Source organism: Natator depressus, chromosome 8, assembly GCF_965152275.1.
Source record: "Natator depressus isolate rNatDep1 chromosome 8, rNatDep2.hap1, whole genome shotgun sequence".
Lineage (NCBI taxonomy): Eukaryota > Metazoa > Chordata > Testudines > Cheloniidae > Natator > Natator depressus.
In genome coordinates, this window is record NC_134241.1 from 21,809,288 (window position 1) to 21,939,373 (window position 130,086).

Sequence of the window (130,086 nt, forward strand, 5' to 3'; positions counted from 1 at the left end):
GAGCGTGTGAGATTTGTGATCTTTAGACCAAAGCACGGAGAGGAAAGAGTGGGAAAGGGGCTGAGCTGAGCAGCCAGGGAGCACCAGGGATACAAATACCCCTCAGGTCAGCCAGCCACTCCCTTTTTTGTCTCTCTCTTCATCTTTTCTGTTTGCTCCTCTGTCCTGGGCCCTCTGTGCCTGGCCGAGTCTGGTGTGTTTCCTTTTAAACTGGAGGGGTGAACCTCTGTGTGTGTGTGTGTGTGTGTCAGTGCATACATTGGGCACATGTGTGCTGGTGTTTACAGTGTGTGTGTGTGTGTGTGGTCCCTTGTTCAGAGACTTCTCTGACCAGAATGGCTGGCTCCCATCTGTGCAACTGCTGCATTTCTAACCGTTCAGGGAGCAGTGCAGAAAGCATCCATTGGCCCGCAAATCAACCTTTCAGTGCTATACCTGGAGCAGCTTCCAGCACATCGCAATGGTGGGCCGTCAGTGTCTGTAAGGCCCCCCGGGACGTGGGGTGGGAGCTGGGACCAGCCAAGGCATCTCCAGTGCAATGCCCCGGGTGACTTCTTGGGGATGAGAACCTCATCACTGCTCTAGTGCCTTCCAGCTCTGCCTAGTCTCACTGCCGGGACCTGCCCACAGCACCAAGGGGAAGGGCAGCACTGCGAATGCCTGGCACATACGCTGAAGCTTTCTGCTCAGTCACTCAGTGCTCATATAGCCTTATGCACACCTAGGAGCCATGCGCTGATACTGGCTGCACTGGGCCCAGGAGACGGGGGCCTCCCTGGCCATGGACTCTCACACATATCCCATGTGCCAGCACATGTGGGCATTTGCACACACACAAATGTGCACCCAGAATTGTGCGAGCGGGACTGCACAGTGTGTGAGCGCAGGGGTCACTGAAGGGTTCACAGGAATGGTGGAGCCGGGCCTGGAGTGTGTCTGTTGCTCAGCTCACATTACAGACGCTGTCCCTGTTTGCACTGCAGGCTTCCCTCTGGTGTCTGCTTGCTGGGTCTTTAGAGGTGGACTGGGGCACTTGACTAGTTTACAGGACAGGGCAGTGGGAGAAAGGCTAGCGCCCCCCAGGGAACTGCAGGGGACCTGGCCTCAGTTTGGAGGCCTGACCTCCCACTGTCTGGGTGAGGAGCGGGGTGGCTGCAATGGGCTGGGAGTGTTTTGCAGCATTGGAGGAGTCAGGCCTGACAGGTGTCAGGGGTGCAGAGCAGAGGGAAGGATGCTGCGGGGTGGGGTAGATCGTGTGTATCGGGCACTGTAGCTAACTGTACTAAGGGGTAATTTAGAAGCGAGACTGCCATATTGTGGGTGGGATTGCTGAGGAGCCCCACAGGAGTGCTGTCAGCTTGTGCCTCGCACTCTTTCTCCTGCTGTGTTACACTGACCTTCTCCTGCTGCCCACAGATACTAACAATAACAATGATCATAGATTTACCAGAACCAGCCCCCTCCCAACTCCTCCAAGCCAGGCTTTTGGGGGCGGGGTGGGAGGGGATTTTGAGAGCCAGAGTCAGCTCTGAATTTTGCAGCTCAGGCCTGGCTCTAATAATCACACTGCATGTTGCCCTTCTTCCAGCCTCTCATCCTGGTGAGCTAGGCCAGTATTAGTTAGCCTTGTTTTACACAGCTCAGCTTTGCTTGGCAATTGTCCGTGAACATGGCTGGATCTGGTCTGGCTGTGCTCCGCTCCCGGTCAGGACAAGGCTGGCGCTGGGCCTGGCCATGAAAGCCCGTGATCCCAGCAGAGTTCCCGTCCCTTGAAACACTCCACTCTCACCATGCATCCACACCAGCTTGGCCTGTGGCCTCTCCAGGCCATAGGGCTGCTATGTCCCAAAAAGCCAAAGAGCTGAGAAGCAGCTAAACTCATGACACTTGTGACTTTCAGCTGGGTTTGCATTGATGTCCTGGCTGCCTGTTGATCTCCCATTCTCTTTGTCTCTTACAGGCATGGGACGCAGAGGAAACTTGCTGAGTAGCGGAAGCAGTGCACAGCTGACAGCTTTGGAGAAGTGATGACTGAAGGCTGCCTGAAGGGGCTGTTGAGTGATCCATTAAGGGGAACAGCCTCAGAAATCCAGGCAACTGGCAGCAGGTCAACATGGCCTGTTAGCATAAGCTGATGGTCACTAAGCACCAGCATCTGTCAACGCACGCGCCACCACTTCCAACCACTCTAACTTTCTTGTGACATGTATGTACTCTCACTCTCTCTCTTTCACACACACACACACACACACACACACACACACACACAAGCACTCACAGACAGGCACATGCACAGATACGCACATATTTACCAGTTAATGGACACAATCTTTAGCTTGTGAAATTGCCTCAGACTGGATTCTGTGGTCTTTTGTTCGCACTTTTATAACCTGTCCCTTTGTGTTGCAGAGGGTATTTACAGGCAGTTAAACAGGTACGTACGAGAACTGGCTCTGTATCAGAATCCCACCTCTGACCCCCTGGTTCTGAGCTTACAGTTGAACCAGAACAGCCCAAAGGCTGGGAAAGGCTTATCCAGTTCTGGGCCCTGGGCTTTTGTTCCAGTCCAGCTCTCGTCTATACGCGATGTGCAATACCCGTGTGGAGAGGCGTCAAGTTTTGCAGCGTAGTAGTGTTATACACAGGTAAGAACTGGGGATGTGGTGTAGGATGATTCTAGCTAATACACACAGTTAGCTGGAATGGCATAGTCCCCCTAAGCCAGTTTTTGGTGCAGGATTGGTAGGTACTAATAGTTCCATGGAGCTAGTGTAAATGTTGTATAGAAGGGGCGGTTAATGGGGCTGTAGTGCAGTATGTACTCTCACACTCAGGTAAGTCTGCACGGTTAGTTATTCACTATATAAGGGGAAGGCTGGCCTCTTTCTATACAGAATACAGGAGAGGGTAGCTTCAGCTTAAGGTCCTTATTTGTGTGTTTTCTTTGGTGCTGTGATAGCTCATCACCTAAAACTCCATCCTCCCCAAACCGGCCTCAGACCTGCCTACTCTGAGCTGGGATCTGCCCCCATCTGCTATTTGCCTTATGTTGTTTGGCTGCATTGTCACTGGCGGGTTTGCTCTGGTGAGTTGACACATTCCCTCACTGCTGTTGCTCATGTTCTGAGTAAAAAATGCCTTTCTCTGCAGATCGGGAGGGTGCATCCCCCACAACGGGCCAGGCCAGGTTCGTATCACAGCACAGAGCGAAGGTTTGCTGTGTGGCTCGGCCCAGAAGAGGATGGTCTCTCCATCTGGGGCTGGCTGATTGCCTGTGGGTAGGAGACTCCTGGGATCTCTTTGCGTCAGCATCCTCTTCATGCTAGCCAGGAGGAAAGAGATAGTGGGTGAGCATTTTGAAAGTTGGCTGCCTTGTTATCATCCTCTAGGTTCTCCTGGGAGTCCGTGTGCCATTTTCCTTTCATGTGCTGAGCCATCTCTCTCAGCTAGTCCTTTAGTGAGTGCCTCCTGTCTCTCTGACCGCCAGCAGATTGATTTCCAAACATGGCTGCCGCTTGCTGCTCGCTTGCCCAACCAGTTCTGGGCCTGGAGATAATGCCGCAGCTGGAAATATTTCTAACCCCCTGATCTTTCAGGGCTGTGCTTTCAGGTGGCTTGTTCAAACCACTTCAAGGCTGAAACCTGAAAGAGCTGATGTGGTAAGCCAGTCTGCTCTGCTCCTGTCTAGCCCTGGTGACTGCAGAGAAGCCAGGGGCAAAGCTTGCAGCTTGCAATAGGAGAAATGTACCCTGGCCAGGACAGGGTGTTGTGTTAAGAGGGTTTCTCCCATTTGTGTGATGATCTCTGTGATGTCTGGACGGTGTTGATTCCTGTGGCGCAGCTGGAAAAGCTGATCTGAGCCTGTGCGTCTGATACCTGGTCTATGGGCTGTTATAGGTGGGCTGCCTGCAAATAGCTGGGGAAGGCTGGGAGAGCTACTTTCCCAGCTGTTTTTCCGATTCTGCACAAGCCTGGCTTTAATTTTGCTCTTTTCTTTCCCTCAGTGAACCTGGAAACATGGGATTGGTTGGGAGCAGGGGGGTTGGCGCTGGAGAAGGACCAGGACTCTTGGTACCATTGGACGGTCCTGGTTCCTGCTCCGCCCGTTGGAGTTAGCTGTAGAACTGACACCTGGCTTGCACTTTGCTCAGCTCCGTGGAGGCAGCTCCGTTCCTATGGACTCCAAGCCAGGATCCACGGGTTGGATAGAGGACGTAGAGGAGAGAAGAGGCGCTGCCAGCGCACCGGATGGAAGGAACTCCAGCCTCGAGAGCTGCCATCTGCTTCTTGTCAGGTTGCTGTGCGCGTCCGTTCCTGGCTGCTTGCTGACGGAGGTTGCTGGATCCCAGCATGAGAACGTTGTTATGACAGATGGTCTGTTTACCGCTTTTCATCCCTGCTCAGGATTGCACAGGATGTTAGTGCTTGTCTGCAAAAGACATTTCTGGGTCTGGTCTCTCGCCCTCCCCCACTGTCCTTTTGCTCTCTCCACCCACCTCCTTCTCACCCCCTCTTTTCTCCCCTCCCCGCGTCCAGTGCTCTCTGTTGCTACCATCTATGGTTCTGATCTGTGCACGCAGGCCTCATGGGATTCCTTCCTGAAACACCTCTGCCCACAGTGTAGGCCTCCCCTCCATGCTAGTCAGGCCGCACAAGTGAGCGGATTTTGTTGAGAGTCTCAGCTCCAGGGGCGACAGATGGGATCAGCATTGGCTCCTAAGCCTTCAAGCAGGTGTTGGCCAGCTGTGTGGCCTCTGTCACAATCAAGACGATCTGTTGCTTCATTCAGGAGTGAGGATCAGAGACGCTGGTTTGACTTCCATTAACTCCTTTATGCCTGAGCCGTTCCCAGCTGGCACGTGTCCAGGGATGGGGAACTCGTGCAAGGGAGGGGGTTGAATTGCTAACATTGTATTGGAGACCCAATGCCCTGGCCCTACCACTAGCCAGAGGCATTCTCCCTGCTGCTGACTTTGCAGACATCTCACTGCGAGTTCTGGCTGGAAGGGCCCAATAGCCCAGGGCTCCCATACAGAAATCAGTATTGCCCTAGTAACGCCTTCCCTGAGCTCCTGGCATCTCTCCACTCTGCCCTCTGCCCAGGCAACAGCTCCAGCAACACCCCTCCATCCCTCCCCACATCTGCCGCAAATCCTGGGACCCAGAAATCCACCACCGTCTGCTCTTCTGTTCGGTCCAAGGGGCGCAGACTCCTCCCAGTGTCCCCCAGCAGCAGGGACAGTCCGGCTGGCATGCTGGGCGGGCCCTCGGCTCTAACCCATGCAGCCCCTGCTGCACGCAGCACTTTGGGAAATGCAGTGCAAACAGTTTATGCTGGGATCAGCTCTCCTCATAAACATACTGAGACGCTTCCAATTGCCTAAACAGCCCCCAGGAACGGCTCAGGGCCTGTCCTGCTCTTTGTCCACAGCAGAGGGGCTGATTAATGGGCTTCTTTCCGGAGGAAACCGCAGTCCTGCTTTCCATAGCCCTAGCGCCCTGCCCCTCCCCCCCAGTAGGACTCCCAGGGCCAGCCAGCCATCTGCAGCCATGTTTAGTGCAGGAGGCATAAACTACATGCCAGCTCAGCTTCAGAGAGACAGGAGCCTCCACTGCCATATACGGGACGGAAGAAGCCTGGGAACCTCAGTCAGGCCCTGTTTACTTCCTCTCCTCGCCTTCTGCTCCCATTTCATGGGGGACTGTCTGTCTATGTAGCTATCTCTGGGCTTACCCTGCACCCAGCACCCCAGTATCTGGACCTCATGGCTCTGTGGCCTTTGTCTGTTCTTTGCTTTTCAAACAGAAGCTTGTGTCCTTTCCCCAGGAGCTCCACTGGCCGGATTGACAGCCCTGGAGCCAAAGGTCCCTGCTTAGCCCCAGAACGTGCCCGGCTAGGCAGCAAGTGTCCGCTGCCCACCCCGACCTGGCAGAGGGCACTGCAGTCAGGCCCATTCAGCCTCTCTGCTGCAGCTGCCAACAAGGGGTCAGTCAGGTCATTCACGGTGGCCGTTCCATGGGGAAGTGAACTCAGATCTAGCCAAGGCCATTCCAAGTCAAGGCCTCCAGCCAGCCTGCGCTGGGAAGAGCAGCAGCTGGGGCAGTGAGCGGTAACCCCCGTGAAGTGCTTGGAGTGTGCTGGTACAAGGCCTCCGTGAACCCTGGGCTTCCCTGGAGCCCTCCCCCCGAGGAGTATGCCAGCCTCACCCTGTGCTGGGGCAATGGCAATGTATTCTCCCCCCACCCCCAGCATCTGTACATCGTTGTGGGTCACCCCAGGCTCTTGTGAGCTCCTTAAAACCCTGGCTGTCCAACTCCATACTGCTCACGTCTCTCATGCATGGGTACCTGCCACACTGACTCAACTCCCCAGCTCCTCTCCCAGCCTGCTCTGGGCTCCGCATAAAACCCAGGCTGGCTCTTTGCAGGCGGCCTCATCCCATGTTTCATTAGCTGCTCCTACCCCAAACAGCCCTTTCCCTGCCGTTGGCCGTACAGCTCCTTCCGCTGACCCATGGCTGCTGCTGCACCTTCGCCCTGCTCTGCCCGAAATCCCAGCAGGAACCGTGCCATGTCACAGCTGACGCACCCTGTGATCAGGGCGCGTGACAGCAGGAGGGGGCTGGAGACAGACACACGGTGCCTGAGACAGACATATATACACCCATCCTAAGTCAGCTATACCCAGTCACACACACTCACAGGGACACAGCTCTCTCTCTCTCTCCCCCCCGCCCGCCCCCCATGTCTGCGTGAGGCAACGCTGGATGGCTACAGATGGAGCTCTATCAATGTCTCCCAGCCCAAGGTGCAGTGCTGCATCTCTGGTCAGTTGTGAGTCTGAGATGAAGCACTGTAGCTCGGGAAGGGAGGAACTGTGCAGCAGAGGGACATGCATCCGTTCAACAGGCCGCACGGGAGCCCAGGCCAGCAGGACTTATGGCTCCAGGCAGCAGCTTCCCTTGATGGGCAGCAAGAAGGGATGACTCGCCACTTGGGTTCAGACCGAAGGAGTGGCATAGGGTGTGAACTGGGGAGACAAACCCCCTGGCCACCTGAGGCTCAGCGCAGAGGTAGAGGGAAAGGTCTCTCGCACCAACCAGGCCACAGGGTGGTCTTCTGGTTCTGGGCAGGGGGTGGGAAGGTTAGGAGGGATTTTCAGGAAGCCTGTTATCAAGGTGGCCTCTAGTTGCCCTGCAGTTGCCTTCATTGCTGGCTCTCCTCCCCAGTCTCCCCACTGAACCCTAGGTTTGGGTTTCAAAGAGCTCTGGGTGTGCACGTGTGCATGCACCTATGTGGATCTGTCAGCACAGTGAGTGTGCGTGTGCCAGCCATGCTAGTTCCCTCCCCTTCCTTGGGCAGAGTGTGGCTTGCCTATCCCAGCTGCACTTTGGGAACATTCCCTAATGCTCGGCAAGGAGCCTGGAGCAGAGAGGAGCTCTGGGGAATGACCCTCGCCCATTACAAGAGCTCAGCTCTGTTAGGCCTGGGCAGGAGATGTTGGGGGAGATGGACTCCATGGCAATAGAGCCCCCCAGGGCTGGCCATTTGAGGATCCTATGGCGCAGAGTGCTTATCTCGAGCTGTAAGGCAGAGAGACATGCATGGAGTTGCAGGAGGTATAAGGAAGTGGCACACCCCAAATAGTGGGCTGGCACTGCGTGGTTAGTGCCTGTGGGCTTGTGCTGCACCCCCCCCCCCAAAGTCCCCTGGGAATGCAAGGTATGTTAAGGGGGATTCATCTTCCACAGTGGGAGTAAATTGGCTAAAGGAATGGGGGGGGGGGGCTGACTGGGGTCAGTGCAGGGAGGTCACAAGCTGGGTTTAGACACCTGTGCAGCACTCCGTCAGGGTGGCACCTGGCGCTGTGGATGGCTAAAGGATGCTCAAGTACTGGGGACGGCGGAAACCACACTTTCTCTCCCCGCCGTGTCCTCAGGGTCCAGTTTTCCCAGGAATCCCTTAGGCACTATGACGGGGATTCCTGGAAATACTGTTCTTGAGGCCATGGCTCAGCAACTGGAGAAAACCTGCCCCCTGCCGATGCAGAGCCCTCCAGAAGTCAGCGGAGCTGGAGAGCAAGGTTTGGAAGCACGTCTGGGGATTCGCTTCTGGCAATTCCAGGCTGAGCGGGAGGGAGGATGGGAGGGCGGAGCCCTCCAGCGCTGTCATGCCATGGCCATGCTGGGTGTGAGGGGTGGGTGGGAGCCCTGGTTTAACTGACCCCAGCTCCTCCAGACCAAGGTACAAGGCCCAAGCTCAGCCAAGTGCATAGGAGCTATTGCATCCCCCAAGACCATAACTCAGTGCAGTGCAAAGCAATCTAGGGGACCACCAGCAGGCCCGGAAGCTGCCCTGTGTGCTGGGATCCTGCAGGAACGGAGCCTCTTCCTTTATTAGCTCAGAGCTGGGAGTCACCACTTCCCTTTGTATCTCCCAATCCCTGGTGTGCTGCCATCAGGGCTGTGGGGTGAGTCCCACGTGAGTAAACGCCTCCCTGGGGTCCTGGGTGTGTTACTTGGCCGCTGCTGTGTAAATAAAGATCTGGGTTCATCACGCAACTTGTCTGTGGCTGGTTTTTTTGTGGGGCGAAGGGAAGGCATGCCCCACCATCAGCAAGTACAAACAGGGCAGCATGGGGCAATCAACTCCACAGATCACCACCCACTGCAGCCTCTGCCCCTCCTAGGCAAGGAGCAGCTCAGCGAGCTAGCTCTTTGGTTCCGTACCTAGGGCTGGTCACCACCTAGTGCCACAAGGCCCTGGCCTAGTTACGTTCCTGGTACTACCCCAACAGACGTGTTAAATCACACTAACTGAAGCCCCCACAGGAGTGCCTTCCATAAGGCTGTGCAGCGAGCCTGGGATAGGCCCCAGAACCTGAATCCCCAGTGCAGGGGCCTTGCCTCATTCCCAGTGACTCCTCTCCATTTGCCTGTCACCACCACACCACGCCTTGGTCATCTTCACACCTGGGGGAGGCACTGATGCCCACGGGGCTGACTCCTCAGTAATTCCACATGCCAGGGAATCACCAGCTTTGACATGACTGGAGCTCTCTGATAGCCTGTTAATGACTTCTTCCTCCGCCCACCCATGGCGCATGCTCCAGATTAGAGCATGCCCCATAAGCCATCCTACCCCCGCAGTAGGATGGCTGGTCTCTTCTTCTCCCCGCCCGCCCCTAGGGCCTTCACTGGGAGTGTGAGTCTCTCACACCACCTCCAGCTCTTGTGACTGCCCCAAGCACATGCCCCTGCAGTACCGCCACCCCGGCATGCACCCACTTTCTGCTCCAGTGCAAAGGCTGTAAGTGCTCTGGGCATTTCTCTGCAAGCCCCCCCTTCCCTGCCAGTCTGGGCCCAGTGCTCTGGCCTACTTTAGCCATCATGCCCACACCCCCCTCGGACCTGCAGCCGGCTGGCAACAACAAGGTACAAACCTGCCGACTGCAGTGGCGTGGTGCAAAGACTGAGCCACAAGCGCCACCTTCTGGCTTGAGGTGGCATTGTCTAGGCCATAAGGCACCCCTCAGTAACAGGACTCTGCCTAGGCCAGTGATGGATGCTCAATGAACCTCACAGCAGTGCAGGGGTCAGGTGTGGTGCAGGGTGAGTGAGGCTGTGGGGTGCCCAGTCACACTTATGATGCACCTCTTCTGCAGTCTGCTCACTAAGCTGCCTGCCTTGGGGCTACTCCAACAGCCCAGGCCTCTTCAAACAGCTGCCACCTACCAGAGGAAACTGTTTCCTGCTTTCCCTACAAAACTCTCCCCAGGCCTGAGGCCCAGGATGGGCAATAGAGAGCCCTGCCACAGTGATGGGCTCAAGGCCTACTAACCCTCCAGGGCTAGACACAGGTGCTTTAGCTTGATTCCCAGCGGGACACTCTGCATGCATGTCTAGCCCTGAAGGGTTTGGGCTACTGCACTCAAAAGCCACATTCGGTCATTTTTAGAGTGGGATTGCGATCGCCACACAGGCTATGCAATTGGGCTCCTGCTGCTGAGGGTGAGGTCAATGAGAGGGACAGGTGACGTGAGTTCAAATCCCGCTCTTCTCAGAAAATGACATGGATTGGGAGGTGCCCACATCCACATTCATCTCTGCTCTGCAGAGCACCAGGAGCCTGGCACCTCTGGAGAGCTGTGTAAAGGCAGACACACAACCAGCAGATGGCGCTGCAAGTCAGGCTCACAGCCCAGGATTAGCCAAGCAAGGCTTCCTATGGTTCAGGATTGAGGGGCAGTAGCAGAGTGGGGTGACCCAGGACAGGAATAGCAGGGTGTGGGTTGTGGGATCAGGCCTAGGAGGTTAGCATAGCTTTGTGGGGAGCTCAGGATGGGACTAGCCTTGGGGTGGGGGTGGGCTGCAGGTCCGGCTTGAGGGGCCTCATTGCATGCAAATATGCTGGTGCATGTGAAACACGTACCAAAGGTGCTTTCTGACTGGGAGCTCCAGCTGAAAAAATCCAGTTGCCCTTGAACTGCCAGTTCCCCAGCACCCATGTTCTCCCTCTAATGAGGAAAAGCCATCAGGTGCTGCTCGAATGACCCCCTGAATGTCAGCACACAACCGGCTTTGCAGCTCTGGGAGGAGCAGCCAATCATCATCAGCATCTCCCTCCCCACCACTCCCGCACAGGCCCTCTCTCTCTGTCAGATCCCAGGGGGTCCCAGGCCCTCACGTCCTTTGGGCTACTCACCTGGCTTCACCGGGCATATCTGGGAGCCTGGGTGATGGCAGGACCCTGTGTGAAAAGCAGCCACTGGTCTGAGCTGAACTTGCTCTGGAGAAGGGAAGGGAGGGAGAGGCATGCTAGAGAGTGGGACAAGGAGGGGGACACAGCCCAGGCCCGTTCCTGCCAAGGGGAAAGGGCTCAGGCAGCAGCAGCTCTCAGGAACGGGTGCATGGAAAGGCCAATCTGAGCCATTTCAGTTCAGGTGAAGGAGTGACCCGGGCAGAGCCATGTTCCAGTCTGCCAAGCCCATTGGGATCTTGCTTTCCTGCCACCCCAACACTCCAGAGCCCCCCCAAATAGCTGCCCAAGGATCCTTCTCTTGTGCTGGCTGAATCCCCCGGTCCCTGGCTTCCCATCCACACCTTCGAAGCTCTGTGATGCCAGCCTCGGCTGGCACCCCACCCAGCTCGCTATGCTCTTCCTGAGCCCCCGGCCTCAAGCTCCCCTTGGCTCCTTGACCCCTGCAGCCTGGCGCGGCTGTTACCTGGCAGCCGGAGAGGCAGACTCTGCACTGTATTGGAGTAACACACAGCAAATCTCTTCCCCCTCAGCCCTGGGCTGTGTCGCACTGTAGGGTGGGGGGTGGAGTAGCTGCTGTGGAGCTGCCAGCCCAGAGCCGTTTGCGGGAGCAGGCTGGGGTGAGGCATCGCACTGACGCAGAGGAGCTGCAAGCAACACGTCTATGTCACTAGCCCCCACCCCTTCCTGCCCAGCTATGGGTGAAACAGGCAGGGAGCCCAGCCCAGCTCCGCCTGCATGGCTCAGCACTGAGGCGCCAGGGGCCACAGATGGAATTTCCTTGGGACAGTCCCAGATGTGAAGGGTGCAGGGCATAGAGAGCTTCCCCTTCCCCCAAGTTGTACCGGAAATGGTCACAGAGGGCTCCCTGCTGCCAGCTTTCTCAGAGCTGAGCCGAGCCAGACTCCCTGCCAGCATCAGGCAACAAGCACTGGCAGCTGAGCCCTGGCGTCTCCCACACAGGCATAGGCCTTGCCAGCTGGCTCTTTCCGCCTGGAAGAAGAACATTGGGCCGGACTAAACCTAGCAGTGCCGAAGGGTGGGTAGATAGCTAGACGGATGCTGCACTGATTGGATAGGAACTATCTGACTATTACTAAAACAAAACTCTTGATGTCCCTGTTTGCTGTCAAAAACCAGCCCCACAATGTCTCTTACCCACAGTACCCAGGCCCTTGCCTAGCCCATGGTCTTGGCTCCAGGCCATGACCCCTTGAAGCTCAGCCCGACATCACCCCAGGAAGATGTTACGGGGGCAGGACTTTTGGGGCACCCCAAGTGCCTGAGTTCTCCAGCCAGGCCCCCCCACCTTGCGTTTCTCTGGCTGGGCCCCACGCTGTGGGAGCAGAGAGGTTCTGGGTTAGTGTGTGGGAAGGGTCCCAGTGCTGTCTGGAGCAAGTAGCCCTGCCACCCACATCGACCACAGCTGGCCATGGGAGCTCCAGGAGGCCTCGTGACTCATGCTGCCTGCCTTTCCCCACCAGAGGGCAGCAGCAAGACTGTACTAGGCTCCCCTATCTCCTCAAGCCCCGGGGGGCTGATGCCTGACTCACTGGGGAGGGGCGGTTCCCAGGGATCATCTCCAGGTGATTCATGGCCAGGAAACACTTCCTTAGCGCAGCCCTCTGGGCCATGCATCGCATCGCCCCGTGCCAGCTGCCTGCTGCGCTGATTCCCAGGGCCCAGGCTGCTGGGCCTTGCCCATGGCGCATTCGCTCCTCCTAGTGGTGGTCAGTGCCTCCCCTCTCCCCCTTCCAGGCTGCTGCAGGGCAACCAGCGGGGGTCTGCACTGCTCCGGAGCCGGCCGGGGTTTGGCAGGGATGGGGTGCACCATGAGAATCGTATCAGCTGTCACTGCCAAGCGGATCCCAGCCAGCCGCCGGCCCCACTCAGGGGAGGGGAACCTGCCCACTCCGTGAGCGCTGCCAGCTGCTCTGGGCACTGCCTGGCAGGTTTCCTTCACCATCGGGCCCCGGTCCTAGGAGGCACACAAAGAGTTAGCTCTGCAGGGCTCACAGCACAGAGAAGGAGTGTGGGCTATCTGGGTGACCCCTGCCGGGCTGTCACTGAGGAAGCAGCCCTTGGTGCTTCCTGCCTCGTGGCAGTGGGCCCCTCCACGCTTCCACCCCCAGGAATACATGGTGCGTGCAGGCCCCTTGGTGCGCCTGCCCAGCGCAACCCAGTGCCCAGGCCTCTCAGTGCTCCCAGCACCTGCCTGCCCCACAGCGCGAAATTCCCCATTCAATGGCCCTTCCTGGCTCAGGGAGCCAGAGCAGATCTGATCATTGTTGTGACCTGGGAGGCAGCTGAAGGGAAGCAGAATGGGAGGAGCCCAGTTCCTGTTACTGTCTGTCAGGGGATACAAGTGACAGAGAGGCTAAGAATAGCCCTGAATCTCAGCCACCGTGCACCACTGGCTTGCCTGGGAAGCCGCAGAGCGAGGGGCTGGGGGTGGGTGGGCAAGGACTGGAGGCATGGGTGGCTGTTGGGGCTGTGTCTGTGTGTGTGTGGGGGAGTTTGAGAGCGATAGAGCACGGTCACTTGACACAGGCCGTGGCATAAAGTATAGGGACCTTTGGGGAATGGCCCCGACGGTGGCTCAGGAGCCTGCTGCTTAGGGCGCATGATGGCGAACAGCCTTGCATAAAGGGCTCTGAGCAGGACATCGCCCCTGCTTGTCATAGGGCATGTCTGCACGACAGGCTCTACAGCTGTTGTGTAGACACCACCAGCACTGACAGAAAGGGGCTTTTCTGTTGCTGTAATTAATCCACCTCCCAGAGCAGCAGTAGCTAGGTTGACGGAAGGACTGTTCCATCGACCCAGCTATGTCTATACCAGCGTTAGGTCAATGTAACCGCTCACACCCCTGAGCAATGTAGCTGGGTGAAGCTCAAGTTTAAGTGTAGACCGGGGCTTAGCTACTGCAGTGGCCCACAGAGACTGTGGGCAGCTAGACATGGGTTGGGGCATCCCCAAAGGCTGCTCTAACCAGCTCCAGGGCCTGAGATGGCTCCCTTCAGCCCCAGCTTAAGGGAGGCACAAAGATGGTGCAAAACACAGTCCCTGTGCTGGGCTCATTTCAGGCCCGGGGATGAATTGGAGCCTGAGTGTGGGCTCTGGGGTCAAGGGGAGTGTGAGAACTGCCTTCCATTCAGACTGAAAGAGGGAATGATTAAGTGCTCCACTGCATAGTGACAGCTGAAGCAAAGGAACACCACCAGCCAAGGACCAGAACACATACAAGCCTGGGCGGTGGTTGGACCATGCAGTCCAAGAGGCTTCCTAGGAGACTGATAAAAAACATAGTCCCCACATGGGTGGAGGACTGATTTGATTGCACCTGTGTGTGCGGGAGGGGAAAGGTGTGGGAGAAGCAGCAGAAACACCAGAGAACCTGATAGAGAAGCAGCCGAAAGCCAAGGAGACAGAACAAGCACTCAAGTGTGGCCCTGAGGAAATATGAGAGCGAGAGAGCTTTTGGGCAGAGTGCTCGCTGAAAGAGGCTTGAAACTGAGAGCAGAGAAACGTCCTCCTGCTGCTTGATTGCTCCTGTGTTAGCAGAAACAGGACATTGTGCATTCTTTGAAAATAAACAGGACTGCATCACAGATACCTGACTCCATGATCAGTTTCTTCTCCTAAAAGAAACAACCCTCGAAGCCCCAAATATTGGTTACGTGCTGGGGTCAACAGGGGCCTTTGACTAAGCAAGGCCTGAAGCAGGAGGAAGGACACTGGGATTTGTTCTGCAGGAGTTAGCTAGTGGTCTCTCGGGTTTCCCCAGGCTCTGTTCCCCACACACCCGCCTCAGCCCAGACACACCATGCCAAAGGACAGGCCTTCTCCACCCCCCAAGCGGTTTGTTTTCTGCCCTGCTCATTCAAGCCCTGACTGCCTGGCTCTCCCAGGCTCTTGCCTGTCACAAGGGGCAGTGAGGGAGTGTCTGGGCCCATCTCTTGCTGCTAGGACTTTCTCACTGGCTCATAGCCGCCTGCTACAGCTGGTGGGCAAAGCATTTCCTCCAGCTTCTGTGGCCAGTTCCCGGGAGTCCACCCAAACCCCAACCAACTGGCACCTATCCCCAGCTCCCATCAGTGTAAGGCTCCAGTCACGCCTCACACGGCTTCCAAAGGCTCCCACTGACAGCAGCTGCTCCTCACAGACACTCACAGCAACACAGCCATGAACCCACACACGGATACCCTCCCAATACCACACACAAGGGATCTGCGCACATCACATGCTCACACTAATGCCCCCTCTTTCTCTCTCTCTCTCTCTCTGTCTCACACACACACACAGACACAGAGTAGAACAACCCTGAGCCTCCAGTAGGTAGGCGCACACGTCAGCCATCCCAAGGTTAGCAGAGATCAAAGCCTCTTGGCTGCTGACTCAGCTTTGCCCAGCGCAGGCAGGACACACCCCAGGAGGGCACAGGACAGGGCAGGGGAACAAACTCCTGCAGCCTGCACCTTTTCTTGGCAGAAGTCACCAGCCCTGCCTCCCCCACCGCCTTGCTGGCTGTCTCCGTCTCGCTCCTCTCTGTGTTGCAGGTACCAGACACAGCCTGGTGCCATTCTCTGTCTCACCTCTCTGACGCCTGTGTCTCACCGGAGCCGCCCACGGGGAGAGCGGAGCGTTAGCTCCTCTCACACGCTGGCTGTGTCACTGTAAGCGCCATCAGTGTGCTCAGAGCTGCCCCAGACACACACAAAGACATGGTCACAGCCCCCTGCACAGCCAGACCCATCCCTGCTACCATAGCTCCCCTGACCCCAGCGGGCTCCCAGTCCCGGAGAAAAGTTTCCAATAGGGCTGGGAGTGGGAGTACAGACTAGAAAAGCTGCCTTGATGAGAATTGTGGGGCTGCCCCATTGCATCCAGAAGGAGCTGGAGTCAGCAGCAGGGCTGAAGCCCGGCCCGCCCCTAGCACACCCCTCCCTGAGAGGGGGGTGAGCAGCATGTGCCTCTGTGCCAGCTCTAGGGACCAGGGGAGCAGTACCTACACATCTGCCAGGTGAATTAGGAATCTGCTGCCATGCTGTGGTGTGGCGAAATGGCCCTGCCCCCCCACGTCCTGCCCGCCAGGGGACGGACTCGTGTCCTGATGGAGGTGGCAGAATGCTGGTGCCACGGGTGCGAATGGCTGTGATATGGAGTCTGGGAAACTGTCAGCTTGTAGGTTGGCAGAGACCCGGGTGCCTTGAGACAGGGCAAGGATGGGATCGGCAGGATCGTCCCACACAGAGACCGTATATTAACACAGGGCCCCCAAAGACTCCTGTGCGCCGAAAGGCCCCCACAAACTGCACGTGCCACCCTCCCCACCACCGGAGGACCCACTGACTGCCCGCTCTGCTCACCTGCTGCTGGCTGAGCGGGAACCAAACTCTGAGCTTTTGCATTTGATCCACTTCATCCTGAAGGTGAACCCTGCTGCTGAAAGGGGCTGGGCTGGGAAACCCAGTGACCAGTATGGGCTCCCACCCCCCAAGCAACATGGAACAGACTAGTCCCGGAGAGGCCACCTTTGGGCCTGCGTTGGGCTCCATCCCCCCTGGCCCCAGCCCCAAACACAACGCTGCACTTCCTGAGATGAAATGCCCTCTCCTTGGAGCGAGGCTGGCTGGGAGAGGGTTTCCATCCTGGGAGAATGCTCGCAATTTCAAAAAAATGTTCCCGTCCCAGAAATGGGCCAAAAGTAGCACTCCTGAAAATGTTCACAAGCCGAAAACCTGGGGGGGAATGTCAGTTCGGGCTAATCCAAAAGGTTGGCGTCAATTTCAACCATTTTAAACCTTTCTTTTGGTATACATTATTCCACTTCAAAGCGGGAGGGCATCCCGAGCCAGAGAAACAGACCGCATTTTTAAAACGTCTCGATGGATTGTTTTGACAATTGCAAAACTTGCTTTCCACGGGGTGTTTTTGAGTTGGGACATTCCAAACGCTCCTTTCCACGAAGTTTTGGTTTAGCCTCGTCAGCATTTTCAGCACCCCCCGCGCCCCCCCGCCCCCCCCCCACCCAAAACCCAAAAAACCTGTTTTGTCAAAACCTTCCGACCAGCTCCTCTGTAAGGGTGCAGACCCTAGGCCAGGTGTCTCCGCAGCACTAAGGCCCTGTGACGCCATCCTGGGCCTACAAATCGTGGAAATGGTCACCAGGGCCTACGCATGGCATAAGGAGAGTCCCAAGCTGGTGTAGCGCTACGCCGCTGCCTTCTCCCCCAAGGCAGCCTTGCCCACCCTCCTCTGCACCCGTGGGAACTGATGGAGGGTTAGGGCCAGGGACCTCACAATTCTGCAGCAGGTCCTAAGCTCTGCTAGTAAAACAGCTGCCCCAGCATTTGTAGGGAAGCCTCCATCTAGGCCCCTTGAAAAGGGGATAAAGGGATGTTTCCATTTGAAAAGCAGCTTTCACCCTGTGGGATGCCCCAGACATTTCAAACTGTTGACATTATTATAGCACCATTAAAATACAGCTGTCTCTGGGGTGGAGGGTGGAAACCAGACGTCCTGCACGCAATACTAGATCATGATATTTTGTGCTTCCACCGCACCTTCCATCTCAGGCTCACAACCTGCTTTATAAAACCTAGTTAATATAGCCTCCCAGCAGCCCTTGGAGGGAGGGAAGGAGCATAGATCCTTTTGCTGATGGGGAAACTGAGACAGAGAGGGCGCCTATGTGACCAACACAATGAAATTGTCTCTTGCCTTCCAGTCCTTGCTTTAGTCACAAAATCCTCCTTCCTCTCGTGGTGGGAGGCTAAGCTTTGGGCCAGGACGCTAGTCAAACTCCTGCCCTTACAAGAAGTGCCATGGGAGCTTTTCTGTCCATGTCAAGGAGACAGGAGCTTAGGGGCCAAGGTCAGATCTGACTGACGCAACACAGTGATCCACAAGGGACTCCTGTCCCTCAGAAGGGTGAAGGGCTCAGAGGCCACAACTGGGGTTTGAATCTGTGATTCCAGCCAGGCTGGATGCTGCAAGCCTGATGCTCGCATCCTTAAATGTTGGCCCTGCAGCTACCTCAGCCTTTGCTTTAATGGCTGCAGCTCCTTCCCGAGGTCCGTGCATTCCTCTTCCAGGATCCAGTTCCCCACTGGTTCCAGCCCAGCTGCTGCCACCTTAGAGACTTTGCAGAGTTAATGAAACCTTCCAGGGATGCTGCACTGCAAGCAGATAATGGTCGTAGCTAGGTGGAGCCAGCTGCCTCCTCCTAAGCCCCAGAGCAACAGCAGGTCCACAGGGGGCTGCACCAGCAGGGCTGATTCCCTGTATCACCCCGGAGCGCATTTCAAAGGGGAAGTGAAGACACTGACTTCATCCCACTGGCAGCCCAGGCCCTCCAGCCTTAGTCCCAATCATCCCAACCTGGGGTCTTTCCAGCTGATTGTTTTCCTGGAGGTGGGGGAGGAGTATTTGGTGTCTGAGCCCATGCAGGGCCTTTTAAGCTATTCTCCAGAGGTTATTATACTGTGCTTATCACCGTAGCATCTGAGCAACACGACCGCACATCTGTCCCGTGTTGTTTGTTCTCTCTGCCTCTCCCCGAAGGGAGATGTGTGTGGCGTGGAGTATCTTGCTCTGGAAGGTTTGTTGTTGTTGTTAAATATACCTGTTGTTATGTGTTTATATTAGAGAAGGCAAAGAAATGCCTTCAGTGCTGGTGTAAGTGTTCACCTGTACAGAGAGCCCCTGGGCTGCACAGAAGGGGCTTCGGACGCTGGGGATCGCTCTATTGCCAACCCCAAGCATTGGAAGAGCAGGAGCCAGGCCCCCAGAAATCATGAGACTGGTTTAGAAAAATTACATAGGGGGTATTTTTCTTTTCTTTGCCTTCTGGTTCTGAACTGTTAGACTGCACTTGGGTCACATTTTCCAGCTTTTCTCCCCAGCCACGAAGGATAGAAACTTCCTTTTTTTTTTTTTTTTTAAGCTGAGATTCCCACATAATCACATAATTCCAGGAACCGGTGGCTGCAATAAAAACACCAAATAACATGAGACTCTCAATAAAATCACAAGGGTCAGAGACAGTGGAACCACTCTAGTACAAACCCTGACGGGGAAAGGGAGTGCTTCTGCAGCTTGTTCCTCCCCAGAGCCCTCCCGTAGGCTATTCAGTTAGATCCTGCTTCAGTGGGATGGATGTGGCCGCAAGGTGCCTCTTTAGATGCTCATTGATCCTCAGCAGGTGATGACAGGTTAGCAGAGTGGATTAATGCAGGAGGCTTCCCATTTGGGTCTGGTCACAAGTAGAGATGGCCCCAAACCCCTGATTCAAACACCCCCAGACTGTGGGAAAGTCCAGATCAGCTCTGAGCTCTGGTTTTGCCTCCAGTCACCCATGTGTTGAATTTGGTGGAGTCTCAACACTGTCTCTGGTGGACGTTTGCCTCCATCCATTTTGAGCTGACACTGCCAGTCACACCAAGATGGAGGGCACTTTGGGGGGGAGCCAGGCGTGGGACAGTACAAGCTGCCCACATCTAGGCCTAACAGGAGCTGTTAGCTTTCACTTTTATGCATCCTACAAATTCTCAGAGAAGTGCTTTGGGACGTCCCAGCCTGGGCTGCCTATTTGTTTGCCACAGATGGGATTTTGTCAACAGCCAGAGGCCGTCTCCAGGGGAGATTGCAAACCCTGGCTGCAGGGTCCATCTGAGACATGGTTGAAGGCCTTAGGGCAAGGCTGCTTCTAATCCTAACTGCAAAGGAAGGACCCACAACTCCCCTGAAGGCAGCACTAGAGTGAAATGCCCTCTTCTAATTCCCCTGTTTGCCGGACTTCCCCCTACTCAGCAAATCATCCTAGTAATACACTTCGAGGGTCGCACCCCCTCCTGACCCTCAACAGGCAGGTCATGGACCCACTGAGACCTGGAAAAGGAAGCTGGGGCAGAAAAGCCAGGAGAACAAATCAAACAGCTGCCAGCAGTGTTTGCAGGTGTGGTGGGGCTATCAGACAGACCTGCTGCAGCAGGATCCCCTACAACAAATGGTCCAGGGGTTAGGGGGCTGGCCTTTGACTTAGAAACCCATGGTCCCTTCCCTTTGTTGTGACCTTGGGCAAGTTACTCAGCTTCTATGTGGATAATAGCATTGCCCTACCTCCCAGAGGTGTTGGGTCGATAAATACATAGAAACTGTGAGGGGCTCATGCCCTATGGTGATGTGGACTGTATAAGTGTCTAAGATAGGCAGCAAACTGAAACATGATAACAGTATTGTCAATCTCAAGCATTGAATAAATCAGGAGAGTTTTAAAAAACGAATACCACTTGGGGTTCTTTTTATTTGGCTTTGTGGGTTTGAGCCTTTAGGGCTCTCCAGTTTTCATGCTTTTCTTTGCAATAATGAGGGTGAGAAACTTGCCATATTTTTAAATGAAAGCTGAGGTCCTCATGTGATCCCCTGACTCCAGGAGCTGGGGCTTTAAGAAAAGTACCGAGTAGCGTGAGACATGTGATAAAATTACAAAAGTTAACAACATGGTGGTAAGCGCCTATGAAACTCCTGGTGGTTCTTCCATCAGGATCATCGTAATACTTTGCCTCTCCACAGCAGCTTCTGTAAAGCCCACTTCATACATTAACAAAGTTCCAGAAAATATCAACCATCACCAGCTGGGTGAAAGACATCAGCTCTTCAGCACCAAACAGAACCTAACTGGCTAGGAAAACAACACTGTATCCAGCTGAAACTTCTGGGGGCTTCAGAGAGGCAATTCCCTTCTGCCTAGGGCACCAGGCCTAATATTGCTGCTCTCACAGGCCATGCCGTGGGATCTTTTCTAGCCTCGGTCAGCAGGATCTGCCTTACATCCCCTTGCCCCAAAGCTGCCCCACCAGCCCAGCACTCACTGACACACGATGCACTGGGGTGTTACTTCAGTACTGATGCAGAAGAAAGGGAGCCACCTCCCCAGTCACCCTCACCACTTCCAGCCCCACCTACGTGCTCCTTTGAAGGTCTCCCTCCCAGATGCTGCCATAGCTTAGCCCAGCCCTGCTCAGCAGCACGAGCTGGGGTGGCCCATGAGAGCCAGAGGGAAACCTCATGAAATCTGTGCTAAGAACCAGCCAGAAAGAAGTCCCACCTCCTTCTGGCAATTTTGCCAAGACAGGTGGGCTTCGGGGGGGGGGTGTCTCATTTATGGATCGTGCTCCCCTCACATGGCAAAGTGAAGCTTCTGTGATTTCTAGAAACCATCTGGATTTCCTGGGGCATCCCAGATCCAGCTTGAATCCATAGATCCATATGAAAACTCCTTAGATCTGATACCTCACAGAACCTCCCCTTGTTGGTCAGATTTTGGTCTCTGTGCCCCAAGTTTCCTGAAAAGTTGCTGTCATTACAGTGACTCGGCTGCTGTGAATCCTTACACACACACACAAAAGGGAAACCATATGAGAATGCAAATTTGTAACATGTCAGCTAGTGCCCCAGCTACCAGCCTTCCGCTGGCTGGAGGCTGCTCTCTGAACATGCCATTCGTGGGCTAGGATGGTGGTGACTCAGCAGATATCTACCAGTTCTGCAAGATGAGTCATGGCCAGGCTTCCAGAACTAGGCCATGCCTGCTTTATGGGCTGGCCTGCTGGCTTTTTGCAGCTGGTGTTGAATCATAATGGGGAGAGCAGTTCCTCCTGGTTAGGAATTGAAGGCTGCATTCTGGGCATCAGAGCAGTGGCAAGAGGGGATGCCAACAGAGCACACAAGGGTAGGTTTTTGTGGGACACTGGCTGCACGGAAGCTGGGTTTGGCATAGCATCTAGGTCTCCCCATTTGGTATTTATGCTGTTACGCAGACCCAGGATAGCCACAAAACCTGTTCCTGTGCAAAATGTGGGTGATTCAGGAATTGCTTGCCTAAGGATGACCTCTGAAATGGAAGCTAGCCAATGTAGCAGCCTGTGCAAATGGTCACAGCTGATGCTCTTCCTTGTGGCACCTTGTTAAGATGTGATTTGGCGGGTACAGGAGACATCTGCTCTAGGAGGAGCTTGTCTGTTTCTCTCCATGCACATTTCCAAAGAAATCCACATTGCCCAAGAGAAAACAGGCCCTGACAGTGGCTTCAGGCCCTAGCCCTTGTGAGGAGAGGTGACAAGGACAAAACACATCGGGAACAGAAAGGACAAGAGAGAGGGTGAACTCCAGGAGAGCAATGGAGGAGAAGCTCCTGTTGGATAATGGATCTATTATCCAGCCTATAGCTGGATATTATACATATTGTCCAATTATGGGTATTGCAGAAATTCTGCCTAATTGGAAAAAAAATTGTAAGCAATAAATAATGATGATACCTTCAAAAATACTTATGGGCTAGAACTTGCTCCAGGGGATACATTTAATAGAAGGTTTATACTTCAGGGGATACTGGCAGAGATGAAAATCTTCCTGGCAACACTTGTGATAAGCTGTGCTTACAGCAATACTCAGGCTGCAAGGGGTCCCGGAAATGGGCCGGGGGTTGAAGAGCAGATTGTAGGGTGAGAAGATCAAAGAGCAACTTACCAGAGGGACTCCGAGCCGAGCAGGAATCCTTTGATTAATTCTTCATGGCAAGAAATCAAAACAAATCGTCGGGTTTGTTCCCATTGTTCAATGGGAGTTTTCCGCCCATCCCCAGTGGATGATCCCAAGGCCCTTGGCATAAGGCTGCTATTTCCTCCAGCAGCCCCCAGGCAGGTGGGAGAGGTGTTCGGGCGCCACAGCCGTGACTGGGGAGTAAATGCAGAGAGGGCCTCCTGAGTTCCACCGGCCGGCACCTGCAGCAGCACAGTGCATGTGGCCCCGATGGAGAGGGGCAGGAGTCAGGGCCCCAGGGTTCAGGAAGGAGCTTTCCGGCTGTGCCCTTGGCTGCATGAGGCAAGCACGGAGACAGCTGTCAAAGAGAAGGTGTTGGAGCTGTTATTTGCACAGCCTGTGGGGACAATCAGTTTCTAATCAGACCTGTGTGCATGTGTGACGGAGAGATCTGATTGTCCCATTCAGGGCTGTAGGGAGGAGGATGATGGCATGGCAGGAATTAATATGTTCTCGCTCATCCCCGCCCCCATCCGATTGGCTGATGGCAAGGGGCCAGCTGTTCCCTGTGCCACCCCGTTCAACAGCAGGAGGAAGATTGCCCCTCACTCAACTTCCCACAGCTCTGGGCTTGATGCTGGGTGTCCCATAGTGTCTTGAGGAAAGCTCATCAGCTAGCAGGTCGAGGCAGGGGGCTCCCACCCCAGGGTGACGAGTGGTTCAGAGTTTGGTGGGTAGCGCCGTACCAGAGAGCTGAACTGGGTTCTGATGAAAAGGGGCCGCTTCCCTCTGGCCTTCACTTTGCCCTTCTCCAAAACCTGCCTCCCGCCAGCCAAGCTTTTTTGTAACGGGGGAGATCCATGCTTGGACGGGGCCATCAGGTCTGTCCGGGGAGGCAGAGGGGCCCTGCTGGGACTCTCTTCTCCTCCCACACCCCCTCTCTGCTCTGACAGTGCCATGTTAATTCCACCCCATCCCAGGCGCATGCGGGCACCACGTGACTTGCCAGCAGCGGGGGAGACTGCGGAGTGACGTGAAGCATCTCCTCAGTGTCAGCGCTTCCCTAACAGGTGGCAGAAATCAGCTTAAAACTAATCCCCCTTGACCTGCTTTGGCCTCCAGGGCCCTAGAGAGGCTGCCTCTCACATGCTGCACCACTCCATGGGCAGGAGCTGAGGCCTCCGTGCTTTTATCTGGTGCCAACGGGAAGGGGAAGGAGTCATGTCCTAGGAGAGCAACTTGTGTTGGTGAATCCACCCATCATCAGCTGCTCGAGCTGCCAGAGGGGAGCAGAGCCATGGTTCTGCGGCTGGGTCGGTGCCAGGAGAGTGTACATGGCCGAGCCCTGCACACGCCTCTGGAGTCCATCTCTCAGGCAGCCCCAGGGCTCAGCTCCAGCCAGGAGCTCTCTGGGTTGGACACACACACTCCCCTGCTCCTCACTTTGTGGATGGGGAAACTGAGGTACAGAGTGAGTAAGTGCTTTGCCCAAGGTCCCCCAGGAAGTCTGCCCTGAAGTCTGCAGGGCCAGGAACAGGGCCTGAAAACAGAACCCACAGTCCCTGGGGTTTAATCTCTACCCTGTGCTTCCACCAAGAATAGCACAGACTCTGCCCCCTCCCGGCCCAGTCACACAGCACCTTCACCTCAGCAGCGTCCGCCCCAGCTCTGTCCGACAGTCGCCTTCCGCAGACACAGACAGGCTCCCGTATGAGCAGCACCTGCCTTGTGCTTACGTGTTGGCTGCCATCTTAGCTGACATGCTGTCACTGAACCATGGACCTCCTGAGCTAAAAGCACGAAGCTAAAGCGTTATAGCTGTGGGACGTCACCAACCCAGATCGTCCATGGATCGGCCCAGAGCGGGCCCTGAAACTCACACTCACCAATGAGTTACCCTTACATACAGCTCAGCCTCTCTGTGCAGTGGCCCAGGAAGCGCCCTCAGCTCCCCATTTCACCCTTTCCCCCACCCCGCTGGGCAACATGCCAATACAACAGCTCTAGCTTCACCCGGAGTCAGGGTCATGTGCTGTTTAGAAGTGGATGGTTCATTGTTTGGCCTGGTGGGGGTCAGGAAGGCACTGGGATAGCCCAAGTCCTCATGGCTGCTCCAGCTCCGAGCTCCTGTGCAGCGAGACCCACCTGCCTGCTCCAAGTGCCAACCCCTGCACGCCCCGGGGGCTGTGCTTTGGAGCACGGGGCCACGGGTCTGCTCGTCTTCTAGTCCTGAGCTGGGGACAGCCACCTGCTCAGCACACATGCTTTTGCAGACCTCCTAATTAGAACAAATAAGCACATCTGTAGCTAGAGGCAGAGCTCCCCTCCCAACCCCCCATCTCATTTGTGCTCAGTATTTGTAGACCAGGATTTCCTGGAGTTCCTGCTCATGGGAGGAGCTGGCTGAGAGCCCGGGAGCCTAAACACCTTCAGCATGAGTCATACCATTGAGCTGGACCCCTCTGGCTCACTCAGTCCTTGGCCTCTCTGCCATGACTTCCCAAAAGGGAGCCGGTCCGTGCCCGGTGTGATGGCGGCAGGGCGTTCGGTCCATGGATTCTATGGCACAGCAGTGGGCTCACACCGTTCCTGGGGCATGATACAACTGCTGCCAATGCACTGGAGCAGATACTCCTGCAGTGACCGAGCAGGGCTGGCTCAGAGAGGCCTTGGTCGGTCTCATTTCCAGGTGTGACTTATGGCCGTTTCAGGCGACGCTGAACCTGGGCGGGGCAGCCACGTGTCCCTGGCTCCCCAGGGGAGAGGTAACAGGTTGGCTCAAGCCCCAGCTTGTCAGCTCAAAGGAGGCCTGGCCCAACACGCTCTTCAGGGTGCGGCTAGTGCACTCCTCTGTCCTCAGGCACTGCTCAGGAACAAGGAGCTTGTCCCCAGCCTACCCCCGGGGCCCACCTCACTGCCATGTTGTAAGGGGAAGCAGCACAGCTGCTAATTATGGTTGCTAATGGGTGAAGGGCACCGTGGCTGTAATTAGCCTCTGTTGCACTCTGACTCTGGCCCAGTCACCCCCAGCAGACCCACATGTAGGAGCACGCTCGCTCCCCGGCACAGGAAAGGATGGCAGAGAGAGAGGAAGATGAACCAAAGCCCCTTGGTTGCCTCACGGGAATCCCCTGCACAGGCCTCTGCCAGCCAGGACCCACCCCAGTGCCTTCTCTGTAGGTGATTCCCGGGGCAGCCAGCTGTCACCAGGAGCAAACCAGTCCTGCCCGAGAGAGTGCACCCTGACCCCCCCACCCACAAGGGACAGAGCCGTGGGGGCCCAGCTTCTGCCATGCAGGAGGCACAGACCCACCTACTGAGTTATGCTGCTTTGTGCTGTATTAGATGAGACCATTGACCCAGCCAGTGCCCTGCCTGCACTGCTAGCACCAGCTACTTCAGAGGCAAGTGAAGACCCAGGCCATGGTGCAATGCTGTGCAACCTGGATGGCATACACGGGGACGTTTCCTTCCTGACTCCTGGGGGATCAGTTTGCACCTTGAAGCATGACACTGGCAAATGTCAGGACACCCCGAGCTGCAAAGTCTGACCATTTGCCCAGCTGGCCTCCTGAGGCATTAAATCCCACAGGGTGGTCACAATAGCATTTCCTGCTAACCATTCAACAGCTGCTCTCCTGCCAGCTTACTGAAGGCCTCTGCACCCACTTGCCTAACTCTTGGCTGATGGGGCAGACAAATATTTGAAGGAGCTGGGTTCATAGTCTCTCTCCCTCCGTCTGCGGACAAAGAACCAGCTGGGTCACCCCAAAGCAGGCTCGCCTTCAGAGCGATCCCCTGGGCATCACGTGGACCAGAGGCCATGCCCAGAGCGCCTGGCAGGGGCTGCTGGAGGGGCGGCAGTGCAGATGCAGTATGAGTGATTAGGAAGGACAAGGCTGAGAAGCTGGGGATGAAGGGGGTGCTGGGTGCCCTTCCCCGGCCAGGCACACATTCCCACTGTCTGCCCTTCACCCATCACAGCACAAACGCAACAGCAGGGGAGTTACTACAGCGCAGCACAGCTCTCCCGCTCCCCGCCTGCCTGAGTCAGCACTTCAGGAGATTCATGTAAACACCGAAGGGCCCGAGTGCGTTTTCCAGGCCTGCCTCGTGTGCGTGATAACAGCTGCGTTATGCAGCTCGGGCACAGCCGAGCACAGAGAAAGCAAACTCAGCAGAGGGGACCACACAGGAAAGGCTCAAGGGGCCAGGGTGCAGCAGAGGGGGCACACCTGGGGCCGGGTACACTGGGGTTGTGCTGCCTGTGGGAAGACAGCAGAGGAGCGGAGGTCATACTCCTGCCCCCCTGAGATGGGCACTGCGAGGGGAGGGGCCGTGCTGGGGCTGTCACTTTTCAGGAGGATCTGCCGACCCCAGTACAGGAGAGCAGCGAGACCCGAGGGGCTGGAAATGTTGGCGCTATTGGTATGAAGTCTAGCCTGCTATTTCAGTGCCCCCTGCCAACCTAGCTATGCCAGTGCCCCCACCCGCACCGATGGCCCTAACACCCTACTCGTCCCATCCCTGCCCTGTCCCACTGCCCCCCGGGCCTGTGAGGCAGCAGCGTCAGCTACACTCGGACACCCTTGCTGGTGGCACTGGCAGTGTGGGGCTTTCTGACCCAGCTCTCTGCTCCTTTTTAATAGAGGGGATAAAGCCAGGTGTGGCCCCCAGCTTCCTCTGCCAGCAGACAAATGGGAGCCCGAAGCTCTCGGGCAGGATGGCACAGGAAGAAAGGAGGGCCAGGCCAAGCCCTGCCCTGGAGAGGGAGCCACGGCCCAGACATGCCCAGACTGTCAGCCAAAAGCAGGGCTTGAAAGCGCCATCGTCAGCAACCTTCCTGGCCCAGAGCGGAGCTGGCATCCCCGCCCATGCTGATGAGCAGAGCAGCTCAAAACCTGCTCGGCTGGGCTGGGCTGGGCCGGGCCATGGGCCACAGCAGTGCTGCAAAGCAGAGAGGTGGGGCCACTGCTCCCCGCCCCGCCCAGGGCACCGCAGCCTGCTGTGCAAGCACCAGGAGTGAGATAAGGGGCCAGTGCACCAGAAAGTGAGCTGAGTGCAGACAAAACGCAAGCCCTGGCATATGGCAACCAGAGAGTCCTCTGGAGGCGAGAGGCTGCAGCAGCAAAGACATCCATCCCCTGCACCCCATTAGGTGGGGGGAAAGCCCCCCGTTCATGGCAGGGCCAGGAATAGAGCCCAGCTCTGATCTTCCACCCCCACTTGGGCCTGCGCCTCATGGTGCTGAGTGCGGGTGGCAAGCACAGCCCTGAACCAGGCAGGAAATTAGCTGCCCCCAGGAGCTCACACACCAACAGAGGGAGAAGGGGCACACCGGGAGGCCCTGAGAAGGACCTGGTGGGGAGAGAGGGCTGTTCTCTTCTTGCAGGCATTCTAGGAAGAGCCTGAGGTGTGGTTGCAGGGCAAGCTGGGTCACGCACAGGCCCAGGAGCTAAAGGGGGCCTGGAGGTTGGCCAAACTAGCAGAGAGGAAGGGGTGGGAGGGTCACAGAAAGCCTAGGGCAGGGCTAGGGCAAGCAGGCAAGTGCCAGTCACGCCCTTTCCTGCTCTCCCCTGAGATCAGCAGTTGAATTCTGGCCGTTGGGGCGGATACCAAAGCAGCCTGCACTTTGACCTCTTGGCCCCAGGCTGGTGGCGGGAAATACCTGGGAAAGGAGGGTAGTGCCCTCTAATTAGCTCCTTTCTTCTTCTTTTGAGCCATTCAAAAGCTGGTGGGGCTTTATTACACCCATAAAACACAAGTGAAGCAGACTTAGCAGCTTTGGCTGCAGGTGCAGGAGCACCTGCTGGTAGGGGTTAAGTGCCCGCTCCTACCCTATAGCCTGGGCAGGAGCTCCTGCAGCTAGAGCAGAAGGGAGCTTGACCCTCGCCAGCCTGCAGAGCTGGACTTTACTCTGCACATTCCAGTGGCTTTTCAGTAGACAAGTCCCCCCCAACACACACGGCGTCCTTTGCTGGTCTGCAGCCATTGACAGGCTGTGGTAGCTGCCTGGGAACACGGGGGGGCTGCAAACCAAAGGGACTGCAGTGACAGGACAGGAAGAGAGTTCCCTGATGAGTTAAGAAGCCAGGGCTGTCAGGCTCTCTTCTACCACTTCAAACTGCAGGACTTAACCAGCATAAAAACAGCTACGTAGGAGAGGACACAGAAAGACGCACGTTTCCCCTCTCCCCCAGTGCCTTTTGAATTAGGAGTCTGCTACATACTCCCCAGCTATATCTTTGCTAGAGGATCACCATGGAAGAGAGAATACTCCTGCTGGAATGGGCCACAGCATTGCCCCTGCCTGCCCTGACAGGAGATTCAGGAGAGAGATGGCGGACTTGCTTACAGGGGACAAAGCTCTCCGGCACAGGAGCCATCTTACCATTCTGTGAGCGTACAACCCCTAGCACAACGGGCTGGCCGCAGGAATGAGGAAAAATACAACACTGTCATTGCTGGGGGGCTCCACCCAGGGAACGAGGGGCTCGCCCTAGTCAGCTGACTCTGCTCCAAAGAGAACCCCCTCCCCATCCCAGCTCAAATCTCAGCTTGCAACGCGTCAGGGCAGCAGGAGTTCTGCCTCTCTAGCTTTTCCCTGTGATTCTGTTCCCAGCCCTTGCCTGTGATGGGGACCGAGGTGCTTCCTGGCTGGCTGGGGCATCACCATCGCAGCAACCTGGCCTGCTGCTGAACTTCGCCTTCGCCCCAGCCCTTTCCCAGGAGCCTGGCCCATCAGGGCTGGCTGGTCGCAGGGAGGCTACGTAAATAATTCGGCAATCGCAGCTGAAATCAGTCCTGACAGGAAGGGGGTGGAGGGATCAGTTTGTATTTGGGCCAATACCAGCTCTTGTCTAAAGGATCCGCTTCAGCCGGGCTGCTCTCACTCACCTGCTGTTGCCAGGGGACAGAGTGAAAAGCTAAGCGCACACAATCCTGCAGAGGATTACCGCCTGAGCAGGGTAGGGCCTGTTTGCCTTCCTGCTGCTCCAGCTGCTGCACCTGGATTGAGAGCAGGCCCAAGGGGTTCCTCAGTCTGTTAACCAGCTGCACCCCACACTGCACTGCTCATCCCCTTCTGTAGGGAAAGGGCCCAGGGGCTTGTGGGGTGTGAGAGGCAACACTCCAGCCACATGGGCTCGTTTAGCCTGCGTGAAACTAAGGACATTAGTTTTGAGATTTCTTCTTCCACACAGCCCTGACAAGCTGCCTACCCCTCCAGTTCCCCCCCATTATTCCACTTCTGAGCTCTCCCCTCCAATTTACCACAGCACCTCAATACTGATCCCCGGTGCCCCTCTCCTCACTCCAGCCCTTGGCTTCACCCAGCACCATGGAATCTGTTTGCTCTACCCAGAGCCTGGTGAGACCCCTGGGTCTGTGCAGTGGTGAGAAGGCTGGCGGGGTCTCTGCTCCAGGATTGGCCTTTCCACTGGGTTGCAGGATAGGGCCCAATTATTTGGGGATTTCCAAGGTACTCCCCTCACCCTGGCATCAGGCACCCTGGGCCCAACTGATCAGAGTCCCACCCCGTAGGTCATGCCTTATGCTGGTGGAGAGCTGGTGCCGTGCTCCCATGCTGATGGGTCCGGTGCAGTGCAAAGCTGGTTAGCAATCAAAGGAGACTGCTCTGGCCCTCAAGGAGAGTTCAGTCAACTCCACCATGGCTGTAAGACATGTGAGTAAATAAGGCAGGCCCTTGCACCATGCCCTGACGGACGAGTCCCCCAGGCTCTGTGGATTGGCAGAACTTGCTGCAGACACCCACATCCAGTAGGAACGGGGCTGAAAGCTCTGGCAGGACAGTGGCAGCCATTCTGTATCTCAGACAGATGCTACAGGGCTGTGGCTGGACTCAGAGCAGCGACACAGAGACGAAGAGCTCTCCCTCCTGGCGCTGGTCTTGGTTTGACCCAGTCCCCCGGTTCCCTTTAACAATTTCCTCCCCAGAAGCACTGTCAGCATTTAAAGTAGGGAACACCGGCCTCTCGATTCCAACACACAACTGCTAGCACAGACTGCAGCAGGAGGGCCCGCCCCCCTGACACTTTGGGCTTCCATTGCTAGAGAGGTTTGACAGGTTCCTACCAGACCCACAGACAACGCGGCTTAAACCTGAAACCAGTCATTCTGTTAACGTAGGTAGGCACCTGCAGCGAGGAACTACAGGAGGGACTGCGGGGTGCAGGCAGGAGGGCAAAGCTCAGGAGGCAGGTCTGAATGATGGACAAGGGAGACGACATGTGGCAGGACTCCCCTTCCTCTCCCCACCCCCATGCTCTACACTGGATGGCTAAGAAAACAGCTAGAAACTCAATCCTGGCAATTGAGTTCCAACAGCAGCCCCTGAGCAGACAGACGACTGTCACTCCTGGGGCATTAGAAGGAGCAGGGTAACTGGAGGCTCCTGGGTCTCATTACAGAGGGTGGGGCGTTCTGGGCCTACTGCATCAGCAGGAGGTGGCCATACGAGACCATGACGCCCATGCTCTTCACCATGGTGTCTGAATGCCTAGACTGGACTGTAGACTCCTATGCTGCAGCTGTAAATTTGACTCAATATTTCAACATGGCCCCTTCTTTCCCTTGTCACCCAAGGAAGCCAGTCACACTCCTGGGTGCAAGGACAGGGTACATGGCTCAGGTAGTGCTCAGGGGCTGGAGGTCAGCACCAGAGGTGTGTGGAGTGGGGCTGGAGGAGGGAGTGGGGCACAGAAGCTTTCATGAAAGGAACTTAGACAGCATTGCTATTTCTTTCTCTCAACAATTGGTTTGAAAAGTGTCCTATGATGACCCTTTCTGTGCAAATAACACATTCTCCGTCTCACCCCCCACCCCCACCATCGCGACGTACTCTTATTGCCATTTCTCTTCTGCTAATAACCATTTTGGGGCTATCCCTTCCTGAAACTCTGCAGAAAACTGACAATTAGTTCAGGACTCTATTGTCCAACTTCCTGCAGCGTTAGCAAAGCATCCTATGTGCTCAGACTAAACCCCTCGGTTTAGAATGGCTGCAGCCCATATTTATATCACTATGGCTGCAAAAGACAACACGGGATATGAGAACTAGAGCAACTTCGGGCCTGTGTGTAACTAACAACTCAATGCTTTGGAGGACATACGGGCAAGAAGGGGGTGAAATGATTAAAAATCCTCATTGCTAGAGGAGGGGATTTTCAGAAGCACTCGGTGCTGGCTGATCAGTTTGCCTTTGGCTTCACATGGGAGCAGAGAGTTAGGCCAACTGTGAATGTTTTGGAAAATCATGCTCTTACCTGTTGGAATGCCTAATCTCTACGGCCTCAGCTCCACTGGAGTCCCTTTCCTGAGGAAATCACCCCCACCCCCGATACTTATGCAAAACCATCATTGGCACTGGCATGAGTTCTGTTTGCCTTTCATCAAAGATTAGCAATTTAAACTAGGACAATTCATTGTACTGGGGCCAGAATCTACTGCTCTGGCTTCAGATTGCACCCTTAGCCCTAGGGCAATAGATTGATGCCATTATCCCTCTGTTATAAATCTTACTTCATCTCAAGAAGACTGTGTTCAAATGCATCTTCAAGGCCAATAGCTTGTGGCATCAGGAGTCCACAGACCAAGCCAGCCCACAGGTTTCGGGTAGGGATATAACCAGCTGGTAGTGTCCTTGTTTTTATGACAGGTTTCAGAGTAACAGCCGTGTTAGTCTGTATTCGCAAAAGGAAAAGGAGTACTTGTGGCACCTTAGAGACTAACCAATTTATTTGAGCATGAGCTTTCGTGAGCTACAGCTCACTTCATCGGATGCATACTGTGGAAACTATCCGATGAAGGGAGCTGTAGCTCACAAAAGCTCATGCTCAAATAAATTGGTTAGTCTCTAAGGTGCCACAAGTACTCCTTTTCTTGTTTTTATGAAGGCCCATCACAGGATCAGGACAGCAGTGTTGCTGGCATATTCCTAGACCCAGCACTATGGCCTAGAAGACCTTTAAGGAGAGGCCAGAATTCAGGGCCTGTTGATCTTGACAACCTCCCCTCCCAGTCCCCTCAACGCTCACTGAGCTAGGACTCTGAGCACCTAGAGCAGGCAGAGTAATTAACTTGGCATAAAGCACAGAGACACTTCCCTTTGCACACATGAATTACTACCCCTGGAAGATAAGGAAGTGCCTCTTGTTTTTGTCACAAGGGGTTTTCTCAGCTCACTTAGCAAGTCAGTGACAGAGCAGGTGTTAGAGCCCAAATGACCTGACTCCCAACCCAGTGCTGTGCCGACATCACAAAACAATCCTTCCTCCCTGACCAGGCTTTGGAGTGGGAACAGACCGACCACCACAACATGAATGTCATGAGTTATCCAGAAAGATACAAGTTCTAGCTACTGCCAGTGACCAGGGTGATCCAGCACTAGGCATGCTCCATTTGCACTACTTGAGAAGTCTATTGATTGATGTTAACCGATTACAGTTCTTCCACTTTAACAGCTGGGGCTAGAAGCGCTAGAGCCACCTGGGGTATGTCTACACTGCACACTAAGCCCGGGCTCTGACTCAGGTTTGAGCCCAAGCCCTCTTTCCCTCCACACACAGGCCAGTCTGACTTAGGTCAGCAAACATTCAGGACCCAGATCCTAGGACCTTGCTAGGGGGGTGGGTCATAGCCCAACTTGCCCTGTCATTTTGCCAAGTGGACACAACTCAAGCAGCAGACCCAAGTCAGAAGGGCTGCGTAGTGCAGTATGGACACATTAGCATGACTCTGAGACCCAGATCCAGCAATTGTAAGCTCAGGTTTACAATCCAGTGTGGACACCCCGAGTCCACCAGGCTGGGTTTACAGTGCACTACCCTGTAGACATACCCGTGTATCTTTGAATCCAGCATGTTCACAAAGCTCAGTACAACCAGCATTATTAAATCAATTGCCCAGTTCACTGTTAAATATTACACCAGGCTCAGCGCCCTCTGGCGGGATAACGACAGGATGCCACGTTTAGGAGCGGAGTAGCAAGATGGGAGGAGGATTTGAGAGGAGGGAGGCTGCAGTTTGGTTTAGCAGCACTATGGGGGCTTTTTTGGCGGGAACTGGGGCACAGAAAGGCCAAACTGCAGCGCGATTGGGGTCAGGGGAGACGCGGGGAGTCCAGTTGGAGGCGGTTCTCTTTGTGGAAGGGGGGAGAAGGGAGGATTCTAGGAGGATTCTGCCACCACGTCCTAACATGGTGTCTTATACGGGGGCTGCGCAGCCACCCAGCCGAGCTGCTCTGATCAGATGGAGCACAGCTAATCCTTTCACCTAGCTGCCCTGGCGAGGGCTGGCCTATGGTAGACCATGGAAGCTGGAGCAGGAATAAAGCCTTCTTCACTGGTGAGCTATGGTGAGCACAGTGATGATGGAAGGAGAACATGAGATGAAAGCCTTAGACCTTGTCTTCACTAGGAAAGAGACGAGTTTGTAATGCGTGCCACATGCTAGCATGCTTGTGTAGATGCTAGCAGCATTTAACACTAGCTTTAAAGCCAGGTGATGGCCCCAGCCAGTGTGTTAAAACTAGACTACCTTATCTACACTAGGATTTTCACTGTGTTTGTTAAGGTGTTAAACAGCCTGGTTTTTCCAGCAAAGACACAACCTTAGGCGGGGTCGTCTCCTTTTCTAGGTAATGCTGAGGAAATGCAATTACGCCACAGGATGGCCTCAAACGGGAGCAGAGCTCCTGCTGAATGGGGCCGTGCCGGTGCTGGGAGGCCAAAGGGCAGGCGGGGCACACTTCGCAGCCATTGTCAGGCAGCCAGAATGCGCTGCCCGCCCTGAGCCAACCGCCTTCCAATGACAGTTCTGTAATGGAGACAGTGGAGTGCGCCACTTTGGTTTGCGCCCCACGGGGCCAACAGCCAAACTCTGCACTAGGTGCTATCCCATTGGCTGTAGGCAAGGTAGGCAATAAATAACCCACTCGTCCATTCTCCCTCTCCCAGCTGTAAAGCACAGGCTGAGGGGGGCATCACCTTTAATAACAGCAGGGGGACGGCTGGAAATTGGAATCAGAGCAAATGATGGAGGCTGGCGGAGTGGAGCTGTTTATGGGGAAAATTAAACAGCACATTCTTCTACTTACAGCCCTGGCTGAAGCATCAGAACCGATGGCTGACAGACACTTGCCTACTATGAACTAAGCATGGGATTTTCAGAAGCACCTAGGGAGTTAATAGCATGAAGCAGTGGGACTTGTACTCCTTTCTCCCTTCGGCCTTGTCTGCCCACAAACATATCACTTCAGCTAGCGCTGTAGTTCAAAGAGCGCAACCCCCTGAAATGGACACAGTTATACTGGAGTAAAGGTGCCTTGTAACCGTACAGCTCACGCCCCTGCCCATGCACGGAGCTGCTATAAGACACCGTTGGACTAACTAACTACAGCTGTAAGAACCTACCCATAGCTAACAGCTACATCAGTCCAAACCTAGGAGTAGACCAGGGCAGGGCATTTTTGAAAAGCCCTCCTTAAACTGCTCCCGTCAGTGCCTTGTAAGAAGTTTACTGGCACAGAAGGTCGTTGGTTACTCATAACCACTCCCGTTAGGGAAGAATGTAGGCAGACTGTTAGAGCTCAGGCAAAGACAGGCAGCGGCTGATTGAGATGCACACGTGAACAGCTGAAGCCTCCTTTTACAATGACAGTTTTTGAGACAGAGGCTTTTCCATTTGCCCAATGGAACATTTTGACTGACGCAGCGTTTGGCTCCAGTTGCACAGTGCTAGAGAAGCAATGCAGAGGACTGTACAGAAGCCAAGGTAGCTCTCTGCCCTCAGGTGCATAGGGCACTGAGCCCACACTGTCACCATGATCATCTCAGCCCCACCCAAAGGGCAGACTGGAATGGAGGACAATTGCTGGACATAATTTTGCTTGGAGCTGGTCAGACTATTGGGGGCCAGGGGAGAAGAAGGGAAATCAAGAGCTTGTCTCCAATTTAGGCTATTTTTGTCACTTTTTTAACCTAGGCTGTGTCTACACTTAAAATGCTACAGCTGTGCCCCCACAGCACTGCAGTACAGACATTCACTACAGGTTCTCCGGTCACTGTACTCCGCAAGAGGCAGTAGGAAGATCAGTGGAAGAATTCTTCCGTTGACCTAGCGCTCTTGACACCGGTGGTTAGGTCGGCTTAACTATGTCTCCCAGGTGTATGGATGTAAGTAGGACAGCGTAAGTTTCCAGCATCAACCAGCCCCTGATAAGTAGCTGGGGGAGATAGCCAGTCTCCTCTACACCAGTTACTGCATCCTATTTGACACCCTTGGTAGACACCCTCCTCCTCCTCAGCCATTGGACAGTGATTTTATGTAGGGCTGTTGGAAAGCGTTGCCATAAGGATCAGCATCTCCTGCTTCCATGAAGTGGAACCGCTTCCTCCGTGACCGCAACTGCGGGAGACCTCTGCCAAGGTCCAGTTTCCCAGCAATAAAGGCTGGACTGAGATCAGAGCTTTGGCTCTAGTTTACACTTAACGGCAGTGCAGATGGCAGTGTCCATATGGTGTCAGCTGATGGAAGTTGTTCCTGCATACATCTGTGCCCTTCTAGAAACTGATGTAGGTAACACACACAGTTCTTTCCTGGAAAGAGTTCACATGGGTTTAGTATTTCCCCCCTTGCTCTTTCCAAATGGATCCCAAGTGCTCTGCATTCTCCCTTGGGACTATGGTCCCAAACACATGAAACAAACAGCAGCAGCTGGTGAATGTCACTCTGCAGGAGGAGCGGGATCCCTCCCTGCCAGCCAGGTATGTGTTCGTTTCCTCACTCCAGTTCCATGATCTCCCGCCAAAGGCAAGGACTGCCAACATCTAACTGAAAGGAAAGCTGAGCTCTGCTGCAACTCAATATGCTTCAGCTCCAACACAACCCAGGAGGTGTCAACTTGCTCCAAAAGAACCAACTGCTCTTTGGAGAGGGAAGAGCTGGGCAGGCTGTGACAGCCACATTTTTCCCTTCAGAGAGACAGTTCGTGTGCAGTCCATCAGGAAACCTGTTGCAATTTGGTTATTTGCAATAAACGGAAGAAATGCTCCATGGAAGCAGCGCTAGACCCCCAGAAGTACTCCTAGGATTCAGAAAGGGCTCTGGCCCAGGAGGCCAAATGCCTTGGCTTACATACTGCAAATCTTGAGAACAGGGCCAAGCAGCTGCTGCCAACATGAAGGACTCCGGCTCTGACCTGCGGAGTTCATCAGTATCAAGGATGCCCTCCTCCAATGTTAGAAGTGATTTTAATGTTGGCAAAAAAAGACAACCAAGTCTCTCTCCACACGCCTCTGCCTGCTTTGACTCTGACCTCCTTTGAGTCCCTGCAGGTAATGAAGTCTCCATGCCCACCCAAAGCCTCTCTGGAATACAGTTAATACTAGATTGCACTTGCACATTGGCAGGGCAATTTGAATTCTGACATGCTCAGCCGGAACAGAATGAAGGGCCATAGGCCCAGTGACTTCATTTCTCCCCCCAGCGCCTTCCCCCACCGTAGCCAGGAGGGGTAATGGAGGAATAAGGTGCAACAGCTGGGCACCAGTTAAAGGAAAACTGCAACCCCCCTCCAGTTATCCCTTCTGTTTACCCGTTTCCTGGCAAATGCAAAGGAGGCGAAGGCTGTGGTGCGCTATTTTCACGAGCTGCCCCCTTTTAAAGGTAACGAGGCAGGCCAGAGGCAGTCTGTGCCGGCCACTCTTCTAGAGCGCACCGCACCCTGGCACTGATCAGCAGCCCAACAGGGAGAGAGGAAACCAACAGCAGTGGCCTTTAACCCCACCCTGACCAGGTGATTTGATTGGGCCCATCTGGCCTTAAATTCGGACTTCCTTTGTCTCTGGCAGCCAGAGTGCAACAGAAGCAGGCAGCTGCTCGTGCGATGGACCCTGGCTTTTGTTGAACTGAATGCATTTTTTTTTTTAATTTAAAAAACACACCCACCAGTTAAAGGAACATATCGTGATGGCAGAAAGGTGTTGGAAGACTCGGGCATTGCCTCGTGCCGTCAAACATCCAAACTGATGGCTGGTATTGGTCCACAAAGAGCTGACCAGCCCCCCGGGGTGGCCTCTCCTTGGTCCCAGCTGATAAATTACATTTTAAAAGACCCAACTAATTGTGCTCTTCCTAAGGGTACTTCTTCCACATAAAGCAATTACTGGAGGCATCACAGGGAGAACATGCAAGCACAAAAAAAAAGGGGAAAGAGGTGCATGGGACAAACCATGTTTGGACATCCTTAACAAGATCATTTGCTATGGGGGGAGGGGGGGGATTTCGTGTAACGTGTAAGAGCTGACGTTTTGCTGCATGACACGTGAACAAACCATGCCTGAGCAGGGTTAGAGATACTGCATTCTGCCTTCTGGGCACATGCAAAGATCTTTTCCCAAGGACATGACATACTAGAAGAAAAGCAAGTCTCTCTCTGAATTGCGGGGAGCACGTTATTATGCTGAGGCCCCTATAGTACCCTCTACATGTGCCCGCTGACCGGAGAGGCTCTGAGTGTTATCGAGAGGTACAGGAACAGTCAGATGAGATACAATTTAAAGAGTTGTCAGCATGGAGAAAGTTCATTCAACAGAATGATTTATGAAAATGGTGTAATCAGTTTATGGGGCTTGCTACCTGATTAATGCTAGCCACAAAGCCATTATCACAAGCCAGATGGGCTCATTGCAACTGAGCCCTACAAACTTATGTAAAACACGGATAAGTGTTGGGCACTGCCGCAGTGGAGTGACTGTAGCACATCTATTAAAAATATTGCTGACTCCAGTTTAGTGCACCTAGAAGAGCGAAAAGTACATTGATTAGGGCTAATTGCAACCCCCTGAGGAGGGAATCAGGGTGTGGTATATTTCCAGGATGTGACTCAGTGTGAATTTCAGGTGTTATCTACTAGCACCACTGCAATTTGAGACATAAATTGGCAAACACCTGAGTCACATAAGGAAGAACTGGCTCTTTCTCTTGAAGGATTATTGAGGAGTACTCTAGATTTTGTAATGGCCCTAAATACTAGAAATGCTTATAATACATATTAATCAGCAGGGCTTGCCTTTTTACCTGTCATGACAACAGCAGCATAGCCTTGGAAGTGGTCCTTCTAAAACACCAACTGCTCCTGCAGGAGGAACTGCCACCAAAAAAAAGAAATGAGTTCAGCATGGAAATCTGAGCTTAGTTGCTTCCAGTAACCAGGCTAGAAGGAACCTCCCCTCTGGTATTTTCCAGTTTGAGCTTTTCTCTGCTGCTGTGTAGAACTGTCATACAAGTTACTGGGTCCACACAGATGCTGCACTCACCTGCATGAGGCACTAGAACTTAGTCAGGGATATCCCACGGTTCATCGCACGGCCATAAGCAGAGCCAGTCTGTGAGTCTTTTCCAGCAAACGGTGGGAAAATGTCTGGCCTTCTGGGCACATCCATGGAATTGTGGGAAGGCAGGATTTTTCTCAAGTAGCCCTAGTGGTACGTATACCCCGGTTTGAAAACCACTGCTTTACGTAATGCTGTTTATACAGAGGAAAACCCTCGTCTCCAGGAGTAGGTCATTACACAGGTGCATGGAGAAAGGAACTTCCCTAACAGCAGGGAAGCTTATGAGCCAGTCCAGGCATTATGTCAAAGGTGATTTTTTTTTTTTTTTTTTTTTAAAGAAGGGGGATGGGGGAGAAGAAGAGGAATCTGTTTTCTGATCAGGTGTTTGTTTACATCCTGAATTGCTGTTTTCGTTGTACCTTTAAAAAAAAGGGTTCAAAACTCTGCCACTAAACAAAAGGTGGCTAAATTTAGGTAAGTTGGCAAGCTCTACCTCGTATGTTCTTAAATTCAGGATTCCCACCCCATCCTCTGAAATATGTACTAGTTCCATTCAAAATGCTGCCCCACTTTTGTTAGTTTAAAAACTTGAGACTTTTCCTCTCCTTAGCTATGAATACTGATATTCCGCAGAGAACCAAGATTCACTGACATACAAGCAGCTTCCCCCATTCAGCCCCCCAAATGGGAAATTTAGGATTTCTCAAAGCCAGAATTAATATTTCAGACTGATAAACCCAGGAGAGAAGCGATTGGGTCACAGTAGAGGCAGGGGAAAAAAAAAAAAAAAAAAAAAACAAAACACAAAGATCAAATACTTACTGAAAATTTGGTCAAGTACCTTCAGGAAGCAAAACATGAAAGCTTTCCATTAGTAATACAAAGTACTTAGACTTTGAACAATAATCTAGCTGTATAATTAGAGTATGTGAAAGCTTGATTCTAATTTACCTACTTCCCCTGGAGTTCATCTCTTCTCCACAAATTACTCCTAGCTATCCGAATCCAGCACTGGCTAGTGGTGGCAGTCAGACTATGCATGGTGCACTTGTGAACAGTTTCTTTGCACATGCTCTTTGATGCATGCATTCAATGAGTCAACTAGACCAAAGCTTTCGTATATAAAAACTTTAATACCTCAAACTCAGCTGAAGAATAATATAATATGTTTGGGACCTGCAAGACTCTTTTCAAAAGACCCAATTTCTTTGAGATAGATTGTGTGTTAAGGGGATAGCTTTCTTTTCACAACTTGGGACAAAGCAGCTTCACATGTGTAGTTTGGAAAGATGTCCATCAAAGTAGTCCTCAAGGCCATGCACTGGACAGCCTTACACCTCTTGTTCACCAGCCTAAAGAGACTTCACTGCATACAGGATTTGCACCAAAGGCCCATTGGTTTACTCCTAGACCACGGAACTTTAAAGATACACTGTCGCACACTGGAGCAAGCCATGAAGGGAGCTGTCCTAGAAAGGTGGTTTTCTATAGTCCCTTGCTTGTCCCATTACAATTATGGGAGACATTTGTGCTTGCAGCAGTTAAGAGCTCTTCCTCACAGCTCAACTTCACCTTCCTGCTGGAGTCTGCGGTGCTTGTAAACTTGCATTTACGACACCAGGCTGTTATGAATTCAGCATGATAGCTTCACTCTAAATAAGGAGCAGATGGGGCTGAGGAAGCAGGCTGGCTCAGCAACATCTTCTAAATTGGAGAACAGTGTCAAGGGAAATTAAAATCCCATGTGAAAAGCTCACTAGATGTAAGTTTTGAACTAGACATTGAAGATTACTTGGTGCAAAATTCCCACTTCAGTAGGTGTACAATCCACAAAGCCGCATGCAAGTTCAGGGAAACTTTCAGAAGTGCACACTTACAATGGTAGAACAGAATAGATACATCTCTTCAACAACTGAATTTAGGTACAAAAGTTTAATAAAAACCAGAATGAACCCTCAGACACCTCAAGAGAATAAACTTGGTTAAAGATTGCGTACATCAAGGTTATACATTGAACAGGCTTTCAATGTGTTTGGTAACCATTTGGCAGGCTCCGTTCTTTAAAACGAACCTGCACGTCCCAGTTAAAACCTAGAATCTCTTACGAGAACCCCCACTGCTAATACCCAGTGAAGTAAGCAGGGCGCTTGTTCTAACATGAACAGAAAAGTGCATGGAACTTCGGAGGCCTACAAACTTGGTAATGTGCCTACACTTTAAAAACAGCATCAAAGTGACAGTACACTCTTGGTGATTTAAACAGTTACAAAATTGCTTAAAACCTGTTTGTTTATTGTATTATGCTCAATTGTCAGGAACTCTGGTTCTCACTAGGAGGCAAGTTCGCATGGGATGGAGTCTTAGTCTGTGCCATATATATGACCATCGTAGGTATGTTATTGCTTGGAAATCTGTTGCAAAATATTTTGCTTTGCCCTTTAGGGCACTGGGTATTAGTAAGAGAACCACCCATGTGACGTATCTGGCAGAGCTGCAACTGAAAGCCATTAGCCCAGATTCACAGAGTTTAGTACTTTGGCTTCAGCTTTACATCTTGGTTACAGTATGTATTGCACAGTATACAGCCATCCAACATTCAGCTGGTGTCCACCCTCTTTGGAAGAGATTCTCTCCATTGTTCAGCCCAATGGCTGCAGGAGTGGGAAGTGCCTTCCAAAACAATGCCATACTGTTTGATCTGCATATGACAGCATCTCCCATGCTAGACTCATGTTTTCACATCAAACAAGAACCATATACACGTATTAAATAGTACCGATTAGCTTCCATCCTTTCCTGCACATGGAAGTAGCACAATTCTATGACTTTTGTAGTTTAACAGGATCTCTTGACTCCACCAAATCCAGGTTTTCCTGATAGGTGAACAAGGCAGGCAGCTAGAAATGGATTTCACTTATAGTGCTACACAGGAATCTCCCCCCCCCCCCCCCCCCAACTGTCGTATCTTCCCAAAACAGTAGTTGACAGTGGCTGTGATGGCATCTCCCCACAATTTTGGGGAGCTACATTTATGCAAGGAAATAGCATTGGTGGCCTATGAAGTTCAGATCAACTAATCCTCTCTGGAAACGTTACAGCTGTCCAGGAGGAGCTTACATTTCAGATCAGCATCTTCCACTTGTACCAGTGTGTCTTACAGAAGTGGGACTTTCCATTAAGTTTAGATATACCTCAAAATACTCTGGTTTGTGCCTAGTTGTAAATTATGTGCCTAGATGCTATGGCAACAGGTGCCTTTGAAATATGGCTGTTTCCATTACTGAGACTGGGATTTGTCAAATGCTTAGAATTTCAAGTTTCCTTTGGCAAAATATGAAGTAGAGGAATGCCACCTAGAACCTCACCACTACCCCAGCAGACTCCCCCAAAAATACATGAAAAATCAGTTCCCCATTCACTCTGGAAACGTAGCTCTCTTAAGCATCCTTCCTCCCCCCCCCCGGCTGCAAGAAACTGTCTTTACTCAAAGGCAAAGTTACAAAAGAAAAATGAAGCCCTTCATATACATAGACAGAAGCACTGAAAGTCTATTTTGATATATTTGAGGTCTTGAACACTTTCAAACCCCTCGCCCATCCAAACAGATATTTACCCATGTTAACTATTGAAGTGGTGTTTATTAATATAGTTGCCAGCTCACAAGACACAGGTTTCTCCGCATATGAATTTAACATCTTATCAGGAAAACTAGAATACAAGCCCACCCGCCTGCCACCCCCCATTAGGTTGCCCACTTTTTGGAACAGCGGTAGTCTGTTATAATTGTGATCTCAGTCTCTTTAGTAAGAGTGCACAGGATATATTGCAGACTTGGAATAGAGTTTTTCAAATTAAAAGATTTTTTCCAACAAGAAAAATATGCCCCCTGGCCAAAAAACTTTGCTATATGCATGGAAACAGTCTAAAAATGCTAACGTAAAAACACCATTTACACAATAGGCATCTGGCAGCATTTTCAGATTTTTTTAATTTATTCTGACATGCTATAAAGGAATAAATTACACTGTTAAAGAATTACCAGCAATAAAAGTACTTTTCTTTCAGCTGGGCTAAAGTAAGAGTGAGGAGGAAAGCCCAGGGCAGTAACCAATGTGAACACTGCACAGTGTGAGGCTGTCCAAGAACAAGAGTTAATTTGATTATATCCACTTCACAAGAACTTGAAAGAAAATGCCTTGGTTTAAAACCCTCCAAACACTTCCATTCTAAATTTTCAAAACTAATCATCACAAGTCAGTCTAGCCAATGCAAGACAACAGCAACACTTGTGGGCTGCCAATACTGGGGTCTTCAAAAGATGCCAATCTCTTATTAGAGAGGGCTGGGTATCAATGCAGCAGGTTATAAAAAATTGCAAGACTGCCCTTTCCCCTCAAGAAAAAAAATTAAAAACGAAAGTGAGGAAGAATTACAATACTAAATCTAAAATGATTTAGAAAGAAAAATGACTTTTTGCTTAACAAATGGCCTTGAAATTGCCTGTTTAAAAAGAACTGGGGTGGTGGTGATTTCTTTAGACTGAATTAACAAGGCAAATTTAAAAAAAAATATTTCCTTACAGAAAGTTTAGTTTTTAATGAACTTGTAAACAAAAAAGCTCCCGTTTCAAAATAAAAACAAAATCCCAGATCATATAGATGTTTACAGTGATTACATTTATCTAAGCAACTTACATACAGGTTGAGTTGTAAGATGTTAACTAAATTTCTGTGACAAATATGCTGTTTTTCCTTTTATACCAAGAACATTATAGAGTTAATGCAGAGTCCTAAAGATTATCTAGTAGTCGCTAAGTTTCTCTTAAGTCTTCACTTTAGATGCTGTTATTTCTAGCACAGGTAAGCAGGCAGAGTCTTTCATACGCTTAAAAACTGGAATCTTTGGTTACTACCATGTCAGCTGGCTTGGTATGTTGCACATAGAAGCCAACAATTTTAAGAATGTTTTAAGTGTACAACTTTCAAAACCCAGGGAGGAATAACCAGAAAGAGTGCACAGTTGTGAACATTTACAATTATCACAACTGTTGCTGAAGACTGTTCATGCCATTCTTCCAAAACAATGAGATCTCATAAGCAGTGTAGTTCAAAGTAAAAAGGTAACAAAAATTGGCATATGCACAATTTTCTCCACCATTTTGTGTCAACCATTTAGTTAACTTTTCCACTTGAAAAAATGCAATAGAAAACTGGACACCATGTTTCACTCTCTCAGTAATTCACAATTACAGCTGCTGCTACAACTCAAAGTGCAGCATCACCAGCGCTGCCCAGAGCCAGTTTATACTGAAATTAAGTTCTTTACACCAAGTAAATGGTTGCCCACAACCACTGGCAAGTGTACGTATGAACTAAAATTTCTAGGATTTGGGGAGTGACAAGTCCTGCTCCGATCTGCTCTGCTTTGTTTGTTCCTCTCTTCATGCTCAGAAACCTGTAAGATAAACAAAGGCAACTTACTGATATTTGAAAAGAAACGGAACAGCCTCCGGGATGGCAGGGTTAAACACAAATAATTATGGTCATTTACAGAGAAAATGTTGTTCCATTTTAGAACGGTATGGTCCCTGCTTTCCTTTTCTAAAGCTAAAAACATGGTTTGACTGATCACTGTTCCGAACCAACATCACATGCTTATAAATTTATAGCAACAGTACACATATGCACTAACTAGATGCAAAGTCCTTCAAATGGCCATTCAGTTTGGCAGCCAGCCATATAATTTAAGAACAAGATGTGTTCTTGCCACTAGGAAGCAGGGTGTAATTTCACAGAGTTGTTTTCTACTTGTCTGTAATGCTGTGTGTGTGTGTATTTTGCAGAATGTCCCCACCGGTCACCTGATGACAGTCTCTCGGAGGAGCATCAAGTGGCAGGAAGCAGATTTGATCCCGTTCTTTGGGGCCAGCCGGATTAGAACCGTTTTGGAACTGTGCAGAAACACTTTAAAATGCCTTTTCACTCCATGAAGAAACTATCAGCTGGTTTGCTTCAGATCCTTATTTTAAAAAAGGCACATTGTGCTGTGTTTGGAGGGAGCCACTGCTTCGGCTGGGCACCAGTTACTTTTACAGATCCCTCAGGGCTCCATTTAAGCCATTTGTAGTTGTCTACTTATAATGGTGCGACTGGAAATGCTCAGGTTTAAGAATTGTAGGCAGGCCCCAGACTCTAAGGAACACTGTAGACTGAAGTGGTGTAGTGAGATGTTCACAAATCAAGGTGCATTTTGTTTATGAATGAATGTCTCTGGCCATCTGATAGTTTCCCTCCCCCCCACAATTCATTTGAGAGCAGTTACTGGAAAACTGAAATTCTGTTCTCAAACAGATGCCGCCATTAGATCATTTACTACACAAGAAATCTTCAATCAAATCACCCCCATGAGGTCATTTTGATACCCCAAAACCTTTAAAGGTGACCAGTATTTTAAAATTGGACTTGCGGCCATTGCTATTTCATGAGGGATAAAAGCCTGAAAGGTTGTTTATTTTTGTTTTTGAACTTAGAAATGCCTGACTTTTTTTGGAGGGAAGTCTGAACACTAATGACTTACTGAAGGGACTAGAACGCTGAAACTAGCAAATTTTCTTTAACCAGAGTCAATCATTGAACAGATTTTTAAAAAGAATTTTAAAACCAGTGATTAAAAAAATCCCTTTCCTTTAACGGCTCAGCTTTTAGCTCTTGTGATGTCACCATTTCACTAGTTCTGTAGTCAGAGAGCCTTCCAGAATACACAGCACTTAGATTTCTAACGGAAACAAGCAAAAAACACTTTAATTGAAGTTCAGTTTTCTTTACAGATCATAAAGAAGCCAAAACGGATTAGAGTCAAAGATTCTTTTCTTCTTTGCAACTCATCTTTAATATGCCTTATCCAAATGACTGCAGCTGTATGTTTTTAGTTGAAAGATAAAGGCCCATCTGACATGCTTTGTCCCAAATCATTACCCAGCTTCAGACTATTCAGACTATTTTACCAACCTATCAGAATGTGAAGTGCACTGCACCTAATTTGAAAAGCATTTAAAACACTCAGCATTTACACCACCTTCTTTTAAGCACCCTCATTAAAAGCTGCAGGAAAAACTACCGTTGTGCAGTCTGCATTTTTGCTGTGTGGCTGTGTCCTTCTGTTGTGATAAGCCTTAGCCAAGTTGACCAACGCTTCCTACAGTCTCAGCATTGGTTACACAGATACTGGGGCTGTACTTTGGGATGTCATGCTGATAAGACGGGCAACCCCAATCTGGTATGTACACTTCCCCCCTGCATTCTGGTCACAATACCATCCAACACTAGTGCCATTTTGCCATACCATTTGTTCAGGTGCCTCTATTACTACACACCTACCACTGTTATAGATTCACTGCATTTTGGAAGTTCTTATGCTCAGGAAATCAAACATCTTTAGAGCTTTTATCAACTCTCCATCACAGATACTCAATGTACAAGATAACATGAACAGCATGATATAAAGAAATGATTTATGGGAGATAGTGGATGAAACAAAAGGAAACAAAATGCAACAATCACATGAATCTCCTGTGTTCTGTATTACTGCTAAGTAAGGCAGGATACTCTACATCAGTGACCAAACTGTGGCCTGTGGCCCACCAAATTGGCTAGTCTTGTGACAACAGCTCTTTGTTTCCAGTTGTCAAGCTGCACTAAGGACAATCAGTAGTACATGTCTTTTAAAATGAGAGAGGGGAGGAGTCAAAGTGTAAGTTTGGGAATCTTCCTAAATGCTAATAGCCATTTAGGAACCATGGGACCAGAACTAGATTCACTAGTTTGTGAGTTTATGGTAAGGAAAGCAATCTAAAAATGACACATTCAGTAGATTTGCTGTGTATGCTTGAGTCTCATCTCTGAAAAAAGCAGCCAGTTTATAGTGATCAGCACTGCAGAGTCCATACAGCTATGGCATGATGAGCTGGGGTCTTCCGTGTCATGAAAAAACCCCATCAAAGATCAAATTGCAGATTACTGGGGATGATAAGACGTGAATTTGAGCAGGTTTTTTTGCATTTCTGGTGTTAGAAGCTAGAAAACATCTCACTAAATAACAGAACAAGTTTTATTTGAATCTGGGAAAATATGAAAGGAAACAAAAGCACATTTTTACACCACCACTTTTGCCTAGTATCAGAATTTGCTCACTTAGGTCTTAGGTACTGCCATGATCTATGAACAGCATGCCGTGTTTTGGATATAAGTACTACCAACATTGAACACCAAGGGAAAATACTGTTGCCATTTCTTGGCCTTCTTAGGCTTTAACGTCAGACGTTCTACCAGTTTGTAGAAATTTTAATTGACAAGAGAAGCTTTCAGGTTTAAAAGCTGTTTTTTCAGATAATTTTTGCCTCTACTTCCTGGAGGAAAGCCCAGAGTGGATGCAGTGCTCTGACAAACGAGCATAGCAGGACTTATCCAGGATACAGCATCCCGGTACTGTAACGAACCAGCCCTCATGCTGCCTCTCCTCTGTATTACTGATGGAGGACTGTGGGATTAACAAAGTGAGGAAGCAGATGGGAGCATCCCCACCACAGAGGACACAAGAGACAGGTCTCATGCTGTGGAATCCATGAACCTCCTTAATGCTTTCCTCTAGCAACCCTGAACATACAAGAAGTGTTAGAGGAACTACTGGGGAGGGAGCAAGAAGAAGAAAAGAGTACAGAGTAGGTGCTCCCACCACACAAAGAGGATCCATTTCTTGGTTCTGATAACTGTCCAGTCCTCGGATGAAATGGGAGAACTGGGACAATCATAGAATACCAGGGTTGGACGGGACCTCAGGAGGTCATCTAGTCCAACCCCCTGCTCAAAGCAGGACCAATCCCCAATTTTTGCCCCAGATCCCAAATGGCCCCCTCGAGGATTGAACTCACAACCCTGGGTTTAGCAGACCAATGCTCAAACCACTGAGCTATCCCTCCCCACAATGTCTTCCCACAAAAGCATGTCCCAACAGTTTGTTGAGACCCTGCGGTCTACCACCTTTCTTTGCACAGAGCAGTGTGAGTGGCCTTCAGATGAGGTGGTTTCCTGGCTTCCCTCTTAACTACTTTCCCCTACCCACCAGTTAGCTAGTGATGGTCAGTCCTAGGGCTATAAAGTAAAACCGTAGTCAGCTAACAATTAATTAATCATGATTAATCGCACTGTTAAACAATAGAATACCATTTATTTAAATATTTTTGGATGTTTTCTACATTTTCTAATATATTAATTTCAATTACAACACAGAATACAAAGTGTACAGAGCTTATATTTATTTTTGATTAGAAGTATTGCACTGTAAAATATCAAAGTAGTATTTTTCGATTCACCTAATAGAAGTACTGTAGTGCGATCTCGATCTTGAAAGTTGAACTTACAGATGTAGGACTATGTACAAAAAAACCTGCATTTAAAAAACAAAACATTTTAGAGCCTGCAAGTCCACTCAGTCCTACTTCTTGTTCAGCCAATTGCTCAGATAAACAAGTCTGTTAACATCTGCAGGAGATAATGCTGCCCGCTTCTTGTTTATGTCACCTGAAAGCGAGAACAGGCGTTCTCATGGCACTTTTGTAGCTGGTGTTGCAAAATATTTACATGCCAGGTGCCCTAAAGATTCGTATGTCCCTTCATGCTTCAACCACCATTCCAGAGGATGTGTCCATGCTGATGACAGGTCCTGCTCGATAACAATCCAAAGCAGTGCAGACTGACATTCATTTTCATTATCTGAGTCAGATGCCACAAGCAGAAGGTTGATTTTCTTTTTTGGTGGTTCAGGTTCTGTAGTTTCTGCATTGAAGTGTTGCTCTTTTAAGACTTCTGAAAGCATGCTCCACACCTTGCCCCTCTCAGATTTTGGAAGGCACTTCAGATTCTTAAACCTTGGGTCCAGAGCTGTAGCTATTTTAGAAATCTCATATTGGTAACTTTTGTGTTTTCCGAAATCTGTTCTGAAAGTGTTCTTAAAATGAACATGTGCTGGGTCATCATCCCAGACTCCTATAACATGAAATATATGGCAGAATGTGGGTAAAACAGAGCAGGGGACATTGAACTCCTTGGGCGGGGGGGGGACTGTGTCAAATTTAATTAAAACAAGTGTCATCAGTATGGAAGCATGTCCTCTGGAATGTTGGCCAAAGCATGAAGGGGAATACGAATGTTTAGCTTATCTGGCACGTAAATACCTTGCAATGCCGGGTACAAAAGTGCCATGCAAAAGCTTGTTCTCACTTTCTGGTGACACTAAATGAGAGCAGCATTATCTCCCGTAAATGTAAAACAAACCAGTTTGTCTTAGCGGTTGGCTGAACAAGAAGTAGGACTGAGTGGACTTGTAGGCTCTGAAGTTTTACATTGTTTTGTTTGAGTGCAGTTATGTAAAAAACCAAAAATCTACATTTGTAAGTTGCACTTTTACAACAAAGGCTGCACTACCGTACTTGTATGAGGTGAACTGACAAATACTATTTTTGTTTATTTTTAAAGTGCAAATATTTGTAATAAAAAATATGCACTGATTTTGATTACAACACAGAATACAATATATGAGAATGTACAAAAACACCCAAAATATTTAATAAATTTCAATTGGTATTCTATTGTTTAACAGTTCAATTAGAAGTGCAATTAGAGTTAATTGCGATTAATCAACAGCCCTAATATATATACACACACATTATTTAAGCAATTTTAGTTTAATAGTTTCAGATTAAGCAATATCATTCACTGTTTTCTAGCATACTGAAAATGTACAATTATTTACTGGATAATTAACTGTTGCCCATAATTTGAATCATGCTGCATTAGGACAGCAGCTGGAATTTAAACACAGAAAACAGCATTTTTATTCAACAAAACTTTGCTTATCAAAACATATTTCACATTTACAACTAAATGATTTAGGAAACAGAGGGATTACAGAAGGATTAACTGCGTTTAGCAGTGATTAAATTATTTCAGGTCAGCTCCCATTACTTTCACTGTGGCACATTTGCCCAGGCTGAAGTTCCTTTTCGCATAAGTCTCTTGAACATGAGAGTCTCCTACATTTCTTAGGCCCTCCTTCAAACTTTTAGATTTCATCCCTTCCCCTCGTTTTTATTCATAGACTAGAAGAGGGACTAGCTTTCCTGCTTTTTCAACTCCCAATTGATTTCTCAAATTTGAATTAGTTCAAATAAAGCAAATATTCACTGTGCCTGCAGAAGAGGCTACTGCTGTCAAAAGCAGGTTTAGCACTTCAAATAACTCTGGTTCCAGGTGCTTAACTAGTGACAGCCACCAGTTCAGTGGTATGACTTTGTTTAAATCATTAGCAAACTTGTATGGCTTGAATGGTTTACCTCCAGCCCTGAAATTTATTGTGGTTGGCATGACTGATGAGTGATTATTAGATGCCAATAGTATAGTAGCATCTTTAGCAGTTAAAGCATCTACCCTGGTACTTTGCATTGACAATATTGACAAGAAAAGGAGATGGAGCAAATGACTGATCCATCCGCTTCCTTACTGCCTGCAATTTAAAATTTGTTGTTCATTATTTCCTTTCCTCAATGTCTCTTGATGTTCCTTTCTAAATTTCAACAGCATCAGCAATACAGCAATCTTTCTGCAGTTTAATCCAAGGCTACAGAAAGAGGTTTCAGTATATGCAGCATGCATTCTACATTTCTCTTCAGTCTGATGTTGACTACCTCAGCTGTGATAGTTCCATCTATTTTGCCAACAATTTGCTTCACAAATAGTCATCAGAACAGGTCAGTTCTTAATAAATACCTCAAAAGTCAACTACTAATCCCATTGTACATATTGGGTGAGAATTGGTTTGGATCCTCCTCCTCTCTTCAGCAAAGCTGAGGTGAAGTGGTTGTTAGGGAATTATTTTGAAATTTCAACATTTTCATTTATTCCTGGAGGTGAACTTCGGCTAAAAGATTAATCAAATGAGCACTGCAACCCTAAGTTATAAGTTTTAGGGTCCCTTCATTATTTTCTTCTGGATATCTTCTCATCTTTGCTACATTTGCAGCATTGTCTATGATGCTACATGCTTTAATTTTTGTTCAACTTGTTATAGCTTTTACTGCTACTGCTAAGTATTCTGCTACGTGGATATTTCCTGATGTATCAATTGTTCTTATAAGATAGACAACCCCATCTTCTGTTGTCACACAAGCACAGATTATTGTGTACGTTGCTCCACTCATCAAGACTCAGATTAATGAAATTTCCCGTAAATTTTTTTTGCACACTGTTCAATTTCATTTTCACATTCTGTGTCCAGTAACGTTCCAGCATGGTCTGCTCTGCCAGTAGTGTGTAGCCTCATCACAATGACTGCGCCACATCAATGAAATGTTTGCTCTGAACAAGACGAAAGGGAGAATTTGTTGCATAAATGAACCAAGCAATCTTGTCACCAAAGGAGTCTGGCTGGAATTGGCTGATCCTGATTACTAACGCATCCATGGTTTTACTGGATGATGAAGAAAGTCTTTTCTTGATTCAGGTAATTTACTGTCTGACGCATATTTAGTTGCGGCAATCTAGTGGTACCGGCAGATGACTCTGAAGTTGTAAACGCTGCAGACAGATGTTCATAAACCCTTATTGTCTAAGACGGACCCTGAAACAAAATGGTAAACGTCACTAATTGAGTATTACTCAGTGTTGCTTATAATAAAGTATATATAAAACACATGAAACATGCATCCTACTGGACCTGTTTGTTCCACTGTTTAAATAATTTATTCCAAACCTAGTTTTATTGGAAAAGTCATGAGAATTATCCAAATCTATTAAAAAACCCTCATTTCTAGAAACATACCAGGCAGCGTGAAAATAAACACCCCTTTAAATGTTAAAAATTCATAAATGCCTAATCAAACTCTACTTTTGTTTGACTATACTGCGCAATAAAAAAAGTCATTTCAGAAGTCCACCAGTAACAGTAAAAATGGAATCGATAAATATTCCCACAACAAATATACCAATTATATTGTGAACACAAAAACTTTGAAATTGGTAAGTAAGTAATCTACCCAAAACACTGGTGTGAGACAATAAGCTAAGTTATCATTTACTAACATAGTAAGACATGGTAGGCAGTCCATAAGAATGGTGGAAAAATAAGTTTACTAACCAGATAATCCAGATTGTTCAGATATGTCCACATCATCTTCAAAATCACTGCCTTCTGAAGAGCATTTTGCATCATGCTTCATTCCGACAACCAGACCTTGCATCTCTGTTGTATTGCTTACATTTAGCATATGATGTTCCTTTTATACCCAGGAGGTACAATTTTTGTTTGTTTGTTTTGTAAATATGACTTGCAGCCATGGCAGGTCTCTTTCCTCCTCTATTCCCAAGTGTTGAAATGAACAGAGAAGGAGTTCTCAGGATAAATGTTTTGGTGGCCTCATAGCACGGCCACCAACTTTTGCTGGTGGCTACTCATATTTTTCCCCTAAAATATTTGTAGGCTGGAGCCTGAAACCGTGTGTCCAGATCCCGAAATGGACAGGGAATGGGGTCTGGGATGGAGCCCAAAGCCGTGCGGCTGGAGCCTGGTGCCTGCTGCTGCACAGCCGGAGCCCGAAACATGGCCAGAGCCTTAGGCCCTGCCTCCCCAGGGCTGAAGCCCAAAGCCTGAGCCCCACTGCCCCTGGGAAGGTGGGGAACTCACTGGCTGCCTGCTCCTCCAGCGTTGTGCCCCAGGTGTCACCGGAGCGGGGCAGGATCCAACCCCTACTGGCAGCCCTCCAACCAATACCAAGGCAGTGCATCCAGGAGCAACAGGGAGGGGCCGCTACTTCGCCACTCCTCTCCCCCCCCGTCCCCATCACGGCCCAGGAGGCTGTGGCCACAAGAAAAGCCCCGGTAGCTGCATGTGGCTACAGTGGCTGCATTTGAAAAACACTGCGCTAGAGGCTGCACTCCGAAGAATGTTATCCCTTTTCCCCAGTGCCCTGTTTTCACTCCAGTGTTGCACCCTTCTGCTCCTTCTCCCTTGTTACAAAACTCCTCTACCCCGCCCCAGCCCCAGCCAAAACAAAAGAATTGACAATCCAAGCTATAAAACAGGAGGAGGAGACCTCCAGGTGGGCTCAGTGGATGATCCTGATGAGATACAGGATATCTCCTGAAGTTAGAGGTCTGGTCCAACATTTATGATGACTGCCAGTCTCTTGCACCAAGTAGTACAGCCTGTGGGTCCACCATAGGATCAAGCTATTACAGTACATGACCTATTACGTCATTTATAAAGCTCAAAAGTTAGAATCAGGGGGGAAACATTTTATATAGAAAAGCATCCTTTAACTCAAAGTTTTTGATAGAGGCTCATGGATGGCATATGTATTTTTTATTTAAGTGTTAAGAGATTACAGCAAGTTTAAGCCTTAACATATTTTGGAGTAAATTCAAACTTCATTATAAAACAGGTTTATTTTTAAAGAGAAAATTGTTTAAAAATTTAAAATCTAAAAATCCTACTTTTGTATTTTTTCAAAAAAAATTCACTCACCCATTTAGCAAGGAGAACCACAGAACAGTTCTTTTGCAGCTGTTTACTGAAACAAGTGACATGAATAACTGTCAAAGATTCTTTCCTTCACTGTTTCCCTCAGTGAAGATTAAACTTGCAAATCAAGCTTTAAGAAACTGCATCAACTGCAGTTAGGGTTGAGCATTCGATCAGTCCAAAATAACTGGCCAACTGACTTGGTCAAACATTATTCAAAAAAAAAAAAAATGGCAAGTATGGAAAACCACTAAAGCACTAATTTATCAGAATAGTAACAACAAAAAGGTAACACTTTATGGTCTTCAATAGGCTTAGCTTTAAACACTTGTGCCTAATTACGAGATGAAAGTTATTTAACTTAGAAAAATGTGAAGCACAATGAAAACATTTTAATAAATAGAATTACTACCTTTTTAGCAATGTGAATGTTATGCAAGAAAACCTCTGTGTAAGCTGGTCTCTCCTCAACAGAAGCTGGTCCAATAATAGATAATACGTCACTCACCTTTGTCCCTCTAATATCTTGGGACCAACAGGGCTACAAAAGCACTGCATACAACAGTGCAAGACTGAAAAGTTATAAAAAAAATTAAACAAAACAAATAGCATATGTAAAAAGTCATTTTTTAAATGCACATATGCTAGTGAGTAGCAGGCCAACTCTTCAAGCATCTGGCTTTTCATTTATCTTTTTCTTCAGCTTCAACTACTTCATCTATTTCTGCCACCAAATTCGTCAGTATCGCTTTCCTCTTCATCCGATGAATACTGAGTCAACTCTTAATCTGCCATTTTCTTCTCTAATATTAAATTGTGACATGGTCACCAGCTTCCCAGCACTGGCGGTCTTCAGTCTATTTCTGGTTTATGAATGGATGAGGATTCCCCAAACTGACAAGTTTTGTTCTGCACATGCAGTTGTACACGTCAGAATTGTTTGCACATTTGTATATGCTTTAAGATTTGCAACAGTCACTAAGAGGTCTCAAACTGAATTGAATGTGTCACCAGAAAGGTCTTGGCTCTAGAAATGTGGATCAAGAAGGTAGGCAGCCTTATGTGATCACTTGGCTTTTCCATGATACTGTTTTGTCTATTACCTTTCCTCTTCAGCTTTTGTAAGTGGATTGTGTTCAGTATTCTCAAAAAATTTATCCATCAGCAACTCATTCTTACCATTAATGTTTAAACTATAATTTTCCATAGTCTGAATGGACTGAGCTATGGGGTACAAGCAGTGAAATGAACTTTGAGCTTTATATTCAAGATATTGAGACTGTCAGTTCAGAGTACTCAGGGGCAGCACTTGGCCACCCTTTTTTCCAACAGCTGTTTATTGAATGACCTTCTTGAATATTTGAAGATCTTCGAAACATTAAATAGAAGATGCCCATCGAGTATGACTATGCTTACTCTGTGTGGATGATACTGAGTCCTGTACTCAATAACTGAAGACTGGCTGTTTTTTCAAAAACTTGATAATGCTTTTCACTTTTGACACATGAGAAATTGTCAGATCTCGCCAATGAAAAAAACTGCATCATATGGACAGCACATAAAGAAGGTGTGGACACATTTATTAAAGCCCAAGCAGCTTTCATATTAGCCATGTTGTTGGCACAACCAAAATAACCTTCCCTGGAGTCAATTCATTGATTACATTATGACACTGGTCAACAATATATTGGGCTGTGTGGTGATTCTCAGTTGTGCACCGAAATGAGTAAAGCACTGTGGAGTTATCACGAAGTTGATGGAGCACTCTGACTACAGCCCCATCCATCAAATACTAGAGAGACACGTGAGGAACTTGCACAGTAAGTACACCAATTCTTTTTCACATTGTCTGCTTTGCCATTCAGAAGACTTCCTATAAACTGTATCCTACTTGGTACTTTGTAAATAGGATGCAAGTTATGAAAAAATTCTAGCATATGAGGATTTTTGATGGTATGAAATGGTATATTGCTGGCATGAACACCTCTACCAAATGTAGTCAAGTTAGGTTTTTTCTGATCATGGCACATTCTATCCAAAAGCCTCTTAAAAACGATTATGAACATCTGAATACTTTCCAGGAGTAGGAGTTTTCAACGTTGAAGCAGGTGGAGTATCAAAATACTTATCAGAAGACTAAGAAGTTGAATTAGCTTCACTTTCACCCATATGACTCTTAACAGAAAATATCCCTGCATGCTTCATGATGCTGCCAACGACAAAGTTGGAGTGCACAGAAGAAAAATTTTGATGCAGACCAGTTTTCCCTTTCTTGCTGTTTGACTGCAATAGTTTTTGCTAGTAGCTGGACACATTATGAGAATTCATCAGTGTTTCTCCATTCTATCTACGTGTCATACTCAGCAGAACAGAACTTGCACTTCGCTTTAACGGTTTTTCCATGTTAATGTCTAGTAACAAAGAAGTTTCCATACAAATGATTCTGGCTTTCCCCAACTCTGCATAATTTATGTCACTGTTGTTAATGTCTTCCTACTTCTGGAATGCTTTCCAGATTATGAAGTATCTCCTGTATTTCAACCAACCAGTAGCCAATTTATTCTGTTTCTATCTGCTGCTGTTCCGGAAGAATCCAGCGAAAAACAAAACATTTTTGGGCATGCTGCCCTCTCCCTCCCGGGACCTTTACAGAATTCCAGATCAGATGAAAGGGAGAGACAGCTCTTCCTCCCTACAGCAAACACAATGGATTCATAGGTGGCAGCAGCAGGAGGAGGAACACAGCAGGAAGGGAGAGGCCTTTACTGAGATGTGATACCAGAATCCACTCATTAGCATAGGACTTTTCAGATTATTGGCAGGGTTTGGTTGGGATTAACTGTGTGGGCATTATAAAGGAGATTTTTGTTGAGAGGGAACTAGTGGAAGTTTATTTACATGGGCATTTAATGTTGCTGTTTGCTTTGTTGAGGTGAGGAAAGGAGTGTGGGGGGGGTTAATAGCGGAGATTCTTTTCTTTGTTTAGGGAGAGGTTTAATGGCTGTGTAGCTTCTCTTTGTGTTGGGGAAGGAAGTTTAATGACTCCCTCCCCAACTCCAGAGTTAATTTCTTACGTTTGGTCAGTTTAGAGTAGACTGTAAGCTCTTCTGGGTAGGGACTATGTCTTAAATTTGTTTAACGTACTTTATAAACAGTCATGTACATTAATGGCCTGGTATACAAATAAAAGAAAAATACACACACACACACAGTATCTGTTCTATAAGGTTCTAACCAGTCAAGAGGCTCAACTTTCACCTTCCAACCCCACCCCGCAAACAGGTGGCATTAGCATGTAGTAGAGTGAGCAACCAATACGCTCAAGTTGGCTAGCTAACTTATGGCATCATGGTTTTGATGCAATCAAAAAGGTAGGATGCCAGCTACATCAGACTATTCTTGCTGGACTACTTGACAGTGGTTAAGTAGGCCTTCAACTGATTGGCTTGCCAAGTGCAGCACTGACCTCAAAAACAAGTTTTAATATCCCAGATTGGTCTACCAGTAAGAGAATGCTGGAAGTCAGAATTGTGCAGTGGATTTCACAACACTTCCCTGCATTATTAGTCTTAAAACTTAACCTGCTAGTTTACTGACTTCACACCTAGATTCACTGTAGGTTAAATTCTAACCAGGCATTATCCAAGGTTTCTCTTTTATTTCAGCCATGCTTGGCACAAGGACCCGCTACAGTAGTAACTGTTACAGCATATGCACTGTGAAGGTAAGATTGAAATAATTTCCTTGCTCAAATAGCTGAGTTTTAAAAGCAGCTAGAAAACATTCAAAGTAGTCCCTAGGGCTTTTCCAGAAGAATTCAACAGTGTTCAAACTGAAGCATGTTTAGTCTCAAAAAGAAGTTTTGGACAGCAATTGCATCTGAACATTTCACAACATTTCCCCGCAAAATCATCATCTAAAAACTTACGTTTTATACCAAGAAGTCTAAAAACCAAGAACGTCCAGCCACTTTGAAATGAAAAGATGGAAAATTGTGACTTTCTGGGATAAAACCTTGAAGTACAACAGCAGTTCAAGATTATACCTAAATTTGAGCAAGACATTCCAGGCTTATTGGTCCTTTCCCTGGACTTTGGGCCAAGTGAGGCTGAATGCAGTATGTATTAACATTAGAGGAAGCCAAGTGATGAAACCATATCATTCACAGTTTTCCATTTTCACTGCTGGACAGATGCAGAGCGGAGAAAAACCCACAACACTCCTATAGCTGGAACAGAGCAGAACCCGAAGTCTCCAGATACTGGCCCTAGTTAATGAGGACTATCGCTGTAAAGTGTTAGGTCTAGGATTTTGGATTGTATCATTTATCACATTCCCAACACCAAGTCATTTTCTTGTTTTGGAAAAGGGGTTAATGCGGGAGCAAAAGATGCAGTGGTTAAAATGACCCAACATCCCCAAAAGAAATGATATGAAGAACAAGGACATTTTGGTTTAAAGTTAGTAGTCAAATTCTCCAAGGACGTCTTTTTTTTTAAACAAACAGCCAAATGTGTGTTTTTAAACCACCTCCTTGATCTAACACTTAAATCACTGGCATTGTCCAATTTAGTGTTTAATTTTTTTCCTGTAACGTCACTTGGTTCTTGGCTACTAACCTTTCATGTTACTCTTGGATTTGTCAGTTTGCTTGCCTGTGGGGGTTTGGGCCTGCTGCCCCTGCCCACTGGAAGAGGCGGCTTGCTGTGCTGCTTTCTGCTTTAACATTGTCCAGTCGAATGTGTAGTCATATTGGTGGTTCAGGGTCCTAGAAGACAGGGAAACACTTACTGCAACGTGACTACCTTACTGTGAATTTCAAGCCAGTCTGCTGAGAAATGAAGCTAGAAGTTAATCTTCAAAGCACTTTACAAAAAACAATTAAGAGCAGTGTACAAATGCTAAATATTACTAACTGAAAGGAATCCTTGGAGTAAGTCAAAGCCATTTGGTAATGTCTGCTTCCCTCATTCACACAGATATCTGCATCTGTAGAAGTACTTCTGCACAGCCCAGCTTCTCCTCCTGCCTGCACTGGAGTCATGATTCTTCCTTTATATTGTCTTATAGGAGAGACTTCTGGTGCTATAAATTCATGTAGGATGATTTGTAAGATTCCAAAGGGCTCAGATTATAGAGGGTCAACACCAACTTCCATTATTTAAAGGCACTTTATAGAGAAAACAGTTGGTCTTATGTTGTTTGTTTGTTTCTTTACAGTGTAAGAAGCATTAATGGGTTTTAAAACACCATTCCCTCCCCTCAAATAAACTTCCAGGACACCATCAGCAGATCTATATGTAGCCCCAATCCTCACCGCACCCAAAAGCTTCCCATTGCTTCTTCTCATGATCCAAATCCCATAATCCTCTTGCCACTGAGAGTTGCTGGAGATGGTGGGATGTTGGACAATTTCAGCCATTTTGGGGGTTGAGGATGAAGAGGAATCAAAGTCACTGATCTACGTCATCGCCAGGGCAGAACAGATCAAATAGAAAAGATCCTCTTCCTTCACAGCCAGTTTCATATTGTGCCACATTTCCTGGTTTTCTAAAGTTGTAGTTTGCACGCTGTTTCTAATTTTAAATGATTTCTTGAAGTAAACTTAGAAGTCTCCCCATTCCAGGAATTTAAAAAGAAAAAAAAAAATCTCTACAGAAGACTCATGAAGCACTTATTGTTCATTTGAATGCTGACACGATTAGATTTCTAAATTATGCTATATTTTTAGACTGACCTGAAAAGAATACGGAATAATTGCCTCAGATACATGTAATCCGGTGCCTCTTCAAAGCGAAGGCCACGACAGTAGTTCAGGTACATGGCAAATTCTGCAGGAAATCCCTGTAACCAACAGCATTAGTCAAACTATGACCCGCAATGAGGAGCCATTTGTAAGGATTCAGAAATCAAAAAGCCATAGCCAATGTTTAAAGGCAGAGTCTAAAAATGGATTTGGGTCTTAGGAGAAGGCAATAACGTAAGTCTCTGTTTTGGCCCCATTTTGCTCAGGATGCTCATCTGATCACTAGACACCCAAGAATATATTCCTTTTCCTGTCTTAATTCACAGGACCTTAATATGATGTATGCAACATAAAAATAAAGATATATACAAACAGCAGCATTTAATTAAAACTGAATATATACCAAATGCTTTATTCTTTTATACCTTTCCCCTTTTATTCTAGTTATGCTTAGTTCTTAAAAATCCTTTGCCCCAACAGAAGTGGTTACAGTTCTTCAGAAAACTCAAAGTTACTCGTACAGGCTATTTTGGGGTATTCTAAGTAAAAACAGAAGATACTGCTTAATGCTCCTTGGGACCTAATCATGAAAAGTCTACTTTGAGAACTGGCATAATGTGAATTTCTACATAATAAGTGCTGCTTAAAAGCCCTATTCTTAATAATAAAATAGTTATTTGCATAAACTAATGCTCTAGTGTTGTAAGAGAAAAAGCAAGAGGAGGGAGAATTCAGTGGCAGATACTTGTAAAATTTGTCATCTGTAGGAAGTAGAACTACATTTCCAACATTCACTATATGGTGATTTGCAGGATTGCAGAGTTAGACCCAAGGGACTCTTGGAGGACACCTAACCTTACCCTGGAAATGGGTAAAAAGCAGGCATCTATGCCTTTGCTTTTGATGCCATGAGGTGCTAACATTTGCAGCCCTGGAGAGGGTACAGTGAGCTGGTCCTCTGAAATCCCAGACGACAGTATTGGATAATTGTTTTTTCTGCAGTCAGGCCTCTCAAGTGGGATTCCACAGGGGTCCATTCTATTGCTTCTTCTACTCAACAGGTATAGGAGACTATTAGGAAACACAGGCTGCTGAGTGTTCCCTCAAAGCACTGGATGAGAGACCTCTGTAGCTCCATCTCACCCAATCTTTCCCGTGACACAAGTGTTCTATTTGTACCTCAATGAAATACTTTGAGAAGAATTTGGACGACACTCAACCCAGAAAACCTGACTGAACGTTTACATGGTGAGAGCAAGAAGAATTGGCAAAAGTGAAGATTTATATTGTTCAGACCCCCCAAACCGAGGCTATGCCTGCCTTATTTATATTTGCAAATTAAGGATCTTGTTAGATGAACAGCAGGTGCAGCTGGCAAAGTAGCAATGGCTAGCAGGAGAATTCAAGTGAATAGAGAATGCAGTTTATTTAAAGTGCTTTGACCGTGTGTCCAACGCACTGGACATGTCCTTTGAGTCTCTAAGGAATGATGTCATGCGATGAAATAAACTTATTTCCATTTACTCTTACCTTACACAAAACTTCAACAGGAGTGGACATCTTCTTTTCACTAATCTTTTCATATTTTTGCTTCTTTGTTGCAGCCTGTGGAACATGTGGGTCACAATATAAAAAGATGTTGTGCAACACTGGATTAACAAGGACAGTAGCAAAAAATAAAAATCAAACTGACAGGGAAAGCCCTTTGTCAACCAGAAGGTTTTTTTATGTGAAATCTCCAAGTCCCACATACTTATTGCACAGGGAATGAAGGTCAATCTGGTATTAAGATCTGGACACAGTTTAATACCATTTATTGCAGTCTAAGGCTTCCATCACATGGCACAACTCGTGTCTTTCTAGCTGCTGCTTTTGTCCACTCAGACCCTACTTGACTATCCATTTGCAAAAGTTCCATTAATTCCAATTCCTGAACTCCATTCAACTGCTGCCTCTACTTTTTAGTGAGAAACCATTACACTAGATTGCAGCTGAAAAGTTCTAGCATTTCACCATCAGATTGCCTGTTTAAAAACTTACTGGCTGTGCAGCTATAACGCCCCCTGAACAGCACAATTCCCATATGGGAAAGAAAACTAAAATACAGTAAAGAATAAGTCTACACTATCCAAATCACAAATTCACCATGATTTTACATGATGACCTCACGTTCTGACACAGGGTAATGCAAATGCACAACTGAGTTAAGCTTTGCGTATGTTTCAATTAAGATAGCCATTCAGCTAACCCACAAACGAGACTTAAATTCTCTTTTTAAAGTTATACTTTCATATCCTACATAGTTATTGAGACTATTAAAATAATCTTTAATATCTTATGTCTCCCTTTCTAAAATGACCTCAGCCTTGGATAGGAAGAGTACTTTTGCAAGGCTGATGTAAGCCATTGTTTAGCATAAATTTAAATAGTGAAACAATACACACATTTTGCATACTGCATGAGAAAAAGCAGAGGCCTTCTCCTGTCACATCCAGTAAAACTAAACTTGGAAAAGAGCTCTGAGTTAGAACTGCACAGATCATTTTATGCAGGCTAGTAGTCAAGAGCATCCATTACCAGCTCTTACATGTTTAGAGTCTACAGTAAGACTGCAGACTGCATGGCCTACCTTTAATCCTTGCCAAGGCAGGCTGGTTCTGTTAAAATACATCAATACATAGCCTAGAGACTCCATATCATCTCGACGACTGTAGAGAAAAAAGACAATTTTAAAAACTGCAAATGTTATCAGAACATTAAGATTGCACCATTTAGTGTTCATAAGAATCCTTAAACTAGAAACAGTCTCATGTTTGTTCAAACTATTTCTAACAATGACACAAGGAATCAATGAGCAAAATGGAGAAAAATCTGGGATTAAGCTATGTTTCTCTACAAGTCATTTTAGAGATACTGAAATTTAGGGAAAACATGTAACAATCAGTCTGAAGGCTCCAATGTTACTTAGTTTTTCAAAGCAAGGAAAGTGACTTTCCCATTCAGCTCCTATTGACATTAGTTGCAGTTGTGACTAAACAGCTGCACATCTATGAAAATTTGTTCCCATGGAACTCCAGAAAGCCAAAGTGAAAAATCTGATAACCACGGATGCATTAACTCCTTTTAATGCCCGGTCCACACTTGATATTCAGGTCAACAAACCTAAATCAGGAGTCTGTAAAATCCACACGAGACTGACATAGCTATGACGACATAACCGCCAGCGATGTCAACAGAAGAATGCTTCCATTGACCTAATTATGGTCACCTGGGGACAAAATCCTTAAAACTCCTTTCCAACAGAGCTATGCCTGTATAGTCTCTGGAGTGTACACACACCTTAAGTAACTCAGGCAGGAAACTGATTTGAATTAGTGCTATTTTAAGAGACTTCTATAGTCTTCCTTATTTACATCTTTGACCTACTTAAAACAGTTTTTCCTTAAACTCTGCTTTTATTATGGGGCTTACTGTAGATTCTGATGTTCAGTTACTATCACCATATTTAGACAGGGAGCAGATGTGACTCCTATATTTAAAAACACTTTTAAACCATCAAAAAAGGGGGAAAAAATGTAAGAGGAAGCTCCAGTGCTATTTGCAGACTGTATTAAGAGCCTGCTGCTGAAACATTGTTTCCACTAGACATGCTCCAGCACCACTAAGCAGCCTCAGACCTTATCACACCAAACATGCTCCACAGATAACATTTTCCTGAATCATTCTTCTGTGTGAGTATTTAAAGACAGGTGCAATCCACTGCAGTGAGGAGGTATCTGCTCCACCAGTCTTCCTTCTTGGCAATGTCCTTTCTGCAATGGCAGGGAAGGGCTCTGCCCTTCTATATGCCAGCCTGCTAATGCTGCCTATTTAACATGGTCTGAACCAACTAGTTTTGTGTGTCTACCCACAAACCCCAGTTCATCAAACACACCTCCTGCCAGGCTGTTATTCTGCAGGGAAGCTAGATGGCAATGGGTTCCCTCCTTCCGCCCACTAGGGGTTAAAGGGAGAGGGGAGATGAGAGAAAGCTTTTTTTTTTTTTTGGGGGGGGGGGGGTTATTTAATGAGACTGTAGTGAAGGAGCATCTACATAAGTAGATTCCAAAAGAATCCACATGTGCATATAAGACAACCTTGCCCTGCAGAGCTTACTACCTGAGAGAATACTCAGTGAATGTACTTACAAGGTAGGATGGAAAAAATGAGGGTGACAGCAGTCAGACTGTGCAGTTTCCTAGACCACAGTGTGCAAAATGTGCTGGTTCTGAAATCATTTGTTTTTTCCATTTTAAAATAAGCACTAGCAAAGCCCAGTGACCTCGTGCACAGACATGATGTGCTTAAGAGCTTATATGGGGGTGGTGGCAGTAGGACTCTGGGGGAGATTTCTCTGAGCCCAGGCAGTGAGGGGGCAGCATGCACCTCCTCTGTAATTTGTTTTAAATGGATTTTTCAATGCCATAGCTGTACAGTATGAAGCCTGGAATTTACAGTCTTGTACTGACATTTCCTAATAAAGGCTTCATTAGAATCCAAATGCATGTAAGTGGACTCCAGGATATCTGGCTTGTAAAGGATGAGATGATATCACCTTCTGTTATACTAGGTATTTATGCTACTTCAGTAACAGCTGTCACTACACTTGACAGAGCAAACCCTGCAGTAGTCTCAATTTAGTACTGTAACTGATGAAGGGTTCTGCTGTCAAGTTTCAGGTCTCCTCCATCTTCGCTTGATTTACAGCAGAGGATCACTTAGTGGCTTCACTACTGGCTTAGTCTGAATGTTTTAGTAATTCTTAGAGAGGGGTAAAAAAGTTTACCATTAAACTAGAATTCCAAATACCAAAATAGAGGATGGGAGAGCTGCCAGACAAACTACTAAAAATAGCCCCAAAGAATGCATCGTCTTTTTTATGATCACTGCCTCTACCTTCAGATCCTGGCTTATCCAAATCTACTTGGGATGCAATGTATCAAAACCTGCGTTAAGAGCATGTGTTCACATCAGAAGTTCTAATGCCCACCTTCTCTGTTTGCCCCACATCTAAGATGTTAGAAAATTGTCTGAGAAGAACCACCATATTTAAATTGCTATTCATGACTGCTACACAAAAAAAGCCATAGAGGAAGGAGGTCAATATGGAAACATATGGACCTTTCCTAAAGTCTATGGTACTAAGCCCTTCCCACATGCTCTGAATAGTCAGTTATAAGTTTTGTTACAACTGATGAGATAAAACAGCTGCTCAAGCTATGTTTTAATAATGTTCAAGCTCTGACTACAGACCACAGGGAGCAAAAATTCAGGAAAGGCTAACTATTTCAGGATGTGACCTATTATGGCTCTAAACTAAGTCCTGCAGGACCCACTGAAATAACAGCAGGAGCAGGTAAAATGTACTTTGTTGTGGGGGGGGGGGGGGGGAAGCAAACTGCGATAATCTGAGGGAAAAGATTAAAAAAATTTAAATAGAGGTTTTAACACTGAAATTTAAGCGAGGGATCAAAAGAGATTTGATGTCTATTATAACAGGAGTGAAGTATTTTTTTTTTTTACATCGTTTCAGCAAGATTTGTTTTATTCTTTTAGTAGTAAACACTGTCTGAATTCTGTGTGTACTTCTGAACAGTTAGAGGAGTGAGCACTCTCTCCACTTGATTTCTGGAGGAGTGGCGCTCACACACACAGAGCAAGTGAGGCACTCTGGCTCGAGGTGGTATGAATCCACCCTTTTGATTAATGAAGTTCAATAGCTGCTCTGGAGAAGGTGGCTTGCTCTCACCCTTCGAGGAACAGTGATACTACTAGAACCATGCAAAAGACTAGAACAGAGGAGGAAAGCAGGGGTACCGTGATCCCCATAACCTAACAATTAATGACTGGGGAAGACAAAGTAAAAATACCAGCACTGAAAGTCAGTACAAAAAGGCCCCTGAAGCCAGTTAAGAGTTTTTCCCATTACTGAAACAAAAAACTGGGCTATGGAAGTGGATCTTCCAAGACCTTTCAAAGTGACAACAAGTGCCAGCACAATAAAAAAAAATTTGTGCTTTGAAATTTTATTCAGAACAAGTGTCTCTTCAGCCTGCAAGACTCACTTTTCTTCAAGGAAGAAAATAAAGCACTTAATTAGCTTTCATACTCTGGCAGAAGCAGGCAGAAAGGTAAATATTTGCCAAGGGATGTGTTCACACATTTCAGTGAAATTAGTTTAGAGACTTCTGAGTCTTATGAATGAGGGCAGCCATAGCCTTCAGGAGCACTGCAGTAATCCCCTTGAACTCACCTCTGCTCAATGCCAAGATGTGCATTGATACTGGCATATCGAGCTGTGCCAGTGAGATTTTTGTCTTCTCTGTATGGTATGTGTTGCCTTGTCCTGTTGTCCCGGTACTTTTTGGCCAAACCAAAGTCAATAAGGAATAACTTAAAAGAGAAATGAAAATAGGTTATTTCTTCCAGATGCAAGTATGTGGAAACCCCACCCAATATGTACTTTGTTTCATTAGGTCTGTAGTTAAACCAGAGGCAATAGTTTAAAGGAAGCAAAGTAACACTACAGTAAGTCTTACTTGCTCTAACAAGCAAACTTGACGTTTTAATATTCAGTTTTTTTAAGCCTTTCCTTTTCCAGGTGGGAGGGACTAGATTGTGCTACTCAACTCAAAGGTTTAGTCTTAAACATACTTTACTACTGTTCTAATCTGTATTATACTAAGGTTATGTCTACACTGTCCTACAGTTTGGACTATGGGGGTGTGGACAGTGCGCACTGTAACTCCCTTGTACAGATGCTATGGGTGCGAACTAAAAGGTTCTTACTTTGCATTCATGTAGTTCTGTTTGAAGAGGATTACATTAATGCACACTAAGAACCTTTTAGTTGGTGTCAGCAGCGGCCACACAGAGGAGTCACAGAACAGCACCCTGACACGCATGGCTATTCACATCCCCGTAGTGCGAACTGTGGGGCAGTATAGACAAGCCCTTACTCAAGATCTGTGATGTGATTATTAGTTAGGAAGGGAAATGAAAATATGGTATGGCTATATGCATCACAAAAATGTTTTTATCTGAAGCAATTTTGCACTACATACATTTAGATATTCACTTAATGGCAGCTCAGCAACTTAAACCCTTCAATTGTTTTGATGTGCTGGCGTTTGTGCATTTTAATTGTCAATCAAAGATCATTTTGCATAGCATAAAAGGCCAACTTCAATAGCAATGAGATATATTGCTTTCAGCCATACACCCATATTTTTAAGCTACTGATTAGAAGTCAGCAAGCTAAGTACCACAGAAGCATGAGATGCTTTTATTAAATCTAGTTGATTATATTCACATAGCCAAGCAGCTCTAGCCTAGTAAAAGGATCAGATTAAGATTTATTTCTACAAAGCCCATGTCAACTAAACCTCCCTAACTATCAAACTTAAATAGGAAGTATGTTTAACTGGAATCCAGTTAGTGTGGTAACAGTTATTGTATTTTCTTGTGGCAAAACTTCAGGCAGAATTTGGCAGCGAAGAATGAGACTGAGGATGTAAAAAAGTGTTTTCAGTTATAGATCTGGAATATTACTTTTCTGTCTCAGTGCTGAACAATTAAATCTGTTCCTTTCTTTCCTTTAAGATACTCAGATAATTTTTTAGCTGAACCTTCAAGTTTCAGCCTGATAACATGTGACATCCCACTGCCATAGATTAGATCCAGAGGCCAACAGAAGATTGGGGTCTCAGTCCATACATATGACAAAGGATTGAAGTGGCTGAGTGTCAGGCTATTAAGGGGGCTTTTGCGACTCCTAAATAATTCTCAAGAGAACCACATTCAGGGTCTTAAGTTCAAAAGATTATTCCAGGTAACTAAGATAGAGGACATGGCTCTTAAATTCACTCAACAAGTGGGAAGGAAAAGACTGAAGGATAGTTTTACCCTAGTATAAGGAGAGAGGGCTGCCTTTGGTACATCTAGGTGGTAACACAAATTAAATCAACAATTCTACTGTGCGAAGAAGCTCCACTCTAGGGTGGCTGGCTGGCGATTTGTTAACTATAGTTTCTTCTGGAGAGCAATCAAATTCAGAGTACTCTTTAGCAGCCTGAAGACAGGTGTTAAGTTGGCAGGGATAAGGGGTAATGTTCAATGCTGAACAACGTGGGGACATTTTACACTTGTTTTATATTTAAGACTATGATCTTAAGAACTTGCTTTCAGACAAATCTGCATGAAAATTTTTTCTTCCTTTTCTCTTGCGGGAAAGCTTTGCCTTATTGAAATTTCTTCCAGTAATTTGGGTTGCTGTTATTTCATGTTCCACCAGATGAAGCCACTGCCAGTCTCAAAAAAATCTCTATTCTTAAGCACACAACACAACTACTGGTAGAGACAACACCTCACAGGCTGAGCAGAAACATCAAATTCTTAGAACTACTGGGACAATTTAATAAGTCCTAAAGTAGATGCTGTAAGGTTACACTTGTATTAGCATGCTACAAGTGCTACCTACCTTTGACATAGGAAAAACTAAGTGCTGATGTAAATTTATAGCTGGCCTCCACACAGAAAGACGACTCCCATCCACTGTTCAAAGTTTAAAACTTTGTGATCACATGACCACCACCAATATGATGCTTTGATCACAAAAGCTGTTTGTTAGAGTGCCCCCTTCCAGCAACAAATATAAGTATTTTATGTCTCAAAATAAGTATTTTATTCCTCAATGACTACACACATTCACATAATCAGAACATTTAAACTACACAAGGAATTTACAAAGTACTGGAAATACTTCAAAGTCTCAGCTGATAGGACAGGCACTTTTGTAATCCTTGGGGTCTGCCATTAATCGCAAGTGCAGGAAGAAACACAGCCTCATGATATTGATCAAAATAAAAGCTATAGCAACACACACAGCAGCAGCAGTCTTTATAGTTCTTTAGGCAAATTCTGTATTTTTTCCTGGAGTTTTGTTCCACATGGCATTTTAAAGCCTACCTGCTGCTGCTTCTTAAAAAAAGAACAAGCAAACAAACAAAAAAAAAAAACAAAAACACAAAACAAAAACACCACACTTAGTTGCAGGAATTTTGTGATACTCCATGTTTCTTGCTACAACTCTTACAGACCTCCTTAAATGCATATTGGGCTGATATGGCTGTTGTTCCCTACTCATATTTAAAATTTACAGATAGCAATTATTTAAAAATGGCCTAATCCAGTGATGTATAGTCCTGTTTTACACTGACCAAGTAACTGGAATCTGTTATATTCCACTAACTTTTTTCCCCCCTCAGGAATTTAACCTAGTCTCTAGGAGCGGGACAGCAAGTTCAGCCACCTCCCTTCTAGACTACTACGGGTTCAATGGAGTAAAGTAGTATCTCTCAATGTAGGAGGCTGGGATCTCTTCAGAACACCCTCTGACCCAATTTTAACAGGGACAGACTCTTCCATCAGATGCCAGTCAGCACTAACAGAAGAGCCATCATAGAAACAAGTTCAATAGCACCTTAATTTGATTTGAGGCAGAAGGGTAGGGCAGCTGCAGATGTAGAATAAAGACTGCCTTGACTGACATGTTTTCAGAACTAGATTCCTAATATCTGTCAGTGAGGTGCAGCATAGGTAGTTATTCTGTAGTACAAGCAGTGAAGACTACTGCTTCCGCAAGCCACATACCAGAATAGTACACCTTACCAACCCAGGAGTTGCTTTCTCATCAATTTCCATTTAGTTTCAACTGCATGGTTAGAAATAGGCACAAGACTTGCCTTCCCTTTCCAACCATGTCTTCTCTCCTAGCAGCAAGGAACCCTACACTTAAGATTTGAAAGCAACAGGCAACAGGATTATCCAAGAGACAGGTTTATCAGGGTAGCCTCATTTTATGAGCACAGTCTTAAGTAATGAGTGACCTCACACCACCATTTGAAATGGATTTACCAAGCAAAAGGAAGGGAGACTGACTGAGGTGATCAACAGGATTTCCCCATATCTGAACGCATTCAGATACACAGCATGCACCCTGCTTAGTGGGCATATGTACAGCCCTATGCAGCAAGTCCTGCTGCTACGTTGCTACCACTTTGAAGGGGTAACCTAGACACGTCAAGACATGCAACGAATTGCACTAAAGTTTTATATACCAAACTAAAACTAATTTCTGCATTTGAATATAAGGCATGTACATATAACCCATTTCACATTTAAGTTTACAGAAAACACTTTACAGTTTAGACAAGTGCCACAGGGAAACATCTTAGAAATGTTACATGTTTGCCAAGTATGTCTGAATAATGCCAACATAAGAGGTGCTTTTGCAAGGTCTACATTGTCCAGAAACAAAACAAAAAAAAAAATAAATAAAGCACATGAATTTGGGGTTGAGGTTGGAATAGGAGACAGTTTCAGACCTGGTTTAATCCTGAGAAAGATGGGTCCTGAGAAGTACTAACAGTCATGCTTCTTTTCCTCTTCCCCACTGGAGATTCTAAACACTGAACAAACAATAGAGGGTGGCAGTGCATCAAACAGTATTGCTTACATTGCAACAATGGCCGGCGCAGACAGGCAACACCGAGGCGTTAGAGAAAGAACAGGGTAGCCAAATGCCATCCTTCTTCCACCAAGCACTGTAGTTTTCCAAAATAGTTAATTTTTTTTTTTTAAAAGAGAATTTTGAAAGATGTGGCAAGATAATTTTTGAATACGAGCCACTCCATAATGGCACTGCCTTAAACAGGGATAGCAATGGTGACATTTGGCTCTATCAAAAAAGGAAATTGAAGCTTTGCTTACAAAAAGCATTCTTTGGTACCACAAACTGCCCTTCCCCAAAAGACATTCAGAAAAAGTAAATCTTCAGTAAGGAAGAGGTAGAAGGCATTTAGTCACCTTAAAGTTTATTTTCATAAGCATGCAGGGCTAATTTCTAGCAGAGCTGAAAGTTTACCTTTTAAGGTAGGAACAAATTACTCCCAAATATCAAATTGAGAATAATTTAAAAATTGATCACTTAAATTTAAATTGTGACTACATTTAAAAAAAAAAGTTTATAATTGACAGGAAGCTACTGGAACAAGATTACCATGGCACCCTAGTCTTTGTGTGACTGGCATGTCCTCAAGGAGTATGTACAAACTATTAAATACGTAGCTGCACTTAGCTACAAAGAAAAGGAACAAAACAGTGTATTATATCTGGAAGCAAATGTTTCTAAAATGGAGCAGCCATTAGTCCAGAACTGAAGCAAAATGTCCCTTTTCAATTCTGCTTAGGTAAAGCAACAATTTAATAAAACTCATGCCCGCAACAAAGAGTGTTTGCCACTATTTCATTGTGTGGCTCCCTAACACAAATAGCAAGTGGCATTGACTAAAAATTCATGGTCTGCAGACAATTTAGGTTTTCCATTCAGCTGATGTGACTAACATGCTCATCTAATAAAACGAGCACAGCAGTATTTTCTAGGCCATTATTCCATATCAAGGTAAAACAAGGAGCTACAATGCCAACCCAGCATGACTGTGCAAAAGTGTGGGAAAACGGCCAAAAACGAAAGAAGTTGGAAATCAGAGACTGAAACTAGTAAAAAAAATTAAAACAAGCTATTTTTTTAATAATTATATTGCCAGGTCTTGCCAGAAAATTAAAGAACCTGACTGCTTCATAGCAGAGAAAAATAGAGCTCTATAGAGTAAAAGTATGAAACTTGGGAATGAGCAAGGTTTAACAGCAACAGGATTACATGAAGACTTTACCTTTCAATTGGACTGTTACAAAAAGATTTTCCAACAAAAACAATTAATCTAAATGTTCATTGTGCACTGCACCCCTTCAGACAGAACTCTGATGTTTCTCATGTTAGCAACCAATTTTGTTTCTAATGTTAATGGCTTCAAGTTGGCATTCATACAGGCAAACAAAGGTAAACATTTTATAGCTAATAATGCCCAAAGATAGTAAACATCCTCAGATAGCATATAAAGAACATAAGTGGGAATCTTGCTTCCAATAAAAAGCTTAATTATGTACATTTGTCCTGAAGTTAAAAATTTCTATTAAACAGCATGCTTACTGCATTGCCAATGCTGCCTGTCTGCCCGAGCTCAACATAACAATTGAGAATGAAACATTTCACTCAACAGAACTAGTCATTGAAAACAGTATTTCTCTATGCAAAGTTTCCAACTGGAAGCATGCATCTCTGGCTAAATTAACCCCCCCCCCCCCCCCCCAAAGTTTAAAGTTAGCAACTAGAAGTCCTCCCAATTTAACTTAAAGTATTTAAAGTTCAGTTTTGGTGTGTGATCTTTAAGCATTCAACTAATCTACATTTTAGTACTTCTCCAACTTGAAAGGTTTGCAGAAATTCAGTTACAAACACAGTTTAAGTCAACAATGCTACCATCTATAGGCTGACGGTTATTTTTGTATGCATAATCCTGAAGATTGAAGGTTTCATTACCAATCATTGCAAATTTTTAACACCTTGGTGACAGGTAGGTCAGGAGCTCCTACACTGGTGCAAATACATTTTGCATCAAGATATCAGTCCTGGAGCCAAGAATTAAGACTTGATTTTAACATTACGGAAAAAAATTATGCTATTCGGATATTCACTAACTTTGAATAATGAAACACCATAGTTGGACAGAGAATGTTTAGGTAATCAAATTAGTTTACACTTCAGATTTTTATGTTTAAAAACAATCCTGTCATTAAATCCTCCTTGTGGGGTGGGTCAAAGGCCCACATGTTCATGCTACTGCATTTAGCAATACAAGTAAGGAAATCCCACCACCTGGCATCAAAGAATTAAACTGATTTAGTCTTTTTGGCATATCTATTTCAGCAATGACAAACAAACAGTTAACTCAAGCTGAATAGCTTTTTTCAAAATCTAATGTTTATCAGTACCATTCTTAGAGGCATTACCCTCCTTGTTCTTACATGCAAAGAGCATTAGACTAACCTTATTACAGTGACGCCCGATACCCATTAGGAAGTTATCTGGTTTAATGTCTCTGTGTATAAAATTCTTTGTGTGCACATATTCAATTCTACTGATCATCTGTAAATACAAGAAAAAAATAATCAGAATTTAACATTAGAAAGAGAAAGCTAAAGATCAAAGATATTAGAAAAAAGTCCAGTGGTTTAATTCAAGTTCATTTTCCTTACTAATGAATTAATTATAAATTGAGTATTTAACCAAGTACATTTTAACAAAATAATCACAAAATAGATTTGTCAAGTGACGCGACAAACAAACAGTTTGATGAAAATAATCACTGGTCTGTCATCACTTGACCAATACTACAGGTCTTCAGTGTAAAAGCCTCCAACTGTTTCACTATAAGTAACACAAGTTGTATTCACAACTGATTTATTCACGAATTTAAAAAACCCAAGCAATCTAACTAGAGTTACTTTGTTTACTATAGGACTGTTTTAGAATCTTTTCCTGATATTGTCCGATTAGGAACTAACTCATTAACAGTTGGTTACTCCACATATGCCTTTTAGCTATTCTGGTTATCTTAATTTGCTGGACAATAATATTATAGCATTAGGAAGGTCAACATTATGGGGACTATTGTGGTATAGCTACAACACCATCACTATGCTGGTATAACCCCATATAGCAATGGAAGGTGTTTTTCCTGTCGCTGTAGGACCACCTCCCAATCAATGGGAGCTAAGTCAATGGAAGCGTTCTTCCATCAACCTGGATGCACCTACCCTAGAGGGTTAGGTTGGCATAGCTATGATGCTCAGGCATGTGGATTTTTTCACACCCATGAGTGCGACAGCTATATTAATCTAAATTAAGCGTAGACCAGGCCTTAGTGAATTACAGGTGTCAATACTGCAGCATCTCTCTAAGCTAGTAGCAATCCTAGTGGACTCTGTCCCAGTGGCCACCTTTAAACTTACTGTACTAAAGTTCCTATCCAGCAGTGTGTTTGAAGGCATTCCTATTGTCCCATAGATACTCAGGTTCTGATTCTTCAAGAATAACCTTTTGTTTTACAACATTTAAAGATGCTATTACCACAGCAGCCAAGAGTGGTTCTCCCTCTGAAGTGAGCATCAGTGACTAAAAGCAGCTGAGAACAAGGACAGTTGACACCTATCTCCACTCAGAAATGCTCTACCCTTCCTTGGCTGACAGCCTGGGATTTCATGACCATTTGGCAAAGTGACAGCTACTACTAACATCAGTTGGATAATCTTGGATAATTTTCAATACAAGTTTTAAACTCACCTATATTTAGGTCCATCTAACCCTGGCACTCAGGGCACGAAATTTTTCATAGCCCTGAGTGACTTAGCTAGATGGTTCTAATTTTTAAGTGTAGACCAAGCCCTAGATTCTATGATGGAATATTTCACGCCTAAATAGAGAAGCAAGTGAAGATAAGGCATTTCTAAGGCTCTCACCACTAAATATGTAACCTCAACTCTAGAGGTTTGAATTAAGAGATAGAAGTTTGGCATCCCCATGTTTGTCACTAAAGGACAGCAGACATCCCAAAACCATTCAAATTTGAGAAGACTAAAAGTCAGGATATCAAGGATGTAACAGGTACACACTGACGTGCAGTGGCAGAGCTCAACGGAGAAGTCTATATACAGCCTGCCAACAACATGCTTGGCTGAAGCCTATTGGAGTGCTTCATTTAATCAAATTAACCCAAAATGTTGAGGATTGCTTTTTACCATTACCAGTACTTGACATCTGTGATGTAAGTAAAATAAAATTAAGAGCATGATTTTATAAAGCGTTAACACTAGCATGAGAATACTAATATTTGTGTTGCATTCTTAGTTCTCTACAATGCTAATCTTATGCTCTGCTATACCATGAAACTGCCATTATCACTGTTCCTATTTTTTGCTTCTATGCGAGTCAAATAGTCACTTGAGTATACAGAGTACCGAGTTGCACACATTCTGACATACTTAAAAGGAACATTATTTGCTTCATTTTCCTTACAACGCAAATTTAAGTTTCACATACCTGGTCTGCTAACATAAGTACTGTTTTCATTGTGAACCTGCGGGAACAGAAGTTGAAGAGGTCTTCAAGGCTGGGTCCCAGAAGATCCATAACTAGAACATTATAGTCTTTCTCTTGACCATACCACCTGCAATGACACAGAGATGTCTAAGTTATTCTCTTTAAGATAAACTAACAATCTGTAGTATTAACAGTGAGGTAGCCAGTTAATATTTAAATTTTAGAAGATGCCAAGTAGTACTATGTTTTCCCACTTCAAAATAACAATTGATATTGTTGATGCATAAATGCAATTAACTAGACTGTTTTACAAAGTGTTCAGTATTTATAAGCAAGCCCTGGCTACCATTAGATATGGAGTTTTTTTGTGACAGTAATTTACTTTGATGCAGATTAGTGGTAATGATGCATTTCTTTTAGAATATTCGTTTTGTTTAGGTCTTAATTGGATCAGCCCCATTTTGTTCTTCCTGCCATTGATTTCCAGAAAGCAATGCATAATGCTGGCCTTTAACGATGTTAACTCCCATTCTCTTATTAACCACCGAAAGCACTGACTAAACACAACCCACTGGCAGTTGGCCTTTACAGGCTGAATAGTTTAATTTATTATTATTATTATTATTAATTATTATTATTAAATAGAATACCTTTTTGTAAAGCAAGCAGCAACAGAAAGCTCTATAGCAACTTACTGAGTCACCCTACTTTCTGGAAAAGCACTCAACTTTCATAGGACATTGAGCAAAAAGGTTTTGTTTGTATTTTAATAAGGTGTGCCTTCAATTTTCACTTCAAACAAAGGAGTGTCAGTTTCCACCTGCAACTCTCCCATCCCTCTCAGTCTTCAACTTGATGTCTGCCACTTTCTGACAGAAGAACATTTGAAAAATACCAGTGTACCAAATTAAAATGACAGAGCAAAGCAGAGGCAGCTGTATGAACAGTAAGGTTCAAACCATGTTTGGACTGGCACCTTTCAAGGTATCACCTCATTTTTGGTGTTGCTTCTTGTAGTTTCCAGTTTCACCCCAGAGAAAGTTCACATATAAGCAGTCTTTCCAGAGGAGAGTTGTACAGTTTTTTTCAAGCTTGACTTTTTTTCACTAGATCACAACAGGGCAAGGAAGTTAGACATTCCCTCACTACACATTCATCCAGGTTTTTATTGGCAGCCATCTCTCCAGCATTTGAGCACCCAGTAGATACATTCTGTTCTAGTAGAAGAAGCTGATAAAAAAAATCTAGTGAGAGATCTTTGCTATACTTAAGACAAAACTAAGATTTTACTAAAAGTAGGAGTTTAAAATTCCAAAAGCAGAAATCTAAAGGCACTGTTAAAATAGAATACTAAATTACTTTACTCTGGACCAGGCAGATCTTGCAAGCCACCAGAGTGTCTAATCTCACAATTCTGAGCAAGGACATCGAGAAATAGTAAGGAATGACTTACAAAAAGCATATCTATCCTTTCAGCACCAAGAGAAGATCTCTTCCCATCCACAGTATTCCTGCTAATGTGTCTATGGTATTTCACGCCATTGCATACTATTATCCTACCAGATGTAATAGGGGTTGATGGGAGCACTTAAAAATAATTCCAATTCTTCCCTTCAGAATGCTCAGTATGGCGATGGGCTCATCTACATTGAGAGTGCTCAACTGCGAAGTCCAACAAATCTTAATACTTCCCTCCCATCAGGTTTAACATCTTTTTGAGGGGAAGGGAAGAGAGGAGAGAAGGAGAGACCACCACCACTTTCTCTCCAGTTCAAATAGCACCTCTCCAAATAATTCCTCTGCCTAACCAAGATAATTGGTTGGATGAAAGTCAGGAAGAGGGACATGCTTTAAAAGGTTCTTATCAGGATTCAGCAGTTTACAGCACATATGTCCTCCTTGCTCATTACTGCTTGACAAAATGGTCATGACAAAAACCCTCTGCCATTGACTAGCCAGAGGTTGCACCTCATCTTCTCAAAGATGGACCTAGCCACAGTAATTTTACTTTTGGGACCTTCAGACTTGACTACTGGAACTCTGTACCTAGGTCTTTCAATGGACATATAGTCAGACACTGGAAACTTCAGTCATACAAAGCGAAGAAAATAAGATTAACTTTCCTGGGATCTGACTAATATGGCCCTTGCCATAGCATTAATAATAAAGGTAGGTGAACAGAGGACTAGATCAAGTTCTGACTTAAGCCCCAACTACCATATGTCTGTATAACTCCTGTAGCAAATACCCACTTAAGGAGAGGACTCTAGGAAAGTAAATCATCACAGATTGATCTGTCCTCATCAATATTGACTCCATCAACCCAGATCATGTGTTTCAGTACAGCCAAATGCATGCTCCTACATCTAAGAACCAAGCACAGGCCATGCTGACAGGCTGGGGGCTATATCCTGGGAAGCAGGGTCTGAAGAGGACTTTAGGGGTTGTGGTAGGTAATCAACTGAATACAGGCTACCAGTCTGATGCTACAGCTAAAGAGGGCCAACATGAATAGGAGGATTAAGGAGGCACTGTATATGACACTGATGAGACCACCACCAGGCAGGTGTCAACACTTTGAAAGGACTTAGACAGGAGCCACAAGAATGATTCAACATCAGAAAAACATGCCATACAGTGAGGTTGGAAGTGTAATTTATAGTTTATGGCACAGAAGGTTGAAAGACAAACTGATCACATTCTTAAAATACATACACAGGGAGAAGAGGTAAGCGGCTCTTTAGTATAGAGCAGCAGTTCTCAAACTGTGGGTCGGGACCACAAAGTGGGTCAAGACCCCGTTTTAATGGGGTTGCCAAGGACTGGCATTAGTCTTGCTGGGGCCCAGGGCTGAAGTTCAAGCACTCCAGCCCCGAGTGTGTGTCGGGGTAGCTTCAGGTTACATGCCCCCTGCCTGGGGCTGAAGCTGAAGGGATTAGGCATTGACTCCCCCTGCCCTCCCTCAAGAGCAGTGGAGCTCTGGCTTTGGTCCTGGCCCCCCTGCCCAGGGCAGCAGGGCTCAGGCTTCGGCTTCAGTTCCCCCACCTGGGGTCACGTAGCAATTTTTGTCAGAAGTGGGTCGTGGTGAAATGAAGTTTAAGAACCCTTGGTCTAGAGACTTCATAAAGAAATCTAATGGTTGGATGCTGACTTTACAAAAAAAAAAAATCAGTTGTGATATAAGGCACAAATTTGTTATAATGAAAGTAACTAGCCACTGGAATACTTTACTACGGGATGTGGTTGATTCACAATGAACACAGGTCTAAGTCAATACTGGATGTATGGAAGGTAAGCTCTAGATCAACTGCAGGCTATTGGATTCAATGTAGAAATTACTGAGTATGCCAACCACTAAGCCTATACAAGCTGGCATCCTAATAGTAATGAACCACCTATATTACCTAGGCAAACTCAAATTTGGCATGTTACCTAGACACATTACACCATAAAGTTTAAAGCAGAGCAAAGGCACTCCTGAGCAGTGAACAAGTGACTGACATGAAGGAGAGATCAGTTTGGCTTGGGACCAGCTATCTTGTCTTATAATGAAACTTGAAATTACTTTTCAAAGAATCCTTTAGTTGTACAACAATTCCAGGCACTGAGTCCATCTGTTCTTTGGCATAGAAGCTTCTGAACCAGTTATTCATGATGGTCTTATGAAGATATAGTAAAAAGCTCAATTAGCCATTAGACAAGGGGTCAGAAGTGGTGTGCAGTCTTCATTTATTCCCTTAAATTTAAGGTTTCACGTGCCAGTAATACATTTTAAATGTTTTTTAGAAGGTCTCTCTCTCTATAAGTCTATATATTATATAACTAAACTATTGCCATAGGTAAAGTAAACAAGGTTTTCAAAACATTTAAGACGCTTCATTTAAAAAATTAAACTAAAATATAGATTTTATGCTGCCGGCCTGCTCAGCCCGCTGCCAACCTGGGGTTCCGTTCACCTAGGCCAGCAGCAGGCTGAGTGGGGCCTGCGGTCAGGACCCTGGCTGGCAAGGGGCCGGCAGCCAGAACCCCAGACCGGCAGCAGGCTGAGTGGCTCAGCCCACTGCCGGTCTGGAGTTCCGTCCGCCGGCTCCTGCCAGCCAGGGTCCCGGCTGCTGGCCCCACTCAGCCCGCTGCTGGTCTGGGATCCTGGCCCTGCCCACATAGAGTGGGTACTACCTTCTCCCTGGTTCTAGCCCATTCTCTTCCTCTCTCTCTGCACTGAGCTGTGGGTGGGAGTGCACTGAGCACAGGGCTGGGGGTGAAGGAGCAGGCTGGGGGTTGGGGTGTAGGGTCTGGCCATGAGCTAGAATGAGGGAGGGGGCTCAAGGTTGGGGCAGGAGGTTTGGGTGTGGAGTGCTTACCAGGGCAGCTCTCATTGGGTGCTAGGGGTGCAGGTGGGAATGTGTTTGTGTGGGGGGGGGGGCTGCAGGAGCTCCCGTTTGGTGCTCAGGGTGGTGGTGGGAATGTGGGGGGTGCAAGAGTCAGGGCATGGGGTGTGGGAGGGGCTAGGTATGTGTGGGGGCTGCAGCAGTCAGGGCATGGGTTGGGGGGGTTTAGGGGTCAGGGCAGAGGGCTGGGGGTGCTCCCAGCCCTCTGCCCAGAGCAGCTCATGGCAGGGGCTGGAGGGGATATGTCCCGATTCCACCCCTCTTCCCCAAGGCCACGTTGCCACTTCTCCACCTCCTCCCCGGAGCAGCAAGCACACTGCGGCTCCCGGCTCAGCTTCTCCCTCTCCCTCGCAAGGGCCATCAGCTGATCAGCGGCAGGGAGGGAGAGGAGGAAGGGCAGGAACCCAGCACACCGGTGGAAGAGGGGGGACTTTGCCTGCCCTGCAGCCGGCAGGACCAAGCTTCTTCACTCTGCCCCCGCAGGGGGGCGGAGAAGAGCAGGCCGGGGCAGGCAGGATTTTTAATGGCACACTGCTTCCTGCCAGGCTCCTGGCCGCCAGCCCAGCTCAGCCAGCTGTTGGCCGGGGTTCGGCAGCAGGCTGAGTGGGGCCAGTAGCTGGGACCTGGCTGGCAGGAGCGTGCCATTAAAAATTGGCACGCGTGCCATAGGTTGCTGACCCCTGCATTAGACCTTAAATTCTTTACTGGAACTCTTGGACGGGTCCACTTTCTAAACTTTAAGTAGAGTTCTTGATGTCAAATTTTTTCACCTACTTCAGGACAGAAAGTAGGACCAGAAGAAACCCAGACTACACCATAGCCAGCACTATACAGTAGTTATGCAATGCCCTATAGATGCTAATCTACTAGTTTTTGAAGTAGCAAGTCAGTTTTTGCCTTTGACGGAACACATAAAACAGTCAAGACCACTGTAAGAAGCTTTTAGGTTCCAGTTTCCCTTTCAGAAAGTACTATATTTTGTTTGCATTATAGGTATTGTTACCTGCACAGTCTAAAATAGACAAGGTTACCCAACACTGTCCATTGTAAGACCATTTTCAACCCAAAGAGTTACATTTTGGTAAAGTTATAAGCAACTGAAATTTGGCCAAGTTATGAGCTTCTGAAAGTCTCAGCACCTAGTTTGGCAGCTACATTCTCCAAAGATTCTCTCTCTAATGGGCATGCTGCAGGGGTAGAACAGACTTTCCTGCTATTGCTCCTTCCACCTGGCAAGAGCCACTGTCACAACATGCATTGGGAACTGAGTCTCACTCCCCCTGCTGGGACCTAAGAAGGAGGAGAAGGGGGAACAACTTGACTGGAATGCAGAGGGATGAGGAGCTAAGGGGGCAGAGACTAGACACGAACAGGCTGGAGAGGTCAGGACAGAAAGGTCTGAAGCCACTTGTCAATATTCCCTTCAGAACCTGGAATTTCAGAGTCCACATTCCTTTTATGTCAAATAGCAGTGAAGCATACTGAAAATATATGCATCATCCTGCAATCCAAGTGTTTTTAAACAAATCTCATCACTGTAGGTTTTTAAGCACAGGTTAGACAAACGTATCAGAGATGGTCTAGGACCGATCATCTCAACCTGGGGAGGGGGTCTAACTTTTAAGGGATGTGACAAACCTTCTAACAGTTCAGTAATTATAGTGAATGTAGGGGGTACTGTGGCATTGCATCCTGATGCTTGCCTCTCATTCAAAAACAAATTTTAGGGGGTAGGGAGGGACAAGTCCAGGAAAAACAATGCTAAGGTGGGATGTGATTTAAAAACACCTCGGATATAGGTGTTCTTGGCCCTGACTCAGCACAGGAGGGCTGTATTAGATGACCTCTCAAGATCCCTTCCAACCCCACATTTCTATTATTTAAAACTTAACACAGGAAATGAGCACATTAACAATGGAGCTGATGAACTAGTTTAGAACTAAAAAAGCTGCTTAATTCAACATAAGACATAAGAGGTCAGTGTGTTTTGGGATGTATATTTAGAGGTATCAAGCGTTTGGGTAGACTTTCCAGAGAAGTTGCTTCCTACTTGCTTTGAAAATCATTTCAATCCCTCCATCCAACCCTCATACATTATATGAGCAAATAGATGATTCACTAGGATAGCTCCACCTCGCTTCTGCCCAAACATGTTTCACTAAGTGCTTAGGTTTACCTCAAATGTAGAAACTGAATGCTAATTTCAGCCATGTTTTTATTTAAGTTAAATTAAGGATTATACAAAGCAAGGAAGCAATATGCTTGATTCCTGCTATCAAAAATAAAAAGGTAACTGACCCCAACCAAAACGTGCAGGTATATCTCAGTGAGGTCCATGAATTGTTGGAAGATGTAGGATTTTTTCTAACAAGGCATAGAGTTTGTTTTTAAATAGACAGTTATCAAGAAGTGGACTAGGATCATTCACCCAGACTACAGTCTAGTTTTAGATTTTTGCTAACATCTCAACGTATTCTCCCTCCCACCAAAACAAACTATGTTTTGGGTGGATTATGTCCTCTATGGGTCATATGCAGGCATTCTAGAATACACAAGAGGCAGATTTTGTTTGGGGATTTTTTAAAAACACAGAAAAAAACCCTGTCCTCATAACCGATTCTAAAATAAATGATTTCAGTATTTATCAAGGGTTCTTAACAGGCTTTTAATATTTAGTCTCCATGGTCTAAAGCAAAGCTAGTTCTGCAACAACTTTCTAAAAGGAATTTATGTTGGAAAATGCTGTAGTATTTCACCACCACTTTCATTTCTTAAACTGCAACATGTCAGAAATAATTCCTGTTGATTCACATAACCAGTTAATTTGAAAGGTTTGGTAAAGGAGATCTGAAATATTCAGTGTTTGGCTTTGCTAAACACTGCAAATCAACGACTTCATTTTCCTGTGATGTTTCCAGGAAAAACTGGATTAAGAAGTGAGGCTACATCTTGTCCATTCAAGGTTTGTTTGGTAGCTGCTACTATTGGAAACTAATAGTAAAGAATGCAGAAACTTGGCTCTCACAAGCAAACCCTTGGAAAATATACTTGCAACGTTTAGCTAAACAGTCATGTTACTTCAGGACATGGCTACGGATTTACTAGTAGTCTTGGCATGATCAGATTTTTAAATCAGTAAGTGTCAATAAATGGTGATTTCACCGTACACACACAAACTAATGAAAATATATGTTCATCAATGATAATCAAAATTTACAGATAGGCAAAGAAAGAAAAATGATGCTTGAGAACTTAGTTTGCTTTAAGGATATTTACTTTGTATATTTTGATGTGATGCTGACAATTTGCATTTTAACAGTTATAAAGCTTTAACTTTTTGAATCAACGTCTACTGTTAAACAATTACTGTCTGACCTCCCCATTGTCTTGTTCCGCAAACAGCTTTCCACAACTGAAAAATTTAAATTGATAAAAATCTAAAACACTTAAACACAAATATTGACATTATCAGTCAAAATAATCAAAAAAGAAAAATTAAGTTCTGCCAACCCTAGATATAGGCTGCACTCAAGTTAGTAAAGTACACCTTGTTTATAGGGATAAGAAATCTGGGAGATCAGAAATTGAGGTAGCCTTGAGAGTTTTAGGCCTGCAGAGCTGGGGCAGTAGTCAGATTTACAACTGTATGCATCCCTGCACACATCCCTACTTTCCAATGGGCTGAAAATTTCATATTCATTAAAATGAACTATTCAAAAGGTACTGATTAAAAAGACAAACTTTCAAATTAAAAAACCTTACATGGCATCAAAGACTTGCAAAAATATACAAACCTTCCAGTCATATATGTGCATTAGCACATTTTTACTATAGTAAAGCAATGTAACATACATAGGCAGAGTTGGAAAACTTGTTTGTAACCTCCTGTGTTTCAATGTCTGTGTCACTATGCTGGGGAATTCAGTCATGTGATACTGTGGTGTGAGAAACTATTTGGTTTGCAGCTCCCAGATGGGCAAGCAGGCATTATGCCAAGTCACATGATTCACCTTAGTGCTTACTCAGCAAACCCATGGTTTTTATTTCTTTAATGACTAACCTTGAGGAAAGCAAATGAAAGTGTTGATACCACAGTGGTAGGTACACAATTACTGTACTTAGTTCCACCAAGGCATCATCCTTTAAACAGCAACTGCTTTTAAGCTGGCTACAACTAGGGCCCTACCAAATTCATAGTCCATTTTGGTCAATTTCACAGTGATGGCATTTTAAAAATTGTTAATTTCATGATTTCAGATATTGTGAAATTTCAGATTTTAAATGTTGTAACTGTAGGAGTCCTGACCCAAAATGGGGGGAGGAGGGGCTGGGGGTTTGCAAGGTTATTGTAAGGGGGTCACAGTATTCATAGATACTAAGGTCAGAAGGGACCATTATGATCATCTAGTCTGACCTCCTGCACAATGCAGGCCACAGAATTTCACCCACCCACTCCTGCGAAAACCTCTCACCTATGTCTGAGCTATTGAAGTCCTCAAATCATGGTTTAAAGACTTCGAGGAGCAGAGAATCCTCCAGCAAGTGACCCGTGCCCCATGCTACAGAGGAAGGCAAAAAAACCTCCAGGGCCTCTTCCAATATGCCCTGTAGGAAAATTCCTTCCTGACCCCAAATATGGCGATCAGCTAAACCCTGAGCAGATGGGCAAGATTCACCAGCCAGATACTACAGAAAATTCCTTCCTGAGTAACTCAGATCCCACCCCATCTAACATCGCATCACAGGCCATTAGGCCTATTTACCATGAATATTTAATTACCAAAACCATGTTATCCCATCATACCATCTCCTCCATAAACTTATCAAGTTTAATCTTAAAGCCAGATAGATCTTTTGCCCCCACTGCTTCCCTTGGAAGGCTATTCCAAAACTTCACTCTTCTGATGGTTAGGTTGCCACCCTTACTTCTAGGGTGACCAGATGTCCCAATATTTAGGGCTGTCTTATATGGGCTCCTATTACCCCCTCTCTGCCCGATCTGGTCACCCTACTTACTTCTGCACTGCTTTCAGAGCTGGGCCCGTCTCTCCGGCAAGCCAGCTCTAAAGGCAGCACAGAAGTAAGGGTGGCAATGCTGCAACCCCCTTACAATAACCTTATGACACCCGCCCCCCACAACCTCCTTTTGGGTCGGGACCCCCAGTTTGAGAAATGCTGGTCTCTCTCATGAATTCTGTATAGTATAGGGTAAAAACATACTAGAGACCAGATTTCAGAGTCAGTGACGTTTTTTTCACAGCAGTGAATTTGGTAGGGCCCTAGCTATAACATACATTTTGGAACTTTTCATTTTCGAAACCCTGATGTTAGTGAATACATGTTACAAGAATATGGCCAGTGACAAATTAATATGTAGAACATCTTGAGAAACCAGATGTCACAATAGCAAGTTTACTAACAAAAAACAATTCTGTTCAATTATCAAAGCAGTAACTTTATGGTCAAATGTTACCTCCTAAAATAGACTGTACATTCAATCTTGTGTGAGGAAGGACTCACTAGAGTATTTAACAGAGGGAGAAGAAAGAAAGCCACGTGTAGGAGCAGAAGTAGATGAAACCACTTGTTTCTATGTTAGCCAAACAGCCAGTGAAATTCTAGGCCTGATTTCAGACCATGTTGTACCACTTCCACCGTTCCACAAAATAGCAGTTAAGAGCTAAATTCCAAATCATTAGGCAAGTATAAACAGCATTCACATAACTTCAAGGAGCAGAAAAAGCCATTACATCTTCAGATAAATACCCATCTAAGAGTTCTCAAACATACAGATCTGCCCTTAACTGGGGCACAAACTTAGAAGTCAAACACTGGCATAAAGGACTCAAAGGAATAATCTCAAAGCAATCTCAAAGGCATTCTTAGTGACAGTTATGAAGTACATCATGTTACTAAATACAATAAAACTGAAGCAGAAAGTAGCCATGTTAGCAGTCTTAGACACAAGAAGCACAATTGTGCATTTGAGTGCATGAGGAAATGCAAACAAAGCTGTTATAAATTGTAGATATTAAGTTAACTAAAGTTCAAACATATCACTACAGCTTTAGATCTTGTTTACTCAAATAGAAATGCGTTTTATCTCAGACTACATCTAATGAAACGGACTACTTGAAAATATCAGTGATAACTTATTGACATCCAGCACAACTTACGCATATGGATTTCATACCTCTACCAGGACATTACACACATTTATTTGTCTTGGTTCCCTATGTTTTGTCAGTATCCTGTACTGCGTTAGCCTACAATTATTCTGACTGGCACCAAGCAACTGGTTCCTTAACATCTTTCCGTTTCAAATATACAGTTTCATTATGGCAGTCACTTCTCAACTATTAAAGAGGGAGGAAAATTTCACGGCAAACAAGTATGCCAATGTACCAAAAGTCTGGATTCTTTACACTTGCTAATTCAACCTCTCCAGAGACAACAATAATGTAACGCACAGAGTGTATATAAGAAAAATAGAGCCCGTCACCATGAGATATTTGAGACTGAACTGCCTAAGTATTTTACAATTTACCGATGTGTTAGCTTCTCCATATTGACTTGTATGTTCTCTTCCATAAAGCTGGAAAAACAATTAATTGTTGACCAACTAAGAGTCAGGAATACAAATGCAATTAACATAATATGGGATAACTGGTACAGTCAAGTGAAATATTTAGCAGATATCACTCACTGTGGCAACTAACATTAGTTATAAATTAGGCCACCCAAGTACTAAATTAAGAAGTGGCAACTAAACACTTTCTATAGGAAAGTTAAAGAGTTACTATAAATAAAATATTGTGACTCTTTTGTACAGCTAAGACACATTTCAAATATTTGAAGTATGCTAGTGCAACTCATTCCCATAAATACCATGCAACCTGATGGTTTAAATTGACTAGAATTCTCCATGCTGCATATGCACTTCTAAGTGATTGACTTGCTATTTTACTAACTGCTTAAGGCAGAAAATCTACACCTGGTAAATTGCTTCTATGTATGTTTCTACAGAAATTAAACCTTCCTGCCTTTTTGGTTGCAAAGGTAATCCTCCAATATAAGGAGAAACCCATGGAGTGCTTTCATCCCAAGTCTTTATATTGCTCTAGTGCCGCTCAGCTTTCCCAAGCAGGATGAAAACTGACAAAACTGGTCAGTTTAATTACTGCATACAGGATGCCACATATATTGAAACTTACAAAACCGTTGCTACCTTGGTATCTGCTTCTGCTAGATAAAGGTGTGAGCAGAAGCAGACAGAACCAAGTATAAGAGAAGATCTAAAAAAGACTGAAGCTATCCCTATTCAATAGAAGAGATTACCCTCCTTGTCAGCCAAAAGGCTCTGCCACAAAAAGAAAAGCATCAGCTGCTGGAAGGGAAAAAAGAGTGGCAGGGGAGTCATACACTCCTACAAATATGAAACAGAATCCATTGACAGGACCCTCCCTCGTTCCAGCAGCTCACAAAAATGGACTTTTCTCACCAGAGCGCTGCCAGTGGAAGTTATAGTTGTGCCCTCTCCATGTCTCATATTAGTATCTGGCTAGCAGGTCTGTTTTTCAAGCCCTGTCTTATAAGCAGTTCCAAGCTGAGAATGCATCCTCACCGATTAAAATATTTAACTTGTATAAAACACTGCTTAAAGGGACATTCACTTGAAAAGATGTCTGAAAATTATGCATCTACTATTATTAATAAAACTCTAGGATTACTATTAAGTAACTATTTTTTCAATTTACTTTGTGCATTTAACAGCACTTTATGTAACTCAGTTTCACTGTTTCCCTGAATAGTCATTATGGGAGATACTAGTGAACACTAAAGCCAAAAGACCCTTGAACATTTTTAAGATGTTTCAGGACACCCTGTTTGAAGGGTGCTTTATCATAAGCTATAATATTTATAAATTTGAATGGTTTTAAAATTAATACATTTCCAATGTCCTTTACATCACTACACATCTAACTGCACATATTGCACTCTTAAGGCTTAATGCCAGAGTAGGTTTTACTCATTTTATGAGTTAGGAAGGACCCATGCTAAATGTTAAATTTGAATAGCTCCATACAATGGTGCGATTCTACTTACGACTAAATTAAAATGTCACTTTAGTCAGCTTCATATGCTTAGTGGGATATTAAGACTCCTACAGTGAGAACATAGTGCAGACTTCTCTAAACTGGTAGGTCATATCAGGAGAATAAGGTTAATCATAACAGTCTTCTAGAATTTGCTTTCCATGAAGATGGTGGGAAGCGGTAAGAAGCTTCAACCTTCTCCTTCCACTCCCCCTGCAACAAGGAATATGAAAATTGGCATAAACATGCCTCAACACCTGTAGAATATACAACAGGTTTGAACATTAAGCTGGGTGGAAGGAAAGCTATGATATACACAATACATATTTTTTCAGTAGCCTTGGAATTCAAACAACCAATGGTATATTTTCAGTGCCATTAATTATCACCTATCCCTGTGTGTTATTATGCCTTGTCTACACAAGAGCAATGGCTTCCTCATGTAGCCACAACCTTAGCTCTGCCCTCAATAAATAAATGCAACATTTAACATGTTACACATGGTTGGCTGTAACCAAGGAGCAGATACATCATCCATTCCAAATACAGCCAGATCCTGTCAATTCACCTGAACAACTAATCCTCAAGAAAAATCTCTACCCAAAGAAAACCTATTTAAAAATATGTAGAGGGTGCATCTTGAAAGACATTTAAGTTACAATACATTAATACAAGAAAAAGTTCAGAACAAGCCACCAGCCAAATATACAGCCAGCCAGCACCAAGGAATCTGGTACAAACTCAAATACCCCAAATTAATGTGATCAATTAAACAAGAAAGTAACAGATGAAAATGCACTGCCAGTACAAGAAGCAGACTGCAATGCCCTAGAACCATCTGGATAAACCTGCCAGAAGAATGTGGACTTTTCATTTCATTCAGTCCATCAGAGCTGCTTTAGGGCACAAAATCAGTTAAAGAAGTGTAACCTTGATTCAAGTTCTGTCAACCAAAAATGAAATTCATGTTGCACAATAAATGTAAATAACACACATTACACTGTTTAACTACTAGTGCATTTATATAGTTCCTTGTACTCTGAACTAGTTTCAAATTCTTAATAATTTGAAGGGGTCTGCCTGGTGGGAGTATGGAATAAAAGCTGTGCCCTTTTTTCAAGATTTCTTTTACACCATAAAGCAAAACCTTTCCTGCCCAAATCTGACTGTTTGTGTTTGTTTATCTTAAACATAAGGACTGCAAAATCTCCAACCTGTCCTGTTTACAGTGATGGCTGAGGATTCATGTACTGTCAGCTTTCTCAGCTCTTTGAGGTGACATTCAAAAATGTAATTTAAAATTGGATTTTGCCCTTTTGCTTCTTTATACATTATGAATGCATGTAAGGGGTTTTTTTTGCTAGTTTATCTTAACATATCTGGAAGACCAAGTCTAGTTATCTTGGTTTTACTGGATGTATCTGAGCATGTTTCTGCGCTTGCATCTAAGGTGCAAGAGAGATGAATACTAAACAGAGACTTCCTCTTATTGCAAAAGTATTAATAACTGCACTTCCGTGTTTACTGCTTTGATATATGTAGGGTATATCTACACTTAAGTGTAGCACTTCAGTGTAACATTACCTACGGCAACAGGAAGGGTTCTCCTGTCAATACAGGTAGTCCACCACCCCAGGTGGTAGGTAGATCAAAAGAAGAACCAAGTATTATCGAGACCGGGTGGGCAAACTTTTTTTGGCCCGAGGGCCACATCTGGGTATGGAAATTGTATAGCGAGCCACGAATGCTCACAAAATTGGGATTGGGGTGCGGGCCCTGGGGTGGTGCCAGAAATGAGGAGTTCAGGGTGCTGGAGGGGGCTCCAGGCTGGAGCAGGGGGTTGGGGTGCAGGTGGGGGAGTGAGGGCTCTGGCTGGGGGTGCAGGCTCTGGGGTCCAGGACAGTGGGACTGAGGGGTTCGGAAGGAAATCAGGGCTAGGGAAGGGATGATGGAGGGGGTCAGGGGTGCAGGCTCCGAGCAGCGCTTACCATAAGCAGCGGTACATCTCCCCTCTGGCTCCTTCGCGGAGGCGCGGCCAAGCGGCTCGGCACGCTGCTCCATCCACAAGCGCCACCCCTGCAGCTCCCATTGACTGCGGTTGCCGGCCAATGGGAGCTGCGGGGCTGGTGCTTGGGGTGGGAGCAACATGCAGAGCCCCCTGGCTGCCCCATGCGTAGGAGACAGAGGGCGAACATGTTGCTGCTTCCGGGAGGCGCATGGAGCCACAGCACGCATGGAGCGGGGCAAGCCCCGGATCCCGCTCCCAGGCCGGATTAAAACATCTGAAGGGCCAGATGCGGTCCCCAGGCCATAGTCTGCCCACCCCGATATGTTTGACTAACCTGTTCTTAAAAGTCTCCAACTGCCGGAGATTCCACAACCTCCCTACATAATTTGTTCCAGTGCTTGACTACCCTTACAGTTAGGAAGCTTTTCCTAACGTCTAATCTAAATCTCCCTTGCTGCAATTTAAGCTCATCATTTCTTTCCCTGTCCTCAGTGTGTAAGGAGAACAATTTATCCCCCTCCTCTTTGCAACAACCTTCTACATTCTTGAAGACTTATGCCCCCCCCCCCCCCAATCGTCTCTTCTCCAGATGTAACATCCCCATTTTTTCCCCAATGTTTTCTCATAGGTCACGTTTTCTAAAACTTTAATTGTTTCTGTAGCACTCCTCTGGCCTTTCCCCAGTTTGTCGAATGTAATCTTGCATTCTTTTGTAAAGTATTACCTCGGTTTTACACAGATGGGGAAACTGAAGTACAAAACGATAAAGTGACATTTCCAAGGTTATACGACAAGCCAGTGGCAAAGCCAGGAATGAGCTCTCGATTCCCTGTCAAGTGCCCTATCCACTGGATCACAATGCCTCCTGCTATGACTACTTTAATAGAGTGCAGCTGTAAGGTTTTATAACAGTTTTAAAGCTTGCCTGACTTATGAAGAAAACAAAAAAGGATTAAATTTTCCTTAACATTCTCCTCCAGCAGAGCAGAACTCAATTCTATTCCAACTGTTCAGATACACACATTCTGTCATAGCGCTGATGTGGTGTACTGTCAGAATATTTAACCGAAAACTACACTAAATATAAAAGTCAAACATTTTCCAGACAAGAGTGCATTTAAAGAGTACCAGATCACATGCGTCTAAAGAGACATACTGGAAAATCAAGCACAATATGCACACTCTATGGACATCACCAGGATCAAAGTCACAAATTAATTCTTTGTACAATGTACGTATCCTTGACGGGTGTTCTAGTGACACATTCATGGTCAGGTTATTCATCTTCATTCACAGAAACAAGTATTTGGCCTGAATCAAATTCCATCATCTTAATGTTTGTGGACAAGAACTTTCTTGAACAAATTGTTATTGCCCTTCTCTGATGTTAAAGTAGAAAACGCAAAATAAGAAGCACTTTATTTTAGGTTCTCTCACTGCAACTGTCACCAGATATCATCGAGCAGGATGCCAGCCAAAAGTAGAAGTCTGTGGTTAGAATACACCCCCCCACGCGAGATTTAAACCCAGCAGAAGTGCTCTGGAAGAATTTCGAATGAGGGCAGATGTTCTGAAAGGTAGCATTTTGCAGAACACTGTATGGCAGGACTAGCACTGTGAGAACCTGAAAGTGAAATTGACCAGAGATTGTTTCAGTCACATAATCTAAGGGACTGCTCAACCTGAACTTTCCTCAGTTTAAAAAAAGTAGTTTCAGATACCATATCAGTTGCCAAATCTCCCAATCAATTTTTTGTGGTATTACCCATCATTTCCTGTTCTTTAAAATAGTTGTTCATTTCCCTATTGTTGTGTGGAAAACACACATTTAAAACAAAGGGGAAATTGCTGACTATATACAAAGTGAAATGGGATATATAAAATACTGTCCAATGCACAAAGAAAAAACTAAAAATATTAAAAACAAGTTTTTTCTTTCAGTGATATCAATCTTGTTATTTTCAAACAGTAGGTAGGTTTTATACAAGAATCTTATTTAAGTCGAATTTCAGCATCTCAGCTTGTAAAAAACAGTAATAAATTGTTTATCACTGATCAAGCCTGACGACATCTCTTTGAACTGTAATTCACTTCTGCTCCATGAAAAAATACACTAAATTAAGGATTTGTTGGTAGCATAACAGGTATGTTTTTCACTTAAAGAATAACAATTTACATTTACCTAAAAATACTGTTTTTTCAGACTGGTAGTGAAATATTAAGTACCTGTTCACTTTGGCAGTTTTTCCAAGTTATTTTAATGTTCAACTATTTCAGTAGTGGCATTTCAATAGACCATGTCAAGTATTTCTTCAATGGAAGGCTTTCATTTTTAAAACTGAAAAGGATATTGAAACTGCGTAATCTGTGCAGCTCTGATTTCACACTTATAGCTAGAGGTTTTTTGCTTCATCCAGGTATATTTGCTCTATCCTTACATAAGACTATACTGATTTTACAAAGGGTTTAAATATATAGGACAACACAGCCTATGGCAATATAGTTATGGCATATGTGCAGGAGACATTACTGCTCATAACTGGGGGCACACACAAATGTCCTTATTTTAAATGAAGGAAAGCATTAAACTAATTAGTATTCAATAAGATTTACAAAACATGTCCTACAATAACAGCGGCCAGTCACAATGTCCTACAAAATCTGTTGGGTTATACTATGTATTATAAAACAAGGAAAAGAACAGGTACAAAGCATGTACTAAAGCTAGGCTTGTCAGAGTTCAATTTTCATTTTTTTTTTTTACAACTGATGGTTAATATTGAATTTTAAACATTTTCTATATTTATCAATTTAAATTTTAACAGTTGCGGGAAATTTTGGGGGATCAGACAATAATAATTTAATGAGAGCAGATGCTGAGATTCAAAAAGTTAAAGCTTCAAAATCATTAAAACATCACCTCAAAATATACAACGTAAATATCTTTAAATCAAAATTACATTCTCAAGAAGCATTTTTCTTACTTTGTCTATTTGTAAATTTCTATTATTGATGGAAATATTTTTCCTTGGTTTGTGTGTACACTGTGAAATTGATGTTTATCAAGATTTACCAATAAAAATCTAATCCTTCCAATCCTAACTATTACTAATACCCTATCCTTTGCAAACCCCTAAGTTTTGTTTATGTAGCCACTGACTCCAACAACATAGCTTTGATTTTCTTCACTCTCACCACACAACAGATGTTAAACACAATTCACAGAATTTTAAATGCGGTAAGCTTCTAATGAAGGCTCTTGAAAAGTGACAACTTTTTTTATAAACTGTTTTGTATAAAGATAGTTACATTTCCATTCATCTCTATACTGAAGTAAGGGGATCCCACCAGTTTTTGCTTTATTCTTGCTCACCTGGCTGACCTACCAGTATTAGTAAATTAATCCAATTCTCAAGTATGCTTCACTACTAAGAAAATTTAAAAATAGTTCTGACTAAGCCTCCCCTGATGTATTAAAACATGTTTTCATAACTAGCATGAAACACGGAGACTGCATAACAAGCAAATGGAAGGGGGAGGAATAATCTTGGCACTGTATCTCTAGAGGGCTCAGTGACGCATCTGTTGTGGGCAACAGAAAGGGGCTGCCATTTCATTCCCCCTGGAGGTTCTCTGCAGGCCTGAGCCTTCCAGACACACAAACGTGATGGAAGGGAGAGGTACATGCCAGAGCATGTCCCATGTCCCAACAGAAGATGGGGGAAGGGTTAGTCACGTCCATCCGCCATTTTCTGAGCAGAGAAGGAAGACATGTTGGAACAAAAACACAACAAAAGAGAGCAGCCATTTCCAGTGCTGCCTCCCCGGAAGCCAGCCTACACTCCCAAACACAAATCCTGCAGGAATTCCCCCTCCTCAGGGATTGCTGCATAAAGGGCTGAAATCTACATGGCAGTAAGGGGGAATGGGGAAGGCTGGGTTGGAGAGATCCTGCTAATTCTACCGGATACACACTTTTCCACCTCCTAAATCAATCCTGAGTAAAAACACTCACCCTTTCTCTAACCATGGAGCCCCATCACAAACTGATGCACTGGACAAGAGTCCATACTGGTGTCCCACAGCTTGTTTGACTCTTACCTTATGTGTGGGATGCCAACTCCCCCTTGCAGAATCTTGTACAATTTGCTCTCGTACAGCAACTGGGGATGCCTGGCCTTCTGAGACTCCAACTTCACAGCCACTTCCTGCAGTGAGAGGGAACAGGCATCAGAGCATCCACCAAGCACAGGGGTTTAGGAGGACACAGCACTCCACTCCCACTCAGAGCTCTGCTGCAGTAAATTTTGGGAAAATGGGAAAATTTTCTAGTGCTCACAACACTAGCTCAATATCCATAATATGGAGAAACAGCAGGCTCTGCAAATAAAATCCACACGGTGCTGATCTGTGCATAAATATCCATCCTGGAAGGGAAACAGGACTAGAAATGTTTAGTCTTCAGATCCAAACGACTAATCGAGATGGGAATTGTTTCTTCCTGGCTCAGAAAAATGTGGGATGGAGAGAGGAAAAAGAAGAAAACCGAAGAGTGAGGGGGAAGGGGGGGGTCCTTCTGTGTGTCTCACCATATGTTGAGTGCCAGGTAAGCGTGTGCCCCCTCAAAGCAGAAAAGAATAGATGACTGGGGGAGGGGAAGATGGCCCCCTGCGCTACTGATGGCAAGGGACATATCCCCATTTTGGGGGGGGGGAGGGGGGAGTTCCTAACTCTACCACCCATCCCCAGGGTAAGTGGAGATGAATCGATGTGCTATCACCCGGTAAGTTTCTCCTGTGAAGGGCCGGCCGGCCAGCCTCCCTCTGGTAGCGGCCTAACCACCGCAGCGGGTACGCGGGTCGCCCAATCTCTTGGTGAAGCCAACCACAGGGCCCTGGGCTCCCTGTGCTGACAAGACCCCGGCTCGAAGAGGGTCACTGGGGCGGGGACTCCCTGAAGGGATGAGTCCCAGGGCTCCCTGCGGGGCTACGTGGCGCCCTTACCTCCCCGTTGGTGATGTTGATGGCCAGATAGATGTCCCCGAACGAGCCCGACCCGATCTTCCGCACCAGCTTGTATTTACCCCCGACGATGAACTCGGCCTTGGAGCCGCTGCTGCTCGCCATGGTGAGGGGCGGCTCGCGGCCCTCCCGGCGCTGAGGGGAAGTGAGGTGGGGGCCCTACGCTGGAACAACGGGCCTGGGGCGGGGGCTCTACGCCGCCCGGGAGGAGGCGGCAGCGGAGGAGGAATCTGGTCCCCGCCGCTCAGCTTAGGCCAGGCCCCTGCGGCGGGCGTCCTCCTCCGCGGCTCTGCCCTACTCCCCGGCCGGGCGCCACTACACTCTCTGCCCGCTCCAGAGATACGGGAGTGGCACCGGGAGGCTCTGGGGGTCCAAGCGCAGCTGGCACCGCCGGATCCCGGCCGCCGCCGCTGGTACTTCACTCAGCAGCCGCCGCCGCCATCTTGTATATCGCGCGGCTGCTATCACGGACACAAAATGCCTCCACTCTGCGGCCGCCGCTTCTTCACCGCGCAGGGCACTCTGGGAACTGGGCGGGGCAGCTACTGCGCATGTTCGACAGGACACAAAACGCGCAAGTGCAAGCTAAGAGGGCAGGCGAGGACGTTGAGCCAGTGCGCATGCGTAGACGGAGTTGACTCAAATTCAATGAGCAGCTCGGCTCTTCACGCAGCGTCAGTTTCCGCAAGTGCACATGCGCACAATCCTGTTCGGAAACCAGGCGGAAGGGTGAAAAGGAAAAGGTGCATGCTCGCCCGTCCTCCCTCACCTGTTTCCCCCCCCCTCCATCCTTAAAGGGCCAGTGGCCTTTCAAAATCACAAGGGGCCTCTGTCACTTGACATGGCCAGCTTGGTGGGAATGGGGCCAGGGAGGGGCACGTGGGGCTTTGCAGCCTGTTTCTGGCAGCCAACCTTGTTTGGGGGAAAGCAGAGCCATGGTCCTGGGCTAGTAATCTTAGAAATCAGTCACTTTCAGAGGGGCCCATCTGATTGTGGGTGCTTCCGTTTTTGGTGTCCAGCTTGTGACAGCTGGAGCCTGATTTTCAGAGATCTTCAGCATCTGTTGCAGCATTCAGTGCAGTTAGGGGGAGCTTCTCAATTGGTACTCAGCACTCAGCACTGGAAAATTGGGCCCACGATGTCTCTAGCTGGCAGTATTCCTCATGCTGAGTATTCAAAAATCATGAGTCAAGCCCCAGAAAAATCACAAGCTTGGCTTAAAAATGATGAGATTTTAAAAAGTCTAAATTTTGAGTTCTTTTTTGTTTGGCATCTGTTTTTTGAGCCTCTAAGGTTAATATTTTCAAGTTGTCTCTGCAGACATGAAGGATAGAGAGAATTTTTTAAATGTAAGCTGAGATCTTCAATTAATCACGTGACTCTGGGTGCTGGGGCTTTAGAAAAAAAACCAGTGTCATGAGAGCTGGCATTGCAACACTTGGGCACCCAAAACCAGAGGTATCCAAAATCAGTGGCCACTTCTGAGAATTTGGCTGCACGTGCACAGCTGCTTTTTGTCCATTCCACAAACCAATCTGCTAAATATTGCTGGTTGGTTGGTTCTTTGTAAAGTGGCTGAGAGGACCCTAGGTGAAGAATACTTTGAAGATATAAAGGGCCTAAAAGTCAGACCAGGTGTAAATGGGTCCACTCCCACTGAAGTCAAAGGAGTTGCAACAGCTTACATTTGGCCCTTTTTATAAGTGGATGGATCTCCTCTAGAACCTCTTTGGAGCAGGTACCTGACTTAGGTGCGTTATAAATAATAATTAATGCTTTGGGGTCACATTGAGGAAAGCAGCAGTAATGTTACATTGTGCTTAAATGGAGTATTCATAGATCTGATTCTTGTACCCATCCTCTTAGTCAATTTTCCTGCTACATACCCCCTTCTTGATCTTCAGTGTGTCAATTACACCATCTTTCTGACCAGTACACACATGACCTGTAATTCACATCACCTTTTACATCAGCTCTGAGTATTGCCCAAAGTGGATTGTATCCAAGCTCTGCTGACAACTTATCAGATCCCAAATCAAATCCGAAAACCTTTGGTACATTAATGTTAAGTGCTTGACTTCATTGTATAGAAAAATAAATTCAGAGTAACATGTGGCACCTAAGGTCCCCCTGCTATTCTGAGATCCTTGCTGCAGTATCTCAGGCCCAGAAGCACAATAGGGGTGAATTAAGAATGGAGTGGAGCTGTCTTGTGCTTTTGTGCATACACAACCTCTGTTTTATCATCCTTCTTTGGTAGGTCTGACATGATTTGATTTACCTTGTAACCTTGGTTCAGCTACGAGTCTTTTTGGATTGTAAAGTGTGTAGCACTAATTCCTGGAGATGCCTTGCAAATTTCTGCCGGGAGTTCTTTAACCAGCTGCTTTGTGTGAGCCAGATATATTCTGGGTCTGCTGTTTCTTTCTGCCTTTTTAAATGTTCTTTCCTTCTTTGTCCTCTCGATCCATTCTCTGCATTGTTCTTTTGCAAGAGTATGAAACTGAGAATTCCTTGTGACTCATTATTACTCACTGTCAGGATGGGCTCCATCGCGCAAGACTAAATTTGGGAGAAGATTTAGGCCTCCAGCCCTGTTGAGAAAGTACCTAGAGAAATGCAGCCAAATTATAAGAGCAGCATACATTAGATGCCAACTTGGCATGTCTCTTGCTAACTGGATCAGCCACAGAAGCTCCCTTTCAGCTCAGCTGGTGGGGTTGCTAACCGCATGCTTATGAATGATAAGGAGCCTAATTTAAGGCCTTTTCTACACACAGTTTATGTATCGATTTAACCACTTTGATTAGGACTGTGACTTTATACTGATATGGTTAAAGTGGTACAACCCCTAGTGTGTATGCAATTATACCAGTATAAAGGTGCTTATACCGGTAAAGCTTTTTCCCCTGATATATCTGCAATCACACTAGGAGTTGTATATTGGTTTAGTTATAGTGGGAGAAGAACTCTCTGTCAACAAGCCCTAAGTATTGGCTGTGACTATGTGATAACTCTGAGACTTGCCTAAATTCATTTGGTCTCCCCTTGTTATCTATAAGGTGGCTGCAAAGCAGGAAACCAAGAGGAATGACAAAGTCCAAGTAGGGGATGAAGCTTGCAGTTAGCAATGATCCTGAACTGCAAAGTTCAGCTCCAAACTTTCTTGTGCTTCAGGGTATTTGGATCTGAGTTTTGCTTTGGTCCCATCTCTCCCTGCAATGAAAATAAAACTGATCTTAACCAACACTGATCACATTCTGGACTAATCCACATACTTTAGAATCAGTAAGGATGCCCAAAGTTAGAGTCAACCCAAAACTCATTCCCATGTAAATTCTGTAATTGATTCTTTGCATAATTAAGAATATCTGCACTGGTCTCTCACTGAAAGTGAATATTGATCTTGTACCAAGGAGTACGGATACATATCACAGGAGGAGGGAACTGGACTTTCAAGGGCACTTGAGATGTCTCAGAACAACTCCCTCAACTCATTTCTAAATAAGGAGCTTTGTGTCCCCTATTGCCAGTGCTGTTACTGTTGATCATGATGTGCAAACAGCTCAGGAGGACTGAGAAGCACTTAAAGCTCTACAGGATTTTTAATAACTGCTCTTGAAGGGATTTGAGCAGTTGGGAAGTTGTTTGGCTTGAGTCACATTTATTTGGAAGAGCTGGAAAAACAGGTTGTCTGATAAATAGACCATATATGGGTGTATCTGAGTGCTACTGACCTCTCTGCTCTAGATCTGCAAAATTGTGCAATGCTGCCATCTGGTGGCTGAAAAGTTACTGTTATTATTACTGTTTAAAACTAACACTTACATAGGTGCTGGAACTTGGGTGCTGAGGGGCGCTGCCACAGCCTCTGGTTGAAGTGGTTTCCATTATACACAGAGTTTACAGTTTGGTTCAATGGCTCTCAGCACCCTCACTATAAAAATTGTTCCAGCACCCCTGAATATTTATATTACAGTGGCACCCAGAGACTCCAATCAGGATTGGAATCCCATGAAGACACTGCGTCTGCCCTGAAGAGCTTACAATATAAGAAGACAAGTATCATACGAAGGGGGATATGATGAAACATACACAATTTGTAATATACATATAGACATTTGTTATTTTTTCTCTTGATAATTTTAAATATATAAGGTAAATGCCAGTTATCCCCATCTGTCCCTCAAGCTAACTTCTTACAGGCATCACAGCAGAGAGAGGTTTTGAAAGATTTGAAAGAGGATCAGTTCAGGAAGGATGTTCTGGGCACAGAGGGCAGCCAGGAAGAAGGCACAGAGATGTGTGTGAGAAGCTGACGAACGTGCTGGAATGGAGGAAGAGTCATGCAAGAAGAGACAAGAGCAGATACATTTGGTGAGTAGAGCTCTGAAAGGCCTTGAAGGTGAGGACAAGAAGGTTAAACTTGATGCCATGAAACCAAGGGAGCCAGTGAGGAGATTCAAAGGGACTTGGTCAAAACAAAGAAGATGATATTAACAGCTGCATTTTGTACGGTGATATGGGTGTTAGGGAGGCCACAATAGCGAAGATGGGATATGATGAAAGCTGAATGGGAGTTTTGGCTATCTGGACAGAAAGAAAATAGATCTATTTATCTGTCTATGCTTCTAGTTAGCAAAGGCATCAACATCAATACAATCATCTCCCCAGGTAACCTTTTGATTCCATACACACACAAACATATGCATTGCCCACTATTTAAACATACACATGCACACACACACTCTTTCCATGCACATGTGCACACAAGATCACAGGGACAATTCCACCATGTCACTCATGTGCATGAGGCTCAAGGAACATCGCAGAATGTATGTAGGCTTGGAAGGATTCAACTTTTATCAGGGAATGTCAATTTCTCTACACACACACACACACACACAGCTGCAAAAATATTTCCATAGATAATAACTGAAATTTACAAATAGGCAAAGGAAGAAAAATGCTGCCTGAGAACTTATTAGAATTTGATTTACGGATATTTATATTGTGTATTTTGACATGTGATTCTGACAGTTGGTTTTTAACAGTTACAAAGCTTTAAACTTTTAAATCTCAATGTCTACTGTCTTAAACAATTACTTTCTGATTCCCCCCAACTTTTCTACAGCTGTGAAAATGGAAATCGATAACAATAAAAAATGTTTAAATCCCATAATTTTGCACAACTGAAGATTTAAATGATACAAATTGGAAAAAATGCTTAAAAATCAATATTAGCCATCAAAATTATTTTAAAAAATATATAATTCTTCCAAGTCTAGATGTATGATACTGAAATGACCTCGGCTCATTTCCTGTTTCTACTACTGTTCTGTCCACATTTTAAATGCCAGTTTTCAGATTTGGGTCATGGCAGTTTATGAGCTGTACTTGTGTATGTATCTTTCTACAATAGCAAGAAGGTAATATTTTTCTCAAGAACAAGAAAGAGAAATTAATTTCTGCATGGGCAGGAGTTCAACACATTAAGTGAATGGGATTAGTAAGGACATAGGATCTGAATGAAAATCATAGAGCTATCCATTCAGGTATCCCACGCCTTACCCATATCAGATCAGATCCACAGGTCCATACAGTCCTGTATCCAGCTCTGGCACAATGTATCAGACTCAAAGGCCTAAGCTGGTATTCTGCCCCTTGCCATATAAGATCAGATCCACAGGTACGTCTAGTATGGTACCCTACCTTCTGCCATACTGGATTAGACCCATAGATCCATCTACTCTGGAATCCTACCTCTAGTAGTGACCAATATCTGGTACCTCAGAGGAAGATGAACACTCTTGATAATGCACCTTTCCAGCTGTCATGCCCAATAGGAGAAATAGTCTCTTTCCAGCTTTTCCATGGATAAACATGGCCAGGGATGAAAGTAATCATAAATTCTTACCAGTACGGGGGCCGGCTCCGGCCCCCGGAAGGGGCAGGGCCTCTGGCAAAAGGGGCAGGGCTGCAGGTCAGCCTCCGCCAGCCAGCCCATCTACGCTGCCTGGACCCCACTGGCCGGGGCTCCGATGGCGATTTAAAAGGGCCTAGCTATCCGGCCACTGCTGCGGTAGCAGCAGCCATGCCCGGGAGCTCCGAGCCCTTTTAAATTGCCAGCCCTGGGGCAGCTGCCCTTTTGCCCCCCTGTCATAAATATAAAGGGAAGGGTAAACACCTTTAAATCCCTCCTAGCCAGAGGAAAAACCCTTTCAGCTGTAAAGGATTAAGAAGCTAGGATAACCTCGCTGGCACCTGATCAAAATGACCAATGAGGAGACAAGTTACTTTCAAAGCTGGAGGGGCTGGGGGGAAACAAAGGCTCTCTCTGTCTGTGTGATGCTTTTGCCGGGACCAGAGCAGGAATGCAGGTCAGAACTCCTGTAAAGAGTTAGTAAGCAATCTAGTTAGGTATGCGTTAGATTCTGTTTTGTTTAAATGGCTGATAAAATAAGTTGTGCTGAATGGAATGTATATTCCTGTTTTTGTGTCTTTTTGTAACTTAAGGTTTTGCCTAGAGGGATTCTCTATGTTTTGAATCTGATTACCCTGTAAGGTATTTACCATCCTGATTTTACAGAGGTGATTCTTTTACTTTTTCTTCTATTAAAATTCTTCTTTTAAGAACCTGATTGTTTTTTCATTGTTCTTAAGATCCAAGGGTTTGGGTCTGTGTTCACCTATGCAAATTGGTGAGGATTTTTATCAAGCCTTCCCTAGGAAAGGGATTGTAGTGCTTGAGGGGGATATTTTTGGGGGGAGATGTTTCCAAGTGGGCACTTCCCCTGTTATTCTTTGTGTAACACTTTGGTGGTGGCAGCTTTTAACCTAAGATGGTAAGAATAAGCTTAGGGGGTCTTTCATACAGGTCCCCACATCTGTACCCTAGAGTTCAGAGTGGGGAAGGAAACTTGACACCCCCCGTCGGTCGCCCGGGGGGGCAAAAGGGGCAAGCAGCGCTTTAACGTCGTTGCCCTTTTTGCCTCCCCCATCGGCAGCCCTGCCGCTAGGGTCCCTACCGGAAGGGCCCCGATGGATGGGGGAAGGGGCAGCAACGTTAAGGCACTGCCACGGCAGCGCTTTAACATGGGCTGTGTATGGGCCGGTACCGGCTTCTTAACGGTACGCCGTATCGGCCCATACCAGCTCACTTTCACCCCTGAACATGGCCTATACTGTGGAGTCTGGTCTTTAGTTTACAGAGCTGTGAATGATATTGACAGTCAAAAATCCATCCAGGCCTTTCAGAAATGCAGCCACAGCCTCTACATCCATGTTCTCACTCTGCGACTTTGAGAAAAATTGCGAGTTACACAAATGTTAATAACATTTGCACAGCCTGTCAGTATCAGAAAGAAAATGAATTGATGAAAACTTCTGGCTTTGGATTTCTTTTTGAAACCACAGGGAGCATTAGCGGCATTGTAAATGTGAGTTGCAAGGTGATTTGTACTGTGTGTCAGAGGAAGATGGACAAGTCTGATCAGCAAAAGAAGCCTGCATTCCCAGCTTCAAAGGTGGTTTTGCAAACAACTGAGAGAAAAAAAGTAACTGCTTTATTCAAACATAAAACTGGAAACTATCAGCCTACACACCCCCATCAACAAAATACGATAAAAAAATTGCCTGAGACAAATCAATCGGATGGAACCCTAGAAGTGTAGGACTGGAAGGGACCTCGAGAGGTCTTCTAGTCCAATCGCCTGCACTCAAGGCAGGACTAAGTATTATCTAGACCATCCCTGACAGGTGTTTGTCCAACCTGCTCTTAAAAACCTCCAGGGATGGAGATTCCACAACCTCCCTAGGCAATTTATTTCAGTGCTCAACCACCCTGACAGGAAGTTTTTCCTAATGTCCAACCTAAACTTCTCTTTCTGCAATTTAAGCAGTCACCCCATCTTCTTCAAGTCACCCCACCTTGCTCTAGGCTGGATCTTTGCAGACTGGCTACTACTGCACGCTTCCCTACAGAGTACCCTCGGCAGCAAGCAGCACCGGTAAGGTAAACTACTGAGAATGTAAAAATTTATAATTTTAACACACTTTTCAATACACCACACTTTTTAGCCTCAGCCCTTTAATATTTTCTCTGTTTAAACACTCTGAGATGCTCTAAGTCTCGTGCATTTCATTGTTTTGTGAGGGGCAGTGAAGCAAGGAAGAGATGTTTACATCTGTATCACCAGATAAAGCAAAAGGAATAAATCCCCTTTCTTCTCTCTCCATTAGATACACTGAACTTCCTGCTTTGTTGAGAACTGTTCTCATACAATTAGCTCAATATCACCTTGATCCCAGCACTGCTCACACTTCAGTTGTTCTTTCTATGCAACTGAATGTCCCCAAAGCTTTTAATTTGATCCCAGGGTAGGGAGGGGGGCTGTGCACACCATAATGAAACAGCTGTTCTATACAGTACAGATCTAGCAGCATACTTGCAGTAGTGCCGGTGAATCTGTCACTGTGAAGTCAGAGAGAGAGAGGGAACAGATCCTCCTTCTGGGCAGCAAGGATATCCCCTACTCTTGCCAAACAGCACTGGGGGGGAAGCCTTTCATTGACAAGCTACACCATGCAGTGATCTGAATGGTCAGAGTGTCAAGCACATCTCCTCATGGGTGGCCTGTGAGTGCTGATAATTGGGTGTTTAATTTCTGAGCCCCCTACTGGGATTCACTCTGCTTGCTGCTGTTGGCAATAGGGGGCTGGGACCCAGTGTCAGAGAGGAGAGTCTAGATTCAATTTTGCTAGACTACTGTTTTAACATCAGAGCTAGGGTGGAGCACTTCACAAATAGCATAACGATTACAAAGACTTCGGGACAGAATCTGATCTCAGGTATGTCAGCGTAAACCTGATGCAAGTCCAGTGAATTACTCAAGGTTTACACTGATGTAAATGAGATCAGGATCTGCCCTTTTGTCCTTGTATTGCTCCTGCCATTTGAGGATCTCCAATCACATTATGACTTTTCATGAATTTAACTCCACAACAACTTTATGAAGTAGAAAAGTAGCAATACCTCATTTCACAGAACCTGCGGGCCCCAGCATTTGAGGGGAAAGATTTTCAAAGGCACAAAGGGAGCCTAAGCCTTATGTGATTTGCCCAAAGTCACACAGGAAGTCATTGGCAAAGTTGGGTATAAATCTCAGATCACCAGACTTCAAGTACCTTGGTCTAGTTATTAAATAAAACTGCCTCTCTATCTGACTGGTGGGTTAAATATCAGGTTGCAGAGACCTATGAAATAGCATATACCCAATCATGGGCAGTACAGCCTATCTGATGCAGTTAGGAAAGGTTGTTAATACAAGAACAGTAACATGGCTAACATCTACGTGCTTCTGCATTAGAGACGGGCCAGCTCCTGTGTTATTGGCACTGCTACAATATTTATGCATCAAATTAGATCTGGATGAATGGTTTTGCAGACTCACTGGGATATTCATTTCAGGACACCCATTCTGCCTCAGCATCTCAGTGCTTTCCCAACTGCCCATGCTGTTATGTCAGGAGCATGTCATTGAGACAAGGGCACAACTTCCAAGGGCACCCTTCTGAGCAGGGTGGCCAGGTCTGTAGCTTTTCTATGACCTTCAGCTGGGGGCTTTTTACAGCACAGAGTAGGCCATTTACTGGTCTATTTTTAGAGCTGCTCACAGCTTTTTGGGCTGCTGCTGTAGACAAGAATCTTGCGCTGCTAGGGGCCAAATCAGACACACATCAGCCAAGGGCAAGACACCAGGACACAACCAGACGTAGCATTATTGCTCTGATAGCCACTAGCAGGGCTCAGACACCCAGAATATTGGGCTGCTGAAGTTATTGACAGGATGTAAAGTTCAGCAATCGCCCCCATACAATGGCTGTTACATTCAATGGGCCAAATTCTGCTTCTGATCCATGTGCCTCAACCCTGACCTGGAGATTAATACAACAGATCCCTGCTAGAGTAAGGGGAGTTCAGTATCTGTGGCCCATTCAGTCACTGGGCTGTCTGCTGAGACAGTCAGCAAAGGTGTCAAATGGTGCCACTGTGATGGCAGTTTCTAGTGATCCTATTCATGGTGTGAGGAGCCATTCAGCATGAGTAAAGGTGGAAGAATCAGACCCTAATTCTAACCAGGAAAAAGGTCTGGATATCACTGTGAACAGCTCAATGAAAGCCTCTGCCAGTGTGAAATGGCAGTAAAAAAGAAAGTGTCAGGGTGCATGAGGAAGGGGACAGGAAATACTGCTTGAGATATTCTAATGCTATTGGATAAATCCAGGGTACACCTTCCCCCGGCTGGAATAGCGTGTTAGTTCTGATCAGCCCATCTTAAAAAAGATATGGCAGAAATAGAGCGGGTTCAGAGGCAGGGAGTAGTAACTAGATGCCTGGAGAGGCTTCCGTAAGAAAATAAATTGACAACTCTGGGACTATTTTTGAGAGGAAACAAAGAACAGGGAGCATCAAAATAAGGACTGGAAGAGAGAAGGCAAATTTGTTGCCCTCTCAATATAAAAACAAAATGATGTTCAATGGAAGGAAAAGGCAGCAAACTTAAAACTAATACAAGAAAATCATTTTACACAACCCATAGTAATCTGTGGAGCTCACTGTCACAACAGATCACTAAGGCCAAGAGGCAAGTATCAGAGTATGGGAACAGCTCCACGGAAGTCACTGCAGTGGTGGATGTGACCCAGAGTGTTATTCATTCATCTTTTCATAAACACTGCATCATCCACCTTGTTTTATTAAAAAATTCCCTTCTAACATATACTAAAGAATTAAGACAGCAGCTACTAAATATGCTCAGCAAAATGCAACAGAATGTGCTCATTTAAAACATCCTGTAGTGATTCTTAAATGCTGAGCTATAGCGAGGATATCCACAAAGATTCCACTACTGTATATCACCAAATTAGACTACCAAAACCATCCAGTTAACTCACACTGTCTGTCTTTAGGTGTGTCAAGGCTAATTCCCCACTCTGGCGCTTCGAGTGCAGAAGGTGGAGGCCTGCAAGGATTCCAACAATTAATAGTGGCCACTCCAGGCTTGCATTAAACTCCCAAGGTTACAGCTTTTCTCTGACCTTGGACTGGTAGATACTGCCATCACCCAAATGCAGAACCCCTTTGAGAACTCAGGAAGGCACACGTGGGAATTCCTTCCTGTGGGGTACCCTCAAGCCCTTTCACACACACACACCCCTGCTGGGAAGGGCTGAGAAAGAAAAAAAAAAAGAAGAAGAAATCAGCTGTGGTCACCAGATAATTAAACAACATGTGCACAAACCTCTTAAGACACAAAAAAACAATTCTGTTTTTAAAAAAAGTAAATTTTATTAATAAAAAACAATACACCTGGGAATTTAGGCATTTGCTAGATTTAAAAAAAAAAAACTACAAGGATTAAGCATCTAGAATAGCTTTCTTGAGGTCCAGCTTAAGGTTACAAGCAAAACAAAAGGACCTGGGTTTAGCATAGAGGAGTCCACAAGCCATAAAGAAACACAAGGAATAAACCTAATTGCGTCTTCCTAGACATTTCCTGATCTACTTACATATCTCGGGTTTTAAATGAGTAGTTTCTAGGTATGATACTGATGGTTTTTTCATACCTGGCCCAAACTCTTACAGCAGAGCTCTGTTTTGTTTGCCTCTCCCCAGGAGAACAACAACAGACAGACAAAGGGGAGTCTTGTTTCAATTTTAAAAAGTTCTAGCCTTCCCCTTGACTCTTTTGGCCAGGTGCCCACTCACTTCCTTTTACCTATGCATAACAGTGAGACTCTTTAACCCTTTACAGGTAGAGCAATTAGAGAACAGCTACTGTGAGGGATTTTATAGCTACTGGCTGGGTGGGTGTCCATAAAAGGGAGCTACCCCACCCCTTCATTTATCACAAGGTATCTTCTTGTAACAACAGAGAATCCCTCTCAATCCATTTGCTTATGCCCGAGTAGGAAGTAAGGGCCCAATCTAGCAAAGCTCATGCTCAAATAAATTGGTTAGTCTCTAAGGTGCCACAAGTCCTCCTTTTCTTTTTTATTCTATATTGGTTCTCCGATCTCGCTAATCACCATAGTATCTGAACACTTGCTTAAAGTTAAGCATGTGCTTAAATGCTTTACTGCATTTAAGCCTTAGGTCTTATGTACACACAAAAGTTGTACCATTTTAATGACACCACTGTAACTAAAGCGGTACAATCCCTCTAATGTGGACACAGCCATATATCTATAAAACAGTGCTATATTGGTATATCCTTATATATATATATCTTGGTATTCCTGAATGGGAAGCACAATAAGCAATAGTGGTACAAGCACTTTTACACTGTTATAACTGCATCCACTCTAGGGGTTGTACCAGTATAATTATTTCATTAAAAATTACAAACCAGCCAACATGGTTCTACCAGTATAAACAGTGTATAGAACAGGACTTAGTGTGGATATTTTCTCCCTGTCCAGATTGACACTGGTAATCAATCTCTTGTTCTAAAGATGAAAACTAGAAATTAACCTAAACATTTAAAGTTCTTAAACATTAAAAAATGAAATGTAGAAATTAATCTAAACATTAGATTTTAACAAGTGTAAAGATAATTAAAAGTTCATAATAGAGCTTTTTCTCAATGCAGTTGTTCTCTTTAATTGCCTCGAAGCTGGATTTACATAATTTCAGGGAGTTTGAAAATGAAAGTTTGCACCTTACCTTTTCTTAAAGGTGATTTGCAAATTGTTTTAAAATAGTTTCACAATAAAGGTCATATGTTCACTGTGCCAAACAGCTGCAGACAGGAAGGCATTCATAATTTTGTTAAGTTTTCGTTTTGGGTTTGCAAAGGTTGTTTCCATCATTCTTTTCTACCCCAGGTTTGCTCTCCTTGGTTCACAATTACTTAGCTTTGCTACTGAGCTCTTCTTTCTTTCTTTCTTTCTTTCTTTCTTTCTTTCTTTCTTTCTTTCTTTCTTTCCTTTTTTACATTTTTAAAGCACATTAAAACCCAATTAACAAATTTCATCAAATTAAGCTTGATGGCCCCGCAGACTCAAGGCTTCTGTTTAGCCACAGAACAGGTAAAGGAACACATAGTATCAAACAAGCTTCACTCACATACGGTCACTAGCCCAGTCTATAAGCCTCAACCGTGGCTTGGCAATGTGCAGGTGGTTTTAGGACTGACCTCTTTGTAATGCAAGTGCCACTGTCATAGTCCCCTTCAGTGAGGGGAAGCCAAATATTTTCAAATACTGGACACAAATGTCTTCAATATCCAGGCTGATATCTAGAAATCGCAGAGATGGGCCCATCAGAAATGTCATAAGCAGACAGAGAGAGTCACTGCAGGCCACTGTGTTTGGGGTCATTCCAGATGGAGACCAGAAGACAAAATAGGATCTTCATCCTCTTTCCCCTCACTTGTCTTCAAGGCCATGTTGAGTTTATGCCAAAACAGCGGAATCTCCTTCTCCTCCTGGGGCCACGTGAGGTATGTTTTCTTCTTCACCAGCTTTCTCATTCTGTGGTAGGGTGATAGACTATCACTGGGGATGTGTTCCAGGAAAATTAGGACCAGGACATCCATGTGTTCATCAAAGAGGCGAAAGCTGGCCACCTGCATCTCCTTAGAGCACCATTCGCTTTCCAGGTAATGGCGGGTTATGACACAAATGGTCTTCCTGCTGGCATAGATGTTCTCCACAATGTTCTTCAGGATGCACTTCCCTGGTTCAAAGTCACGGTGGTGCAGACATAGCCTCCAGTGGTATTTGTCTTCCAGTGTGGGAAGGAGCTCATTGACCACCCACTCCTGGTCATGCGTGTTGTAGGAGACAAACGCGTCATACTCGTATTTTTTATGTTGCCTCATCCTTTTGTAGCTCTTGTCATGAATATAGGCAAGGAGCAGGTGGTAAGCATAAATCCCCTGCCACCTCCGGTGAAAACAGATGCAGACTATCATCAGTAAAATAATTGTGATTGTATTCGTAACAAACAGAATAAACTCATGGTCGACTGTGCAGGAGGAGGTGTGGAAGGCCCACAGTTTCCTTCCCTTATTGGCAAGTGGGAAAGCACAGGTGTACTGGTAGAAATAGATCACCTGAGTTTTTAAGTCATGAAGAGACCAATTGAGGAACACTTGGTTATCACAAGAACAAGTGAAAGGATTTTGTCTAAGATCCAAAAAAGTAAGGTAAGATAAAGCCCTTATGTGCTTAAGTTCAATTACATTTAGTTTGTTTCCAGACACTCTGAGTATGACCAGCTTAGAAAAGTTTACTTGGAGAACAAAATCAAGGGACTGCAGCCCTATTTTATTGAGATGTAGCTCTCTCAGCTTCGGTACAGGCTGGAACAGAGCTGGGCTAATGGGACTGATAGGATTGTTGCTCAAATCCAGTTCTTCAAGCATAGGGGTGTAACTAAAGGTGGCTGGATCCAAATTAGTGACGGGCAAGTTGCCAGCATGGATTCTCACTATTGATTCCAACCCTTGCAAGAAGTTAGATGGGAAATTCAGAAGCCCACTCCGACGTTGGCTGTTCAGAGAGAGGTATTTTAAGGACTTCAGGAGAATGAAGGGAGGGTTGTCAAGTTCTTCAGATGTCTCATAGGAGATGTAATTTCCAAAAAGCTGAAGGTCAACCAATGAGTTTACTCCCTGGAAGATGCCTTTCTGGAAGGTTTGCTTGGTGATCTTATTTGTGGCAAGAAGCAGTGTCTGAAGGTGGCTCAGACCTTCAAAGGCTCCGGGTTCTATTGTGCTAATTTGGTTGTCCAACAGGCTGAGAAACTGCAGAGAAGTCAGATTCCTAAAAGTTTCTTTCTTGATGGAGCTCATCTTATTTCCTGTTAGTTCCATTTTTTCCAGCTTCCCTAAACTATCTGAAAAAGGTTGTGAGATTTCCAAAAGGAGGTTCATTCTGATATTTAATTCCAACAAATTGTGTAGATCCGAAAACAAATCTGAGCTGATCTTAGTGATTTTGTTTCCAGTTAGATTGAGGTGCTCCAGGTTCTTTAGATTGGCAAAGTCATTTGGGACAATTTTCCTAATTTGGTTAAAGCTGAGATCCAGACTTTTCAGAGACGTTATATTCGAAGTTGCATTTGGTACTGCAGTGAACTCATTGTTTGCCAGGGAAAGACTCTGTAAAGAATTCAGGGGCTGAAAAGATATACACGGCACCACTTTAAACCTGCTGTGTGTCAGATCCAAATGCCATAAATGAGTGCAGTTTTCAAAGACAATTCCTTTAATGCTTTCAAATTTATTGCCTTGTAAGTTAAGATTCTTAACATTTCGGTGCCAAAGGCATATTTTTTCTATGATATTGTCAGAATCAGTCAAGTTCAACTCATTTAGGTGGATCTCCTCTAGCAAAGAGCAATTCAGTTTTTGGACCACAGCCAATATGTCTAGTGGTGTCATAAATATTCCTCCTAAATATAATCTCTTTAACCCTTTCAGGAAACAAGGGTCTTGTATAATCCATGTAATGTGGTTATGGGTGCCAGAGAAAGATAAATCCAGTGAAAGAAGTCTATACAAAGCATCAGTTGCAACATCAATGAAAGAGATTGGGTTATGGGATGCATCCAGTTCACGAAGCCACATGGGCACATTAACAATATCTTTGGTAGTGAAATTTGTTATATTGTTCTCTCTTATGTGCAGCTCTTCCAAAGATTTTACCTTAAACACAACATCCAAAGCATTCAGAGAATGTAACTTGTTTGATGATAAATCAATTACCTTTAACTTCATCAGGTGGGCAAAGGCAGATGCCTCAATCCTGTCAATATTATTTTCCCTAAGTAGCAAGACTGTAAGGTTCCCCAGCCCATCAAACATAGAGCTGGAAAGAACTCTCAGCTGGTTTGAAGTGAGGTTCAAGATCTTTAGGCTGCTTGTGTGAGTAAAAGTGCCGTCTTCAATTAGATGAATTTGGTTCTGAGAAACATTCAAGACTTGCAACAGACTCAGTTTGCTAAAGTCGCTCTGCCTCAGGCTTGCAATCTGATTCTCAGACAGATCTAAGCTGCTTACATTCCAGGGAAGATGACGTGGGACTCGAGGCAAGTTCTGATGATAGCACAGCACCTTTATCATTTTGCTCCACTGTTCATGGACCATACAGTTCTGCAGTGAGTAAGGAGCCACTCCTTGGCCTTGGCTGTAGAAAATCAAGGCAGAGAAAAGCTGCAGGAACAACATCTCTCTAACTCCTGATCGCTCCTTAGTTCAAAACCAAGAAGAGTCGTAGTGAGGAGAAAGCTGAAAGTGAAATTAGTGCTCTTGTGTAATCAGGAAAAGTCTCCAAATGCGGAAGAAAAAAATCCTCATGTTGCATATCACTATTAATAGAATATTGAGGTCTCTGTTTTCAGAAGAGCTGGAGTTAGTTGCTTTAAGTCTCATCCTACTGAAGAATTAAAAATTAAAGGGCCAAATTTTCAAAGGACAGTGCAGTGGGTATGTGAGCACCCGATAGGGCCTGCATAAAACACTCAGGCATGTGCAGAAAGGCCATAATTTCTGTATATATATATCTTCTTACTATATGTTCCATTCTATGCATCTGATGAAGTAGGCTGTAGCCCACAAAAGCTTATGTTCTAATAAATTTGTTAGTCTCTGAGGTGCCACAAGGACTCATGTTCTTCTTGCGGATATAGACTAACACGGCTGCTACTCTGAAATCTCTCCACAGTGTAATTCACCTGAGGCAGACAGACAGCACAAGGGGTATACTGCACTTAAGTCCTTCACAAAGGGGTGAATTTCACCCTGTGCCTTCCATCTGAGAATCTCAAAAGGACTCTACAAATATTTGTGAGTCAAACCTCATAACAGCCCTGTGGGGTATGTATGAATAAGGAAATTCAATGGAGTGTTGCCACTGCATTGCATGAGAATCTCAGCTTTTTTTAAAATTAATTTCTAGCCCTCGTGGTTGCAGAGAAAAGTTGGAAAATGTGACCCTTAAAAGTGCAAACACCAGAAGCCAAATAAAAAGAACCCCAAGGTCACACAGCGAGTTTCTAGCAGAACAAGGGCTAGAATGCAGATCTCTGGATTATTAGAGCAGTGCCTCAGGGAGCATTCCTGGGGCTGTTGTAATGGGAGCTCTTGGCTTTGCACATTAACTGCTCCTGGATGCTAGGAAGATTGTGAGACCAGATCCAATGTCACTTTGGCCCCATAAGTAGTTTCTCAAGGCAAAAAAGCCAGTGACAAATGTAAAATCCAAAGGTGATAGAACTCAGGAGGTAACTGGCTTGACCGAAATGTCTGTACCTTCAGAAGGGAGGGAGTTCCATGGGGCCCAGTTGCACAGCCTTGGTGATTCAATATGCTGCCCTCTCCTGTCCGTCTCAGGAAAAGGACCAAGGCCTCAACTGAGTCCGCAGCAGGCTACAGCTGTGAGTACCACTCTACCCTGAGTGTTAGTCGTGTGCTGGGTGTACCACAAGCTCAGAGGCAAGGTGTGTAGGCACTCCAAACACAAGGGCTTCAGGCTCTAACTCTTAGTGGGTTCCCCAAAACCCTTGCACACTTTATACAACTGAAGATTGATTCCTTTCCTAGTACTGCCAGAAATAACTGCTGCACCCTGGGCATGCTTGTTTTAATCGTTACAAGATAAATCCCAGTTCCCAGTTTAGCCCAGAGGGGCAGTCAAGCACATGGACATACAGGTATCCAGGAGTCAGTGTGACCCCTTCGCATTGGCCTTCTGCCTGGGGGTTGCAGCACCATGTCTTCCTGTTGCAACTGGGTTAATGGTGGCTCCGCTCTCCGGCCCTCCAGAGCCCCAACTCCTAGACTAACTGCTGTCCAGCTTTTCCCTTCTCAGCCTGCTCCCAGGTTGCTGCCACCCACTTCTGGCACCTGTTTTAATGATTATGGATCCCTCCGCTAGCTGGATGTTGGACTATGGTAATGAAGCCCAGTAATGAGCTAGCCGGCTCTTTACAGTGCATCTGTAGATAATGCAGAATGGAGCCAGTGCTCGTTTCCTGTGCCACATGCATGTCCTCTAGCTCATGCCCAGCATATCTGTATTTCTGTGGCAACAGCTTAGATACAAGTTGTTGGTTCAAGACGCTAGGCCAGATGCACTGTTGGTGTAAATGGGCACAGCTCCATTGACTCAGTGGAGTTTCATCCCTTTACAAAAGGTAAGAATCTGGCCCAGTGTGTTTTCAATCTATATGATTGGGTTGAGTGTTTTATAATCAGTTGTGAGTCCAGAAAACATCAGTTTATGTCTCACACTTCCCTGCCAGCCTGTGGATTCCCAAGGCGGCTAGAGTCACGGGGTTCTCCTATTGCACCACTGAACTGCTTTGACTTTCTGCTTACACAACCTACTTCTGTCTCCAAACAGGAAGCTAGCTGCCATCGCAGAGTTAAGCCTTAAATACATTTCCTGTGCTCGTGGCACTTTAGAGGAGGCAAGGAAATCTCAGGCCTTTTGCTGTAAAGGTCTTTGGTACCATAGAGGAAAACAAAAGCAACCAGGCTGTAAGTGGTCTGTATTCTACAGACTACACTTAGGCCAGTGGTCTCCAAACTTTTTTGATCGCGCACTCCTATCAGTAAAAAATTTTTGAGCACGCACCCCCAATATATGTATATTTATGTATAAATTATGTACATGTACTACTGTACTAATATATTGTGTACATGATAAAACATACACAAAAAACAGAAATTAAAAAACAATGAGATAAAGATGAAATAATATTTTTAAAATTTTTTATTTTATTAACGGTACAAAAAACCTTTTTGCTCTCACTAAAAAAAATTATTATAATATTTTTAGTGAGATTGTGATTGGATATGCTTTATTAGTTTTGAAAATCTTGGTTTAACACTTTGTGATACAGCGGGCTCTCAGGGTGGGGGTGCGGGGTCTGGGAGGGAGTTAGGGTGTGGGAGGGCACTCAGGGTGGGGGTGCGGGAGGAGGCTCAGGGCTGGGGCAGGCAGGAGGTGCAGAGCACTTACCTGAGGCAGCTACTGTTTGGTGCAGGTGGCTCTGCGCAGCGCAGCACCACCCCCATGGCCGCGATTCTGGGAGCTCCCCTCCCCCACCCCCCCTCACCCCCACGGCAGGCAGGGCCACCCAGACCGTAGGGGCTTCAGGGCCCTGGGCTAAGGGGGCCCCGGGGCCCTGGCCTGAAGCTCTAAAGCCCCTTTCGGATTGTGGCCCTGAGAGCACGGGCCCGAGGACTCGGGAGGAGCAGGGGCAGCCACACAGCCAGAGGCCGGAGAGAAGCGGCGCTTTCCCCTTCAAAGCGGCGCTTCTCTCCGGCCCGCTTTGAGGGGGAAAGTGCTGCTTCTTTCTGGCCGCTGGCTGTGCGGCTGCCCCTGCTCCTCCACGGGCCAGAGGACTCAGGGCCGCCCCCCGCCCTCTTTTTTTTTTTCCCTCCCTCGGGCAGTGCTCCTCCTGCCATGCCGCCCTTTTGCTCCGGCGGCGCCCCTCCTGCTGCGCCCCCCAATCGATCGCCTTGCGCGCACCCCACTTTGGAGACCACTGGCTTAGGCAATAGTTCCCTGAGGATTACAGACTGAGAACCAGCTGCTTGTTTTGTCTAGGACCAATTGGAGGATAATGGGCTGTCCTGAAGGGGTGGGATAGCAAAAAGTGCACCCACCCCAGAGCTGTGCAGATTTGTGCCGTAGTGTCAGCTGGGCCCTTGCCTGTCTCTAGGACAAGGATTAATTTAAGTGCCCGTTCATCCCTACTCCATCCAGTCCCTGCAGGTCAGTGTTCAGGCAACTGGTCTGAGACATCAGCGGTTCGGAGGAGCCCTCACTCGCACTGTACTTTGTGTTTACCCTGTTCTCACTCCGGCTCAACTCCTGATAGGCCACATCTTGAGAGGTGCTGAGCATGTGCCACTCCCCTGGATGTCCATGAGAGGTCCAATCCCTTGACATTGCTCAGTGGGAGTTTTGCTGGAGTAAGGATTTGGGAATTTTGACCCAGAGATGACCCCAGACTGGAACACCCAATTCCAGACAAATAATTGTGAAGGAAAAGCTGCTGCTCAGGTCACTTTGAAAGGTGAGCCTCTTCAGTTACAGTGATATATGCATCTGTCACCTCTGGCCTGAGTATCTGCTCCTCTCCACTGAACTGCAAAGCTTTTCTTGACATTTGAGAGCTGCTGCTTGCAGAGATCAAAAGAACATGGCCTGAGAGATGCTGTTTGATTTTTTTTCTCTCCTCAAAAGGCTGTTGTGAGCCTCTGTTCATTAGCGTTTGTGAAGAGCTGTGGATGGAAGGTGCTAGCTAATGGAAGGGTTATTCTCATATTATTATTGCCACAGTAAGGTAAATATCACCATCAAATCAATCTCACCCTTGATGCACAGAAACCTGTTCCATGTCTTCCTATGAGCAGTGCTTACAATGCACAGGTCTCCCCTGTCTAGCTTCAGGATCTGAGTGATAGATTAAAAGGATGCAAGCTGCATTGCTCTGGCGCTTTTCAGACCAAGATCTTCGAAGAGTTCCTGTAGAGTGGGGCTTTAAATGAATTTCAGGGCTGATGAACAGTGTCATGGTGACAGCTCTGGAGACTTTCCAAAATAGGGACCTACGTTGGACTCCTAAATCTATATTTAGACACCTAAAGAAGTGATCTGCTTTCAGAGGTGCTGAGCACCCAGCAGCTACCATTTGGCTTCACTGGAAGCTGCAGGATGCTCAGCACCTTCCAATAGCAGGCCGCTTATGTAAGTTCCTAAATACAGGCTGGGGAGCATAACCCATTTTGGCAAATCCTCCACTTAGCCCCAGAGCAAATACAACCCAGGCAGCATCAGGACAAGCTCCCCCTCTATGTGCTTGAATACTGACCAGGAGGGACCACCACCTGGGGTGAAAGAACACTTCAGTTTGTCCTTGCTGTGATGGCAATGTTGTGCAGCAGACATTTCTCCACCAGTCTTTGCACCGAGGCCAACAATTTTCTTCACTGAGTTTCTCAACAATGTTCAGAGCAAGGCTATTTTTAGACCCATACCCCACCCTCCACAGCTGTCTGCCTCACAGAGGGCAGAGTTCCCTTTATTGAGTTCCTTTCTGGAATTATTATATTATTTGCTTTGATTCTCTGCATTGGGTTTAGATACCGTGGTCATTGATTCCTGATCAGGACTGCAAGCAGGGTTGTACGCTCTAGTATGCAGCACTGGCAAGAGATTTTTAGGGGGTATGGGGTACCAAAAGACTTGGGGCTAGGCCCCACCCCCCTCCAGTGGTGGGGTGGGGCTGCGCTCTGCTCCTTAAAGGAGCAGAACACAGCTAGGGAGGACATTCTTTCTTTACATGGCTTTAACAGCACAATGCATATGCTAACAAGCTTAAACAAAGGCTTTGTTTAAGTTTGTTAGCATATGTATTGTGTTGTTAAATTGGTCAAGAGTCTTCAAGAGGTGAGGGGTTGGGGGGGTGGGACAGGGATGGAAGGAATTTAAACAGTGTTTTTTATATTGTTTCTCCCCATTGATCTGAATTATCCAGGACATCCATATTGCATCACATCAGAGGATGTTTGGATTCCGATGTCAGCCCAGTTTTGCAGCCTGACAGGAGTCAGGTGTTGTCTCCAGTGAACACAGAATTCTTCTTTGCAGCCAAACTAGTCTAACGTGCATTTTGCTAACTGGAACTGGAGCAGAAAAACAAAGAAAACAAATGCCTCATTTTCCAGCTTTGTGGGTGAGAGAACTATAAGTGAAGATTATAATGCCGGACACTGACTACCTTAAACCAGCTGCTTCAGGAATCTATCAAGAACTTTGCTGAAAATATGTTCCTCATCTTAGCAATGGAGCTAAGACTTTTCACACTTCTGCCCACCTTTATTCGAATGAAGCTCCTTCTGATCTGACAGCGCAGGCATTGTCAGTTTCATCTAGAACAATTTACAAACTTGGAACCTAATCCTGTAAACCGTTAATCATTTGATAAATCCCATTGAAGACAATAGGACTATTTGCATGTCTATGGACCACTTTTGTGGTAAGAGTTTGAGGAGTCTGTTCTGTTCCTATAAAGGAAGTTGACTCCCCCACTGAAATGCAATGTTTGGGTACGATATAATGCAGTTTAGGATACAGTTCTACTTAAAATTGTCTTTTAATAAGTCAGACATATGCTGAAATGTCTCCTCGCCCAACTCCATATTCCATATAAACAGACTGAAATACTACATATTTTAAGGGAAAGTGAGTAGTTAAGCATGTTGATGTTTGTGTATACAAACACCCATTTCATCACTGTACTGGAAAATATAGCTGAACTTAAATTTCTGAAAGTTTAGCAGCCCCAATTGTTCTCTGTGTTAATCAGTGTGAACCTGAAAAAATTTCATGCCTTCTAAGAGAAAAAAATCAGTCCACACTTACTGGAAAAAAAAATTCCTTCTAACTGTTGTTCAGAAGAATGCTATAAGACACATACATAACCTCATGAGCAGAGGGTGGAGAGGAGACCCTCCCACATTATGACCAGCAAAAAAAAAAAATTTAATCTCAAAGAGGGAGAGGTTCACAGATTTGCAAACCTAAAAACCTGTTATGCTTTAAACCACCTCCGCACATACCAGGTTTGAACATTAAAAAGTTAACTACAAAGGAACATTGAAGCCCATTAACCTGAATGTGTGCCAGCCAGTATGCCCTCCCGGACTAAAGGTGTAGTCACACCTGAACAGCTAAAAATTAACCTTGCCCTTTTTAGCTAAACGGAGTCATGTCACTGGCTCCATCTCTGTTACATAACAGATAACAAAACTCCAGTGGGGCCTGGTGCTGGCACATAGGGTCTGATGTACGTGGTGTGATTTTTCAGAATCTCTTTTGGGAATAGTCATGTAGGTGAAATAGCTGGTACTTATGATTATGCTATTTCTATGCATGTATATTCATCTTGGTATCTGAAGTTATGAATATTTGCTATGTTTACTACATATTTGCTCCTGTGGTAACACCCACAAGGTATTTAGCCAGCACATGAAGGGACAAGTCAAGTTGAATGGCCCATTAAGGAACACTTAGCTCACAATGGACCCTCGAAAATGCCTGTCTACACTTAATGGACTTTTTGTGAATGTTCTAACTAGAATATGGGTGGGGGTGATGGACATGTAACTTGCGCATGTGACTCCAAACACCATCTTTCACAGTAAAAAGAGATTTCCCTTACTTGGCACTTAGCAGAAGCTAAAGGCCCTGGCCTGGAAACTTCTCCATTTTGCCTTTTTCCTGCTCTGGCCTCTTTCCTGCTCCAGCCTCTGGACTATGAATATATACTAATGGGAACATTCTAACCAAGGGACTGAGGACTTTAAGGTAATCTGGAGCCTTCATATTTCCTTGATCCTTTGCAGATGGACTTATGAGTTGGATATGGTACAGAGACTGTTCTAGCCTCGTTGATTGCTGATTTCTCCCTTGCAATGGGCAAAGATCAGATGTTATCTGACTTTTTCACTTGAATCAGCAGCCCAAAGGCTTATACCTGTGGTATAAGCAACATAGCCCTTGCTTGAGTGGTTTTGTTCTTTCCTCTCCAAATGTCAAAGCCTGTTCCCATTGAACTCAATAGGAACAGGATTTGGTCCCTAGTGATCAGAGAATGTGATTTTGATCAATTGATTATCTGTCCGGAGACAGTTCTCATGCATATTCTTCCAGGCTGATTTTGCTTGCCACTCCTGTATGTCATGCTGAGGAAAATAATAAAACAATTTGTGCTGTAGTTTTATCACGCTGGACATGGCACACACAGTTCTATGCCTCTTTTCCATCAAACCCAGATGGCGCAGCATCTTTGCTTTCCTAGTGCCTGATGGAGAGCAATTCTTGGATACAGGCAAGCTGGCAGAAGCTTAGTTTGGACATAAGGGAGGCACTGATGGTGTGTTAAGGGAAAGTGGGATGATTGTCCTTCCTATCCTTCTTTCATTTAAGAAGTTTTCAATTTGGGGTGCTGCTGGATCCTCAATGACACCTGGAAGTACAGGTGGCACCAGGCAACTGTTTAACGGATGCAGTTGTAAAATTTTAGACCGGTAATGGGAGTGTCGGAGGGGACAGGGAGAGTGTGGGGGCCCCAGGCTGGGGGTGGGGTGGGGAGGAGTCACATGGAGGGTCACGTGGGGAGGTCATGTGCCCCCTGCCCCCTTGTGTCCCTCCCATGAGTGCAGTACTGGCAAGACATGATTTCTACTAGTACCATTGTTCCTGATAGATAAAAAGTCTATTGAAAAACTGTCAGGCCATTATGATTACAGATGTCCAGGTCCAAAGCCCATTCATAACTGGGGACCAGATAGAATCTAGCTGTGTCCGAGAGATGATCTCCTTCCCAAGTCTTCCAGCCCCTCTTGCCACCCTGAAATCTCCACAGGTCTTACTTCCTCCTAAACTCGGGAGTTCTCAATCATTTATAGTCAAGGGAAAGAATCCAACTGCTCATTAGCCACTTCACAGAACAAGCCACCTACATCTTGTTTGTTAATTAAAAGAACAGATCATTGCACTGCATTTTCTTTATTAAAACCAGTGATTTACGTCATTCTAAAGCTTCATCAGGCTTTTCGTGAGCCCAGGATAATTGGCTGACATGGAGGCAGAAGAGAAAAGCTCAAGATTCAAAGCAGAAGAAATAAACATTCAGCATTCATCAGTCCACAAGTATTCACCTGAAATCAGCTCCTGACACTGTCCTGGACTCCTCCAGCTTCCTTTTGCTTTATATGGGAATGGGCCGAAATGATTGGATCGTGCATTTCTTGGACAGTGTTCAAGGAGAGTGCAGGTGAATGCAGAGCTGGAGCTCCCTTGGGAAGAGATTAGACTGCGATGCAAGGACAACAAAACAGAGAAACCTAATTTCCAGGGTCACTTCTTCTGAACTTGATGTATCCACCAAGCTGAGTTGTACTAATATCTCTCCTGACCTGCCGGCTTTGGTCCATCTTATGTATAAAATGTGTATTCTCAATGTCTCTGAACAGTCTCACTGGAGCTACTCCTAGATGATTTGAGGAGGAAGGTTGGGCCATATGACATATAAAAGATAATTTTCTCTATAGTTGCAATAAGCTCTTAGATCTATGATATGACCTGTTCTATCACAGTAATTGAGTCATTCTTCATACAGACATAGGTCACAGAGGAAACTTCACTAGCATTATAATTCAGGGAGTGAAACTGGTTGATTTGTTCAATGCTTTGAACATATGACATTTCCATAAGTGCTATTAATAACACACTTTTAAAAAGTTGCAAATAATTCTGAAAACAAATGTTCTTAAAATAACAATTTCCTCTTATTTTTCCTATGCAAGTCTCCCTTGTGCATCTCTCACACAACAGGATAAAGACAGCTGGGGCCAGATCTTCCCATGGGATAAATCAGCCTTCTTTCACAGAAGTCAATGGAGCTATACCAATTTTCACCATCCGAGGATCTGGCCCACAGCATGAAACCAAAGGTAAATGCTGCAAGCCCTCGGTATGTTCAACATCAGTTCTGCCTGCATTAGGGACCACTGGGGGACTGGATACCAGGTGTTTTCATTATTGTGAAACTCAAACTCCCATCTCATTGAATTCAGTAGGGCTATAGCACCGTAACTAAGAGGAGAATGTGTCTTTAGCTCTTCGGTCACACTAATGGCAATGAACTAATACAAGACTTTGGAATTATCAGCCATTTCACAGTAGCCTGTGGTTTTCCAGGTGCAAACTGAGTCAAGCACTCGTATAGCATTGTGCCATTGAGACAGACCTTCCGAGGCGCTGGGGTGGTAAGAGGAGCTGGAGCTGGAACATAAAAATATTAAATAAATCTTATCAAAAACCCCATTATTTTACTCCATATTAAGTGCTGTTTTTCCAAGCAGCCCTTGCTCCCCCAGACCATAATGAGATTAATGTTCACGTTTAATGGCCTGTAAGATATTTGCCTTTGTTAGTTTGTAGTCTCTGTGCTTGGAAAGGCAACAGGAAATGCCACAGAGAAACTCCCTTCTGCTACTGATAAAGAATATTTCAAGGAAAATAAGCAACTGGGTATGAAAACAATGGCAGAATGGAACACGTAGCGAGACACCTTGGAGCACAGCCCACTGCCACTGAAGTCAATAGGAATTTCCCCCGGCTGCAGTGGAAGCAGGATTGTGAGAAATGACCTAACTGCAGTAATTATGTAGTTAAAAAAAACAAATGTTTTCCTTGATCACACTCCGCATGCAGAAGGTCTGTCTGCAGTATTTGTCTGCACAATTTGTCTTATTCTTCTCCTTCCTGGGCCCCAACACCAGAGTGTCTGATGTTCACCTCACAGCAGCAGTTTAGCAAGAAATCGGTCTTAAAAAAATTGTTTTGCATCTGACACCACCTGCAAAGAACAATCCAGCTTCATTCAAGAAGATGGGGCCCCAAAACATAGGAGATGCTCTAAAACACAAGATCTGCTTCTCTTTAAAATGAACGGAAAATACCGATGGTCTGTTCAGTCGTTTCTAGATACTCTTGTTGACCCAGTGTCATGGGTCCACAGGCTTGGTGCCCTTGAACAGCTCTGACTCAATCCCTGGCAGGAGCCTCTTCAGCGTGACAACCCCCGCAGGGCACACTCTCAGTAGGGTAAACTTCTTTGCCTTCTATGCCTCCTGGGATTAACCACGGAGCCTTCAGCACCCCTGCAGTGAGTCCAGCTGAATAGGCCACTTGAGAAAGCCTTGCCCCCACCCCCCAAAAGGAAGCAAAGCGCGTGCACACACACACACACACACACACACACACGCCTTCCTTAGTCCTCAGTCAGCAGTGACTCTCAGCCAGCATTGTAAAAACAAAAGGGTTTAATAATTGTCTGGAGCACAGCATAGAAAATTCTTTTTGTTAGCACAGCGAGCAGGAAGTTACAGCAAAATCCATCTTGGTCAGATCCAGAGCCCTAAGAGCTGGCTCTCGACCCTCAAGTCCCCATTTCACCAGCCCTCTTCCCTCCCCCAACTCCTTCCAGCTGCCTCATGCTTAGCCACCACCTCTGGCTCCTTTCCAGTCCTTTGTCCTGGTTCCCAGGAAAACTCTTGTCACCTGCTTTCCACCTTAGTTCCTTTGTTTCCCAGCTGGTCAAACCGGTTGATTTCCTGCAGAGGCTTGGCTGTTCAGGGCTGTTAGTTGCTAGGCATGAGTTGTCTGGGCCATCAGAATGACCCTTAACCTCTGGCTGAGTTACTGAAGTCGTCAAATCATGGTTTAAAGGCTTCAAGTTCGAGAGAAGCTACCATTTACACTAGTTCAAACCTGCAAGTGACCTTTACCCCATGCTGCAAATTCCTTCCCAACCCCAAGACCCACCAGCTAGACACCTGGGAAAGAATTCTCTGTAGTAATGCAGAGCCATTCCGAGCTAGTGTCCCATCACTGGCAGTTGGAGATTTGCTGCTAGCAGACATAGATCAGCTACATGTCATTATAGGCAGTTCCATCATACCACCCCTCCATAAACTTATCAGACTCAGTCTTGAAGCCAGTTGGGCTTTTTTTCCCCATTGCTCCCCTTGGAAGCTGTTCCAGAACATCACTCCTCTGATGGTTAGAAACCTTTGCCTAATTTCAAGCCTAAACTTGTTGATGGCGAGTATATATCCATTTGTTTTTGTGTCCACATTGGCACTTAAATAACTCCTCTCCCTCCCTGGTATTTATCCCTCTGATGTATTTATAGAGAGCAATCATATCTCCCCTCAGTCTTCTTTTGGTTAGGCTAAACAAACCAAGCTCTTTGAGTCTCCTCTCATAAGGTAGGTTTTCCATTCCTCGGATCATCCTAGTAGCCTTTCTCTGCACCTGTTCCATTAACAGGTGTTCTATTAATTCATCTTTCTTAAACATGGGAGACCAGAATTGCACACAGTGCTCCAGATGAGATCTCACTAGTGCCTTGTATAATGGTACTAACACTTCCCTGTCTCTACTGGAAATACGTGGAACATCTCTTAGAATTCATGGAGTTGGTTTATCTTTTTACCAACAAGAAAACTAAGCATTGACCCATTTTAGCCAGAAAGTTCTTATGTCTTCTGGCAGTAGTTGATAAATTTGTGGTCACTGTGGGAAGGCAATTACATTCCAAGCAAACACATTCCAAGTTGCATTAGCACCAATGGAAATGTCGACTGATGAGCTTGTGCCCCAACTGGCTTGGCAGCTTCATTCTTTGCAATGTTGCTCTCACATTCCTTCCATCTTTGACTTTCAATCCAAGCAGGAAGAACAAAGTTCAGATCCTGCAGCTGTGGCCAGGAAACCAGCATCTGACTTCATCTTCAGAACAACAATGGGCCATAAAGACTGGGCGTCTGGTCAGTTTGGTGCAGAAACACGTATTATTAAGAAGTGGATGAGTTGTCAGGATTAGTGTGATTCCCTGGAAGACATACACCAGAGAGGAAGAGCTCACCTCGGGTAGGCATCTCATCTTATCTTTCAAAGCCACTGCTTCCTGATGTGCTGATAGTGTGGAATATACCAGCAAATGAGCGTGCAGCTTCATTGGTGATGTGGTGCATCGGGGTACCAATGGCAAGATGTGGGGGTATTTTGCTGCAGATTGGGGGTGTTATGTAGTCCAGAGTCTTTGGAACTGTGGGGCAGTAGTGTACAGAAGGGTATAGGTCCAGCTTTGGATGTCAGGTGTATGCAATAATGGGCACACAACTGCAGAATCAACACAAAATCAGGAAGAGAGAGGAAAATAGTACTGTCAAATGTGGATGGTTGGGTCTTTCTCAAAAGCCTTTCCCCAGCTGACGCTTTCTCATGTCTTCTAGAATCAGAGGGGCTGATTTAATCTAAATATTATTTTTAAGAATTTACTTTAGAGACAATACACTGCAAGTGGACTTCCTTGATGGAATTATTTTTTCCTTGTTACCTTATTTACAGTAAATCTAATTCACCCCAAACATCCCAAGGAATTTTGGAACATACATAAGTGTAGATACATGGCCATTTCAGTCTATTCTGTCAGTGATCTGCATAGCAAGAGGTCCCCAGGTAGTCCACATATTGTATATGTATGATCTTATGTTACCACCTCACCCAAAGTGAGGTCCCAGGTGGGACTGAGCATTTGCCCTTCTGAGCTGAATTGGGAAACTTTTCCTGCTTAATTAGGACAGAACTGTGCCCCTTATGGAGGTCAGAAACTATTTGATGGGAGATGCTGGTGACCAGAGCCTGAAATTGTGGTGTAATCATGTTGTGTCAATAGAACGGCACCCTTCTCCTGCAGTGATGAGGTGCAGCTGGTGCAGTTTGTTTGTGGGAGTGGGAGGTACAAACACCCTTTCCATCACACCCATCTTCTCTTCCATTCCTATTCTCAGATTCTTTTGTACAGCGCTATGTTCTCTTGTGCCTCACCCCCAGAAACCTGCACAGCTTGACTTCAGATTCTGAGTCCAAAAGCAGGAACTGCCTGCCAGCTCTGCGAGCAAATTAGCAGGCTATCATGGAGGTGCCAGAAGTTAGCTTCCTGTCAGTTGTGTGAGAAGCCCAGGGCTCGTTGGGTGGAGACCTTACTGAGCGGGATGGGCAAATAATTCTAGTGGATGCTTGTGTAATACCCAGCTTGCAAAATAGTTATTTCTGCTCTCCAGCAAACTTGTGACTTTATTTACTTATTCCTGTCACTCTTCATGGCCCTGTCAGACCATGGCCTTTCCTCCTTGAGGTTGCCCAAAACAGGACCTACTGTGGCAGTGTTCAGTGTGATGTGCACACTGATTACAGTAGGAACTGGACTCAGATCCATCCATTCATTTCTTGTAGCTATCAGATGGCGATGTCCACAATCCAACTGGGGCTGGATTTGGACCAAGAGATGAAAGGCTCCATGCCCTTCTACCAGTTCCCCAGGATGCCTGGTTCCCATGATCATCCTGAGATCTCAAGGCATCTTTCAGCCAGCCAGCCCCAGTTGTGGTCAGGAATTTATGGAGAAATGGAAAAATCCAATTGCTGATTAGAATAAACCCTTGTAACCAAGGCAGCCACCTGCATCCTTTGCACTAATAAGAGGAAGGAAGATGAATAAATATCGGCATTGTTTAGTTTCTTGAAAAAAGCAATTAAAGTGATACTGAGACTTCAATAGAAGTTCCAGGAGCCCAGAATGCTTGGTCTGCATACAGAGAAAGAGGAAAGCTCTCAAATCAAATAGAGAGAAGAGCAGAGTGTTTGACATGCATCAGCCTGTGATCATCACTCTGAAATCAGCATCTGGCTTTCTCTTGATGTCCTCAAGACATCATGAACTGGAACTGGCTTAACTGGCATAACTGGTCTAGTCCAGATTTGGCAGCCCTGTGAGAATTTAGAGAGCATGAATGGTGGGATGCAGGGATGCACATCCCTGGGAAGAGAATACAATGCCAACGTGCCTTTGGTTAAAAGTCTAGGGAAGGGAACGCTGGAGACTGGGACATCAGGTCCCTACAGCATAAAATGGGGCAGAGGGAAGCCATAAAACCAAGATAGAAATGAAGAGGGGTGTGGCTCTGATGCCATGTGATCGAGAGCTGACATTTCATTGTCTCTCTTGCTGTTGGGGTTTATTTTTTCACCATTATTTATGTTAGGGCGAGAGAGAAGAGAGGGAACGCAGGGAAAGGGAGAACAGGAGGAGGAGGAGACAGGAAGTGGGAAGGAGGATTGAAATTCAATGGAAAAGAGGAAAAACTGCCATCATGCCGGAAGCAGCAAGACTTCTCCGTCTGTGACAAATGGAAATGAGGCTTCCTGATTCAAGCAGGGAGAGCTGGCAGGGGTGACTCTACCCACCCAACCCAAAGGAGAGACATTAAACCTGGGAAGGAGCAGGAAGAAGGTTAACTGCAGCTGTCTCTGCACTGGGAATGACTGGTCAAGATTTTGATTGAGCTTTACCTTCCTTCTCAGATCCAGAGGGGTGGAGGTTTCGGGGAGAGAGCCCATGCTGAGGTGGAATCGAGCTAAGTAGATTGTAGTCAAATTAGAAGGGAGATTGGTTAGAACATTGAAAAGTAACGTTCTGGTGAGTATAACTCTCATCACTGAAGAGAGCTTTATTATAAAGAAAAACGTCTCTTTGGAATATATCCCAGGAGCTGAGCCGAATACAGTTTCACAAATGTCCGCCCATAAATAAACCCCTCAGCACTAAAAGACCCCATTGAATGCATTCTACTTGGATCAAATCCCCTCCACTTATTTTCGCTATCTGCTTCCTTTCCTATCCTGCTACCAAAGTTGTGTCCCAATGGGAATTAAGGACCAGAACCTCAGCTTCATTCACGTCAAATGGAACTTCAGTGGTTTATGCCAGTGGAGCATCAGGCCTTAAGTTATAGGCATGATTCAAAATTCAGAGCCAAGTTTTCAAACAATTTCAGTAGGCAAATCTATGTGCAATTATGTGCCTACTTTGTGGGTGCAATTACTGCAAGTGCATATGTACACACACAGTGGGCAAATGCAAGCACAGATGAGCCTAATTAGCTATGGGGTGATGATGAAGATATTGGAATTATCAGCTCAGTCTTAACATTGTCATCACAGAAATGTTTGCTTAGCATATATGGTAAAATCTGAGGGAGAATACAAAAATATGGCTTGAGCTCTAGCAGCACAAATAAACCCAGATACTTTCCAGCTATTCATTACTGGATAGTTACACATCATTTCTCAGAGCTGGCCCCGTTCTCCCCGGAATGGTGAGATTGACAGTACAGCTCGTGGGCCACAAGAGAGTTCAGGTTTTGCAAACCTCACATTCTATTCTGTAGATTCACATAAATGTGGATCTTTCCCCCCAAGGAGTATTCAATATTTAACCCCCTAACTTGCTCTTCTACCTATGATCCCCGCGGGGTGTGTACAGATCAAGGTGCCAACTGCACCTTTTTGATAAATCTTTCCCCAAAATTGATACTCTTAAAATTTCTCTGTCTAGGAGGGATGAGAAGAGGGAGAGCATCTTTTTGTTCTGGACTTTTGTGCTCTTTAAGTGTCTGATTCTGTCACCCTTATGCATGCTGACTAAATAGCTTTCTCCACGGATAGTGACATGGCTGGTACATGTGGGTGCCCTGTGCCTTATTAAGGCAGCAAAAATGATGTCCGAGGATCTATCCCAACCTTCACCAGCTGAAGTTCTGGCTCCCTATATTATATTTCATTGGATTTTTTCTTTCCTTCTCACTTCCTTCCCCCATGTTTCTGTTCTGAGCAGAACATGAACAGGATAACATATGAGTCTGAGCTGAATTGTCAAGCCCACAGTGTTTGCGTGGTCTGAAATTACGTCAAGCAGGTGAGTACATTTCTAGACTGTGTGTTTTCTGACTGGCAAAGAGACAGTGAAATCAGTGATATCAGTAAATGGAGAGAAAGACCTTGTGGGGCAAAGAGCTGAAAAGAACAATATGTGGGAAATAATCAAATAGACGTTAAAGCAGCCCTGCCCCGGCCTGTGTGTACATGATGCCCTAAAGTGAAATAATCCCATTGCAATTGTTGAGTAAGCTCTTGTTGCACTTTGTCTGCATCAGTCTCTGTGTACAGAAAATCAGCTTTAGTTTTCTGAGGAATCACTAGCAATCTCAAAGCAGTAACTGCTCAATGTTCTCTTTGGGAACTTCCTCTTTTTAATATTGATCTGAAGAGCATTATGGGTTAGGCCTTGGACAGTTCAGATGGCTCATGTGCCCTGCTCTGTATAATCAAAAATGACTTACTAGAGTAACAGCAAAATGCTAAGGTGACAAGCAGAGGGGGCAACTGTCAGCATCATGGCTGAGCTGGTTGTTTTATTCTGTATTGAGTCTAAAACTGTCCAATGTCCAATGCCCTCTCTTTATAGTACTCCTGGATATATGCTGGGCAGCCTACCTGTGTTCATCCCAGTGTCCTCTATGGCCGTGAGTGTGACATATTTGCCCAGCTAAGCTGCAAATATCCTTCCCTCTTCTTATGCTATTATTGCAATGCCCATTTTGGTCCACAGCCCAGTGATGTCAATGGAAGCTTTTCCATGGCCTTCTCTGGGCTTCGGCTCAGGCCTTTATTGAGATGGCCAACCAGGGGGTGCTGCAGGCAGGAGCCAAGCTCGCCAGCCACTTTTATGCTTTTTTGAAAATATTTCCACCGGAAATTTTACTGAGCCCCTTTCTCAGGAAACAAACATGGAGAAAGGGAAACTGGAAAGAACAGCAGAAGCAGTAAAGGGAGCTGGCCATGCAAGACACGGCCGTGAAGTGAGTCAAGGCAGTGTGAGCTAGGAAGGGGGTACAGCTACCATTCTAACATTGCTGCTTGGTCTGATCAACATTCTGGTTCTCGCTCATCCAAAAAAATAGCAAGGAAAGAATAACACCAATAGCAGCTGGTTCAGGATTCACACCTTGTGCCGTCCGGGGCCTCTCTGCAAATCCACACAGAGGCACAGGTAGTCATGGACACTATTCCCCCCCGGAACTGAATAGAGTCCCACCAAACTCTCTGCGTAGGCCACCAAAATGGTGGTAGGCCCTGGAAGTGTTGGCTTTAGAAAATCAAGCTGTGTGCAGCTTGGCTTGGGGGTGACTAGAGTGGGGCACGTATGATAACAGTCCGCAAATATTTGAAGGGTGGAAACAGCACACGGGAAGGGAATCACTTCATTTGGTATGAAGGGAGGGGGAAATTTCACTTAAATATCAGGAAAAATTGGCAGTGAGATGTATTAGGTGGCAGAAGTGACTCCCAAGGGAATAGCAGAAGCCACGTTACTTGGGGGGTTTTTTTGTTTTGTTTTTTTGGAAAACGGGACTGCACAAAGCATTAGCAAATGTACAAGAGGAAACAATCGTGCATTGATCCCCCAGCAGGCGGAGTGGGTGACTTAGCATGCCTTTCTGTCTCTAACATCTATGGCTCCATTATTCCATTCAGTGGTGGGAGAAGTACTGAAAGAAGAAACGGCTGCCTGTCTAAGGCCCTGGATTCCATTCTCCAATCCAGCGTGTTACACAATAAACTTTGAGGTATAAGATTTTGACAGAAGCGATGACAGAACCGGAGCTACAGCAATGTAAGCAACACAGCATTGATGGGAAATCACTTCACTTTCTGACACTGTCTATCCCACACAGCGGCACGGGCCAAACTAGGGGACAGGTGAAAACAGCTGCCAAAGGAAACAAAGGCTGGCAGGAAACAGCTCAGGCACTTCAACAAAGCCGGCCCAAAGGTGCAAGCGCGGGAGACTGCAGCGCCACTGACGCTTCCTCCTGCCAGCAGCAATCCAGCGGGGGTAGTTTTGCATATTTATCTCTTAGGACAGTTGAGTGAAGATTGTATTTATTGTGCCCTTCTTTTCCTTTATTTCCTCTGAGTGGCTTGAACTGATGCCACCACCTGAACCCATTACATCTGGGATCGTCCTGATTTTGTGGGTCTGGTTCCGCGTCTGGTTAAACGCACTGGAAAGGGTGAAAGGGGGCCCAGGATAACTTTTGGGGCCCTTGCAACAAGGCAAAACAACATTGTGAGCCCTGGCATCATGATACTACTTTGTCCTACAGGAGAAACTCTCCAAAGAAGGCAGCCCCACTGCCTTGCCTGTAGCGGGGAGGAACACAGGTTGCAGGATAGAAGATTTGGAGGAGGAATCTGGAAGTCAGTCTGTTTGCACAAGGCTTGAGTTGCAAATAGCTCTCTTAATACAGAGGTAGTGTAGGTTTAGAGGCATGGAGTCCTCTCAGGTTATTATCCAGCATGCAGGATGCTGCCCACACATTGTGGGGTTTCACTGGATAAATGCAAACAGGTGGTTGGTCACTTGCACAGAATATATCAGATCATAGTAGATACAGGTAGAAAAGGTCTGTTAGGTCACCTAGTCCTGCATTTGTATTGCCATAGAACAGTTACCCAATAAAAGAAGTAGAGTGATGGTTAGACATCATTATTTCTGGTTATGGTTGACTACAGAGTTCTGCCCACAAGAGCGAGACAGAGAATCACTGGGAATCAGTCCTGACCTGCAGACCCTACCTGCTATTCCACCCTCCCTTGTCTGCCAAGGCCCTTCACTCCTGATCCACAGCAAACACGGCTATTCTAGTCTTGTGCTTCCCCACCACGCTCTGCTGAGGCAGCTCAGATCTGATCTGCAGCATCTCCTCCTGTTACATCCATGGGGTCTCATTAAGGTGGGGTCAGGGACTCCAGAGCTGAATACTCCTCCTGAATTGTGGAGAGGCTTGTGGATCTTGATCCAGAGCTGAAGTTTCTGATTCATATCCACCTGTGGCGAGAACCTGTGTGTCATTCTCCCCATGTCACCTTATGGACACAGAGGATTGGCCTCGCATGCCAGCTTAGTTCAAGCTGCCACAGTCATTTCACTGAGGCTAGAACTAAGGCTAGATTTAGCTGAGGGAAGGATTGTTTGTAAATCAGATGCTGCTCTGTGGATGATTTTCTATACCTTGATACCATAAAGATGTGAGAGCCTAATAAGCCAAAATTAAACATTGTGACAGGGTCAGGCCAGATGGCTACAAGAGAGTGGTCGAAGGTAGATACATTAGTTCCAGGTTAAGCAGGTCTCTTTTCCCTGGGTAAGATAACAGAGACTATTCCAGAACACTCAGGAACTTTCTAGAACTAATTAAGGCAGGCAGGCTAATTAGGACTCCTGTAGCCAATTGGGAAGCTGCTAGAATTAATTAAGGCTAATCAGGACACCGGCTTTAAAAAGGCTGTCACTCCAGTTAGTGAGGTGTGTGCATAAGGAGCTGGGAGTGAGAGGACGTGATGCTGGAGGACCAAGGAGTACAAGCGTTAACAGACATCAAGAGGAAGGTCCTGTGGTGAGGACAAAGAAGGTGTTGGGAGGAGGCCAAGGGGAAGTAGCCCAGGGAGTTGTAGCTGTTGTGCAGCTGTTCCAGAAGGCACTCTGGACAGCTGCCGTCCACAGGGCCCTGGGCTGGAACCCGGGGTAGAGGGTGGGCCAGGGTTCCCCTCCAAACTTCCCAACACAGGAGCTTCCCCGACCCACATGGTGGATCAGCAGAAACTGTGGGGATTGTTCTTACTCTTTTTTTCCCCATGCTGTCCAGTGATGAGGTTATCTGAGTGAACGGCAGATTTGAGCCATGAAAGTGGCCAAACTGAGGGCTGCCGTGAATCTCTGAGGCGAGCAAAATCCACCAATAAGCACAGGACCCACCAAGGTAAAGGAGGAATTTTGTCACACTGAGAAACTATCCGGCAGAATGATTTGTGTAACTACTGTACTTACTCAAATGGCTTTATCTTCTGTTTCAAGTCAGAGTTATTATGGTAAGAAACCCTTTTCATACCCAGTTCTTAGAACGCAGTCCCAGAGGAGGCGTGCACCAGGATCCAGTGTCTGTGCCTGTCGGTTTCTTTAGAGAAACCAGTTTGTTCTGTGGCTGTCAGACCGGACTCT

General features: G+C 45.7%; 2 protein-coding genes across 5 annotated transcripts; both read right to left on the reverse strand.

The window, feature by feature from the left end:
• Positions 1 to 44,079: 44,079 nt before the first annotated feature.
• Positions 44,080 to 94,018, reverse strand: CSNK1A1 (casein kinase 1 alpha 1). 4 transcript variants are annotated; one of them, XM_074960594.1, is made up of 11 exons: positions 93,504 to 94,014; positions 92,602 to 92,708; positions 74,009 to 74,135; positions 71,957 to 72,055; positions 69,396 to 69,479; positions 65,264 to 65,403; positions 61,601 to 61,679; positions 60,502 to 60,576; positions 58,963 to 59,069; positions 57,881 to 57,993; positions 44,080 to 44,111 (listed from the first exon to the last, which is right to left on the reverse strand). In XM_074960594.1, the coding sequence occupies exons 1-11, from the start codon at positions 93,624 to 93,626 to the stop codon at positions 44,104 to 44,106; spliced, it is 1,062 nt and encodes a 353-aa protein (XP_074816695.1). In that variant the 5' UTR covers positions 93,627 to 94,014; the 3' UTR covers positions 44,080 to 44,103. The 4 variants fall into 4 exon arrangements, with proteins under 4 accessions (XP_074816695.1, XP_074816693.1, XP_074816696.1 ...); XM_074960592.1 differs by having other exon boundaries at positions 57,845 to 57,993; positions 93,504 to 94,008; XM_074960595.1 differs by lacking the exon at positions 69,396 to 69,479 and having other exon boundaries at positions 57,845 to 57,993; positions 93,504 to 94,003.
• A 12,311-nt stretch (positions 94,019 to 106,329) lies between these two features.
• On the reverse strand, positions 106,330 to 109,759 carry LOC141992769 (uncharacterized). The gene has a single exon (XM_074962106.1). The coding sequence runs from the start codon at positions 109,757 to 109,759 to the stop codon at positions 106,901 to 106,903; it is 2,859 nt and encodes a 952-aa protein (XP_074818207.1). The 3' UTR covers positions 106,330 to 106,900.
• Positions 109,760 to 130,086: the final 20,327 nt, after the last annotated feature.

What these genes read in the sequence shown, in the direction of transcription:
- CSNK1A1 (XM_074960592.1), bottom strand. Translation starts at nt 93,626, where the DNA reads ATGGCGAGCAGCAGCGGCTCCAAGGCCGAGTTCATCGTCGGGGGTAAA. An exon ending in TCGGGCGTCACTGTAATAAG is followed by an intron (nt 69,480 to 71,956) that starts GTTAGTCTAATG and finishes TTGTTTGTTCAG; the next exon opens with TGTTTAGAATCTCCAGTGGG. An exon ending in CATCTTGGCATTGAGCAGAG is followed by an intron (nt 61,680 to 65,263) that starts GTGAGTTCAAGG and finishes TTTTCTCTACAG; the next exon opens with TCGTCGAGATGATATGGAGT.
- LOC141992769 (XM_074962106.1), bottom strand. Translation starts at nt 109,759, where the DNA reads ATGTTGTTCCTGCAGCTTTTCTCTGCCTTGATTTTCTACAGCCAAGGC.